The 144,179-nt window shown below is 42.4% G+C and overlaps 6 protein-coding genes and 4 long non-coding RNA genes across 10 annotated transcripts; 5 read left to right on the top strand and 5 right to left on the bottom strand.

Annotated features, from left to right (window-relative positions):
* Nucleotides 1-2,542: 2,542 nt before the first annotated feature.
* LOC106676877 (uncharacterized) lies at nt 2,543-22,251 on the bottom strand. Its single transcript, XR_013096283.1, has 14 exons — nt 21,887-22,251; nt 21,679-21,730; nt 21,502-21,579; nt 21,118-21,283; nt 20,904-21,023; nt 20,781-20,828; nt 20,615-20,698; nt 20,441-20,506; nt 19,328-19,388; nt 3,426-3,471; nt 3,293-3,337; nt 3,144-3,208; nt 2,965-3,067; nt 2,543-2,845 (listed from the first exon to the last, which is right to left on the bottom strand). It is a non-coding gene; the product is annotated as an uncharacterized LOC106676877 (long non-coding RNA).
* LOC143415863 (uncharacterized) lies at nt 3,961-6,622 on the bottom strand. The gene is made up of 4 exons (XM_076881280.1): nt 6,606-6,622; nt 5,538-5,686; nt 4,660-4,824; nt 3,961-4,582 (listed from the first exon to the last, which is right to left on the bottom strand). Exons 2-4 carry the CDS (start codon nt 5,592-5,594, stop codon nt 4,415-4,417), a joined length of 390 nt encoding a protein of 129 aa, XP_076737395.1. The 5' UTR covers nt 5,595-5,686; nt 6,606-6,622; the 3' UTR covers nt 3,961-4,414.
* On the top strand, nt 8,201-12,675 carry LOC143415867 (uncharacterized). Its single transcript, XR_013096287.1, has 4 exons — nt 8,201-8,319; nt 9,340-9,424; nt 12,095-12,209; nt 12,544-12,675. It is a non-coding gene; the product is annotated as an uncharacterized LOC143415867 (long non-coding RNA).
* On the top strand, nt 12,712-16,383 carry LOC112430589 (uncharacterized). Its single transcript, XM_076881279.1, has 6 exons — nt 12,712-12,753; nt 13,650-13,811; nt 13,923-14,132; nt 14,600-14,765; nt 15,733-15,812; nt 15,973-16,383. Exons 2-6 carry the CDS (start codon nt 13,728-13,730, stop codon nt 16,273-16,275), a joined length of 843 nt encoding a protein of 280 aa, XP_076737394.1. The 5' UTR covers nt 12,712-12,753; nt 13,650-13,727; the 3' UTR covers nt 16,276-16,383.
* Nucleotides 22,252-31,760: 9,509 nt separating the features above from the next.
* LOC143415855 (NACHT, LRR and PYD domains-containing protein 12-like) lies at nt 31,761-72,259 on the bottom strand. The gene is made up of 6 exons (XM_076881270.1): nt 71,150-72,259; nt 70,249-70,422; nt 69,809-69,982; nt 44,101-44,274; nt 32,809-32,855; nt 31,761-32,660 (listed from the first exon to the last, which is right to left on the bottom strand). Exons 1-6 carry the CDS (start codon nt 72,238-72,240, stop codon nt 32,128-32,130), a joined length of 2,193 nt encoding a protein of 730 aa, XP_076737385.1. The 5' UTR covers nt 72,241-72,259; the 3' UTR covers nt 31,761-32,127.
* On the bottom strand, nt 72,251-75,709 carry LOC143416107 (NACHT, LRR and PYD domains-containing protein 3-like). The gene is made up of 6 exons (XM_076881488.1): nt 75,529-75,709; nt 74,852-74,981; nt 73,424-73,502; nt 73,076-73,262; nt 72,314-72,947; nt 72,251-72,272 (listed from the first exon to the last, which is right to left on the bottom strand). The coding sequence occupies exons 2-6, from the start codon at nt 74,968-74,970 to the stop codon at nt 72,251-72,253; spliced, it is 1,041 nt and encodes a 346-aa protein (XP_076737603.1). The 5' UTR covers nt 74,971-74,981; nt 75,529-75,709.
* A 4,414-nt stretch (nt 75,710-80,123) lies between these two features.
* Nucleotides 80,124-124,658, bottom strand: LOC143416106 (NACHT, LRR and PYD domains-containing protein 3-like). Its single transcript, XM_076881487.1, has 10 exons — nt 124,634-124,658; nt 122,792-124,592; nt 116,980-117,153; nt 110,462-110,638; nt 108,065-108,241; nt 99,376-99,552; nt 93,221-93,394; nt 87,338-87,511; nt 82,032-82,078; nt 80,124-81,883 (listed from the first exon to the last, which is right to left on the bottom strand). Exons 1-10 carry the CDS (start codon nt 124,656-124,658, stop codon nt 81,348-81,350), a joined length of 3,462 nt encoding a protein of 1,153 aa, XP_076737602.1. The 3' UTR covers nt 80,124-81,347.
* Nucleotides 124,659-130,754: 6,096 nt separating this feature from the next.
* Nucleotides 130,755-133,803, top strand: LOC112429783 (histone-lysine N-methyltransferase set-1-like). Its single transcript, XM_076881486.1, has 5 exons — nt 130,755-130,982; nt 131,676-131,796; nt 131,880-132,042; nt 132,161-132,353; nt 133,675-133,803. Exons 1-5 carry the CDS (start codon nt 130,944-130,946, stop codon nt 133,801-133,803), a joined length of 645 nt encoding a protein of 214 aa, XP_076737601.1. The 5' UTR covers nt 130,755-130,943.
* Nucleotides 133,804-137,412: 3,609 nt separating this feature from the next.
* Nucleotides 137,413-139,494, top strand: LOC143415875 (uncharacterized). Its single transcript, XR_013096299.1, has 3 exons — nt 137,413-137,469; nt 137,679-137,784; nt 139,475-139,494. It is a non-coding gene; the product is annotated as an uncharacterized LOC143415875 (long non-coding RNA).
* A 1,542-nt stretch (nt 139,495-141,036) lies between these two features.
* Nucleotides 141,037-143,178, top strand: LOC143415865 (uncharacterized). The gene is made up of 4 exons (XR_013096285.1): nt 141,037-141,611; nt 141,910-142,068; nt 142,147-142,203; nt 142,633-143,178. It is a non-coding gene; the product is annotated as an uncharacterized LOC143415865 (long non-coding RNA).
* Nucleotides 143,179-144,179: the final 1,001 nt, after the last annotated feature.

The raw sequence follows: 144,179 nt of genomic DNA, 5'->3' as shown, positions 1-144,179 counted from the left end.
AACTTCATCTGTTTGTATGTTGTATACTCATTGTGTTTCAATAAAGTTCGATTTAAAAAAAGGTACGTTCTAAACGAAGCTTCAGACGTCACTGATCACGTGACTCTGGCCAAACGAATCAAGCCTCGACACGCCAAGAGCACCTGGCTGCAGCCACTGTGGAGCTCCACAGTAACCGGATACACGTAACTTCAGTTAAATCGACTTTGACAGCAAAAACTAAATAGCGTTTTTGTTACTATTGATGCTGCTGAGAAATAAAAATGGTTTTAAGTGGGGGGCTTTTAACACTCTGGGTTTGTTCAAAAAAATTCACCATCCCCTAAATTGTTCGTGGCCAAAAGTGTACAGTGGTCCCTCGCTATAACGCGGCGCACCTTCCGCGACACTTGCTGTTTCGCTGATTTTTTTTTTTTTTTTTTACAGTACATCGCGTGCGTTCTGATTGCTGTAGACCATTGTCAATCAATCTAGTCCAGTGTCTCCTGTACAGGAGCGGTCCCTAATAGGCCCACGGACCGGTCCCGGTCCGTGAGTCTTTTGGTACCGTTCCGCGACAGTTGATCCTCCGGTGTGAAATGTATGGTTGTAGTTGTGTGTCTTATTTTGAAAGAACTATTTACGCGTTACCATAGCGACCAGAGAGCATTAAGAAGCAGAGAGGAGGATGTCACTGTCATTGTTGTTGGCGCACAGCTCAAGTCACGTTTATTATTATATTTACAAAATACCACAGTTTCTTTTTTTTATTCTTTTGTTGTATTTATCCGCGACACCTTAAAGGTCGTTCCCTGAAAATATTGTCTGACATTAAAGTGGTCTGTGGTGCAAAAAGGTTCGGGACTCCTGCTGTACAGTACAGAATGCGTTTAGCTTGTCGAATTTACATAGCAGTGTAACTCTGAAGTGCTGTACTGTATGTTTGTAAGTTTTCTCCCAAACAAACACAACAATGCCGACGAAACGTTTTGCACCCTCAAATGCACCTTTAGGTTTCATTCCATAATACTGGACTTATGTTTCTACAAAGGTTTGAACTCTAAGAGTGTTTAAACAAAAGAGAAAAGTGTGAAAATGTTCGTGCCTGTCTGAGAAAAGTGTATAAAGCATGTAGTGAGGGGTTTTACAGTCTTAACATCTATAATAATTGTAAAAAATAAAGTTGGCTACTTCATGGATTTCACCTACCACGGGTTATTTTTAGAACGTAACACCAGCGATAAACGAGGGACTGCTGTATTATTAATAGTAGTGTATGGGACATCTAATTGATTAACATCAACATTGATTATTATGCACTATTATTTTTGTTCAAGGAGAGCAAAAAATATAAAACTCTCTCTCAGCTTGTTTGTTTCCAAAAATGGCCACTTTTTGTGTATGTTCACAAAATGCTATAAAATGTATATTTCTTAAAACATTTATCTACTTTTACCGACGTGACTCTTTAAAATAGCACCAGTCCTTTTCATCAAAATCAAAATTGTATATAAATTTTTTACTCTTTATAGCCAGTTAGGTTATATATTACCATTAACTTTTCAGATAAAACGGTGATAAAGTCCTAATGTTTTCATGAAACTTCCTTTTTTCCCCCATCTGAGCATCGGGGAAAAGGCTGTCTTGCAATTGTTGAGGTCACTAGTGTGTGCCCCATTTCTTCCAGGATCACTCTCTTTATAGGTTTTAGTGGACTCCTAGTACTGCGAAGTGGTTTCATGGTACAAAGGCTTGTATTCCAAGAGCTGGGAGACTGTAGAAATGAGCAGTGATGCCCTTCCTACCATCTTTCCAGAAAAATAAGTGATCTGGAAGCTGTTAGGCTTACTTACAGCAGCAGCACTTTCTGCACCTGCATAAACTCCAGGACACATTTACTAACGGTGTTTGTTGCTGTATGTGCTGCAGCTTTGAATTTTTTAATAATATATATTTTGTTAATATTTTGGCTATGGTGTCTTGTTATGAAATGTACAAGAGTAAAAGTGTTGTTAGCAGGTGCTTCAAAGCTAAGTTTGACTGGGAAACTCAAAGCTCAATAGGCTGTATCAACAGAAATTCACTGCAGCCTATGTAATATTTCATGCGTCATAATTTTTTCTACTCTATCTTGCAAATACATATTTGTGTGGCAATGTTATGCACAACACACACAACTATTAGATCCTTAAGATCAAACCTGTGTCATTCTTTTGATCCACTGCAGTGCAGTAGTCAAAAAAAAGAATAAGTGAAGTGTCCACAGATGGCCAGGATAGAGCCCAGAGTGTTAATGTTTAAAATGTCTAAAAATATTATTGATTACAATTCTTTACTGTTAATATCAACAATAAGCTTTTTATTTTGAAATTACAAGTTTAAAAAAAATGCTGTTACATTTACATTTAATGCTGTTTCACTGTAATCCTTTATTATAAGTATGGACACAGAATCAAGTGAACAACATTTTGAAATTTCATTTCATTTCATTTTAATTTAAAAGTTTAATTGGAATTTTGTACTATGCAAAAACAAAACAAAAAAACAACAACATATTAAACAAACAAACAAACACAGCCAGTGCCTTCATTTGTCCATTACATGTCAGACATAGCACTGACCCTTAGTCCCTTGCTCATCAGCACATGCTTTCAAAAAGAACTCCATGTCCTCTGCAAACTGAAACAAAGAGGAACAAGTCCCTTGCTCCAGTGTCTTCTTCCTCTGACATGTCTCTTAAGACCCTCTGCTGGTCCCCTTGATTTAAGGACAGATATTTGGGCATTGTTACGTGTCCACGGAAAAGTGCCTTATTTTGGACAACCCACTGCACAGCAGGACGCAGATCTTCAACAACTGCTGGCTCCTGTGTCAGGCAAATGGGGATAAAAACATAGTTATTTCTCTGTTGCAGAACAGTTTTTTAACACTTATTCAAATGTCACTAAACATGTAATTACACTGCTGTTTAAAGTGAATACTGACCTGACCGACTTCCTGGAACTTTTTCAGTTTGAAAATGGGCACGTGTTGTCCTGCAAGCACAGCTTTGGCTTCCTCTCTCCAGTGTGCAAATAGCTTGCCAGAGCTTAACAGAAAATGTTGATATTGTTAAGGTGTGTAAACTTTGACACAACATAGAACAGAAGTCAAAATATAAATACCTCCTGGGATCAAAGTTCTCCATCAACAGCAAGCACCACCATTTACGCAAGTAGGGCATGTCTGACTGTAAAATATTAATATGAAACATATTTAACAACTTTCAAAAGATTCAAGACTCCATTGCTGTGAAAGTAAATAGAATACTTACTATAGTATAGTCAAATGAAGCATCCAGTGCCACGTACAGAGCAGACTATTTGGAAGAAAAAATAAAAATGTCATTTTTTTAGAAGCTTAAATTAGCTTCTGTATGAATCTCAAGAAGAGAAGAGAAAAATTACCATCAGCATGAAGATCCCACAGTCCATCGTCTTGGCTTGGAAAACCCTGTATTATATTGAAAATAAAGGCTCGTTAATAAAATCCCTTAAAAGAAGACTAGTGTAATTCATATTATTCACCATACACTTAAACTAGCACATACACTCAGAAAAATAAAGGTGCCAACTGGAACCAAAAGTGGTTCTTTAGACTGATGCCATAGAAGAACCTTTTTTGGTGCCACAAAGAACCTTTCAAACAATGGTTCTTTGAAGAACCATTTCTTTCAGTGGTTCATTGAAGAACCATTAAAGGTGCCCCAAAGAACCATCAAGAAATGGTTCTTTGGGGCACCTTTAATGGTTTTTCAAAGAACCTTTTTAAAAATGGTTCTTTAAAGAACCATTTTTAAAAAGGTCCTTCAAATGGTTCTTTAAAAGAACCATTTTAAAGAACCTTTTTTGAGTGGTTCTTTAAAAAACCATTTTAAATCTTTCAAAATAAAATGCATCATAAATTGAATTTGAGTAGGGTAAAATAAATACGAGCACAGCATAGACATATATTAATGGTTTATTGTCATTTTGTAGTTACCAAAAGACAAAAAGGCATTTTAACCCTCAGCACAACATCACTACTAATACATGTCACATATTAGTGTTTTAAACAGTAATAATTAATAAATATATTGGCTATACTATAAATAAATATATATATAAATACTATATCTACAGATAACACAACAAATAATACATGTATTGTTTAATTAATAAAACATCAGAAAGTGATAAAACACATTAGAAATAGCAATAGCTTCATAACAGACCAATAAATCAACACATTTTCATCAGCAGATATTTGCATGTTCAGTAAAAACATTTCAACAACAAGTTTATGATTAAAATGATCAATGAACTTCAGCCTTACGCTATGTAATGTACTTTTCATGTTGTACTCATGGTCCTTTGTTAGTCCAGTTTAGGACCATGTCTCTGACGTATGTTTCATATCAAATATATGTCATATCAAAACAAGCCCACACCTGCAGTTGTTTCAGTTTTTCACTGGTGTTTCCTGTCAGCTGGTCAACCTCACTCAGGCGGACATCCATATCAGCCAACCAAATGACAAGTTCCTCCCTTTGTGCTTCAAATCCCTCCCACTCTGAGACAAGGAGCTGAAAGAGAGAGAAAAGAGTCAATTATAAAGAAGAGAGAAAAGTGAAACCCTCCTCAGAAGGTCTGACTCGCATACCTGCAGTTGACCTGTGATGGACTCCAGTTTGGCGTTCACGTCATCCCTCGTCGATGCCAACAGCCGAGTCTGCAGGGTGCTCTGGAAGAGCTGAGTTAATGTTCGACTCCTCCTGGTCAGGCTCTCCAGCTGGATGACCCGAGGTCTCCCCTCTCGCCGCTGCCTCTGAACACAGAAACACAAATTGCATCTGAAGCAGGAGGTGCAGATTTTTTTTGCTATTCTTTTCTAAATCCAGGCTAGATCACGTGGAGGTATTTGGAAAATTTTTTTGGCCAGTGGACGACTGTTGTCTTGCAGAAAGTCAAATCAATCAAACAAATGCTATACACAATCAATTCACAAGAACACATTGTAAAAAATAAGTCCAGTTCTTGCCTGATTTCAAGTGAAATCTGCATCAAAACAGGGTAAAATGAGTGTTTGCAGCAAATGTGAGCACAAAGCCTCACTTTGTACAAGCCTGCTATTACAGTTCTCCTCTATGCAGATGACTTTCCTGTTTTCAAGGCACAACTTGGATCTGCTGTATGAATCTTATGGATACACACTAAATGAAACAATAGTGTGCATGACTCCAGATTCTGATCCCTCATCCTAATATGGTCCCAACATAGCAACAGCAATAATGCAAATGTTGAGGCTTCAAAATACAAAGTCCATAAACCAATGGCTGACATGGGTTTTATCATAAGGGTGATAAATATACAGATTTCAGTCTGTCTTAGAGATTTGATGTTCATTTACCTGCAGATGCACTATACGTACCTGCTCCATGGTTTTTCACAACATTTTGCATATCACTATTTAATACAGGAAGTACGTGAACTAAAACATGTCATCGTTCTTTGTGAGAGGACCATATTAATGAAACAAACCTCAATGACATCATAGGGATCCCTAAAGATGCTCCTGCTGCTTCTCTTCCTCCTCATCCAAAGCTTCCTTCTCCTTGTCCTCAACTTCCATCCAATTGTAATTCAATCTAATTGTGTTTCTGCCCCTCCTCTTCCTCATTTTGTTGGAGCTGTGAACACAGTTAATGTGAATCTGGATTAATTTGTGCAAACAAGAAAAATCTACAGCTTTTTGGTCAGAGGTGCTCTTGTGATTTAAGCCGGGTAGAGTAGATTTATGTGTTGATGCTACCTGCTTCAGCTCTGGCTGCTGAGTGATATTTACACCCTGGCTGGATTACAAACTTTAACCATGTGCTGAACTTTGGCCCAGCGTTGATACCTCTTGTTAGTATAACGACCTCTTCTTAGCTTGTATGTATGATGGTGGATAAATGAAATATACAAAAAAATTAACTATATTACAAAAGAACATCTATCTTGGAAACATCAAATGACCGGAGCATAATTTGTCAACTAGTCCGAAACTAAGTTATGCAGGAACAGTCAAAGACACACCTTCTCATGTCACATTTTTATTCATTTCTATATAATTCGATTAGACAATGAAGAGTTATCTAATCTAATTATTCATTCAAAACTCTTATGCATAGCTGTATTTTATACAGCTCATACAGAATTCAAAGTACAGGTTCATGTGAGTATTTAATGTACGGCTCAGATCTACAGAATTTCAGAGTTTCTAGAGCAGACACAGAGCTCACAACAGGCTTCAGGCGCCATTTTAGTGACTTTAACAATATATTAAATTTTAATTTCGGTCTAGCTGACATTAGGTTATGTACGCAGCACGCAATTGAACCACATATTTTAGAAGCCAAAGGTTCAAATTACCTGGGAGCACCTTCACTTAATTATAACAGTGGTTTTGTTAGGAAAACAGTTTCTGTATACCGGATACTAAATTGCGCTGACCTCAACGGCTAACGTATCTAGCTAATCGCTACTGTTAGCACAACATTAACAGCAAGCTACAATGACGAGTAACAAAAACAAAACAGTAATAAGGTTTTAATGGAAATGTTTTACCTTTTCTAACAGTCCCAAAATCCACAGCTTCAAAGTCCAGCAGGTACTGAAGACTGTTATCCGTTTCGCTGTCACCGTCCGTGAGTTTTTTTCCCCGAAAGGTCAAGGCCCGCCGCTCGCACACTCTGTCTGCGCATGCGCATCCCAACGACTGACCCCCTCCGTCCGCTCCCGGGAGGTTATAGTATGACGTGTTCTGACGTCACTCTCTCTCTCCCTGTCATTTATTTGGCTCGAAACACATATTAACAAATTCAAATTCAAATTCAAATTTTATTTGTCACGTACACAGTCATACACAGTACGATATGTAGTGAAATGCTTGGACAACTGCTCGTGACCTAAAGAAAACAAAAAAGGAAAGGCTATGAATAAGATAGGAAATAAATATGAAAAATTAAAAAGGGTCAATTTAACTAGGAAGGAATAAAATATAAATTAAGGTTAAAAATGAAATAACTGTACAACACAAATTAGAATGAAGGGTAAATTTAACTGGGAAGAATAAGATAAAGATAAATATATAAATTAAAGTTGAAAATAAAATAACTGTACAACAAAATACACAATACACAATATAGAACTATATAAGAATGTATGAAGAAATCTAAATATAAATAAATATATACACAATAACAGCAGCTGTACAAGTATTAACCGGAAATGAAGAATATAGTGACCAGTGTTGTGCAAAACCAAAGTCCAGAAAGTCCACACTCAGAAAAATTATGGTTCTTAAATGGTTCTTCAGATGTCTTCATGGTTCTTTAAAGAACCATCATACGTCAAAGAACCTTTTTATTTTGTGGATGGTTCTTCAGCTATTACAAATGGTTCTTTAAAGAACAAAAGGTTCTTCATCCTTAGCTATCTGAGTTTGTTGGTGTAAAATGGCATAAATAATATTCACTTTAATGAGGGTTTAAATTATACTGTGTGTTTTGTTTGTGTGCGGGGGGGCAGATGGTGGGATACTGAATATTCAAATTAAAGTTAGAAACACTTGCTTAAAAATATTCTGATGGCAGGGGTGGGTGCCAAAGCCTGAAGACCCCCAGCACCCACCCTGCAAACCCACTGATCACAAATAATGTGGTAACAGAATATAGAATTTATTATTAAGCCGTTTATGAATATGGTGAATTTATAAATTAACAATCCATTTGGGGGATATTAGACAGATTCAGATACTGATCTATATCAGATCTCTCTCTCTCTCTCTCTCTCTCTCTCTCGCTCTCTCTCTCGCTCTCTCTCTCTCTCTATATATATATATATATATATATATATATATATATATATATATATATATATATATATATATATATATATATATATATATATATATATATATCATAATGATAATACTAGTTACTGTGAACTTTACAAACCACCCAGCAGTATGTAAAGTCAAATTATAAAATAATATAAGTAAATAATAATTGCACATGTGATCTGAGTACTTGTTTATCACTGCGCAATTTATTATTATATGTGTCAAGCCAAATAAATGACAGGGAGAGAGAGAGACGTTAGAACACGTAGTACAACCAAAGGGGGGGGCAACTGTAGGGATGCGCATGCGCACACAGATCGCGCGAGCCTTGAACTTTCTAACGGAAAGAAAACTTTCTCTCGGACGTTGCCAGTGGATAACAGTCTTCAGTACCTGCTGGTCTTTAAAGGATTCTGGATTCCTGGACTGTTGGAAAAGGTAAAACATTTTCATAAAACCTTTTTATTGTTTTGTTTTTGTTACTCGTCATTGTAGCTTGCTGTTAATGTTGTGCTAACAGTAATGGTTAGATACGTTAGCCTTTGACGTTAACGCAGTTTAGTATCTGGTATAAAGAACTGTTTTCCTAACAAAACCACTGTTACAATTAAGTGAAGGTGCTCCCAATTAATTTGGCCTGTAAAATATGTGGCTATATTGCGTGCTGCGTACATAAACTAATGTCAGCTAGACAGATATTAAAATTAATAATATGGTTAAAGTCACCAAAATGGCGCCTGAAGCCTGTTGTGTGAGCTCTGTGTCTGGTCTAGAAACTCAGAAATTCAGTAGCCTGTACTTTGAATTGTGGAGTAGCTGTATAAAATACAGCAATGCATAAGTGTTTTGAATAAACAGAAATGTGACACATGAGAAGTTGTCTTTGACTGTTACTGTATAACTTATTTTCAGAGTAGTTGACAAATTATGCTCCAGTCATTTGATGTTACCAAGATAATGTCCGTTTTTATTATAGTTAAATTTTTTTTATGTACATTTCATTTATCCAACATCATATATTAGGCAAAAAAGAGGTCATTATACTAACAAGACCAGATAATCGAAAGCATAAAATAATCAATATTTATCTGAAGAAGGCTTAAAAGTTAGAATAAACGGTGGTATAGTGGTTAGCGCTGCTGCCTCACAGCTAGAAAGACTCTGTTCAATTCCCGGGGTCAACCGGGTGCCTTTTTGTGTGGAGTTTGCATGTTCTCCCTGTTTCTGTGTGGGTTTCCACCCACAATCCAAACATACATATCTGAATGACAACCCTGCCATGGACTGGCAACCTGTCCAGGGTCTACCCCGCCTAAAAAAAACAGCTGGGATAGGCTCCAGCACCCCTCCGATCCTTATGATGATAAAGCGGCTTGGAAAATGAATGAATAAAAAATAAATAAGTTTTTGATGTCACAGAATAAAACAATGTAATGGCATTTTGTTTTGTTTTAACAGATCATGGCTCAGCAGTGGACTGTTGGAGAAGTATCTCTTTGGCTTGGGGAAAATGAATTGGCAGATTATCAACAGGTCTTTGTAGGTGAGCATTTCTATGGATGTGCCATATCAGTGTCCACAGTGCTCCACAAGAAAACCAACATATAAAAAACTGCTGAAACATCAACAGATATACCATGAAAGTGAATGTGGATTCTTCATTGTCTGCAGACTAGAAGACTGTCCCAGAAAGTTTTTGTCTGTGAAATCTTTGAAAAATCACACAAGGAAGAAACATAAATATCAGAAACAAGGATTAGAGTCTGCCCCAGACTGTGACCCTGTCATCCAGGAAACTGTTGAATTTCCCCAATCATCTGAACGAACTCTGAGTGAACTTGTAGAGAACTTTACAGAGACTGTGAGAAAACAACTGGCATTGTTTTCCTTGAATCTTCAAGAGAAAAGTATTGTAAATAGAAAAGTTCAAACATTTGTTCTTAGTGAAGTAGAGTCACTTTTCAAGTATTTTATTGAAAACTATAGGGAGATATTTTCTAAATGTTTGCAGACTCTTAATTTTGATATATCAAGTTTTCATTATATTGATGACAATAGTTTGGTAGAACATTGCTTCAGTGCAGTCAGCAACACATATCAACTAGACAGATACTGTGTTGAGAAATTAAACCTGATTGAACCTGTTGAATGTATCCTGGGGATAGATCCTTTTACTGGGAAACAGGACACTTTTCAGTATATGTCACTTCTAAAAGTCTTAGAATTAATATGTAATGATCCTAACATTTTAAGACAAATTTTTAGGCCAGAATCCCGTGCTCCTGAAACCTTAACAGATTTTAGTGATGGGAAAATTTACAAAGAAAGTGATTTTTTTAACACAGACAACCCACATTTGAGAATTCAGTTGTACAGTGATGAATTTGAAGTTGCTAATCCATTAGGATCAAAGAAACGTCTACATAAAGTGTCTGCATTTTATTTTACTTTGGGAAATATTCCACCAAAAGACAGATCTGTTTTAAGACATATTCATCTGTTGATACTTGTCAAACATAGATTGGTGAAAACATATGGATTTGAGAAAATATTAGAACCATTAATTTGTGACCTACAGGTTTTGCAAGAACGTGGATTACGATTAAAATTTGAAGACAGACAGTACTGCATCAAAGGTGGTCTGGCCACAATATCTGCAGACAACCTAACCTCTCACACACTTGCAGGTTTTAGCTGCTCATTCAGTAATGGTAGAATATGCAGGTTTTGTATGTGTCATTACAAGGACCTGTCTAGGATCATTAGTGAGGGAGATTGTGTTCTTAGAACAAAGACTGTTCATGCATACCATCTGCAATGTGTTGAAGATGACCCCCACTGTAGGTCAGTGTATGGTGTAACTGGCCCATGTGCCTTCAACAAGCTGTCATATTTTGATACCACAAATGCATTCCCACCTGATGTAATGCATGATTTTCTTGAGGGGGTCATTCCTCTTGTTTTGAAGTCTGTTGTAAAAGCCTTGCACGAGGACAAAACCGTTACTATCCAAGAGGTGAATGACAGCATAAGGACTTTTAGTTTTGGACAGAATGACTGCACCTCCAAACCTGCTCTAATATCTGAGAAGGTAGCACTGGATGGAAATATCTCTGGAACTGCTGTTGAGAAATGGACATTATTTAGGACTCTGCCTTTCGTCATAGGCTCCAGGATTGAAAAGGGTAACAAGTTTTGGCAGCTTTATCTTTTGGTTCGAGAAATAGGAGAGATTATTCTTGCTCCAACCATCAGCACTGACTGGATTAGTAATCTACATGAACTGATCACTTACTTTTTGACAGATTTCATCAATCTGTTTCCTGGTGTGTTTACACCCAAGCTGCATTTTCTGCTACATTATCCTCAGCTCATCCTTGATTATGGGTCACTCCGCTCTCATTGGTGCATGAGGTTTGAAGCCAGACATCAATATTTCAAGACAGTAGCAAGAATCACCAATAACTATATTAATATTTGTCAGACTTTGGCAAAGAGGAATCAGCTTCGTCAATGCTGGGAGTGGCAGCCTGAACGGATCATCAGGAGCGATCATACACAAGCAGCAGTTAATAACTTATCACTTCAAGAACTTCCAGTGAACTTGCAGATTTGTTTGCAAAACTTGGAGACAGCCGTTACTGTGGATGAGAAACTCTGGACAAGTAAATGCATCATTTTAAACTCTGTAAAATATGCAGTTGGAGATTTCTTCATTTTGGAACTTGTGCATGCAGAGCAAATTCCACTGTTTGTGAAAATAGTCCTGATTGTGTATATCAGGGCCAACTGGTTTCTTGTTGGAAGACTTTTCACAACACTGGAGTTTATAAGACACCTTCAATCATACCACATCAGAGAGACTGATGATCTGTTGATATTCAAGCCTGGGGAGGAGGTAGACTTTCATGCTTTGGACGCATACAGATGTGATGGTCAAGACTTCATTACACTGATCCACCGACCTTTTAAGGCAGTCCATACCAAAGTTAGGTAAGATACATCCTAAACCATGACTTTTTAGTTAGGAGTTGTCAACCACTGTTAAAATGATTTTAACCACTTTTTGGCTATTCCACAGGTCTGTCATCATCTATAGTCACTAATGAACTCATAGCTGTTTTTTTAGTAATGTTTTATAATATTTTTATTCTTTATCTTCGACATGCTCATTTCTGTTTTGATCGTGTCTTATTGTTTTTCTGTGCCACAGACAATGAAATCGATGGATCGACACTTCTGCAGATGACTGAAAGAATGAGTGAGCGTCTTTTTCCAAAAGTGAAAGACCAAGTGAAATTTTTGTCTGCTGTAGAGAAGCTGAAAGAGTGAGTCTTAAGTTGACTGGTTGATTCACTGAATTGTACATTCATACAATCCAGTGTTTCCCCTCCCCTAGGTTTATGGTGTTGGAGGGTGGGGGGCAAGGGGTTGACGCAAGCCCTGTTCTGTTTCTCCAGCGTTGATGTGCATCACACACCCATTTACTTTCAAATTGAAATGTCACAGCCACTCTTACTCTCTGTTATGATTCTGTTTCTGTAGTTCAGCAGCTGTTATTGTACGTTTTAAATATGCGGATATTCCTGATGCAGGACACAAGGACACGTATATTCATGTCTTGTAACAAACTCTAAACATACTTCTTACTTCTTCTTGCAGTGGAAGGCAACACAAAGAAAAGCATACTGTGTCAGCACTCCAACCTATGTTTAACTGCAAAGTGCAGTTTCCTCCAGCTGTGCTCACTGCGTTGACCAATAAAGATGCAGCACTAAAGTCACCCACCAAGAACAGACTCAAAAACATGCTTATTCAAGGACTGTCCTTCTGAGTTTTCCTTTTTTGAAGGAGAGTTATGGCTCTGGATATGTAAGTATTCCTGAAAAGCAAACATTGATACAATTGTCCAACAAATTGTCTTTGAATTGCCCAATTATTGGCTAATGAGTGTAACATGCTAACATTTTCATTGCTACATATTCAGAGGTTATCTGTTCCCTTGTGGCCACTACAATACAAGTATTAGTATTGTGATTTTTGAGGCAGATGTCGTGCAGTATGGTCAAACAATAAATAAAATATCAATTGCTCTTTTAAATTAATTGTTTCATTTCTCTGTGAATTCTCAAGTGAATGGTGTGAAATTCAGCATTATATTAGCTCTGTTTGCCTTTGTATCAGGATAGTGTAGTTTTTGTATTTAAAAAATTAAATTTGAAAATAGGGCAGGGATAGCTCAGTAGGTAGTGTGGTTATCCCATGATCGGAAGGTCGGGGGTTTGAATCAACTGAACGGCTACCCTGAGGTACCCTTGAGCAAGGTACCGTCCCTACACACTGCTCCCCAGGCGCCTGATTAGTGGCTGCCCACTGCTTCACTGAGTGAATGGGTTAAATGCAAAGAGAGAAATTTCCCTGTGGGGATCAATAAAGTATACATTATTATTAAAAGGTAGAGGTATTAACATATAGACTGAAAGATCATGACGAGTATGCTTGTAGGACATATTGCCATTAATACTTTGGCTAAATACACTATAAAAGGTAGATAATCTAAAGTGCTCCAAACCTTTATATCATGTGTTCGATCAACTCCTAAGAGTTAAAGAAGAGATCTGTAAATAGGAACTAATTAGGTTATGACATGATTACAGCAAACCTACCAGCTTTATGTCACTCAAAGTTTTCTGGTAAATGTCTTGCATAAAGGGAGGACCTAGTTGCACCTATTTATGAATAATTAGTTACATTTTTATCATTTGTAGGATGCTCTGCATGAGTCTCTCAGGAACAAGTTTAAAAAGGAAAGAAGACCACTAGTAGACGTAGAGGAAATTGAAAAAATGAGACAGAAATACTCAGTTCCAAATTCAGGAAGAAAAAGATCATCAGATATCCAGCCCTGTATCCTTTTGAAAAAAACCAAGGCAAGTTAAATATGCTCAATGTTTGTTTGCCATTTTAAATTGTACATAAAAGTTAAAAGTATTGTTTGTTTGTTTTTTCTCTCAATATTTGCTAAACTTTTTAATAACCAGGATATCAATCCTCTTGACGATGGGGAGGATGAAAGGAGCACCGACCAACATGTATCAGTGATTAAGCAAGAGTGCCAAAAAACTAGGCCAAATGTGGATGTCATTCAAACGCACCTCAGGAAAATACAGAAGTACAGAACACACTACATTCTTCAGCATACTACTGAAGAGGTTCTACGAGAATTCCCATGTCTCACTATCCCTGTTGTGGTGAGTGTTTTATCAAAAACTGCAGCAAAAAACAACAATAACAATAGTGCACAGCAAAAACACGAATATGTACTGATGTGCTGCACATTTATACAGACTTCTAATAATCATGTACCTACAGGACAGGCAAAGTGACTGACTCAGCAGATTTCATGAGTAATAAAAGTACACTAACAGAACACTAACAGAAATTGCCACATTGACTATGTCTTTCTCTTTGGTTTTATTTTCATGCTACAGGATAATTTTGGACTAATCTGATGCCAATGATAGTTTTTTGGGAAGAATAGTCTAAACATCCCTTTTGCACAGCAATGTGTACTTGAGAATTAAAGTAAACAAATGCAAAATTATAATTTCTTCTCTAATGATAATTGATGTGTGAAATAATGATTGTTCTGGTTTGCTATATAATGGTATATATTATGGTACAAAGCTAATATGTATATGTTTATCCTTTATTTTAGCTTCTTGAAGAGGCTTCCATGTTACTTAAAACTGATGTGGACAAAAAAGTAATCCGAGGATTCAGTAAGTTGGCAGCGAAGCTTGTGTCAATAGCCCCAAACAGCAACCTTAAAAGCCTCTGCTTAAAATCTGTTGATGAGAGCCAGACAGACACTGAAAGAAAAGGTGAGGGCACTTGGCAATAATGAGCAAAAACATTTTTAACTCCTATCTCAGATACCACTTTTTAAGGTTTCACATACAGCACATTAGTAAACACAGTGTCCCTTACAACAGCGGTCCCCAACCCCCGGGCCTCGGACTGGTACCGGTCCGTGAGTCGTTTGGTACCGGGCCGCGAGAGTTGAGGCTCAGGTGTGAAATGTATAGTTTTTCAGGGTTTTTATCAGTTTTCAGCGTTATTTTGTTATCGTTTTTATCGTTTACTCGGTTTTCCTGGGTCTTTTCACGTGTGTTATGAATAAATTTTCTTTTTTTCGGTACCGGTACTAGTTTTATTTTGTTGTATTTATCCGCGACACCTTAAAGGCCAGTCCATGAAAATATTGTCAGGCATAAACCGGTCCGTGGCGCAAAAAAGGTTGGGGACCGCTGCTTTACAATATCCACAGACTGACATTTCTCCTGTCTCGTCTCTGCAATGATGTACTTTAAGATTTAACTGATATACCCTCGATGCTATATGTAGCATCGTTACATATGTAGAGTCGTTACTATACAGTTCCACCAGTTCTTTGAAGGAGAGTAGGTGTGGATTTCATCAAAAAAACGATTAATTACACCATTATTCGAATAAGTCAAGGAAATACTCTATGAAGATTTTCAGTCATTCACACAATGTTTATCCCAAAAAATGTTCAGTGGCAGCTAGACTTGCTTTGCAAGTTCTTTAGGACTCAAATTATTTAAAGCTAGCAACTTACAGAACTGAACAACATTCTGGGGGTTTTGTATAAATGCTTAACATTTACACTGAATTACACTGAAAAGTTAATTAGGTATACATTTACTGCACTAATGCTTATGTTCTGCAAGACATTCAACTCCTGATAAAGGCACTCATATGGCCTTTACACCTTTGTATTAACAAAATTGGCCAGAAAATACTTACATATTTCTCTTTATTTTTCAGGTCAGATGGTAAACACAGCTGTTCTTCTCCTGCCATCTATTTTCAAAGAAAATGCCTCTCATCTCTTCGTCATAAATAAGGTAAATTTATATATTTTTTGGTATGGTGAGAGGGGGGGGGGGGGGGGGGTCTTGAACAAATCCAGTATTTTACAGGAGTTTTATACTTTCATTGGGACAGCTGTTGTTTATACTTATTTAAACTATACTCCTCATTTCAAGAATTTAATTTCTGTTTCAGGATCCACACAGCCCGATACCTACAATCGTACTCAGCAGCAGTGACGGCAAGCCCTTGAGTGATTCAACTGAGGTCAATGTCCAGATGGATGGACAAAAAAGGATTCTGGACAGTGGGGAAATGGACATTTCATTGGCGATGGGTATTGTCTTCTCCCTGTACCATGTCTACAATGTTGCCTATCCAAGTGAACTAAAAAAGACATTTTGCTTTTTGGAGGCATTTGTTCTCAACTTGGGAACTCTGACTACACCTGTACCAGTAGCTGTGCAAAGAGTGGCAAATGCATTAAATATCTCATAGATTGCCAGCATAGTGCAGGTGAGAGACTGAAATTATCCCAGTGTGGACTAACAAAGGACCATGAGTCTCACATTAAACTTAACTTACATAACTTAAGGCTGCAGTTCATTGATAATTTAAATAAAAAGATTGTTCTTGAAATAGTTTTACTGAAAATGGAAACATGCTGATGAAAATGTGTTGTTTAATTGTCTGTTATGAAAGTATTGCTATTTCTAATGTAAAAATTGTTGTTTTATCTATAGTATAATATTTATATGTATTTATAGTAAAGATATTTAATTATTACTGTTTAAATGACTTATATGCTATTATTAGTAGTGGTGTTGTGCTTAGCATTAAAATGTCTTTTTCTGTAATACAAAGTGCCAATAAACCATTAATATATGTCTATGTGCTTGTATTTATTTTACCCTACTCAAATTCAATTTATGATACATTTTATTTTGAAAGATTTAAAATGGTTCTTTAAAGAACCACTCAAAAAAGGTTCTTTAAAATGGTTCTTTTAAAGAACCATTTGAAGGATCTTTTTAAAAATGGTTCTTTAAAGAACCATTTCTTTCAGTGGTTCATTGAAGAACCTTTAAAGGTGCCCCAAAGAACCATTTCTTGATGGTTCTTTGGGGCACCTTTGAAGGTTCTTCAATGAACCACTGAAAGAAATGGTTCTTCAAAGAACTTTTGTTTGAAAGGTTCTTTGTGGCACCAAAAAAGGTTCTTCTATGGCATCAGTCTAAAGAACCACTTTTTGTTCCAGTTGGCACCTTTATTTTTCTGAGTGCAGTGTGTGTGTAAGAACCATATGTGTGGGTCAGTACTGTGTGGTGGTGTGATTGAGAGACCGTATCGCCTGCGGGAAGAAGCTCCTCCTCAGTCTCTCTGTGTTGGTCTTCAGGGAGCGGAATCGCTTTCCTGACCTCAACAGAGAGAACAGTCTGTTGTTGGGATGGCTGAGGTCCTTCACGATCTTCCTGGCCTTGGTCCAGCACCGCCTGCTGTAGATTGAGTGCAGGTCAGGGAGCTCGGAGCGGATGGTGCGCTCAGCTGACCGCACAACCCTCTGTAGAGCTCGTCTGTCCTGCATGGTGCTGTTCCCGAACCAGGTTAAGATGTTTCCCGCCAGGATGCTCTCTATGGTGCACAAGTAAAAGTTCCTGAGCACCTTGGAGGGCAGTTGGAAGTCTCTCAAGCGTCTGAGGTGGTAGAGACGCTGTCGGGCCTTTTTCACCACGGTGTTGATGTGACAGGACCATGACAGGTCCTGCGTGATGTGAACTCCGAGGTATTTGAAGCTGTCCACTCTCTCCACTGGGCACTCGTTGATGACGGGGGTCTGGTAGTTCCTCTCCTGCTTAGTGCTGAAGTCCACTATCAGCTCCTTTGTCTTACTGACGTTTAGAAGGAGGTTGTTCCTCTGGCACCAGTTCTCCAGATTCCTAATCTCCTTCAGGTAGGCCGTCTCGTTGTTATCAGAGATCAGGCCCACCACGACGGTGTCGTCAGCAAACTTGATGATGGTGGTGGAGCTGGTAGTGGCCACACAGTCATATGTGTACAAAGAGTACAGCAGGGGGCTCAGAACACACCCCTGGGGGGCTCCAGTGCTGAGAGTGGTGGAGGCTGAGACATGTCCGCCCATCCTTACTGCCTGTGGTCTGCCAGTTAGGAAGTTGGAGATCCACTGACACATAGATGAGCTGAGTCCCAGATGCTCCAGCTTGGTGGTGAGTGTGGAGGGAATTATGGTGTTAAATGCAGAGCTGTAGTCTATGAAGAGCATATTAACAAATTCAGAATCAGAATCAGAATACTTTATTGATCCCTGGGGGAAATTATTTTTTGTTACAGTGCTCCATTTTAAACCAACATTAAGACAAGACAGACAATACACTAACTAAGAATAGTACAATATATACATATATATACATACATACATACATACATACATACATAAGTCACTCATAAATAAATAGTTGGAAAAGAAACATGTGTAGTTGTAGCAGTAACCAGTGTGTTAAGTGGATGCGTTGTACAGGGAGATGGCCACAGGCAGGAATGATTTCCTGTGTCGTTCAGTGGTGCTTTTCGGTAATCTCAGTCTCTCACTGAACGTGCTCCTGTGACTGACCAGCATGTCATGGAGTGGGTGGGAGGTGTTATCCAACATTGTCTTTATCTTGGACAGCATCCGCCTCTCTGACACCACCTTGAGGGAGTCCAGCTCCATCCCCACAACATTGCTGGCCTTACGGATTAGTTTATTAAGTCTGTTGGTTTGCTCAGTGATGAACAACTACTCAGATCATTTACCTAAGCTGTGCTTTGTCAAAACGAAGTGTGTGTTCATTACACTGACATTCTGTTCTGCAATTGTTATTTACTTGTATCTTATAATTTGACTTTACATACTGCTGGGTGGTTTGTAAAGTTTACAATAACTAGTATTATCATTATGCTGTATTTTCAAAAATATATAATAATCTCAAAAGTAATGCCTTGGAGTAGAAAATAGTAATGCTTTATTAAAATTTAAAACTAAAGTACACTTGAATGTGTGTATTGTGTCTACTGTTTGTTAACTCACCATATTCATAATGTGTTTGTGGGGTTAGGGGTGTGTGTGTGTGTGTGTGTGTGGGGGGGGGGGGGGTTGGGGGGGTTAGGGTCTTTAGGCTTTGGCCCCCACCCCTGCCACCAGTATATTTTTAAGCAAATATTTCTAACTTTTATTTGAATATTCAGTTTCCTACCATCTTCTCTTAAAGGGTAATTGCCAGGTAACCCGCCCTCCCCCTTCGCACACACATGCACACAAAGAAAACACACAGTATAATTCACAGCCTCATTATAGTGAATAAATATTTATGCCATTTACACCATCAAACTTAGATTGCTAAGGATGAAGAACCTTTTGTTCTTTAAAGAACCATTTGTAATAGCTGAAGAACCATCCACAAAATAAAAAGGTTCTTTGACGTATGATGGTTCTTTAAAGAACCATGAAGACATCTGAAGAACCATTTAAGAACCATAATTTTTCTGAGTGTACCTTCAAGTCAAAGCTCTTTTTTTTTGACCACTGCCCGGGAATGATCTTCACTGCAAGATTCCTTTTTTTTAAAAAGACAGTTACATTCACAAGTTAACAGATGTCATGATGATGGGTGTGAAATGTTTATTGCTAATAGCACCAACTGTAACTACAGGCCTTAGGAACACGACCTCAACAAAACAGCATAACAAAATGAAAAAGTACAGTCACATGCTCACAGTTGGTCAAAATAAAGCATTTACAGCTTTAAGTTAAGGTTGGCATATTTTATAAACTAATTTTTAATGGTGTTTTATGTTAAACTAGAACATTTGAAGACCCTATTTATGTCTGAAACTCATCTAAAGACAGCATCACTAACTTGATCATAATGTGAAGATGAGAAATAGAATAAAATGTTGAAGCATCATGCTGATATATCCATCCATCCATCCATCCATTCGCTTCCGCTTCTCCTTTTCAGGGTCTATCCCAGCTGTCATAGGGCGACAGACTGGACAGGTCGCCAGTCTGTCGCAGGGCCAACACACAGGGACAGACAGCCATTCACACTCACATTCATTCACACATTCACACCTAGTGGCAATTTGGATTATCCAATTAACCTATCCCCACAAGCTGCATGTCTTTGGACGGTGGGAGGAAGCCGAAGTACCCGGAGGGAACCCATGCAAACACGGGGAGAACATGCAAACTCCACACAGAAACTTGCTGATATAGTTCATAAAAAAAGCATGTGAATGTACTGTATGTGTGAACTCTCAAGATCAGCAGAACATGATCTGGGATGCACTTAACCTGGAACACTGAACAGGTTCCTGAAAACTCCGGAACAAACCAAAAATGCTTATAAAAATGTGACCTCAAAAGTGAAACATATTGTTGGCCACCAAATCCTGCCTTGGTGTATAATGGGTCAAGAAAGAGGATTTCTCTTTTAGGTGGCTTCAGTACCTAAAAGACAGTTAGCCATGACTTCAAACCTGAAAACAATGTCATTGCAAGCGATCACAATCAAAGACTTTTGAAACTGCGTCATAATAGCTTGAATACATCTCAGACACATAGCAAAATTCTAACAGTTTGTACGTGTCAAAAAACAAGACTTACACACAACTGGAAATGACCAGGTGTCCAGAGAGGGAGAACTATGATGTGCATCCTCTGAGCATCAGTCTGAAACAGAATTGTATTTTTAAGTATCCTGTATATGAACTCGCACCAGAGTTATAAAAAAAATCATTTTGATTACTTGCTTGTTTCTTTAAAGGACGGTACACTTACAGGAAAGGAGTGCAATGGATCACAGCCATAGGGTGCAAGCCAAGTCCAGGTGACATACAGATTTTCTGTGTAAATGCTTATCCCCTAGAATGTAAAAAACAACAACATTTAAAACAACAACTCTTTAAATTAAAGCTTGACAATCATCATATACAACATACAGTACCTTTGACTGAACAATTTTAGTGATAAGCTCAAAACAGCCATTTCCAATCTGAAACAGAAAAAACAGAAAAAATCATGAATCATGAATTATTATTTCATATTCGTAGAAAAAAAAAATACTTACAGTCGATTCCATTTGTTTGTTTAAACCCAGTGTCCAAAAATCTGCCCACGTGAGGCATCCAGACGACCTTTCAACCATCAGCTCATCTTTGGGTCTGCTGATGTCCAGAACATAGTTGAGCTAAAAAAAACACATAGGTGTCATAGACTGTGGATGACAAAATCAGATAAGCACTAAAAGTTGCACTTTGCGACATCTGAAAACTTTAACGTACAAGCTGTTGTTGGCCAGGGTGCGGTACAAAACACCATGATGAATGGCTGGCCAAAATGTTCTCAGGCTTTGTCAGAGCTTTGCACGGTCGTCCACACAGGTCAGGAAAAGTTACATCTGTTGAGACCTTCTATTGGCTTTCTTGTTGTCAACTCTTTCCTGAGGTTCTATAGGGATTTTAACAGGTTTCAGACAAAACACTACATAGAATGCATATTAAATGCATACAAATGCAAGAAAAATAAGCACTATTTATAGAAGGAAATTAATTTGAAACAGCATGTAACAAATTTGTTTATGAGCCATCAACTACAACAAGATAACAAATGCAAGATTATTATTTCACCTATATATGACAATCACTATTCAAAATAAGAAATTTTACCAGTGTCACCAGACATTGAAGGTGCTGGGTTCAACACCGTTTCTGTGATTTCTCTGGGTTTATTGCACACCTGTGGGGCTAGGTACACAAAGAAAAGAATATACACACAGAGATAGGAACAAATCTAACATGTAAACAATGGTAGCGTTCTGGTCATGAGACAATGCATGTACTTACCTACGACAGCTTGACCCAGTGCCAACAATGAGATATTGATCTGTGTGTTTCTCTGCCATGGAGCACGATGAAAAAACATTAAAATAAGAAGGAATGTTGTTGTAACGCAAAAAAAAGTGGCAACATGATCATTGTAAGAAAACTAGACGATTCCTAGAATTATGAAATCACTAACGGCAAATTTATTTAAGAAAGACTCTGTCCCAACCTTTGCGATCAACTTGCAAGACTTCCACGGTATCCATGCGTGTTTACGGCTACTGTGGAGGTCACGTGCTTCCGGCTACTGTGGAGGTCACGTGTATCCGGTTACTGTGGAGGTCACGTGTATCCGGTTACTGTGGAGCTCCACGGTGGCTGCAGCCAGACCCTTCTCCTCAGAGGTCTTGTTCTGAGTATTCACAGCAGCTGTAAGCTTCTCCAAGATCTTATCTGTGTTGCACTCAACGAGCCCATTTTGAGAAACTCACGCCTCGTCCCATCATTTCAATCCCAGCAGGCAGCTTTGTGGGGGTTTGGACAGCCGGTTCCACTTCCTTAATTCTTCGATAAGCCAGGGCCAAGCCAGCTCCGATCAGCAAGAACCTGTCATGGTCCGGGTGTGTGCCAGTGTGTCTCCCTCCGAGCCGGCGTCTCCACCCCTGGGAGGGGCCTCAGTGTTTTTGCTGATCGCTGACATCTGTGGGTAATTAGCCGGGGGACTCTTAAGGCCAGCGTTCTCAATCTCTCTTCGCCAGATTCTCTGCTAAACATCAGTCAGTGCAGGCCACCACCATAATTTCCTTACGTGTTTTTTTGTGAATCACCTTTGCTTCACTGTATGTTTGTTTTTTGTGCGCCTCCCTTTTTCAGCTACACCTACTGTTAAACCCCTGGCGAAGAGCTTCTACTTGGATGCTGGACCTTCTGGCAGTCCCTCAGGCTACCACCAAAACTACCTACCTGCCTCTCTGCCTCCACGCCAGGAGTTTTTGGATTTACACACCCGGATTACTCCCCCTCTATGTCATCTCCGACCTCCGTTGGCAAGTACGCAGTACGAAGGAGGATTTTGAGCCAAACAACATATTCATATGCCTCCTTATCTATGTTTGAACATTTGCATTCTGTTACAGTGACCCCGACCTTTTCCTGGACCTTTTGTGACTTGCTTTCCAGTCCAATCCCCGGAATAGCTGTCCTTTCTGACCCGGACCAGATCATTATTTAGTTAACGTCTACGCTCACCTTTTGTTTATGAATATTTCGTGTGCACATTAAAACATTATTCTTAAAATATATTTACGAGCTGTTCGGCGTCTTGCGTTTGAGTCCTGTCACTCGTCTGAAACGGTCCCGGCCGTAACAGTAGAATCTGGCCAGCAGTTATGGACTCAGCAGACGCGGAACGGTCAGCCATTCAGAGGCAGGGGGCGATATTAGGAAGTCATGAACAATCTATTCAGTTCCTGTTAGCCCAGCAGCAGACTCTTAGAGATGGTCAAAGTAAAATACTGGAGACCCTCCAGGCTCTACAAACTGATATTTCTACTGCTGCTGGTTCCGCCTCGGGCCCCGCGGGCCAAGACTCCGGTACACCAGCTCCTCTGCCTCAACCTGTTGCCGTTGCATCTCCACCTACATCAGCTTTCCGTGATGCTACGTCCCCGGAGCCCGAACCATTCTCAGGGGATCCAGGGAGTTGTAGCGGGTTTTTGCTTCAGGTTGACCTTGTTTTCGGTCGTTCTCCGCGCACATTTGTTGCGGATTCTAATAAGATATCTTATTTGGTGGGTAAACTGCGTAATCGTGCACTTAAATGGGCGGAGGCGTATCTATCGAAGAATCCTTTGTTAACCTGTTCTTATGAGGTGTTTTTGGGGGAATTCCAGAAAACGTTTGCGCACCCCATTTCTGAGGGTAGTTCTGCGCAGAGGCTGCTGGATCTTCGCCAGGGCCGTCAGAGGGTTGCTGATTTTTTGATTGATTTTCGTACTGCTGCCGCCGAAACCGGTTGGCCTGACGACGCTCTGCGTGGGGTGTTTTTCCGGGCATTGAACGAGGGTATGAAAGACCAGCTTGCCTCCCGTGATGAGCCAAAATCTTTTGAGGAACTGGCGTCCCTCTCCCTTCGCATTGACAACAGGTTGCATGACAGGGAGAGGGACAGGAACTACAAATCCCAGCGCCGTTTACCGCGCTCGTTTCCGGGTACGTCACCGTCGCCGCCTCCGACTGTGGACTCGCATGAGTTTGTCGCCTCGGCTTACGTCACTGATCCCGAGCCGGAGCCTATGCAGATTGGCCGGTCACGGTTGACACCGGAGGAGAGGGAGCGGCGGCGTCGGGCTCATGCCTGTTTTTACTGTGGCTCGCTGGAACACTTGATTGCTGCATGCCCGAAGGAGGGAAAAGGTGTCGCCCGCCGGTAGAATTGGGGATACGGGTGGGCGGTTCGAATTCTGGTCAGAAACCCCGTTTACAACTCCCTGTCACCTTGGAGATGCTACAGAGTACTCATTCGTGCACAGCCTTATTAGATTCTGGTTCTGAACAGAATTTAATCAGTCTCGATCTCGCTGAACGATTAGGCGTTCCGCTCGTGCGCCTTGAGCCGCCCATTCCAGTTAGAGCGATTAATAACCAGGTTTTCACTAGAATTTCTTTTCGCACTGGTCCAGTGTCACTGTGCACTTCGGGGAATCATAGGGAAAAACTCACCTTTTTTGTCCTCGATTCACCTGATACTCCGCTCACTTTGGGTTATCCCTGGCTGTGCTTACACAATCCGCACTTGGATTGGGAGGGGCAAAGGGTTGTCAGCTGGAGCCCTTTTTGCCACTCCAATTGTCTGACTTCCGCCCGTTTTCCCGGCCCGGGGGAGGCTACGGGGACTGACGAATATGTCCCCGATCTCTCAGGGGTGCTGCCTGAGTATCATGATTTGCGGGAGGTATTCAGTAAGATCAAAGCGCAGTCCCTACCGCCCCATCGCCCTTATGACTGTGCGATTGATTTGCTCCCCGGAGCGTCCCTGCCCAAGAGCCGGTTATATAGTATCTCTAGGCCTGAACGTGCTGCGATGGAGGAGTATATTAGGGATTCACTAGCGGCTGGGTTAATCCGTCCGTCTTCGTCCCCCGTGGCGGCGGGGTTTTTTTTTGTAGACAAGAAGGATGGGTCTCTTCGGCCGTGTATTGATTTCAGGGGCTTGAATGACGTCACTGTTAAAAATAAGTATCCCTTGCCACTCATTAGCTCCGCTGTTGAATCGCTACAGGGTGCCACGGTGTTCACTAAGTTAGATCTTCGCAATGCTTATCATTTGGTGCGAATCCGTCAGGGAGACGAGTGGAAGACCGCGTTTAACACCCCCCTGGGTCATTTCGAGTATCTCGTTATGCCTTTCGGTTTAACGAACGCTCCAGCGGTGTTTCAGGCCCTAATAAATGACATCCTGCGGGATTTCCTCGACCGTTTTGTGTTCGTCTATTTAGATGACATTCTTATTTTTTCTAAGTCTTTGGCTGAGCATCATTCACATGTCCGTGCTGTCCTTCAACGCCTCTTGGAAAACAGACTGTATGCCAAGGCTGAGAAATGTGAGTTTCATTTGACATCGGTCTCTTTCCTGGGATACATCTTGGCAGGGGGGCAGGTGAAGACGGATCCGGCTAAGGTGAAGGCGGTCACTGACTGGCCTGTGCCTTCTACTCGCAAGCAACTCCAGGGGTTTTTGGGATTTGCGAATTTCTATCGTCGGTTTATAAGGAACTACAGTCTAGTGGCGGCTCCGCTTACACGCCTTACCTCTACGAAGCTTCCGTTCGGCTGGTCCGCCGAAGCTGACAGCGCATTCACGGAGCTGAAACATCTGTTTTCAACTGCGCCCATCCTCGCTCAACCCGATCCGTCTAAGGCTTTTATTGTGGAGGTGGATGCTTCTGATGTGGGGGTGGGGGCTGTGCTTTCACAACGTGCCGGCCCCTCCTCTAAGCTGCGGCCGTGCGCCTTTTTCTCTCGGCGGCTTTCACCAGCGGAACGGAACTATGATGTGGGGGACCGGGAGCTGCTTGCCGTTAAGTTGGCGTTGGAGGAGTGGCGTCATCATCTGGAAGGCGCGGCGCTACCGTTCCTGGTGTGGACGGATCATAAGAACTTGACGTACCTGCGCGGTGCGAAGAGGTTGAATGCACGTCAAGCTCGTTGGTCGCTGTTTTTCGCACGTTTTAACTTTTCCATTTCCTATCGCCCGGGTTCCAGAAACACCAAACCGGATGCCCTCTCTCGGCAGTTTGACTCTGACACGGGTCCGGCGGAGTTTTCCACCATTCTTCCGGCCGGCTGTACGGTGGGAGCTATTACCTGGGAGGTGGAGGACGCCATCGACCGGGGCCTCCGGACGGAACCGGATCCGGGCACGGGACCGCCTAACCGGCGTTTTGTTCCCGCGGCTGCTCGCTCCAAGGTACTGGAATGGGTGCACGCTTCGAGGTTTGCGTGTCACCCGGGCAGGGGCAGGACGACTTCTATGGTTAAGAGACATTTTTGGTGGGCCACTCTGGATAAAGATGTTCGGGAGTATGTGGCTGCGTGCCCTGTGTGTGCCAGGTGTAAGTCGCGTACTCACCGTCCTGCTGGGCTGTTGCAGCCGTTGTCTACGCCTCATCGCCCTTGGTCCCACATCGCCCTGGATTTTGTTACGGGACTCCCGGTTTCGGCTGGGAAGACCACTATTCTCTCGGTCGTGGATCGGTTTTCTAAGGCTGCTCATTTCGTCGCTTTGGAGAAGTTGCCCACTGCGGCTGAGACGTCTACGTTGTTGTTGGACCATGTTTTTCGGCTTCATGGCATTCCTGTGGAAATAGTTTCGGACAGGGGTCCGCAGTTCTCGTCCCAGGTTTGGGGTTCTTTTTGCGCTGCTTTGGGGGCCAGGCCTTGTCTGAGCTCTGGTTACCATCCTCAGACGAACGGCCAGACGGAACGTTTAAATCAGGAGCTGGAGGCCGCGCTCCGCTGTGTGACCTGTCATAACCCTGCGACTTGGGCCTCGTATCTGCCGTGGGTGGAATATGCCCACAACTCCTTGGTTTCGTCTGCTACTGGGTTGTCACCGTTTGAGGCCTCTTTGGGTTATCAGCCGCCCCTGTTTCCGGTGGAGGAGGCTGATCTTGCTGTCCCCTCGGTCCAGCATCATCTACAGCGCTGCCGTCGGGTCTGGTCTCGTACGCGGGAGGCGCTGTTGCGAGCTGTGGCTCGCCAACGTAGCTGTGCCGACCGTCGCCGGTCTCCTGCGCCTGTTTACTCACCTGGACAGAAGGTGTGGCTCGCTGCGAATGACATCCCTCTCAGGGCATCCTCCCGCAAGTTGTCTCCTCGTTACATCGGCCCCTATTCTGTGGACAGGGTCCTCAGCCCTTCGGCTGTCAAGCTCCGTTTGCCTGCTGCCTTGAGGGTTCACCCGGTCTTTCACGTTTCTCAGGTGAAGCCGGTGGTGTCTAGTCATCTGTGCCCGCCTCCGGTGCCCCCGCCTCCCGCCCGGCTCATTGACGGGCATCCTGCGTTTTCTGTCCGGCGCATTCTGGATGTGCGGCGGCGGGGTAGGGGGCTGCAGTTTTTGGTGGACTGGGAGGGTTATGGGCCGGAGGAGCGTTCTTGGGTTCCTCGTTCTTTGATGCTTGACTCTGTGATGGTTTCTGATTTTCTTAGGTCACGTCGTGGGGCGGGTGCTGGTCGGCCGCCGGGTGGCGTCCCTTGAGGGGGGGGGTACTGTCATGGTCCGGGTGTGTGCCAGTGTGTCTCCCTCCGAGCCGGCGTCTCCACCCCTGGGAGGGGCCTCAGTGTTTTTGCTGATCGCTGACATCTGTGGGTAATTAGCCGGGGGACTCTTAAGGCCAGCGTTCTCAATCTCTCTTCGCCAGATTCTCTGCTAAACATCAGTCAGTGCAGGCCACCACCATAATTTCCTTACGTGTTTTTTTGTGAATCACCTTTGCTTCACTGTATGTTTGTTTTTTGTGTGCCTCCCTTTTTCAGCTACACCTACTGTTAAACCCCTGGCGAAGAGCTTCTACTTGGATGCTGGACCTTCTGGCAGTCCCTCAGGCTACCACCAAAACTACCTACCTGCCTCTCTGCCTCCACGCCAGGAGTTTTTGGATTTACACACCCGGATTACTCCCCCTCTATGTCATCTCCGACCTCCGTTGGCAAGTACGCAGTACGAAGGAGGATTTTGAGCCAAACAACATATTCATATGCCTCCTTATCTATGTTTGAACATTTGCATTCTGTTACAGTGACCCCGACCTTTTCCTGGACCTTTTGTGACTTGCTTTCCAGTCCAATCCCCGGAATAGCTGTCCTTTCTGACCCGGACCAGATCATTATTTAGTTAACGTCTACGCTCACCTTTTGTTTATGAATATTTCGTGTGCACATTAAAACATTATTCTTAAAATATATTTACGAGCTGTTCGGCGTCTTGCGTTTGAGTCCTGTCACTCGTCTGAAACGGTCCCGGCCGTAACAGAACCCTGTTATCATGGTTTCGAATAGGTAGATATCTTCAGCACTCAGGCTCACCCGAGCCCAGACTTCTCGTTGAGAAAAGGGTGTCAATTGCATTCAGGGACCAGTTGATCAAATCCATAATTCCTCTTTTTGGTTTTAGAGAACAGACTGTGAGAGAGTGTTCCAGGGAAAAGGAATACAACCCCCCCCCCCAAAAAAAAAACCACGAGACTAGACAAGGACATAAGAGGCTAAGCAGGGAAGCTAAGGGAGAGGAGGAGGAGGAAAAAAAGTGCGACCGCCTTCGCCGAGAGCAAGAGAAAAACATGCTCCCACTGGCACAGATTATAAAACAACAAAATAAACTACCACAGCTATGCAGATGACACACAAATATATATCACGATGTCACCAGGAGCCCGAGGCCCTGTACAGGCTCTTGGTAAATGCATTGAGGAAATTAATGACTGGTTGTGCCACAATTTTCTCCAGCTAAACAAAAACAAAACTGAAGTAATAGTCTTTGGTGCCAAAGAAAAACGATTACAGGTCACCAGAGAACTTCAATCTATACATCTAAAAACCACAAACCAGGCGAGAAATGTGGGTGTAGTGATGGATGCAGACCTAAACTTAGAAAAACACATTAAGACAATAACAAAGTCAGCTTACTATCACCTCAAGAATATATCAAGGATAAAAGATCTGATGTCTCAACAGGACCTGGAAAAACTAGTCCATGCATTCATCTTTAGTAGGCTTGATTACTGTAACAGCATCTTTACAGGTCTACCTAAAAAATCAGTCAGACAACTACAGCTCATTCAGAACTCTGCTGCTCGAGTCCTCACTAAGACCAAAAAAGTGGACATCAGTCCAGCTCTGAGGTCTTTACACTGGCTGCCTGTCTGTCAGAGGATAGACTTTAAAGTTCTGATGCTGGTCTATAAAGCACTAAATGGTTTAGGACCAAAATACATCAGTGACCTCCTGACCCAGTATGAACCTTCCAGATCCCTCAGGTCATCTGGATCCGGTCTTTTATCAGTTCCCAGAGTCAGAACCAGACACTGAGAAGCTGCATTCAGCTTTTATGCTCCTTATATCTGGAACAAACTCCCAGAAAGCCTCAGATCAGCTCAAACACTCAGTTTATTTAAATCCAGGTTGAAGACTCACCTGTTCTCAGCTGCATTTGAATAAAGCACCAAATCCACACTTTTAAGCTTAAATTTCAAAACTTACATTTAACTACTGATTTTATCTACTGTTCCTTTTTTTTTTATTTTAAATCATGCCTTTTATTTGTTTTTGGTTTTAATGTCTCTGTAAAGCACTTTGAATCACCTTGCTGTTGAATTGTACTATATAAATAAACTTGTCTTGCCTGAAGTGCCAGAGGCCAATTAAACGATCCATGCATGGCAGAAAAAGTCCATGTGAATGTCTGGTATGAAAGCAGCTCTGATGCAGAATATCAGTTCATTTCAACTATTTTCAACTATTTTGTGACTTATTTAAGGCTAGAGAAGAAAATTTCTATACAGTAATGGCTAAATAAAGAGCTGGGGCTGTTGCCAGTAAACTAGGGGTAATTTCTGTGTTGCGTGCACTTAAGTTTGGCACACAGTGCTTATTAACATCACACTCGAGCATACCCTTGAAAACCGCACACATGCAACACATGTTTACTACGTGTGAAACTACCTGGAGAGGTTGAAATGACTCAGGGGAGCATTTTTTAACAAAAGGGAACCTGCACTTTGTCATGTGGCAGAACTTTGTGCCATCACAAACTCAATTCGAATAAGTTAAATCTGAATTGCTTAATTTGAACAAAAGCTTTTAAAACTGAATTTGAAATTTGCTGTGTAAGACCTTCTTGCCGCACAGCAAGAACGTCCCACCACCAGGCTGGGGTCTTTCTGTGTGGAGTTTGCATGTAAAGTATAACCAAACTTTTGAGCGTTTGAGCCGCTTAGGCGCCGTGTTTCCTGCCAGGTAAATGACGGTCCGCAATGTGGTGACGTCATTCGGGGCAACTGGAATCGATAAGGGAATCGTTTGCAAAAATGGCAAACAATTCCAAGGGATTGAAACAGTGGGAACCTGTTCTCAACAAGAACCGGGTTTTGATACCCATCCCTAATTATAATATGTGCAATACATGTGGGTCAGAATCCCCGTTTCAATACAAGATTTTTCAGTACATTGTTTTCAGTTACAATATTTTTTTCAGTTTCAATATTTTTTTTTGGTTTCATTTAAGGTGGCATCGTTCTGATCCCATAGAATTCCACTTACAAGGTCCTCTCCGTAGCAAGTCCGAGGGAAAGCCTCCAAGTTGCAGGGCCCTCTGCTGTAAAAACAGCCATTGTTGATCAAAAACAAATGCCTATAAACTGTTAAGACATGATGGTCCGGGTTTTGTCCCTTTACTTCGAGCAAGTTGCTCAAAAAATTTATGTTAAGTCTTTATCTTGTCTTAACCGTCAGTCATCACTACTAAATTTCATTTGCTGTAGAGTAAATTTAATCTGTATTGTCCGGTGATGAATGTGTGAACTCTTGCAATTTCTCTTTAAAACTGCGTGACTCAATCACTTTTACGAGCGGCCCCAAGCTAGCCATGTCCGATGTTGCCTCTTTAACCATGTCATACGTTGTCTTTCCATCTTCGTAATGTACTCTCAAACAGGCTGGATACAGAGTTTGGAAACGTATCTTGGTTTCCTTCAGTGCACGCCTGCCTTCTGAATATTCCGCAAGGCTCGGAGTTAGCTCTCTCCTCATCTGCATGTGTGCTGAGACACACACACACACAAGACTGCATGGATTTGAACTGATCACACTGACACAGAACTGAACTGGAAGTGTGATTATTTGGACTGTTAAATGATGATATATGCTGATGATATTTTCTTGTTTTGAGACAAACTGGATTTCTCTATAGGAACTTTGTGTTAAAGGGCCAATGCACCAAACTGGCTTCAAAAACAATTTATTACTTATGCAAGGAAAGACAGAAAGTAGTGGACATATGTTCAATGAACTCGTAGCACTAAGTTGGCTTTATTAGCCCTGCAAGACAGACCGTTCTGAGACCCTCAGACGCTCAGATTGTCTTAAATAAGTTGATTGTGAAACTAAAGGTTTTAGATCAAATCTGATTCCTAGGAATAACCTCGGTGTGTCATTTAAAACAAAGTTGGGTTGAGCTGATTGAATCCTGAAAACGTGTTACTGAGAGAAAGAGACTGTTGGGTCTGTCTAGCACAGGCCCACCGCTGGAACGAGACAATTTAACTACACCGCAAAAGCATTGAACACCAAGTAGGCAAAGTTCGTACTCATGCATGAGGGAGACTGGACCAGAGCCAGATGTCGTTCCGCCCACTTGGCCTCCGTCGGACTCTCATCCGCTCTCCCGTAACACTGCTCTTTTATTGAGGTTACATGAATATACATAGGTTCATTAACATATGACGTCTACACACACACAAAGAGTACCTTGCCTGTGGTTTTGTAAGTATGTGTGTGTGTGTGTGTGTGGGGGGGGGGGGGGGGGGGGGGGGGGTCAGAGCGTGACCCCATAAAGACTTCCCTAAACCAGCAGTTCATCTAAACAAAAAGCACTTAGCCTAAAACAGATATAGATACGTTTATCCTATCATAAAACAATAAAAGATGGTATGACCTCTTACATGCTCCCCGAATGTGGGTGTGAAAGCCAGAGCACTCTGGAATGCACACAATGTGTCTCTGCAGACTACTAAGGATCAAAACTCTATTAATCTACAACTAATTATAAAACTCTAAGCATATATGAGTAGATATTTCTAAGCATAAATGACAATCAACAATACAAAACCTGAAGGAGACAGAAATGTACAGACTGAACTATCTGTTCAACATTCAGAGTGTTTCTCTAACAGGAGGAAACTCTTTACACTCCACTCAGCACAGACACACTGAGGAATCAAACCAGAGTCCAAACCCAGGATAAAGAGTTTGAGTGAATGTGGTGTTGAAGGTGTGGAGGTGGATCAGAGTGTCAGAGGAGACTCTGTAGAAGGACAGAGTGCCAGCAGGACAGTCCACATACACTGCTGCTCTGTTAGAGACAGAGGAGGAGGAGGAGGAGGAGATGGGTGTTTCTCTGTTATTGTGCCAGACAGAACGAGGATGACCACGACTGCACCACAGACTCCAGGACTGATCATTCCATCCAAACACAAGGTCATCACTGCCTCCTTTCCTTCTGTTGCTTCTGTAACTCACTGATATATAAACATCTCCTGTCCATTCAACCTCCCAGTAACAGCGACCACTCAGACCATTTCTACACAGCAGCTGATGTCGAATATCAAATCTGTCTGGATGATCAGGATATGACTGAACCTCCTCCACACGTGTCACCTTCCTGTTGTTGTCAGACAGTTGGAGCTTTGTGTTCACTGTGTTTGTGTCGATTGTGAGTTGACAGGAATCTGATGGAGAGAACAAACACAATCCAGCTGCAGTTATTGATCCATCATCTGTTCATTGATTGACACTTTGATGATGACTCCTGACATGATGAAGATGGTTGAATGTGTGCTGCTTTGTTTTCATGAATCCCATTAAAAACACACTTACACTTCCTCAGACCTGGTCTCAACCATCGGACTCCAGCAGGCTCCACCCTGAAAGGAGGAGGAGGGTCAGACCAGCAATGTCTCTTTCAGCATGCACACATGGATATTTCATGGCTCTCATACCCATACTGTTAGACACTGATAAAGGATCAGCCCAACATTTTCATAAATACACTTCAATCCACCCCTCCGCAAATCGCTACCTTATCGTGGTGGAGGGGTTTCCGTGTCCCAGGGATCCCAGTGGCTATGTGTCTGGAGGCTTTTACCCCCTTGTACGGTCTCCCATGGCAAATTGGTCCTGGGTCAGGGACCAGAAAAAGAGGGGTTCAGAGGACCCTCATGAGAATATCACAGAGGGAACAGTTTACCCTGCCTGGCGTAGGGTTAGTGGGGCCCCACCCTGGAACCAGGCCTGAGGACGAGCGTCTGGTGGCCGTGCATTAGCCCATGGGGTCCAGGCAGGCACAGCCTGAAAAGGGGACATGGGCCTATCCAACTGCTGGCCCACCACTCGAAGGAGGCACCGTAGGGGTCGGGTGAATTGTGTGCCGGGTGGCAGCGGGAGGGGAGGCCCTGGCGGACTGATCTCCGGCTACCAAGACAGGCAATCGGGACATGAAATATCACCACTCTGGTGGGTAAGAAACCCGCGTTTGTGCGTGAAGTTGAGAGGTACCGGCTTGATATAGTTGGGCTCACCTCGATGCATGGCTCGGGCTCTGGAACCAGTCTCCTGGAGAGGGGTTGGAGTCTGTTTCAGTCTGGAGTTGCCTCTGGTGAGAGGCAGCGGGCTGGGGTGGGTATTCTAATATCCCCTCGGCTTGCTGTCTGTACGTTGGGGTTCTTCCTGGTGGATGAGAGGGTTTGTCCCCTGTGCCTTCGGTTCGGGGAATGCGTCCTGACTGTCATCTGTGGTTATACGCTGAGTGGCATTTCATAGTACACAGCCTTTTAGCGTCTCTGAGTGGAGTGCTGGAAGGTGTTCCACCTGGAGACTCTGTCGACCTACTGGGAGACTTCACTGCTCATGTGGGTAATGACAGCAAGACCTGCAGGGGTGTGATTGGGAGGAACGGGCTCCCTGATCTGAACCCGAGCGGTGTTTTTCTATTGGACTTCTCTACAAACCCATAATCATCTCACACGTGTAATATTATCTACAGCTACTTTTAGTCCATCCATCCATCCATCTTCATCCGCTTTATCCGAGGCCGGGTCGCGGGGGCAGCAGCCTAAGCCTACTTTTAGTACCATTGATATTCATTTAGAGTCTTTTTCTCTAATTGATCTTTCTTAGTTAACTTCAATAAATACTTCCTCGAAACCATCAATGGTTTTAGACCCCATTCCTACAAAACTGCTCAAAGAAGTCCTGCCATTAATTAATGCTTCAATCTTAATCTGATCAACCTATCTCTAATAATCGACTATATACCAAGTAAAAACAAGTTAAACCTTTACTTAAAAAGCATCTCTAGACCCAGCAGTCTTAGCTAGTTATAGGCCAATCTCCAACCTTCCTTTCATTTCAAAAATCCTTGAAAAAGTAGTTGTCAAACAGCTAACAGATCATCTGCAGAGGAATGGTTTATTTGAAGAGTTTCAGTCAGGTTTCAGAGCTCATCACAGCACAGAAACAGCTTTAGTGAAGGTTACAAATGATCTTCTTATGGCCTCTGACAGTGGACTCATCTCTGTGCTTGTCCTGCTAGACCTCAGTGCAGCGTTTGATACTGTTGACCATAATATCCTATTAGAGTCATTGGAACATGCTGTAGGTACTACAGGTACTGCACTACAGTCATGAGAGTCCTCTTCATACACTAAGATCAACTACAGTGTTCCACAGGATTCAGTGCTAGGACTAATTCTGTTTAGTATTTAGTATTTTAGTATTTTAGTATTTATTTATTTATTGTCATTGTCAAGAACAATGAAATTGCGTTTGGGGCTTCCATACAACCCAAAAAAAGAAGAAAAGAATAGATACCCCTTAAAACCCAAGTGTACATATTTAACCCAGTGTGACTCCAATGCAATAAGACAATCCTTAGCAATAATGTTCGTAGAAATTCAGACAAAGACCTGAGAAACATGACAAAATACAACAATGCAACCCATTCAATATTATTGTACTGTGAGATATGATATCAGATATGATAGTTATCTATTTAAGAAAGAGGGGGGGGGGGGGCAGGAGGGGGAAGAGAATAAAGATATGATGCACCAATGCAGACCAGTTCATTGCTATTAAGAAGTTGGATATGGTTATTGTCCGTGAGAGGGGGGCAGAGAGTTCAGGAGCCTCACAGCCTGTGGATACAGGCTGTTGGCCAGTCTGGATGTTCTGGCCTGTATAGACCTGTACCTTCTCCCTGAGGGCAGCAGATGGAAAAGGTGGCGCGCAGGGTGATGTTGGTCCCGCAGGATACTGTGCACCCTCCTCAGACAGCGAGTGGGGAAGATATTACTGATCTCTGGCAGACTTGTTCCAATAATTCTGCCAGCTTCTTTCACCACCCGCTGGAGTGCTTGCTGATCGGCCTTGGTGCAGCTGGGGAACCACACTAGAAATCCATACGTCAGAACGCTGCTGATGGCACAGTTGTAGAAGTTCAACATCAGAGATCTGGGAATGTGTGCGCTCCGCAGTCTCCTCAGGTAGTAGAGGCGCTGTTGGGCCTTCCGTACAACTGAGGTGATATGGTTGCCCCAGGACAGGTCCTCGGTCACAGTTACCCCCAAGAATTTAAAACTGCTCACCCTCTCCACCGCCTCACTGCCAATGAAGAGAGGCAGATGGTTGTTATGACCCCTCTTCCGGAAATCTACAATGATCTCCTTGGTCTTTTTGGTGTTTAAGACCAAGTTATTGTCGTGGCACCATGACTCTAGTTGTTGCACCTCTGTCCTATAGTTTGTCTCATCATTGTTGGATATAAGTCCGAGCACTGTAGTGTCATCTGCAAACTTAACAATGAGATTGGACGCGCAGGAGGAAATACAGTCATGGGTGAAGAGAGTGTATAGCAGAGGGCTCAGAACACACCCCTGAGGGGCACCGGTGTTGACCACAAGGGTGGAAGAGGTGTTCTTACCCACTCTGACACTCTGTCTACGGTTAGTGAGGAAGTCCACAATCCAGTTGCACAGAGAGGAGTTAAGTCCCAGTTGGTGGAGTTTGGGACGGAGTTTGTATGGCCGGATGGTATTAAAAGCCGAGCTGTAGTCTACAAAGAGGAGCCGTGCATAGGTATTCCTGTGTTCCAAGTGCTTCAGTAATGTGTGCAGCACTGTGGCGATCGCATCCTCGGTTGACCGGTTCTCCCTGTATGCAAACTGGTGCGAGTCCAGGGATGGTGGAAAAGCAGCTCTGATGTGTTTAATGACCAGTCTCTCCAGGCATTTGGCGGGAATGGGGGTGAGTGCCACAGGTCTGAAATCGTTCAGACATGTGACATTTGACTGTTTTGGGATGGGAACGATGGTTGCTGCTTTGAAACAGGATGGTACCAGTGAACAGGACAACGAGGTGTTATATATAGAGGTGAAGACGTCCGCCAGGTCCGCAGCACAGTCTTTTAGCACCCGGCCCAGCACTCCGTCCGGCCCGGTCGCCTTCCTGGTGTTAATGCTCCGGAACACACGCCTCAGCTCATGAGTGCTCAGGACCGGAGCAGGGTCGGTTGAGGGGAGAGGGGACAGGACAGGGTCGGTGTTCTCCCTGTCAAAACGGGCATAAAAGAGATTTAGATCCTCAGCCAGAGTAGAACTGTCGGCTGAGGGTGATGGTGTTCTTCTTTTGTAGTCCGTGATAGCCCTGATGCCCTCCCAGACCTGCCTTGGGTTTGTGTTGTTCTCAAACCTGGCCTCGATACGCCTCCTGTGCTGCTGCTTGGCAGTCTTGATGCCTCTTCTCAGGTTGGCCCTGGCAGCACTGTATGCCTCCTGGTCCCCGGATTTGAAAGCGTTGTTCCTTGTTCGAATAAGTTGTTGAACTCCGTGTGTCATCCAGGGTGGATTATTAGGGAACACACGGAATCGTTTCCAAGTTGTTACATTGTCCACACAGAAACAGATGTAGTCCAAGACAGTGGAGGTGTAACTGTCCAATGCGACACGATTGTCAGTGTCCTGCACCTTGAATACATCCCAGTCTGTGCAGTGGAAACAGTCCTGAAGCATCGGAATAGCATCCTGCGGCCATGTTCTCACGGTTTTGGTTGTAATCCCAGTGCTCTTGATCTTTTGTGTGTATATTGGGTGTAGCAGAAGGGAGAGATGGTCTGACAGACCCAGGTGGGGATAAGCCTGGGCTCTGTACGCATTCGCCATGTTGGTGTACACCTGGTCCAACGTTCTATCTCCTCTGGTAGCACACTTCACATAACGGTGGAAATTGTGAAGTACAGATTTCAGGTCCGCGTGGTTAAAATCCCCAGCCGCAATAAAGACACTGTCCGGGTGTGCTACCAGGTTGTTATTGATGCTGCTGCTCAATTGTGCTAATGCTAGCTTAGCATTAGCATCTGGTGGAATGTAAACAGCGCAGATGTAAACGGCAGAAAATTCCCGAGGGAGATAGAATGGACGGCACTTTAACACCAACAGTTCTACCTCTGTACTGCACAGTTTTTCCGTTACCGTGACGTTCGTGCACCAAAGGTTGTTAATATAGATGCACAGCCCCCCGCCAGTCTTCTTACCCGAGTCCGCAGACCTGTCGGCTCGATAGGCGGTGCGGCCTGCTAGATCGATAGCCGCATCGGGAATGGCGCTGTCCAGCCAGGTTTCAGTGAAAATCATGCACGAACAGTTATTAAAAGTCCGTCGAGTGGCGATCTCCAGTCGTATTTCATCCAGTTTGTAACGGATTGAACGGGCGTTGGAGAGGAATATGATCGGGAGTGGTGGTTTAAACGGACTAGTCTTTAGCCGTGCCCACAGGCCTCCCCGCTTGCCTCTCTTCTGCCTCCGCTCGCAACGTCTCCTCCTGCGGCTTGCTGTTGCGGGTAGCCCCGGGGGTTGCTTAACGATCTCCGGGGGGATGAGATACTCGGATGTTAGTTGAAGATCTCCACGGCTTAGTTGTAGTAGATCATCTCTGTTGTATTGAAGTAACCCCAGACTGTGTGAAATAATACACAGTACCACCAAAAGTGCAAAAGTGTAGGAGCTCCGGGCCGCTGCGTCTGTGCGCGCCGCCATTACATTATACATGCTTCCCTTAGGCAGTATCATTAGAAGACATAGCATACATTTTCACTGCTATGCAGATGACACCCAGCTCTATCTGTCCATGAAGCCAGATAACACACACCAATGAGTTAAATTGCAGGAATGTCTTAAAGACATAAAGACCTAGATTGCCTCTAACTTTTTGCTTCTTAGTAAAGAATAAAACTAAGGTTATTGTACTTGACCCTGAAAATCTTAGAAGTATGGTATCTAACTAGATTGATACTCTGGATGGCATTACCTTGGCCTCCAGTAACACTGAGGAACCATGGAGTCATTTTGACCAAGACAAGTCCTTCAATGCACATATTATACAAAAATATAGTACTGCTTTCTTCCGTATGCGCAACAATATTCCGTCTCAGAGTGGCATATGGCCAAAACACAGTTTGAACATGAAAACCATGTTCGAACATAAGAGTGTCCATAAGTGCATGTAGCAGCAAGATGCTCTAGGCTGCAGGTCCATCCATCCATCCATTTTCATCCGCTTTATCCGAGGCCGGGTCGCGGGGGCAGCAGCCTAAGCAAAGAGGCCCAGACCTCCCCCTCCCCAGCCACCTCCTCCAGCTTATCCGGGGGAATACCAAGGCGTTCCCAGGCCAGCCGAGAGATATAATCTCTCCAGCGTGTCCTGGGTCTGCCCCGGGGCCTCCTCCCGGTGGGACATGCCTCGAACACCTCACCCAGGAGGCGCCCAGGGGGCATCCTTGTCAGATGCCCGAACCACCTCAGCTGACTCCTTTCGATGTGGAGCAGCAGCGGCTCTACTCTGAGCCCCTCCCGGATGGCCGAACTTCTCACCCTATCTCTAAGGGAGAGGCCAGCCACCCTTCGGAGGAAGCTCATTTCTGCCGCTTGTATCCGCGATCTCGTTCTTTCGGTCACTACCCATAGCTCGTGGCCATAGGTGAGGGTAGGGACGTAGATCGACCGGTAAATTGAGAGCTTTGCTTTTACACTCAGCTCCCTCTTCACCACGACGGACCGGTGCAGCGTCCGCATTACTGCAGCTGCAGCCCCAATCCATCTGTCGATCTCCGGCTCCCTTCTCCCATCACTCGCGAACAAGACCCCGAGATACTTGAACTCCTCCACTTGGGGCAGGAACTCATCCCCGACCCGGAGTGGGCACTCCACCCTTTTCCGGCTGAGAACCATGGCCTCAGATTTGGAGGTGCTGATCCTCATTCCCGCTGCTTCACACTCGGCTGCGAACCGCTCCGGTGCGAGCTGGAGGCCCTCACCCGATGAAGCCAACAGAACCACATCATCCGCAAAAATCAGAGATGAGATTCTGAGGCCACCAAAGCGAAAGCCCTCCGCCACTTGGCTGCGCCTAGAAATCCTGTCCATAAAAATTATGAACAGAACCGGAGACAAAGGGCAGCCCTGGCGGAGCCCATCACCCACCGGGAACGAGTCCGACTTATTGCCGGCAATGCGAACCAAGCTCTTGCAACGGTTGTATAGGGATCGAATGGCCCGTAGCAATGGGCCAGACACCCCATACTCCCGCAGCACCTCCCACAGGACACCCCGAGGGACACAGTCGAATGCCTTCTCCAAGTCCACAAAACACATGTAGACTGGTTGGGCAAACTCCCATGCACCCTCAAGTATCCTCGAGAGGATAAAGAGCTGGTCCAGTGTTCCACGACCAGGACGAAAACCGCATTGTTCCTCCTGTATCCGAGGTTCGACTAGCGGACGAACTCTCCTTTCCAGCACCCTGGCATAGACTTTCCCAGGGAGGCTGAGGAGTGTGATCCCCCTGTAGTTGGAACACACCCTCCGGTCCCCCTTCTTAAAGATGGGGACCACCACCCCGGTCTGCCATTCCACAGGTACTGCCCCTGATCTCCACGCAACATTGCAAAGGCGTGTCAACCAGGACAGCCCTACAACGTCCAGAGCCTTCAGGAACTCGGGGCGGACCTCATCAACACCAGGGGCTCTGCCACCAAGGAGTTGTTTAACTGCCTCAGTGACCTCGCCCCCGGAAATTGGCGGGTCATTCCCCTCATCCCCAGACTCTGCTTCCTCCTCGGAAGACGTGTCAGTGGGATTAAGGAGGTCCTCGAAGTATTCCTTCCACCGCCTGACAATTTTCTCAGTCGACGTCAACAGCGCTCCGCCAGCACTATACACAGTGCAGGTAGAGCACCGCTTTCCCCTCCTGAGACGCCTGACGGTTTGCCAGAATCTCTTCGAGGCAGTCCGAAAGTCTTTTTCCATGGCCTCTCCGAACTCCTCCCACACCCGAGTTTTTTCTTCAGCCACTGCCCGAGCCGCATTCCGCTTGGCCTGTCGATACCTGTTGGCTGCCTCCGGAGTCCCACAGGCTAACCAAGCCTGATAGGACTCCTTCTTCAGCCTGGTGGCTCCCTTCACCTCTGGTGACCACCATTTGGTTCGGGGATTACCACCACGGCAGGCACCAACCACCCTGCGGCCGCAGCTCAATGCAGCAGCTTCGGCAATGGAGACGCTGAACATGGTCCATTCGGACTCGATGTCCCCAGTCTCCCTCGGAATGCTGTCGAAGCTCTGCCGGAGGTGTGCGTTGAAGATCTCGCGGACTGGGGCCTCTGCTAGACGTTCCCAGCACACCCTCACTACGCGTTTAGGTGCACCAGGTCTGTCCAGTGTCCTCCCCCGCCACCTGATCCAACTCACCACCAGGTGGTGATCAGTTGACAGCTCAGCCCCTCTCTTTACCCGAGTGTCCAGAACATATGGTCGCAGGTCTGGTGATACGATTACAAAATCGATCATCGACCTACGGCCTAGAGCATCCTGGTGCCACGTGCACTTATGGACACTCTTGTGTTCGAACAGGGTGTTCGTTATGGCCAAACTGTGATTAGCACAGAAGTCCAATAACAAAGCACCGCTCGGGTTCAGATCAGGGAGGCCGTTCCTCCCAATCACGCCCCTCCAGGTCTCGCTGTCGTTACCCACGTGAGCATTGAAGTCTCCCAGCAGGACAACAGAGTCTCCAGGTGGAGCACCTTCCAGCACCCCCCCCCCAGGGACTCTAAGAAGGCTGGGTACTCTGAACTGCCACTCGGCGCATAAGCACAGATGACAGTCAGGACCCGTTCCCCAACCCTAAGGCGCAGGGAACAAACCCTCTCGTCCACCGGGAAAAACCCCAACGAACCGGCAGCAAGCCGAGGGGATATTAGAATACCCACCCCAGCACGCCGCCTCTCACCAGGGGCAACTCCAGACTGAGACAGAGTCCAGCCCCTCTCCAGGAGACTGGTTCCAGAGCCCAAGCCATGCGTAGAGGTGAGCCCGACTATATCTAGCCGGTACCTCTCAGCCTCACGCACTAACTCAGGCTCCTTCCCCACCAGAGAGGTGACATTCCATGTCCCTATTGCCAGTCTTGGCAGCCGGGGGTCAGTCCGCCAGGGCCTCCGCTCCTGGCCGCCACCCGACACACAATGCACCCGACCCCTATGGCGCCTCCTGCGGGTGGTGGGCCTGCGGGAGGATGGGCCCATGTCTCCTCTTCGGGCTGTGCCCGGCCGGGCCCCATGGACTAAGGCCCGGCCACCAGACGCTCGCCCTCGGGCACCCTCCCCGGGCCTGGCTCCAGGGCGAGGCCCCGGTAACCCTATCCCGGGCAGGGTAAACTGTTCCCTCGATGTCTTTTTCATAGGGTCTTCTGAATCGCTCTTTGTCTGGTCCCTCACCCAGGACCAATTTGCCATGGGAGACCCTACCAGGGGGCAAAAGCCCCCAGACAACATAGCCCCTGGGATCCCTGGGACACACAAACCCCTCCACCATGATAAGGTAGCGATTCAAGGAGGCTGCAGGTCATGCACTTATTACTTCCAGGCTGGACTACTGTAATTAATAATTATCAGGAAGTCCTAAAAACTCCCTGAAAAGCTGTCAATTAATCCAAAATTCTGAAAAATGAGTACTGACAGGGACTAGCTGTTGGCTTCTCTTCATCAGCTCCCTGTTAAATACAGAATTGAATTCAAAATCCTGCTCCTTACATACAAGGTCTTAAATAATCAGGCCCCATCTTATCTTAATGACCTTGTAGTACCCATATCACCCTATTAGAGCACTTCGCTCTCGCTCTGCAGGCCTACTTGTTGTTCCTAGAGTATTTAAAAGTAGAATGGGAGGGAGAGCCTTCAGTTTTCAGGCCCCTCTTCTGTGGAACCAGCTTCCAGTTTGGATTCAGGAGACAGACACTATCTCTACTTTCAAGATTAGGCTTCAAACTTTCCTTTTTGCTAAAGCATATAGTTAGAGCTGGACCAGGTGACCCTGGATCCTCCCTTAGTTATGCTGCAATAGACGTAGGCTGCCGGGGGATTCCCATGATGCATTGAGTTTTTCCTTTCCAGTCACCTTTCTCACTCACTATGTGTTAATAGACCTCTCTGCATTGAATCATATCTGTTATTAACCTCTGTCTCTCTTCCGCAGCATGTCTTTATCCAGTTTTTTCTTGTCTCACTCCAACCGTTCACTGAAGATGGCCGCCCCTCCCTGAGCCTGGTTTTGCCGGAGGTTTCTTCATGTTAAAAGGGAGTTTTTTCTTCCCACTGTCGCCAAAGTGCTTTCTCATATCATTGTTGGGTTTTTCTCTGAATGTATTATTGTAGGATCTACTGTACAATATAAAGCGCCTTGTGGTGACTGTTGTTGTGATTTGGCACTATATAAATTGAATCGATGATCAGATAGAGTGAGTCCACCCTTTTTCCTTCAAGCAAGTCCAAAAGTGCCAGGACTCTCTAATGATTGGCTAGCGGGAGACTCGTGCCAGCCCCTGTGCATGCAGATTGCACTGTGTCAACCCACATAGGCTATTGGCTGCCTTGTGATTGCCCAGTGGCGTGTTGAACACAGCCCTGTCGGTTTTCTGTATAAAGTTTGTAAAAACCCATTTTTTTTAACTGACTCCCCTCAGAGTGGCCTAGTTTGTGTTTGTCTCCTTAGTTGCGGCCTTTGAGCCAGGTCGTAACAACTGGTCTGGATATATTAAGATATTTTAAGATGTAAGTTAAGAGGATGAAAAATGTGCTTTAAAAAGGGATGTAGCGCAGTGAGTGATGTGTGTTTAGTGTGCCATAACTTCTCATTGATGTTGTGTATTTGAACTAGCACACTGCACTGAGCTCACATAGGATGTATCTGTGTCAGAGAGCAAGCTGCGTGAGCTAGTGGTAAATATCTACACCCACAGTAGCCTTAAAAGACTGATTGTTCATTTTCCTGCTAGGGGTGGAGGAGACTGTTTTTTTCTTCCTTTTTTTTCTTCCTGTTGAAGGAGAGGCCGCGCTGTCTTGCCATCTTGCTGGTGTCATTGAGAGACTGGTGGCTGTGACCTATTCTTCCGATCCTTGAGTATTTGGACTGAAGTACTCGCACTCATGTCTACTTTCAGCTCCAGTCACTTTATTTATTTTGCTGGCACTTGTTTTCTCAATTACAAAGATTATACAAAGACATTTTGGTTATTGCAAAATAAACACTCTTTGATTACGGACTGAGGAAGTTGTAGTTTTTAACCTGTGGGCTGAATAAAGACTCATTAAGCAACGTATTCACATATCTCTGAGTTAAGAGAGGTGGGAAATTGATGCAAATATTTTCTTTTCTTTTCCTCTTCTTCCTTTCTTTGTTGAAATTGCATTCCAAGGGAACTGTAAGTTGTTCAGGCTGTAAACATATTCACCAAGAGTTGGTTAAGTTTCCTTTGACGTACCAGTATCAAGCTGATGTGTGAGAGGGTATGTTAGGAAGTCCTGGAGGTGTTAAGGGCGTGTTTGCTCCAGTACATCAATTTTTTAAGGTATTGGACGCTGATGTTAAATTGCCATCAAACCCTAAGTAAATTGTCCTCTGTTGTTATTGATTATGTTTCGATTATTCCTTGATGAGTGGACATATTTGTTACACCTGCATATGCGATTGTTTATGTCTCATCTGCATGAAACAAACAGAAATGGGTGAAGAACACAGGAAATGTTTCTAGCTCTTCCTCCTCTATCAGACATTGTCTCCATACCTCAGAGTGTCCAGTCTCCAGCCTGGATCCTTCAGTCCAGACGACAGCAACTTCATTCCTGAGTCTCCTGGATGATTGTAGCTCAGGTCCAGCTCTCTCAGATGGGAGGGGTTGGAGCTCAGAGCTGAGGCCAGTGAAATACAGCCTTCCTCTGTTATAAGACAGCCTGACAACCTGCAGACACACAAAAGAGCAATCCATTTGTGAACATTTTATGAAGTGGATGCAATATGCAGACGCGGGAAAAAAAAAAAAGTATAAAAAAACACTAGGCATTATTGTTCAATTCAATTCAATCCAATTTTATTTATATAGCTCCAAATCACAACAACAGTCACCTCAAGGCGCTTTATATTGTACAGTAGATCTCACAATAATACATAGAGAGAAAAACAATAACAAAACAAAAGAAATTACTTCATATTGACTTAGTATTTTGAATTTTTCTGTCTTCGAGAAGACAGATGGTTTGAAAGAGGAGTGAAAGAAGCTATCTAGGTTTACTGTGAAGGACCATCTTTGAACAGAGGTGGTGGCTTATGACAATAACATCAGGGTGGGGGTGGGTTCACAATGACTTAACTTGAAACCTTGGCTGATTATGACTCACACCAGTTTTCACACCTTGGCTCATGTGATTAGATAGACATGAACACCACCTCTCTAGGGACATCTTAGGATGGGTATGGAGGGCCATCTCCCCTCACGGCTCTCCCTGCGGGTGACTGCTTGTTGGGGACTGGCGCCTGTGGCTCGGTCGGGCCCTTTCTGGGGGGCGGAGTGCCCTCGGCCTCTAGCCTTTCGGCCTGGGCCTCTCCTCTGCTCTTTTTATATATATATATATATATATCGCAAGTTCGATTCCTGCCTGGGGCGTCTGTATCCAGTAAGGGTCCTAAGGCTAGACCACCTATGCTAAGTAAGCCTACCGCAGACATGAGCGAGACAGATAAATATGAAGGCATGCCGGCTCGGACGTCGCCCGCGTCCGAGCTGGCATGATGGTCTGCGTCAGGTGTTGAGGAACCAGGGCACCCTGACGAGAAGTGGGCTACTGGAACAAGAAGGCATCGGTGGGCAAGAGACGAAAACAGGGCGTTGTTGGAATGCTACTACGCAAGTAACCCCAGCGGAAGGGGCTACATGAATAGGATGACGGACCTATGGATTCTTCGATACCCAACATCCACAATGACGGTGAAACAACTAGTAGCTCAGTGTTCCAACATTCGAAAAAAGGGACTGCTCTCACAGCTAGAGATTGACGAGGTAGAACACAAATGCTACGGCAAGGAGGAGTCAGGACGCCAGGTCAGGGGGGAGATATCATCACCCCCACCCGAGATTGGGTACATAGCCCCAAGTGCGATAGGAGAAGGATCGTTGAGTGCGAGAGGAACTGACCTGAAAAATAGGATCATGGCCAAGCTTGAAACCTGGATCCCCCGTAGCCGGTTACCAAGATTACGTGAAGTACCCTCAGAAGGTCTGCTAGATGATGTTAATGCAGCACTACGGACAATACCTACAACCACGATTACCGACACTAACAAGCTGATCTACAATACGGCAGCAGTGATCAGTGAGATGCTTGGCTACAAGTTGAACAGCCACAAGGGGCAGTACCCTCCATGGAGAAGGAGGCTAGAGGGCAAGATCAAAGTAGCACGGAGGGAGGTTAGCCAACTAACGGAGTTGCAGAAAGGTGCGACAAAGAAGGTGCATAAGAAATACAGCAAGCTGTCCATACCTGAGGCCTTGGAAACTGCCAAGCAAAGACTCACAGCCTTGGCCAGTCGCTTGAGGAGGTACACCAGAGAGATAGAAGGCAGGATAATAAACCAGCTGTTCTCCACAGAACCAGCAAAGGTGCACTCTCAGTGGCAAGGGAACAATAATAATAAGAGAACAGCACCACCAAGGCTGGAGACGGAGCAATACTGGAAGAGCATATGGGAGAAGGACGCAACCCATAACAGCAATGCTCAGTGGCTAGTGGATCTGAGGGCAGACCACAGCGACCTCCCTGAACAGGGTCCAGTAACCATCACAGTGGCAGATGTCGAAGAAAGGGTCTCCAGTATGAAGAGTTGGACAGCACCAGGGCCCGACATGGTTCACGCCTACTGGCTAAAGAAGCTGACTGCACTCCACGAGCGTCTGGCAGCACAAATGAACCAGCTGCTAGTTAACGAGAGACACCCGGAATGGCTAACCGAAGGTCGGACGGTCCTGATCCCCAAGGAGGGATCAAGAAGGGACCGGTCCCCTCCAACTACCGACCAATAACCTGCCTCAGAGTACTACATGGAAGCTCCTGTCAGGCATCATATCTGCTAAGATGAACAGGCACATGGGTCAATACATGAGCGGGACACAGAAAGGAATTGGCAAAAATACCAGAGGCGCAAAACACCAGCTACTGGTAGACAGAACAGTCAGCCGAGACTGCAAGACCAGACTGACCTCCACTGCCTGGATTGATTACAAGAAGGCCTATGACTCAAAGCCTTCATCAGGAACTCAATGGGGATGTGGCGTACAACACTAGAGGCCAACTCCAAGCCCATAGCACAAGTCACCATCAAGTGCGGGATCTACCAAGGAGATGCTCTGTCCCCACTGCTGTTCTGCATAGGCCTGAACCCCCTCAGTGAGATCATTAACAAGACTGGCTACGGATACCGACTACGGAACGGAGCAGTTGTCAGCCACCTCCTGTACATGGATGACATCAAGCTGTATGCCAAGAGTGAACGAGACATCGATTCACTGATCCACACTACCAGGCTATACAGCAATGACATTGGAATGTCGTTCGGACTGGAGAAGTGTAGTCGGATGGTAACAAAGAGAGGGAAGGTAGTCAGAACTGAGGGGATTGAACTACCAGAAGGCAACATTGCAGACATAGAGGACAGTTACAAGTACCTGGGGATCCCGCAGGCAAATGGGAACCATGAAGAGGCCGCTAGAAAGGCTGCAACCACCAAGTACCTGCAGAGGGTCAGGCAAGTCCTGAGGAGTCAGCTGAATGGTAAGAACAAGATCCGGGCCATCAACACGTACGCCCTGCCCGTGATCAGGTACCCTGCTGGGGTAATAGGCTGGCCAAAGGAGGAGATAGAAGCCACTGACATAAAGACAAGAAAGCTCCTTACCATGCATGGAGGGTTTCACCCCAAGTCCAGCACCCTGAGGCTGTACGCTAAGCGGAAGGAAGGGGGCCGGGGACTGGTGAGTGTCAGCACCACAGTCCAGGATGAGACAACAAACATCCAAGAATACATTGGGAAGATGGCCCCAACTGACCGAGTGCTCAGTGAATACCTCAGGCAGCAGAAACCCAAGAAAGAGGAGGGAGATGAGGAACCATCATGAAAGGACAGGCCCCTGCACGGTATGTACCACTGGCAGATAGAGGAGGTGGCTGATATCCAGAAATCCTACCAGTGGCTGGACAAAGCTGGACTGAAAGACAGCACAGAGGCACTAATCATGGCAGCACAAGAACAAGCTCTGAGTACAAGATCCATAGAGGCTGGGGTCTATCACACCAGGCAAGACCCCAGGTGCAGGCTGTGTAAAGATGCCCCAGAGACAATCCAGCACATAACAGCAGAGTGCAAGATGCTAGCAGGCAGGGCATACATGGAACGCCATAACCAGGTGGCCTGCATAGTGTACAGGAACATCTGTGCCGAGTATAACCTGGAAGAATGACCGAGCTAAGATCCTGTGGGACTTCCAGATACAGACGGACAAAATGGTGGTGGCTAACCAACCCGACATAGTGGTGGTAGACAAACAGAAGAAGACGGCCGTAGTGATCGATGTAGCGGTTCCGAATGACAGCAATATCAGGAAGAAGGAACACGAGAAGCTGGAGAAATACCAAGGGCTCAGAGAAGAGCTCGAGAGGATGTGGAGGGTGAAGGTAACGGTGGTCCCCGTGGTAATCGGAGCACTAGGTGCGGTGACTCCTAAGCTAGGCGAGTGGCTCCAGCAGATCCCGTGAATAACATCGGAGATCTCTGTCCAGAAGAGCGCAGTCCTGGGAACAGCTAAGATACTGCGCAGGACCCTCAAGCTCCCAGGCCTCTGGTAGAGGACCCGAGCTTGAAGGATAAACCGCCCGCAGGGGCGTGCTAGGTGTGTTATATATATATATATATATATATATTTTTTTTTTTGTGATAAAATGTGAAGAAAAAAAACACAAGCCCAAAGAATTAACCAAAAGGTGCATAAACGGTAACTTAAGAATTATAAAATAAAACTAGAAAAATTTGCATTTCCTGCGAAAATGCAGTGTGGATGCTTAAAGCTGAAGCTGTATGCAAAAAGTAGCTGAAAAAGCTGAAAAGTTGCAGAAATTGTAAAAACTTTGCAGAAGCAAAAGAAGTTTGCTAAAATGGAATAACTTAGCAGAACTGCAATATCTTAGAAGAAACATAATACTTGGCAGAAATACAATAGCATAGCAGAATTTAGCAGAAATATTGTAACTTACCAGAAACATGATAACTTCTCAAAAATACAAGAATTTAGGAGAAATAGTATAAGATAACAGAAAGAATATATTTAGCCAAAAATACTTAAACATTACAGAAACACTATGATTTAGAAAAATAGTACAACAGAGCAGAAATATTGTGATTTACCAGAGACACTGTGATGAACTATGAATATTGTAATTTTAAATTAAGACTATGTTTTAGCACAAATATTATAATTTGGCAGAAATACTATAATTTAGCACAAATACTATAAAAAGCAGAAATACTATAATTTAGCAGAAATACTATATTAAGCACAAACCCTATAAAAAGCAGAAATACTGTACTATGATTTGGTAGAAAAAACTATAATTAATCAGAAATACTATATTTGGCAGAAATACGGTATTTGGCACAAATCTTATAAAATAGCAGAAATAGTATGATTTAGCACAATAGTAATAACTTAAACAGAAAAATTGGAAAAGCAAAAATGGACAGCTGAAAAAATGATGAACACGCTGAAGGTCCCTCAACTATACTTGTTAAATGACAAAAATCAGCAAAAAAATCTATAACAGCCACACAATCACAAATATGTACACATAAGAAAACACACATGAACAGAGAGACACACACACAAGATCCAATTCAGTCAACCAGTCTAAATATATTGAATTTGAATCTTAGAATGAGATCATCCCATTAAAAGCCTTTCTCTCTCTCTCTCTCTCTCTCTCTGTCACACACACACACACACACACACACACACACACACACACACACACACACACACACACACACACACACAGGGAGAGAAAAGTGAGTTTCTAGGTCAGCCTGGGAGCTGCTGAATTTGAATCCACCAATCAGAGAGCCTGTGCACTCTTTCCCTCCAAAACAGGTGCATCCTTTTTACACACGCAGCACAGAGAGACACAGGATCATTGCAGTCTATTTCTCATAATGACGACTCCCCTCAAACAAATGACCATAATTTCCTAACCGTAGGAGCTAGAACGGTCATTCTTACACCGTTTTGTTCAGAAGAGATGGGGGAATCTTCAAGTGTTGACAATTTATCATTAAAATATGAATTTTTAGAGATATATGACACGGATGACTTGTTGACTTAGAAGCCACGAATTCCCCAATATGCAAATTTGAATACCTGGAGCCCACATACATGATTGGCTGGCTGGGAAGCTGTGCAGGCCCTGATTTGTGGATTTGAATTCCTCAGCCCTCAGATATGATTGGCTGGCTTAGAAGCCATGAAGTCCCCAATATGCAAATTTGAATGCCTCAGGACACATATATGATTGGCTGGGAAGCCGTGCAGGACCTGATTTGAAAATTTGAATGTCTAAGTCCTAACAGAGGATTGGCTGCCTGGGGACCAGGCAGAAATATATAGAAATACTATGATTAAGCATAAATACTACATTTAGTAGAAATACTATGTTTTAGCACAAATCCTATAAAAAGCAGAAATACTATAATTTAGCAGAAATACCATATTAAGCACAAATTCTATAAAAAGCAGAAATACTATATTAAGCACAAATCCTATTAAAAGCAGAAATACTATATTAAGCACAAATCTTATGAAATAGCAGAAATAGGATGATTAAGCATAAACACTACATTTAGTAGAAATACTATGTTTGAGCAAAAATCCTATAAAAAGCAGAAATACTATATTAGGCACAAATCCCATAAAAAGCAGAACTAGTATGATTAAGCATAAATACTACATTTAGTAGAAATACTATGTTTTAGCACAAATAGTATAAAAAGCAGAAATACTGTAATTTAGCAGAAATACTATATTAGGCACAAATCTTATAAAATAGCAGAAATAGTATGATTTAGCACAATAGTAATAAGTTAAACAGAAAAATTGGAAAAGCAAAATAGACAGCTGAAAAAATGCTGCACATGCTGAGGGTCCCTCAAATATACTTGTTAAATGAAAAAAATCAGCAAAAAAATGCACAGGGAGAGAGAAGTAAGTTTCTAGGTCAGCCTGGGAGCTGCTGAATTTGAATCCACCAATCAGAGAGCCTGTGTACTTTTTCCCGCCAAAACATGTGCCTCTTTTTACACACGCAGCACAGAGAGGCACAGGATTATTGCAGCCTATTTCTCATAGTGAGGACTCCCCTCAAACAAATGACCATAATTTCCAAACCGTAGGGGCTAGAGCGGTCATTCTTACACCGTTTTGTTCAGAAGAGATGGGGGAATCTTCCAGTGTTCACAATTTATCATTAAAATATGAATTATTAAAGATATTTGACTTCTAATGCACCATAACTGAGTAGAGCAAAGCAAAAACTGCCTTGACTTGCCCTCAAACAACGCTTTGTAACTCGAAATCTATTTGGAGTATCGATATCATTCTTTCACCGTAAGAGACAGCAGGCTTTGGTGAACAGTCATGGAAATTTTCAGGTCTCTGTGGAAATCCAACAAAAAGTTATGACGAGAGAAAAAAGTGGTTCATTTCCACAGTTTGAAATCTGAAGAAATCTGAGCGAAGGACAAATTTCCTACCCTCAAACAAGTCCAACTCATTTCAGAACGGTAATAGGTGAGAAAGAAATTCTTGAATTGTGAGCGTCAGGAGTGTCTGAAGATATTCGGGGACAAGCCTCATGTCTTAAAGTCGCTTCGTTAAGGAGATATGACGATTCGAATATGCCTCTCATTACAGAAATGCAGCGGTGATTTTGAACAAACTCTCCATTGACTTTATATGGAGAGTTTTCTGACCTTGTGTTAGTCTGAGGAGATTTGCCAAAATTCTATAAATCCCACAACAATGATGGTGACATTTTCTGAAAGCCAGCAAAAATACCTACGTTTTGATGTATAATTTGTGGAAGTTGAGTGAAAATTGAGCAAGTAGCAAGAAGTTGTTCGGACATGAAGTGAAAATTGCAAAACCTTCAGTGGCACACTGGAAGCCAAGAGCATAGCAACCATAACAACACATGTATTTTGTGAAAAATCACAATTTTGCAACTCAAAACTTTAAGAGGCATAAAAGTAAAACGGTAAAAGATTTGAAAAAGCTGAATCATACATGAATAGCCCAATAATTTGTGAACATTTTAAAGTTTGAATGGTTGTTCTAGGTGAAAGTATGAGCAAGTAGTTAAGTTTCAAAAACAAGCAAAATTTAGCAGAATTTTGGAAGTTTCCCATTCATTTCAATGGGACAAATTAAAGGAAAAAAGTGGAATATTTTAAAAAGTATAATAGTGAAAAATAGCAAAAATCGTAGCGTAAATTAGCAGAAATAGCAGAATAGTTTAAAATTTGAACGGTGAAAATCGGCTGAAAATTGTGGAAGTAGTTAAGTGCCAAAAAGTGTACGGAAGCAACTAGAATAATAATAATAACTAGAAAAATTTGCATTTCCTGCGAAAATGCAGTGTGGATGCTTAAAGCTGAAGCTGTATGCAAAAACTAGCTGAAAAAGCTGAAAAGTTGCAGAAATTGTAAAAACTTTGCAGAAGCAAAAGAAGTTTGCTAAAATGGAATAACTTAGCAGAACTGCAATATCTTAGAGGAAACATAATACTTGGCAGAAATAGCATAGCAGAATTTAGCAGAAATATTGTAACTTACCAGAAACATGATAACTTCTCAAAAATACAAGAATTTAGGAGAAATAGTATAAGATAACAGAAAGAATATATTTAGCCAAAAATACTTAAACATTACAGAAACACTATGATTTAGAAAAATAGTACAACAGAGCAGAAATATTGTGATTTACCAGAGACACTGTGATGAACTATGAATATTGTAATTTTAAATTAAGACTATGTTTTAGCACAAATATTATAATTTGGCAGAAATACTATAATTTAGCACAAATACTATAAAAAGCAGAAATACTATAATTTAGCAGAAATACTATATTAAGCACAAACCCTATGAAAAGCAGAAATACTGTACTATGATTTGGTAGAAAAAACTATAATTAATCAGAAATACTATATTTGGCAAAAATACGGTATTTGGCACAAATCTTATAAAATAGCAGAAATAGTATGATTTAGCACAATAGTAATAACTTAAACAGAAAAATTGGAAAAGCAAAAATGGACAGCTGAAAAAATGATGAACATGCTGAAGGTCCCTCAACTATACTTGTTAAATGAAAAAAATCAGCAAAAAAATCTATAACAGCCACACAATCACAAATATGTACACATAAGAAAACACACATGCACAGAGAGACACACACACAAGATCCAATTCAGTCAACCAGTCTAAATATATTGAATTTGAATCTTAGAATGAGATCATCCCATTAAAAGCCTTTCTCTCTCTCTCTCTCTCTCTCTGTCACACACACACACACACACACACACACACACACACACACACACACACACACACACACACACACACACACACACAGGGAGAGAAAAGTGAGTTTCTAGGTCAGCCTGGGAGCTGCTGAATTTGAATCCACCAATCAGAGAGCCTGTGCACTCTTTCCCTCCAAAACAGGTGCATCCTTTTTACACACGCAGCACAGAGAGACACAGGATCATTGCAGTCTATTTCTCATAATGACGACTCCCCTCAAACAAATGACCATAATTTCCTAACCGTAGGAGCTAGAACGGTCATTCTTACACCGTTTTGTTCAGAAGAGATGGGGGAATCTTCAAGTGTTGACAATTTATCATTAAAATATGAATTTTTAGAGATATATGACACGGATGACTTGTTGACTTAGAAGCCACGAATTCCCCAATATGCAAATTTGAATACCTGGAGCCCACATACATGATTGGCTGGCTGGGAAGCTGTGCAGGCCCTGATTTGTGGATTTGAATTCCTCAGCCCTCAGATATGATTGGCTGGCTTAGAAGCCATGAAGTCCCCAATATGCAAATTTGAATGCCTCAGGACACATATATGATTGGCTGGGAAACCGTGCAGGACCTGATTTGAAAATTTGAATGTCTAAGTCCTCACAGAGGATTGGCTGCCTGGGGACCAGGCAGAAATATATAGAAATACTATGATTAAGCATAAATACTACATTTAGTAGAAATACTATGTTTTAGCACAAATCCTATAAAAAGCAGAAATACTATAATTTAGCAGAAATACCATATTAAGCACAAATCATATAAAAAGCAGAAATACTATATTAAGCACAAATTCTATAAAAAGCAGAAATACTATATTAAGCACAAATCCTATTAAAAGCAGAAATACTATATTAAGCACAAATCTTATGAAATAGCAGAAACAGTATGATTTAGCACAATAGTAATAAGTTAAACAGAAAAATTGGAAAAGCAAAATGGACAGCTGAAAAAATGCTGAACATGCTGAGGGTCCCTCAAATATACTTGTTAAATGAAAAAATCAGCATAAAAATGCACAGGGAGAGAGAAGTAAGTTTCTAGGTCAGCCTGGGAGCTGCTGAATTTGAATCCACCAATCAGAGAGCCTGTGTACTTTTTCCCGCCAAAACAGGTGCATCTTTTTACACACGCAGCACAGAGAGGCACAGGATTATTGCAGCCTATTTCTCATAGTGAGGACTCCCCTCAAACAAATGACCATAATTTCCAAACCGTAGGGGCTAGAGCGGTCATTCTTACACCGTTTTGTTCAGAAGAGATGGGGGAATCTTCCAGTGTTTACAATTTATCATTAAAATATGAATTATTAAAGATATTTGACTTCTAATGCACCATAACTGAGTAGAGCGAAGCAAAAACTGCCTTGACTTGCCCTCAAACAACGCTTTGTAACTCGAAATCTATTTGGAGTATCGATATCATTCTTTCACCGTAAGAGACAGCAGGCTTTGGTGAACAGTCATGGAAATTTTCAGGTCTCTGTGGAAATCCAAAAAAAAGTTATGACGAGAGAAAAAAGTGGTTCATTTCCACAGTTTGAAATCTGAAGAAATCTGAGCGAAGGACAAATTTCCTACCCTCAAACAAGTCCAACTCATTTCAGAACGGTAATAGGTGAGAAAGAAATTCTTGAATTGTGAGCGTCAGGGGTGTCTGAAGATATTCGGGGACAAGCCTCATGTCTTAAAGTCGCTTCGTTAAGGAGATATGACGATTCGAATATGCCTCTCATTACAGAAGTCCAGCGATGATTTTGAACAAGCTCTCCATTGACTTTATATGGAGAGTTTTGAGACCTTGTGTTGGTCTGAGGAGATTTGCAAAAATTCTATAAATCCCACAACAATGATAGTGACATTTTCTGAAAGCCAGCAAAAATACCTACGTTTTGATGTATAATTTGTGGAAGTTGAGTGAAAATTGAGCAAGTAGCAAACAGTTGTTCGGACATGAAGAGAAGACTGCAAAACCTTCAGTGACACACTGGAAGCCAAGAGCATAGCAACCATAACAACGCATGTATTTTGTGAAAAATCACAATTTTGCAACTCAAAACTTTAAGAGGCATAAAAGTAAAACAGTAGAAGATTTGAAAAAGCTGAATCATACCTGAATAGCCCAATAATTTGTGAACATTTTAAAATTTGAATGGTTGTTCTAGGTGAAAATATGAGGAAGTAGTTAAGTTTCAAAAACAAGCAAATTTTAGCAGAATTGCAGAAGTTTCCCATTCATTTCAATGGGACAAATTAAAGGAAAAAAGCTTAATATTTTAAAAAGTATAATAGTTAAAAATACCAAAAGTCATAGCGCACATTAGCAGAAGAAGCAGAATAGTTTAAAATTTGAACGGTGAAAATCGGCTGAAAATTGTGGAAGTAGTTAAGTGCCAAAAAGTGTACGGAAGCAACTAGAATAATAACTAGAAAAATTTGCATTTCCTGCGAAAATGCAGTGTGGATGCTTAAAGCTGAAGCTGTGTGCAAAAAGTAGCTGAAAAAGCTGAAAAGTTGCAGAAATTGTAAAAACTTTGCAGAAGCAAAAGAAGTTTGCTAAAATGGAATAACTTAGCAGAACTGCAATATCTTAGAGGAAACATAATACTTGGCAGAAATACAATAGCATAGCAGAATTTAGCAGAAATATTGTAACTTACCAGAAACATGATAACTTCTCAAAAATACAAGAATTTAGGAGAAATAGTATAAGACAACAGAAAGAATATATTTAGCCAAAAATACTTAAACATTACAGAAACACTATGATTTAGAAAAATAGTACAACAGAGCAGAAATATTGTGATTTACCAGAGACACTGTGATGAACTATGAATATTGTAATTTTAAATTGAGACTATGTTTTAGCACAAATATTATAATTTGGCAGAAATACTATAATTTAGCAGAAATACTATATTAAGCACCAATCCTATAAAAAGCAGAAATGGTATGATTAAGCACAAATACTACATTTAGTAGAAATACTTTGTTTTAGCACAAATCCCATAAAAAGCAGAAATACTGTACTATGATTTAGTAGAAAAACTATAATTAATCAGAAATACTAAATTTAGCAGAAATACTATATTAAGCACAAATACTATGAAAAGCAGAAATAGTATGATTAAGCATAAATACTACATTTAGCAGAAATACTATATTAAGCACAAATCCTATAAAAGCAGAAATAGTATATTAAGCACAAATCTTATAAAATAGCAGAAATAGTATGATTTAGCACAATAGTAATAAGTTAAACAGAAAAATTGGAAAAGCAAAATGGACAGCTGAAAAAATGCTGAACATGCTGAGGGTCCCTCAAATATACTTGTTAAATGACAAAAATCTGCAAAAAAATTTATTACAACCACACAATCACAAATATGTACACATGAGGAAACACACATGCACAGAGAGTCCCACACACAAGATCCAATTCAGTCAACCAGTCTAAATATATTGAATTTAAATCTTAGAATGAGATCATCCCATTAAAAGGCTTTCTCTCTCTCTCTCTCTCTCTCTCTCTCTCTCTCTCTGTCACACACACACACACACACACACACACACACACACACACACACACACACACACAGGGAGAGAGAAGTAAGTTTCTAGGTCAGCCTGGGAGCTGGTGAATTTGAATCCACCAATCAGAGAGGCTGTGCACTTTTCCCCACCAAAACAGGTGCATCTGTTTACACACGCAGCAGCACAGAGAGACACAGGATTTTTGCAGTCTATTTCTCATAGTGACGACTCCCCTCAAACAAATGACCGTAATTTCCTAACCGTAGGGGCTAGAACGGTCATTCTTACACCGTTTTGTTCAGAAGAGATGGGGGAATCTTCAAGTGTTGACAATTTATCATTAAAATATGAATTTTTAGAGATATATGACATGGATGACTTGTTGACTTAGAAGCCACGAATTCCCCAATATGCAAATTTGAATACCTGGAGCCCACATACATGATTGGCTGGCTGGGAAGCTGTGCAGGCCCTGATTTGTGGATTTGAATTCCTCAGCCCTCAGATATGATTGGCTGGCTTAGAAGCCATGAAGGCCCCAATATGCAAATTTGAATGCCTCAGGACACATATATGATTGGCTGGGAAACCGTGCAGGCCCTGATTTGAAAATTTGAATGTCTAAGTCCTCACAGAGGATTGGCTGCCTGGGGACCTGGCAGAAATATATAGAAATACTATGATTAAGCATAAATACTACATTTAGTAGAAATACTATGTTTTAGCACAAATACTATAAAAAGCAGAAATACTATAATTTAGCAGAAATACTATATTAAGCACAAATCCTATAAAAAGCAGAAATACTATATTAGGTACAAATCCTATAAAAAGCAGAAATACTATATTAGGCACAAATCCCATAAAAAGCAGAAATAGTATGATTAAGCATAAATACTACATTTAGTAGAAATACTATGTTTTAGCACAAATAGTATAAAAAGCAGAAATACTGTAATTTAGCAGAAATACTATATTAGGCACAAATCTTATAAAATAGCAGAAATAGTATGATTTAGCACAATAGTAATCAGTTAAACAGAAAAATTGGAAAAGCAAAATGGACAGCTGAAAAAATGCTGAACATGCTGAGGGTCCCTCAAATATACTTGTTAAATGAAAAAATCAGCAAAAAAATGCACAGGGAGAGAGAAGTAAGTTTCTAGGTCAGCCTGGGAGCTGCTGAATTTGAATCCACCAATCAGAGAGCCTGTGTACTTTTTCCCGCCAAAACATGTGCCTCTTTTTACACACGCAGCACAGAGAGGCACAGGATTATTGCAGCCTATTTCTCATAGTGAGGACTCCCCTCAAACAAATGACCATAATTTCCAAACCGTAGGGGCTAGAGCGGTCATTCTTACACCGTTTTGTTCAGAAGAGATGGAGGAATCTTCCAGTGTTTACAATTTATCATTAAAATATGAATTATTAAAGATATTTGACTTCTAATGCACCATAACTGAGTAGAGCGAAGCAAAAACTGCCTTGACTTGCCCTCAAACAACGCTTTGTAACTCGAAATCTATTTGGAGTATCGATATCATTCTTTCACCGTAAGAGACAGCAGGCTTTGGTGAACAGTCATGGAAATTTTCAGGTCTCTGTGGAAATCCAAAAAAAAGTTATGACGAGAGAAAAAAGTGGTTCATTTCCAGAGTTTTAAATCTGAAGAAATCTGAGCGAAGGACGAATTTCCTACCCTCAAACAAGTCCAACTCATTTCAGAACGGTAATAGGTGAGAAAGAAATTCTTGAATTGTGAGCGTCAGGGGTGTCTGAAGATATTCGGGGACAAGCCTCATGTCTTAAAGTCGCTTCGTTAAGGAGATATGACGATTCGAATATGCCTCTCATTACAGAAATCCAGCGATGATTTTGAACAAGCTCTCCATTGACTTTATATGGAGAGTTTTGAGACCTTGTGTTGGTCTGAGGAGATTTGCAAAAATTCTATAAATCCCACAACAATGATAGTGACATTTTCTGAAAGCCAGCAAAAATACCTACGTTTTGATGTATAATTTGTGGAAGTTGAGTGAAAATTGAGCAAGTAGCAAGAAGTTGTTCGGACATGAAGTGAAAATTGCAAAACCTTCAGTGACACACTGGAAGCCAAGAGCATAGCAACCATAACAACGCATGTATTTTGTGAAAAATCACAATTTTGCAACTCAAAACTTTAAGAGGCATAAAAGTAAAACAGTAGAAGATTTCAAAAAGCTGAATCATACCTGAATAGCCCAATAATTTATGAACATTTTAAAGTTTGAATGGTTGTTCTAGGTGAAAATATGAGGAAGTAGTTAAGTTTCAAAAACAAGCAAATTTTAGCAGAATTGCAGAAGTTTCCCATTCATTTCAATGGGACAAATTAAAGGAAAAAAGTGGAATATTTTAAAAAGTATAATAGTTAAAAATAGCAAAAATCATAGCAAGAAAGAGCAAAAATAGCAGAATAGTTTAAAATTTGAACGGTGAAAATCGGCTGAAAATTGTGGAAGTAGTTAAGTGCCAAAAAGTGTACGGAAGCAACTGGAATAATAATAATAAAGTATAAAGAATAAAGAGAAACAGGAACTCAATAGTGTGGATGCTTAAAGCATCCACACAACTAGAAAAATTTGCATTTCCTGCGAAAATGCAGTGTGGATGCTTAAAGCTGAAGCTGTATGCAAAAAGTAGCTGAAAAAGCTGAAAAGTTACAGAAATTGTAAAAACTTTGCAGAAGCAAAAGAAGTTTGCTAAAATGGAATAACTTAGCAGAACTGCAATATCTTAGAGGAAACATAATACTTGGCAGAAATACAATAGCATAGCAGAATTTAGCAGAAATATTGTAACTTACCAGAAACATGATAACTTCTCAAACATACAAGAATTTAGGAGAAATAGTATAAGATAACAGAAAGAATATATTTAGCCAAAAATACTTAAACATTACAGAAACACTATGATTTAGAAAAATAGTACAACAGAGCAGAAATATTGTGATTTACCAGAGACACTGTGATGAACTATGAATATTGTAATTTTAAATTAAGACTATGTTTTAGCACAAATATTATAATTTGGCAAAAATACTATAATTTAGCAGAAATACTATATTAAGCACAAATCCTATAAAAAGCAGAAATGGTATGATTAAGCATAAATACTACATTTAGTAGAAATACTTTGTTTTAGCACAAATCCCATAAAAAGCAGAAATACTGTACTATGATTTAGTAGAAAGACTATAATTAATCAGAAATACTAAATTTAGCAGAAATACTATATTAAGCACAAATCCTATGAAAAGCAGAAATAGTATGATTAAGCATAAATACTACATTTAGCAGAAATACTATATTAAGCACAAATCTTATAAAAAGCAGAAATACTATATTAAGCACAAATCCTATAAAAGCAGAAATAGTATATTAAGCACAAATCTTATAAAATAGCAGAAATAGTATGATTTAGCACAATAGTAATAAGTTAAACAGAAAAATTGGAAAAGCAAAATGGACAGCTGAAAAAATGCTGAACATGCTGAGGTTCCCTCAAATATACTAGTTATATGACAAAAATCTGCAAAAAAAATTTATGACAGCCACACAATTACAAATATGCACACATGAGGAAACACACATGCACAGAGAGACACACACACAAGATCCAATTCAGTCAACCAGTCTAAATATATTGAATTTGAATCTTACAATGAGATCATCCCATTAAAAGGCTTTCTCTCTCTCTCTCTCTCTCTCTCTCTCTCTCTCTCTCTCTGTCACACACACACACACACACACACACACACACACACACACACACACACACACACAGAGGGAGAGAGCTGCTGAATTTGAATCCACCAATCAGAGAGCCTGTGTACTTTTTCCCGCCAAAACATGTGCATCTTTTTACACACGCAGCACAGAGAGGCACAGGATTATTGCAGCCTATTTCTCATAGTGAGGACTCCCCTCAAACAAATGACCATAATTTCCAAACTGTAGGGGCTAGAGCGGTCATTCTTACACCGTTTTGTTCAGAAGAGATGGGGGAATCTTCAAGTGTTGACAATTTAATATTAAAATATGAATTTTTAGAGATATATGACATGGATGACTTGTTGACTTAGAAGCCACGAATTCCCCAATATGCAAATTTGAATGCCTGAGACCACATATGTGATTGGCTGGCTGGGAAGCCGTGCAGGCCCTGATTTGTGGATTTGAATTCCTCAGCCCTCAGATATGATTGGCTGGCTTAGAAGCCACGAAGGCCCCAATATGCAAATTTGAATGCCTCAGGACACTTATTTGATTGGCTGGGAAACTGTGCAGGCCCTGATTTGAAAATTTGAATGTCTCAGTCCTCACAGAGGATTGGCTGCCTGGGGACCTGGCAGAAATATATAGAAATACTATTATTAAGCATAAATACTACATTTAGTAGAAATACTATGTTTTAGCACAAATACTATAAAAAGAAGAAAAACTAATTTAGCAGAAATACTATATTAAGCACAAATCCTATAAAAAGCAGAAATACTATAATTTAGAACAAATAGTATAAAAAGCAGAAATACTATAATTTAGCAGAAATACTATGTTAGGCACAAATCCTATAAAAAGCAGAAATACTATAATTTAGCAGAAATACTATGTTAGGCACAAATCCTATAAAAAGCAGAAATACTATAATTTAGCAGAAATACTATATTAGGCATAAATCCTTTGAAAAGCAGAAATAGTATGATTTAGCAGAAATACTGTATTTAGCACAAGTACCGAAAAGTACCAGAAATACTATGATTTAGCAGAATAGTAATAACTTATTGAAACACAAATGCACAGAGGGACACACAAACACAGGCTCTAATCCAGTCAACCAGTCTAACTATGTTCAATTTAAATCCTACAATGACATGCTGCCAAATAAGGGCAGGGTCCTCTCTCTCCCACTAAACACACACACACACACACACACACACACACACACACACACACACACACACACACAGGGAGAGAGGACTAAGTTTCTAGGTCACCCTGGGAGCTGCTGAATTTGAATCCACCAATCAGAGAGGCTGTTTACATTTTCCCGCCAAAACAGGTGCATCTTTTTACACACGCAGCACAGAGACATAGACCTGCTTCTTTCAGTTTATTTCACATAGTGAGGATTCCCCTCAAACAAATGACCATAATTTCCTAACTATAGGGGCTAGAGCGGTCATTCTTACACCGTTTTGTTCAGAAGAGATGGGGGAATCTTCAAGTGTTGACAATTTATCATTAAAATATGAATTTTTAGAGATATATGACATGGATGACTTGTTGACTTAGAAGCCACGAATTCCCCAATATGCAAATTTGAATGTCTGAGACCACATATGTGATTGGCTGGTTGGGAAGCTGTGCAGGCCCTGATTTGTGGATTTGAATTCCTCAGCCCTCAGATATGATTGGCTGGCTTAGAAGCCACGAAGGCCCCAATATGCAAATTTGAATGCCTCAGGACACTTATTTGATTGGCTGGGAAACTGTGCAGGCCCTGATTTGAAAATTTGAATGTCTCAGTCCTCACAGAGGATTGGCTGCCTGGGGACCTGGCAGAAATATATAGAAATACTATTATTAAGCATAAATACTACATTTAGTAGAAATACTATGTTTTAGCAAAAATACTATAAAAAGAAGAAAAACTATAATTTAGCAGAAATACTATATTAAGCACAAATCCTATAAAAAGCAGAAATACTATAATTTAGAACAAATAGTATAAAAAGCAGAAATACTATAATTTAGCAGAAATACTATGTTAGGAACAAATCCTATAAAAAGCAGAAATACTATAATTTAGCAGAAATACTATGTTAGGCACAAATCCTATAAAAAGCAGAAATACTATAATTTAGCAGAAATACTATATTAGGTACAAATCCTATAAAAAGCAGAAATACTATATTAGGCACAAATCCTATAAAAAGCAGAAATACTATATTAGGCACAAATAGTATAAAAAGCAGAAATACTATAATTTAGCAGAAATACTATGTTTGGCACAAATCCTATAAAAATAATAAATACTATAATTTAGCAGAAATACTATATTAGGCACAAATCTTATGAAAAGCAGAAATACTATGATTTAGCAGAATAGTAATAACTTACAAAATTACAAATATGGAGGCATATTGGAACACAAATGCACAGAGGGACACACAAACACAGGCTCTAATCCAGTCAACCAGTCTAACTATATTCAATTTAAATCCTACAATGACATGCTGCCAAATAAGGGCAGGGTTCTCTCTCTCCCACTAAACACACACACACACACACACACACACACACACACACACACACACACACACACACACACACACACACAGAGGGAGAGAGCTGCCGAATTTAAATCCACCAATCAGAGTGGCTGTTTACGTTTTCCCGCCAAAACAGGTGCATCTTTTTACACACGCAGGACAGAGAGGCACAGGATTATTGCAGCCTATTTCTCATAGTGAGGACTCCCCTCAAACAAATGACCATAATTTCCTAACCGTAGGGGCTAGAGCGGTCGTTCTTACACCGTTTTGTTCAGAAGAGATGGGGGAATCTTCCAGTGTTAACAATTTATCATTAAAATATGAATTATTAAAGATATTCGACTTCTAATGCACCATAACTGAGCAGAGCGAAGCAAAAACTGCCTTGACTTGCCCTCAAACAACGCTTTGTAACTCTAAATCTATTTGGAGTATCGATATCATTCTTTCACCGTAAGAGACAGCAGGCGTTGGTGAACAGTCATGGAAATTTTCAGGTCTCTGTGGAAATCCAACAAAAAGTTATGACGAGAGAAAAAAGTGGTTCATTTCCACAGTTTGAAATCTGAAGAAATCTGAGCGAAGGACGAATTTCCTACCCTCAAACAAGTCCAACTCATTTCAGAACGGTAATAGGTGAGAAAGAAATTCTTGAATTGTGAGCGTCAGGAGTGTCTGAAGATATACCGGGACAAGCCTCATGTCTTAAAGTCGCTTCGTTAAGGAGATATGACGATTCGAATATGCCTCTCATTACAGAAATGCAGCGGTGATTTTGAACAAGCTCTCCATTGACTTTATATGGAGAGTTTTGAGACCTTGTGTTGGTCTGAGGAGATTTGCCAAAATTCTATAAATCCCACAACAATGATAGTGACATGTTCTGAAAGCCAGCAAAAATACCTACGTTTTGATGTATAATTTGTGGAAGTTGAGTGAAAAATGAGCAAGTAGCAAGAAGTTGTTCGGACATGAAGAGAAGACTGCAAAAGCTTCAGTGTCACACTGGAAGCCAAGAGCATAGCAACCATAACAACGCATGTATTTTGTGAAAAATCACAATTTTGCAACTGAAAACTTTAAGAGGCATAAAAGTAAAACGGTAAAAGATTTGAAAAAGCTGAATCATACATGAATAGCCCAATAATTTGTGAACATTTTAAAGTTTGAATGGTTTTTCTAGGTGAAAGTATGAGGAAGTAGTTAAGTTTCAAAAACAAGCAAAATTTAGCAGAATTGCAGAAGTTTGCAGAAGTTTCCCATTCATTTCAATGGGACAAATTAAAGGAAAAAAGCTTAATATTTTAAAAAGTATAATAGCAGAAAATACCAAAAGTCATAGCACACATTAGCAGAAATAGCAGAATAGTTTAAAATTTGAACGGTGAAAATAGCACAAAAATTGTGGAAGTAGTTAGCGGACGAAAAACGAGCAACTTGAAGAATAATAATAAAGAATAAAGAGAAACAGGAACTCAATAGTGTGGATGCTTAAAGCATCCACACAATAATAAAGAATAAAGAGAAACAGGAACTCAATAGTGTGGATGCTTAAAGCATCCACACAACTAGAAAAATTTGCATTTCCTGCGAAAATGCAGTGTGGATGCTTAAAGCTGAAGCTGTATGCAAAAAGTAGCTGAAAAAGCTGAAAAGTTACAGAAATTGTAAAAACTTTGCAGAAGCAAAAGAAGTTTGCTAAAATGGAATAACTTAGCAGAACTGCAATATCTTAGAGGAAACATAATACTTGGCAGAAATACAATAGCATAGCAGAATTTAGCAGAAATATTGTAACTTACCAGAAACATGATAACTTCTCAAACATACAAGAATTTAGGAGAAATAGTATAAGATAACAGAAAGAATATATTTAGCCAAAAATACTTAAACATTACAGAAACACTATGATTTAGAAAAATAGTACAACAGAGCAGAAATATTGTGATTTACCAGAGACACTGTGATGAACTATGAATATTGTAATTTTAAATTAAGACTATGTTTTAGCACAAATATTATAATTTGGCAAAAATACTATAATTTAGCAGAAATACTATATTAAGCACAAATCCTATAAAAAGCAGAAATGGTATGATTAAGCATAAATACTACATTTAGTAGAAATACTTTGTTTTAGCACAAATCCCATAAAAAGCAGAAATACTGTACTATGATTTAGTAGAAAGACTATAATTAATCAGAAATACTAAATTTAGCAGAAATACTATATTAAGCACAAATCCTATGAAAAGCAGAAATAGTATGATTAAGCATAAATACTACATTTAGCAGAAATACTATATTAAGCACAAATCTTATAAAAAGCAGAAATACTATATTAAGCACAAATCCTATAAAAGCAGAAATAGTATATTAAGCACAAATCTTATAAAATAGCAGAAATAGTATGATTTAGCACAATAGTAATAAGTTAAACAGAAAAATTGGAAAAGCAAAATGGACAGCTGAAAAAATGCTGAACATGCTGAGGTTCCCTCAAATATACTAGTTATATGACAAAAATCTGCAAAAAAAATTTATGACAGCCACACAATTACAAATATGCACACATGAGGAAACACACATGCACAGAGAGACACACACACAAGATCCAATTCAGTCAACCAGTCTAAATATATTGAATTTGAATCTTACAATGAGATCATCCCATTAAAAGGCTTTCTCTCTCTCTCTCTCTCTCTCTCTCTCTCTCTCTCTCTCTGTCACACACACACACACACACACACACACACACACACACACAGAGGGAGAGAGCTGCTGAATTTGAATCCACCAATCAGAGAGCCTGTGTACTTTTTCCCGCCAAAACATGTGCATCTTTTTACACACGCAGCACAGAGAGGCACAGGATTATTGCAGCCTATTTCTCATAGTGAGGACTCCCCTCAAACAAATGACCATAATTTCCAAACTGTAGGGGCTAGAGCGGTCATTCTTACACCGTTTTGTTCAGAAGAGATGGGGGAATCTTCAAGTGTTGACAATTTAATATTAAAATATGAATTTTTAGAGATATATGACATGGATGACTTGTTGACTTAGAAGCCACGAATTCCCCAATATGCAAATTTGAATGCCTGAGACCACATATGTGATTGGCTGGCTGGGAAGCCGTGCAGGCCCTGATTTGTGGATTTGAATTCCTCAGCCCTCAGATATGATTGGCTGGCTTAGAAGCCACGAAGGCCCCAATATGCAAATTTGAATGCCTCAGGACACTTATTTGATTGGCTGGGAAACTGTGCAGGCCCTGATTTGAAAATTTGAATGTCTCAGTCCTCACAGAGGATTGGCTGCCTGGGGACCTGGCAGAAATATATAGAAATACTATTATTAAGCATAAATACTACATTTAGTAGAAATACTATGTTTTAGCACAAATACTATAAAAAGAAGAAAAACTAATTTAGCAGAAATACTATATTAAGCACAAATCCTATAAAAAGCAGAAATACTATAATTTAGAACAAATAGTATAAAAAGCAGAAATACTATAATTTAGCAGAAATACTATGTTAGGCACAAATCCTATAAAAAGCAGAAATACTATAATTTAGCAGAAATACTATGTTAGGCACAAATCCTATAAAAAGCAGAAATACTATAATTTAGCAGAAATACTATATTAGGCATAAATCCTTTGAAAAGCAGAAATAGTATGATTTAGCAGAAATACTGTATTTAGCACAAGTACCGAAAAGTACCAGAAATACTATGATTTAGCAGAATAGTAATAACTTATTGAAACACAAATGCACAGAGGGACACACAAACACAGGCTCTAATCCAGTCAACCAGTCTAACTATGTTCAATTTAAATCCTACAATGACATGCTGCCAAATAAGGGCAGGGTCCTCTCTCTCCCACTAAACACACACACACACACACACACACACACACACACACACACACACACACACACACACACACACACACACACAGGGAGAGAGGACTAAGTTTCTAGGTCACCCTGGGAGCTGCTGAATTTGAATCCACCAATCAGAGAGGCTGTTTACATTTTCCCGCCAAAACAGGTGCATCTTTTTACACACGCAGCACAGAGACATAGACCTGCTTCTTTCAGTTTATTTCACATAGTGAGGATTCCCCTCAAACAAATGACCATAATTTCCTAACTATAGGGGCTAGAGCGGTCATTCTTACACCGTTTTGTTCAGAAGAGATGGGGGAATCTTCAAGTGTTGACAATTTATCATTAAAATATGAATTTTTAGAGATATATGACATGGATGACTTGTTGACTTAGAAGCCACGAATTCCCCAATATGCAAATTTGAATGTCTGAGACCACATATGTGATTGGCTGGTTGGGAAGCTGTGCAGGCCCTGATTTGTGGATTTGAATTCCTCAGCCCTCAGATATGATTGGCTGGCTTAGAAGCCACGAAGGCCCCAATATGCAAATTTGAATGCCTCAGGACACTTATTTGATTGGCTGGGAAACTGTGCAGGCCCTGATTTGAAAATTTGAATGTCTCAGTCCTCACAGAGGATTGGCTGCCTGGGGACCTGGCAGAAATATATAGAAATACTATTATTAAGCATAAATACTACATTTAGTAGAAATACTATGTTTTAGCAAAAATACTATAAAAAGAAGAAAAACTATAATTTAGCAGAAATACTATATTAAGCACAAATCCTATAAAAAGCAGAAATACTATAATTTAGAACAAATAGTATAAAAAGCAGAAATACTATAATTTAGCAGAAATACTATGTTAGGAACAAATCCTATAAAAAGCAGAAATACTATAATTTAGCAGAAATACTATGTTAGGCACAAATCCTATAAAAAGCAGAAATACTATAATTTAGCAGAAATACTATATTAGGTACAAATCCTATAAAAAGCAGAAATACTATATTAGGCACAAATCCTATAAAAAGCAGAAATACTATATTAGGCACAAATAGTATAAAAAGCAGAAATACTATAATTTAGCAGAAATACTATGTTTGGCACAAATCCTATAAAAATAATAAATACTATAATTTAGCAGAAATACTATATTAGGCACAAATCTTATGAAAAGCAGAAATACTATGATTTAGCAGAATAGTAATAACTTACAAAATTACAAATATGGAGGCATATTGGAACACAAATGCACAGAGGGACACACAAACACAGGCTCTAATCCAGTCAACCAGTCTAACTATATTCAATTTAAATCCTACAATGACATGCTGCCAAATAAGGGCAGGGTTCTCTCTCTCCCACTAAACACACACACACACACACACACACACACACACACACACACACACACACACACACACACACACACACACACACACACAGAGGGAGAGAGCTGCCGAATTTAAATCCACCAATCAGAGTGGCTGTTTACGTTTTCCCGCCAAAACAGGTGCATCTTTTTACACACGCAGGACAGAGAGGCACAGGATTATTGCAGCCTATTTCTCATAGTGAGGACTCCCCTCAAACAAATGACCATAATTTCCTAACCGTAGGGGCTAGAGCGGTCGTTCTTACACCGTTTTGTTCAGAAGAGATGGGGGAATCTTCCAGTGTTAACAATTTATCATTAAAATATGAATTATTAAAGATATTCGACTTCTAATGCACCATAACTGAGCAGAGCGAAGCAAAAACTGCCTTGACTTGCCCTCAAACAACGCTTTGTAACTCTAAATCTATTTGGAGTATCGATATCATTCTTTCACCGTAAGAGACAGCAGGCGTTGGTGAACAGTCATGGAAATTTTCAGGTCTCTGTGGAAATCCAACAAAAAGTTATGACGAGAGAAAAAAGTGGTTCATTTCCACAGTTTGAAATCTGAAGAAATCTGAGCGAAGGACGAATTTCCTACCCTCAAACAAGTCCAACTCATTTCAGAACGGTAATAGGTGAGAAAGAAATTCTTGAATTGTGAGCGTCAGGAGTGTCTGAAGATATACCGGGACAAGCCTCATGTCTTAAAGTCGCTTCGTTAAGGAGATATGACGATTCGAATATGCCTCTCATTACAGAAATGCAGCGGTGATTTTGAACAAGCTCTCCATTGACTTTATATGGAGAGTTTTGAGACCTTGTGTTGGTCTGAGGAGATTTGCCAAAATTCTATAAATCCCACAACAATGATAGTGACATGTTCTGAAAGCCAGCAAAAATACCTACGTTTTGATGTATAATTTGTGGAAGTTGAGTGAAAAATGAGCAAGTAGCAAGAAGTTGTTCGGACATGAAGAGAAGACTGCAAAAGCTTCAGTGTCACACTGGAAGCCAAGAGCATAGCAACCATAACAACGCATGTATTTTGTGAAAAATCACAATTTTGCAACTGAAAACTTTAAGAGGCATAAAAGTAAAACGGTAAAAGATTTGAAAAAGCTGAATCATACATGAATAGCCCAATAATTTGTGAACATTTTAAAGTTTGAATGGTTTTTCTAGGTGAAAGTATGAGGAAGTAGTTAAGTTTCAAAAACAAGCAAAATTTAGCAGAATTGCAGAAGTTTGCAGAAGTTTCCCATTCATTTCAATGGGACAAATTAAAGGAAAAAAGCTTAATATTTTAAAAAGTATAATAGCAGAAAATACCAAAAGTCATAGCACACATTAGCAGAAATAGCAGAATAGTTTAAAATTTGAACGGTGAAAATAGCACAAAAATTGTGGAAGTAGTTAGCGGACGAAAAACGAGCAACTTGAAGAATAATAATAAAGAATAAAGAGAAACAGGAACTCAATAGTGTGGATGCTTAAAGCATCCACACAATAATAAAGAATAAAGAGAAACAGGAACTCAATAGTGTGGATGCTTAAAGCATCCACACAATAATAAAGAATAAAGAGAAACAGGAACTCTATAGTGTGGATGCTTAAGCATCCACACAATAATATAAAGATGACCATCAATTAAAAGGTCTATACTCGGACCTGAGAGCTTCCAGTTTACAGTGTGGTCTCTTTACTCCGAGAGACAGAAGTTTCACTCCTGAATCCTGCAGATCAGAATTATTCAGGTCCAACTCTCTCAGAATAGAGGACTGGGAGCTGAGGATTGAGGCCAGAGCTTCATAGCTTCTCTCTGTTAGGTTACAGAGACTAAGTCTAAAAAAGAAAACATTAACAACAGTATTTGTTTCACTGTTCAAGTGTAATCGGAGTGTATTGAGGCTCTACTACATGAAGCAATAATTCTGTTTTTAAGGAATTATTTTCTGATGTTACAAGGTTAGAAATGTTGGTCTTTACTTAAACTCCATGTTTATGGCAAATACTAAGATAATACAACAAACAATTTCATTTTTATTACGCAATATATTTAATTGCTTCATTTTATCAATTAATGAAAACAGTGTATCACTAAATCTGACCTAAATGTTTCCAATGCACAGTGTGGACTCTCCAGTCCTGTAGACAGAAGCTTTACTCCTGAATCTTGCAGGCTGATTATACTCAGGTCCAGCTCTCGCAGACTAGACGACCAGGAACAGAAAACTGCCGACAGAGCTTCACAACCTCCTTCTGATAGGTTAGGGGCACTCAGTCTGAGGAGAAGAATAAAATAAATTTAAATTTATTTATTTTTTGTTCTAGGTTCAACATTTATACAAACAATTTAAACTGTAAGTGTGGAAGAAATATAACACACATCTGCTCAGTAAAAACACAATAATACAGCTAGAACTTACTGAACTGCAAACTAGTGAATACCTCATAGATTTAGTGTTAGAAGTTCAGTACATGTTGTCACAGGTACACAGTACTGTTAGTCACTTTCATAATTTTAAGAACTTTGAGCTAAATCTAGCAGGAAGAATCAAACTTTTCCTTATTGATCAAAGGGACATCACAGGACATGGTGCAGAGCATCAGTTCATATTACATCTGAGAAAAGCAGTTTCAGATGTTTCCCTGTAAGTCCACCCTCCCTAAATTTGGTCTCTTTTGATAAGATAAGATAAGATAAGATAAGATAAGATAAAACTTTATTAATCCCTCGGGTGGATTCCTCTGGGGAATTAGTTTCAGTCATTATGCAAATGTACTGTTTGTAAGATTGGAGAAACCTGCAGTCAGCTGAGACTGAAGAAGTCACTGGAATGAGTGATGAAACATTTCTCCTACTGAAAATGCTATGTCCAGATGAAAATAATCAACCTTTTGGGAATTTCTAGGCATTGTTAATTTTACGATTAATACAATTTCTAGGCATGTAAATGTAATGTAAAATCAGCATTTTACAGATAAAGAGATGAGAATATTTTTATTCACAAAGCTTTGTTGGAGGCTTTGACCACTGGCAGCAGCCTCAGAAGAGCCTCCTCTGAAGCAGAGTATTTCTTCAGGTCAAACACATCCAGATCTTTCTCTGATGACAGTAAGATGAAGACCAGAGCTGACCACTGAGCAGGAGACAGTTTATCTGTGGAGAGACTTCCTGATCTCAGGGACTGTTGGATCTCCTCCACTAGAGAACGATCATTCAGTTCATTCAGACAGTGAAACAGATTGATGCTTTTCTCTGCAGACAGATTCTCACTGAGCGTCTCCTTGATGTAGTGGACTGTTTTCTTATTGGTCTGTGAGCTACTTCCTGTCTGTGTCAGCAGACCTCGTAAGAGAGTCTGATTAGTCTGCAGGGAAAGACCCAGGAGGAAGCGGAGAAACAAGTCCAGGTGTCCATTTGGACTCTGTAGGGCCTTGTCCACAGCACTCCGGTAGAAGTGTTTCTTTGCAGAATCTCCTGTTTCAGACTTCTGGGAGGTTGTTTGTTGTTGTTCCAGCAGATTGAGTCCAGAGTTGATGAAGGTCAGATGGACATGAAGAGCAGCCAGAAACTCCTGAACACTCAGATGGATGAAGCAGAACACCTTGTCCTGGTACAGTCCTCTCTCCTCTTTAAAGATCTGTGTGAACACTCCTGAGTACACTGCGGCTGCTCTGATATCGATGCCACACTCTGTCAGGTCTGATTCATAGAAGATCAGGTTTCCTTTCTGCAGCTGATCAAAAGCCAGTTTTCCCAGTGACTCCATCATCTTCCTGCTCTCTGGACTCCAGTGTGGATCTGTCTCAGCTCCTCCATCATACTTGACCTTCTTCACTTTGGCCTGAACCACCAGGAAGTGGATGTACATCTCAGTCAGGGTCTTGGGCAGCTGTCCTCCCTCTCTGGTTTCCAGCACATCCTCCAGAACTGTAGCAGTGATCCAGCAGAAGACTGGGATGTGACACATGATGTGGAGGCTTCGTGATGTCTTGATGTGGGAGATGATCCTGCTGGCCTGCTCCTCATCTCTGAATCTCTTCCTGAAATACTCCTCCTTCTGTGGGTCAGTGAACCCCCTGACCTCTGTCACCATGCCAACACAGTCAGGAGGGATCTGATTGGCTGCTACAGGTCGTGTTGTTATCCAGAGACGAGCAGAGGGAAGCAGTTTCCCCCTGATGAGGTTTATCAGCAGCACATCCACTGTGGTGGACTTTCTAGGGTCAGTTAGGATTGTAGTTTTGTGGAAGTCCAGAGGAAGTCGACACTCATCCAGACCATCAAAGATGAACACAACCTGGAAGTCTTCAAAGCTGCAGATTCCTGCTTCTTTGGTTTCAGTAAAGAAGCGATGAACAAGTCCCACCAAGCTGAACTTTTCCTCTTTCAGCACATTCAGCTCTCTGAAAGTGAATGGAAATATGAACTGGATGTCCTGGTTGGCTTTGTCTTCAGCCCAGTCCAGGCTGTATTTCTGTGTTAGGACTGTTTTCCCAATGCCAGCCACTCCCTTTGTCAGCACTGTTCTGATTGGTTCATCTCTTCCAGGTGAGGCTTTAAAGATGTCTTCTTGTCTAATTGTTGTTTCTGGTCTGTCTGGTTTCCTGGATGCTGTTTCAATCTGTCTGACCTCATGTTCATCATTGACCTCTGCAGTCCCTCCCTCTGTGATGTAGAGCTCTGTGTAGATCTGATTCAGGAGGGTTGGGTTTCCTGCTTTAGCGATGCCCTCAAACACACACTGGAACTTCTTCTTCAGAGCAGATTTAAGGTTACGATGACAAACTGCAGCTTGAAGTTCTGAATGAGAAGAAAAATAAACACTCAATTCCAAAAAGAACTAATCTTTAAAACATGTTGCTCCATCTTCCATCTCTGGAAAATGTTCATTTATCCAGCAGCTTAAATCTTTAGATAAATCCTCTTACTGCTCTGCAGACGGTCAGCCAGCTCCTCCTGCTTCATTCTCCTCAGGAAGTCCACTGTGATCTTCACAAATGCCTCTCTGCTGCTGCTCCTCTGACTCTCTAAGCATTCTGGGTAATCTGGACTCAGAACCTTCTGGATCTTCTTCAGCTCGTTCTTCACAAAAGTGATGATGTTGTCCTCCAGCAGCTGGAACAGAATATTTATGAATGAGCCAATCAGACTGAAATCATGGAGCCAAACATCAGATCCATGTTGGACACACAGACAATCCACTGGTCTACAAAGAGCAGCATGGAGATGACTGTGAACAGAACAGATGTAACAGTAGTTGTTGTACATGTACAGACCATAAATATGGAGTCCAGCTGTGTTTGATGCTGCTGGGCAGACTGACCACTGGGAACCTCTGAGCTCTGCTGGTCCACTCTGTGGAGGAACCATGAAGGATTAGATCAACACAGGATAAAGATCCAGGAGTTTCTGCTCAAATAACTTCATCTGAATCAAGTCTGTCAAGCTTTAAACTCTCAGATTGTGAACATATCATTAATTTTCAGTCTGTTTTCATGGACGTCCTTTCAGTGGTGATGTCAGGGATGATTTTGAAGAAGCTCATCAAACTGAACCATCAGCAGATCACTGCTCCAAAACCAGAACATGATCCGAGTCTCCCTCCACCACCAGAACACCAGCTTTACTAACGTGGTAGATCAGTGTAGTACAGATCAATAACTGATGAGTCATTTGATCAAAATCACTGAGTGCTTCACGTCTGACGCTCTGATGCTTCTGTAGACATTTTGCATATTTAATGAATGTCTGACAGTTTTACATTCATTCTATGAACACAGTGGAAATGTTGTGTTATAGTCTCCATGTTGTTTCCAGCATCATAAATTCTCAAGTTCAGAAAATTAGATTCTTTCTTCACAGCTGAAAAACAACAACATTTATTCTCTATTGAAATCTGCATCGTCCACTCCAAAGGTCACAATCTGAAGGTAACATCTGGTTTTGTTCCCTGTGGTTAACTCTGAGCATCAGTATGGTGGGATTTATCCACTACATCCACACCACTGTGGTTCAGTGTTGTCCTGATGGAGTAACAGCAGCCAGTATGATCCAGGCTTTAGCTGCTGGGTCTCTGTGTGACCTCTCAGACTGTTTAACAGATCAGACACAAAGAGAATCAGAGCAGCTCTGTTCTTTAAAGACAAACATGAACCCACTCAGGTCACACTTTCCCCACAGATATGAGCATCACTGTCCTCAAACAGCAAATGACCAAGTCGAACATTTGGATCTTTTCTCTTTCATTGTTTTCTTTTTAATGAATCTTTGTAACAATCTGAGGATGTTTCAGGTCATATTTATCCAGGAAACACAAACATGTAAAGGAGTCATCACAGCTCTCTGACCTCGTTGCTCCAGGTTCACCACTGAAGTCTGGATTTCGACGTTTGGACCGGTCGCTCCTCACAGACGGACAGCTGGACCCTGCAGACTGTGACCTCTGACCTCTGCAGACACAAACATGATTGAAGCAGCTGTGATCACACAGACTGCAGATAATGCAGCTGTTTCCTGTCAGTAACATCCTCTTAGATTAGAGTTCAGCTTTTTACAGGAAAACTGGACAAAACTGATTTTTGTTACAAACTCATTTTCATTTCCTCTCAGCTCACAAACACAGTCAGACAATCAACCAGAGTCAACACTGATTATAATGTCAGTGCAGAATTATTTCTGTTACTCAGTGAGTTCAGCTCTCTGACCTCGTTGCTCCAGGTTCACCACTGAAGTTTGGATTTTGACCTTTGGACCGGTCACTCCTCACAGACGGACAGCTGGACCCTGCAGACTCTGCTCTGTCCTCCTCTTCCTCCATCATCATCTTCAGTCAGTCTGAGAGGTAAACCACAAACACTCAGTGAGTTCACATTAACAGGAGGAACTGAGTTACAGTCGCTGACTTAACTAGCCTAGCGTTAGCTTGGTGTTAGATTAGCGTTAGCTTAGCGTTAGCGTGCTGTGTGCTAGCTTAGCGTCAGAGCTCTGCAGGTGTCTCGTGTGTAAATATTAATCACAGTGACAGTAAAGGAGGTAAAGGGCTGTGACGTCATCACGTACGCTGCGTCCTCTGTGGGCTCTGAGTGAACTCAAAGTACAAACTACAAGTACACAAACACGAACGTAGCTCAGAGTGGCGGACACACTCGGCCTCGTTGGTCCAGCTGTGAGTCCGTTACCGTGAACTATGGAGCGGCAGATTTGTGCTGAACTAAGCTGCACACAGCTGATGTTAGCCAGGAAACATTACACACTGACTTTAATGGAGAGACCGGAAATACAAACACACACAGTTTGTTGTGTGAAGAAATCAAACACGAGCTGAACAAACAGTAAAGTTCCTAAAGACAAACTGTTAAAGGAGGAAACAAAGCAAACTTACAGTTTCTTCACACACCAACAACAAGCTCCACTCCACACCTGGACACTAAACACGGACACACAGGTGAGCTGCTTCCTGGAAGGAGGCGGGACTCCACCTGAAACTCAGCACAGGTGGGAGGGGCTCAGCTCTGTGTGTGCTGATGTGTTAACTTTAAAAATATGCCGTCTGACTGCTCAGACTGAGTCAGAGTAAAGTTCACATGCTGACGTGTGGAGACATGAAACCTTGTTGTAGCTGCAGGTGTGAACACACTGATCCCAGATCAGCTCTGCTGTATTTGTAACATGAACATTTCTGCTGCAAAGCTTCAGATGTTCAGCATGTTTCTCTGTTTCCAGTCTATAGATCCAGTCACACTTTCTACCTTCACCTGTGCAGTAAAGACTGAGAGCAGAGCTGAGACCAAGCGTCCAATCAGTGAGCAGCATCAACACCTGAGCTTCATTCAGACTCTGTTATTGAAGATGTTGTTGGTACAAAGTTCATCTGCTGCTCACATGAATCCATGAAAGATTTATTTCACTGAATGTTTCTTCAAAGCTCATTTCAACCTGTTGAAGTCATGAATGAAAGTGCAGACTGAGAGTGGATCACATGATGTTTGAGGTGTGTCATGTGACATGTTCAGTATTGTCACACATGTCTAGATTGTCCCTGATATCATAACTGCTCAAACACTGATGATTATATTTGAAGAATTATTCCTGATGGCAGCAAAGTTTGAATGGAGCTCTCTGTCTGTGCTGATTTGTCGCCCTCTGGAGGTCAAAGCACAAACTGCATGATGTCACTGTAACCACCACAGAGACAGGAAGTGTTTTTATGACTGAAACACTGAAATGATGCTAACGGCTGTCGTTAGGCTCACTGACAGCAGTGCTGATGTGTTCATGTCAAACACTGGCTCAGGTCAGACTCCTTCATCCTTCTCCAGCGTGACTGTATCCTTCTGCAGGCATTTGCGCTCCATAGCAGTAGTGCTGCCGTACCATGCAGTGATGCAGCTGTCAGGCTGCTCTCCACAGTGCAGCTGTAGAACCTGCTGAGGATCTTGGCCAACATACCAAATTTCCTCAGCCTCCTCAGGAAATACAGCAGCTGCTGAGCCTTCTTGACCAGCTGTGTGGTGTTCAGTGTCCAGGTGAGGTCCTCACTGATGTGGACGCCCAGGTACTGCTGCTCACCCTTTCCACTTCACGCTCCCGGGTAAACAGCGGCTGGTGAGGCCTCTTCTTCTTCCTCGTGTCCACTATCATCTCCTTTGTCTTATCAGTGTTGAGGGTGAGGTTGTTGTCCTCACACCGTGACACCAGACCAGCCTCCTCTCTCCTCTGAGCCACATCGTCCTCTCCAGTGATGCGACCGATCACTGCAGTGTCATCTGTGAACTTCAAAATGATGTTGTCTTTGTTGGAGGCGACACAGTCATGGGTGACCAGGGTGTAGAGGATGGGGCTGAGGACACAACCCTGTGGGACGCCAGTGTTTGTCTGCCAGTCAAAAAGCCCTGTAGCCAGTCACAGAGGGTGGAGGGTGCAGGCCGAGTGTAGCCAGTCACAGAGGGTGGAGGGTGCAGGCCGAGTGTTGCCAGTCACAGAGGGTGGAGGGTGCAGGCCGAGTGTAGCCAATCACAGAGGGTGGAGGGCGCAGGCCGAGTGTCGCCAGTCACAGAGGGTGGAGGGTGCAGGCCGAGTGTTGCCAGTCACAGAGGGTGGAGGGTGCAGGCCGAGTGTAGCCAATCACAGAGGGTGGAGGGCGCAGGCCGAGTGTCGCCAGTCACAGAGGGTGGAGGGCGCAGGCCGAGTGTCGCCAGTCACAGAGGGTGGAGGGTGAAGGCCGAGTGTAGCCAGTCACAGAGGGTGGAGGGCGCAGGCCGAGTGTAGCCAGTCACAGAGGGTGGAGGGTGCAGGCCGAGTGTAGCCAGTGTTGACATGTATCTGTAGCAACAACATCATTGAATCTAGAACAACTGGAGCCAAACCAGTGGCTCTGCTGGGATCACTGGTGAGCCAACACTTCCTTGTTGATGCAGATTTCAGGGCTTCCTTTTGCTCCTCCGTTATAACTGTTCTCTCTTCTCAACACATGATGACACAAAGGAATCAGCAGTGACAAAGATGATGCTGAAGAGAAGCACACACTTCACACATATAACAGAGCAGTGCAGTTACACACACCTCTGCTCGACATCAGGCCTCAAACAAAGACACAAAACACTAACTTGACTCTAAACAGAAGAAACCAGCAGCTGTTTCTGTTCTGTGCTTATTTATATTTGACACACATGCTTCTCTTTGTGCAAACACACATCGCACTATAAGGGTAACCTCGCACACAATGATTGGACAGCACAGTGATGATGCTGGGAGATCCTATACGCAGCAACACAGAAACACTGAGAACTTTAAACAATGATGGAAAGTGTTATAAATGACTTGTTGGCCTCTGATCTGTCACAAACAGCTGAAACGTGTCTCTCATGAGTCACATGAAGGTTTTTGACAGAAAGGACAAAAAGTAGCTGCAGTCAGTTTGTGTCATTTTTATATTTATTCATCTGGGAGAAAAATCTGAGGGACATTAAAATGTGTTTTCAACAGAGACAAGAACATGAATATAACAGAACAGGTAAATGAACATGTTTCAAGTAAACAGCTGGACTGATCAGGTCCAAACACAGAGTGATAAACTTGTCAAACAGCTGTCATATCTTTATATAGAAGCTCTTTATAAATGCTGCTCACTGCAGTCTGTTTACTAATAATGTCAAAGTGTTAGAAACACAGAAACATCAGAATGGTCTTTGTTCACAGAAACCTGTCTGGGATCCTTTGTTGTTCTTTTGATGCAGAGTTACATTATAAATATAAAGAGTTATTTCAGAGTCTCATCAGTTTTCCTGCATGTCTTTATTTAACACATCAGCAGGGCTGAAGCTCTCATGTTAAACACACACTGATCTATGGACACGTTCATGTGTTTCTAACAGAACCAGGCTGTTATCAGCCTGCACTAACATTATGTCACACACACTGAATGTAACAGTGACAGTTTACATCATCACACAATCAGCTGTGATTGTTTCACTGTCATCAAACGAGTCAACAGGAAGTAGAATCAATAGAAACCAATCATTTACTGACAGCATGTCTGATGGAAATAAGTGCAGATTATGTATGAAGTCTAACTGCACACAGTAACTGTGTTACAATAAGGACTTAACAGCGCCCTCTGCTGGAGTGTTTCAGTACTGCGTTAACTAGAATACACCACCTCCTCCTCACACCACCTGCTACAGCTCTACTCTTCTATGACTACAGTCATCCACAGCACTGATGTGAGGTCACATGGTTCATATGTAAGGAGCACAGCTGACCTCAGGTCAGTTTAATGACTGTGAGCAGCAGCTGTGTTATTGTCACTGTGACAGGGAGACACTCTCAGACACAGCGCTCATGTCAGCTTGTTCTCATGCAGGAGGATCAGGAGCTCCATGTTTGTCTTTCTGTTTGAATCATGATGTGTTTGTGCCATCAGAGTCTGTCATGAGTACTCAGGGTTTCACAGCAGCTCTTCTGGATGCTGACGAGGACTCCAACCTCATGTTTCACCTCTCTGAGCTTCTGATGTCTGTGAACACTCGTGTTTCTTCTCTGGGCTCATCTGGACAAAAACACCTTTCTGTGTTTGGCTGCAGCCTCATTCTGACTGACAGGAAGTGTGTTATCCATGAGCTGCACTTCTGTCAGGAAGTTTCCTGCTGTGTTTCCTGTCTGTGGACAAACACGAGTGTTCCAGCTGAGGACTTGGTTCCTTCCACCTGTCCATACAGGACATCACGCTGTCTGCAGCTCTGTAAATGCAGCTCCAGGTCCTTCCACGTGCTGCTCTGTATTTGTGCAGTTTGTAGTGTGTCCTGGGAAACGTAGCACACATGGTGTTCTTCTGCTGTTTCCTCCTTTCACTGAGTGTGAAACACTGACGCTGTGCTGTTGTTCACAGAGGGGAGCTGATTCTAGCTGCAGCTGGACTCTGTCATCTAACTGAATGTGTTGGTGCTGATCACGGGGCTCTGAGGGGGGAGCAGCAGGAGGACTCTGGATGCTGACGTCAGTGTATCTGTGGAAGCTCCCACAGCGTGTCTGTCATTCAATATTGTGCTGTATATTGTATCTATGCAAAGATGAACAGACTGTGTGTTCACTGGTCTCTGTGCTGCAGCTCTGATGTCATCATCACTCCCTCCTCCACCCTCAGCAGTCCCAGCATGCTGCTGTGGTGCACCCCACCCTCACTCTACACCTGAGCCACAGACCACACCCTCCACCTCAATATACACCACAGTTTTCTCTTATGTGGAAATGAGATCAGGAGGAAATCATCATTATTATTATTTAATAAACACTCACATTAATGTGGGCTTATTTGTTTCATATTAGAAACATTAGTTGAGTGTTTTTAGTATAAAATGGTCAAAGTCCCTCTTTTTGCTCCTCCCCTCACCTGTGGATGGACGCTGCTGTTACCGTGGTGACAGCTTGGATGCGTTTCAGTCCTGCCTGGTTATCACTGCAGGAATCTTTCACATTTATTACAGGTAATAACTCTGATTTTTCTGTGTATTATGAACCAAATGTATCCTGATACACACAGAGATGGATGAGCAGAGGTTTTTTTTGCAGTTTATGTAGTTACTATGGACTTAATGCATACATATTATTAAAATTAGGGCTATAACAGTTGTATTGATGTATAGCAACTTGAAATGCTCCCACAAATGGCTCCACAGCATGTAAAAATATAACAAAAGCTCTGGCGGACTTGGTTCTGTGGTCAGTCTTAAAGGGTGAAGTTAAACTCTGTAATCTTCACTGTGTCACAGAGTTCAGTGAGTCCCGTTATTCACAGTATCAATCAGATCATCAGAGAACAGCTGATCAGCAATCAGTGGTGCCAACAGCGCCTCCTGTGGTGAGAGGATGCAATAATGCAATGTAGCATTTTTCCACTCAACACTTGCAGTCATGGAAACTGTCTGTTGGATCTGTGTGACGTTGCTTTCTTGGTTAGAGTTCCTCACAAATGTCCAGATGATTCTTCTAATGAGGCGTCGAGCATGTTTGCAGCTCTTTGGAAGAAAACGTCGCCCTTTGCCATCCTTACTTTTCTTTGACTTCTTCAAATGCAGCTGAACTCCAGCTGGTATTTTCTTGGACTTTGCAGCTGTTTCTGGTCATCAGTTCATTCCTGCAAACCTCTGAAGCTGAACAACAATGATGCTGCATTGCTGGCTGATCCCAAAAGGTTGATTCTGTTCATCTGGACGTTTTCAGAAACGTTTGCTCACTGATCAGGTGACTTCTTCAGTCTCAGCTGACTGCAGCTTTACAAGCTTACAAACAGCACATTTGCACAATGACTGAAAGCAGCAGCACCTGATATATATGATACTAATATAATACATATACATATATAATCCATACTAATGATGAAGGAACTGAGCTCACAGTCCATTGTTCATTCAGTGAACTACTCAGTTTATTTTGGGCCTCAGAAATGCTCACTCTGTTTGTACATCACTGTCAGCAATAGACTCATTCTGCTGTGTGGACAGGAACACATGTGACATCACTTCCTGTTTGTTTGTGACTGAAGAAGTTTACAAGGAATCATTTAGAAGAGTTTCAAACATCAACTGATTGAATCCATGAATCTGAAAACGTGTTTGTGAGTGAAAGAGACAGACATGTACAGACTGAACTATCTGTTCAACAGTCAGAGTGTTTCTGTAACAGGAGACACTCTTTACACTCCACTCAGCACAGGGACACTGAGGAACCAGGAGACAAGAACCAAAACCCAGGATAAAGAGTTTGAGTGAATGTGGTGTTGAAGGTGTGGAGGTGGATCAGAGTGTCAGAGGAGACTCTGTAGAAGGACAGAGTGCCAGCAGGACAGTCCACATACACTGCTGCTCTGTTAGAGACAGAGGAGGAGGAGGAGGAGGAGGAGATGGATGTGTCTCTGTAATTGTGCCAGACAGAACGAGGACCATCATCAGAGCAGAACAGACTCCAGGACTGATCATTGTGTCCAAACAAACAGTCACTGCGTCCTTTCCTTCTGATGCTTCTGTAACTCACTGATATATCAACGCCTCCTCTCCACTCGACCTCCCAGTAACAGCGACCAGTCAGACCATTTCTACACAGCAGCTGAGGACGAACATCAAATCTGTCTGGATGATCAGGATATGACTGAACCTCCTCCACACGTGTCACCTTCCTGTTGTTGTCAGACAGTTGGAGCTCTGTGTTCACTGTGTTTGTGTCGATTGTGAGTTGACAGGAATCTGATGGAGAGAACAAACACAATCCAGCTGCAGTTATTGATCCATCATCTGTTCATTGATTGACACTTTGATGATGACTCCTGACATGATGAAGATGGTTGAATGTGTGCTGCTTTGTTTTCATGAATCCCATTAAAAACACACTTACACTTCCTCAGACCTGGTCTCAACCATCGGACTCCAGCAGGCTCCACCCTGAAAGGAGGAGGGGGGTCAGAGCAGCACAGTCAGCATGCACACATGGACATTACATGGCTCTCACACACACACTGTTACACACTGAGCTCAAAGCTCGGCTCCACTGTTTTATTCAAAGAAATCTACATTTATTTATCAGCACATTTAAAAACAGCTTGAGCCAAAGTGCTGCACAGAGTAGAGAGAAAATAGGAAACATACACAGTAATGACTATAAAGACTGGTCAGGATTGAAAGCTACAGAGTACAAATGTGTTTCCAACCGGCTTTTAAAAATGTCCAGTGTTGGTGACGACCTGATGTGAAGGGCGACTGTTCCAGAGTTTGGCTGCAGCCATCGATAAAGCTCACCTCTGTTTTTACGTCTAGTTCTGGTCAGAAGCTGCTTATCTGCAGACCTGAGGGCTCCACTTGGATTCTTTTGTTAAAGAGAGATAAGATGGAGCCAATCCATTCACAGATTTAAAGACAACCAGATCTGGAAGTGGATTCTACCACGTACTGGTAACCAGTGGAAAAAGCTGGTGATGGGTCGTCTAGCACAGACCCACCGCTGGAACCAGACAATTGATGAGGGAGAGAACTGTGACAGCGCCGTTCCTTCACTTGACCTCAGTCGCTCTCGTCTGCTCCCTCGTAACACTGCTCTTTATTGAGCTTACATGAATATGCACAAGTTCATTATGACGTCTTACACAGGTATGAACAAAGAGTACCAGTCTGTGCATAGTGTGTGTGTGTGTGTGTGTGTCTGTGTGTGTCTGTGTGTCTGTGTGTCTGTGCGTGTGTGTGTCTGTGTGTGTGTGTGTGTGTGTGTGTGTCTGTGTGTGTGTGTGTGTGTCTGTGTCTGTGTGTGTCTGTGTGTGTGTCTGTGTGCGTGTGTGTCTGTGTCTGTGTCTGTCTGTGTCTGTGTCTGTCTGTGTCTGTGTGTGTCTGTGTGTGTGCGTGTGTGCGTGTGTGTGCGTGTGTGTGTCTGTGTGTGTGTGTGTCTGTGTGCGTGTGTCTGTGTGTGTGTCTGTGTCTGTGTGTGTCTGTGTCTGTGTGTGTGTGTGTGTTCCAGATGTGACCCTGTGACCCCAAAGCTGGTGCTAAGAGTCCAGCGGTCCCCCTAACAAAGGGCTCTTATACTTAACCAGACACAGAGTAGGTGTCCTCCTACACCAGGGGTCTCAAACTCGTGGCCCGCGGGCCAATTGCGGCCCGCAGGACGATAGTTTTTGGCCCCACCTTAATATGAAAATGTAATGTTAGTTTGATAATGTATGACACTTTACAGTGTTGTGGGCGGAGCTGAATTAACCCACCAATCAGGGTGGGATATGGATCTCAGGGGACACCAGCCGGGCTTGATGCAAGCAGGGAAACATTTCTCAATGAGTCAAAGTTCCAGCAGCGTTGCCCTGGAGTGTTTCTTTCTTTCCTGTGCCTGGCTGGCTTCCTCCTTTCTATTGGGCAAACGCCGACATTCGCCCCAGCGCGCTGCGTTCACAACACTTCAAAAAAAGTTGTTTTTTTAAGTTGCTGCCCAGCGGGACATTATACGTATATAGATTTATACACACGTCAGTGGGATTTAAAGTTATTTTTCCACAGAGAGAGATCTCATATTAACTCTCACAGTGATGCGTAGGCGGCGGGATAAAAGAAAAGTCATGAACTCAATGCAGCCCAATTTAGTCTGCAGTCACATAGCGACACCTGTTCATCGGCAACAACAGTCCCCGGTAACCCGGACTAATTATAGGGTCGCACCGTAATTTGTGGCTACATGTTTTTATTTGCATCACTGCGTTTGCATTGCAGCAAACATGAACATTACATATATTTCAATATAATGTAAAAGCAGTCAAAACAACTAACATCAGAAACAGCTGATGTTATTTGTTATATGTCACGGTGTCATTTCCGCTTCTTTCTCCTGTAACAACAGCCCGGCGCCGTGAGCAGTCGCCTTTTTTGCGCTCGCTATCCCTGCACTTTCTACCATCTGCAAACGCCACGGTGTTCGTGTCGTCATGAAAGACATGAACATCGAGCGTAAAAACAAAGGAGACTGCTACCGGCTTTTTATCTGCCGATCGCCGTGCTACGGTTGCAAGAAAAAGAAGCAGAAATGACGTTCTCTACGCGTTGAGACGTTCCCCGTCCGTCGGCTAAACGCTTGATTGAAACTTCAATGCGACAGTGACACCAAGTAGAATTATAAATGTCACATAGCCCCAAACATGTCTTTTTCAAAGCCTGCGGTGAAGAGAAAGGTTGGTGATGAGCACCGACAATTTCAGGAAAAGTGGGAAATGCAATATTTCTTTGTTGAGCACAGGGGCACCCCGACCTGTCTTATTTGCACAGAGAAAGTTGCGCTGCACAAGGAATACAATTTGAAACGTCATTACACAACTAGACATGCTGAGCTGGATGCAAAATACCAGGGAGACGAGAGAGCGAACCGGGTTGCCAGTCTTAAAACAGATCTACTGAGGCAGCAAGATTTCTCCAAGAAAGCAACCAAAGAGAATAATGCAGCAGTCGGAGCCACGTGGTTAGTGAGATGATTGCTAAAGCAGGGAAGCCATTCACAGAAGGTGCATTTGTCTAAAAGTGCATATTGCAGGCTGCAAATATAGTCTGTCCGGGAAAGAAAGGTCAGTTTAGCAACATCAGCCTTTCTGCCAACACCGCAGCAGATCGCATTTCTGACCTGTCAAGTGACATTTATGACCAACTGTGTGAGAAAGCCAAATGTTTCAGTGTATACTCAGTCACTCTTGATGAGACCACAGACATCACCGACACTGCCCAGCTCCCAATGTATGTCCGTGGTGTTGATGACAGTTTTGAAGTGATGGAGGAGCTGCTCACAGTAATTCCAATGCATGGCCAGACCACCGCTCAGCAGATATTTACAAGCTGTGTGATGCCATTGAGAATGTTGGTTTGCCATGGAAGAGGTTTGTTGGAATAACAACAGATGGAGCGCCATCAATGACAGGGAGGAAACATGGACTGGTGGCACAAAACAAACTGGAAGAGGAAGGCGTGGAGGAGGCCATTGCTCTGCACTGCATCATCCATCAGCAGGTCCTTTGCAGCAAATGCCTGAAGTTTGACAATGTGATGTCTATTGTTGTGAAATGCATCAACCAAATCAGATCCAGGGGCTTAAAGCACCGAAGGTTCTGTGCTTTTTTAGAGGAAATGGAGTCAGAATATGGGGATGTGCTCGACTTCACTGAGGTACGTTGGCTCAGCAGGGGAAATGTATTAAAGAGACTTTTTGAGTTGAGAGCAGAAGTGAAGCCTTCATGGAGAAGGATGGAGTTAGTGTTCCTGTGCTAACTGATCCCAAATGGCTCATGGACTCAGCTTTTCTTGTTGATATGACACATGAGCTTAATGTACTGAACAAGACGTTACAAGGCCAGGGGCAACTTGTCAGTGCTGCCTATGACAACGTGAGAGCATTCTCCACAAAACTGGCGCTCTGGAAAGCTCAGCTCTCTCAGACAAACCTTTGCCATTTCCCAGCATGCAAGGCACTCGTGGATGCAGGCACACCATTCAGTGCTGACGAGTATGTTGATGTCATTTTGAGGCTACAGGAGGAATTTGATCACAGATTTGCTGACTTCAAGACACACAGAGCCACCTTTCACATTTTTGCGGACCCCTTCTCCTTTGATGTGCAAGATGCCCCTTCTGTGCTTCAAATGGAGCTCATTGAGCTGCAGTGCAACTCTGAACTCAAAGCAAAGTTCAGGGAGGTGAGTGGAAAAGCAGACAAGCTTGGACAATTTTTGAGAGAATTGAGCCCTAGTTTCCCTCGGCTTTCCCGAATGTTCAAGCGGACCATGTGCCTTTTTGGTAGCACATACTTGTGCCAAAAGCTCTTCTCCACTTTGAACTTCAATAAGTCCAAGTACAGGTCCAGACTTACGGATGATCATCTTCAAGACATACTGAGGGTCGCAACTGCTTCCTCCCTCAGGCCAAATCTGGCTCGGCTATGCGAGAGGAAACGCTGCCAGGTCTCTAGCAGCAAGGAGTAGGCAAGAGAAGCCATGTTCAGAAGAACAGTTCATTTTCTACAGTGTTCCATTCATGTTCAGAAGAAGGTTATAGAACTGTTAATACAGACATTTCAATCTAAATACAGCAGATATAGAAGACTGAAAAAAACACACAAGTTCACTGACTAAAAACATCTTATTATTATTTTATTTATGTATTACAGATTGATTTATTTTCTTATTAATTCTTAATTTGTTTATTTATTTTTCATATTTTGTGTTAAAAAATAAAAATAAAGAGATTTGAGAAGATTGGAATTTTTTAACCATGTCTTTCTTGTGGAAAACCTAATGCGGCCCAGCCTCACCCAGACTCTGCCTGCAGCGGCCCCCAGCTAAATTGAGTTTGAGACCCCTGTCCTACACCATAAATCAGTAAGAGAGGGTACGACCTCTCTCATGGCCCCAAGTGCTGTGTGCATGCTAGAGCACTCTGGAAGGCACACAAAGTCTTTACAGACTACTAAGGATCAAACCTCTATCATTATGCAATCGATTATACAACTCTAAGCATATATGAGTAAATATTTCTAAGCATAAATGACAATCAACAATATAAACCTTACAGCTGGTTTTAATAACAGAATTTATTTGTTTCTCAAATGAGAAAGAGCTATCGAGAAACACTCGACGTGAATTAGCATTATGTGCTAATGCTAATACTGTTTTCCCTTTCTTTATACAACTTGAGCAGCTATTGCTAAGTAGGCCACTTTTCTCTGCTAAGGATTTGTGTGACCATGATAGAAACTCTGATAAGCTAATGCTGCTAAGCTAATGCTGTTTATGGGCCCTGTTAGAATCAATATTTCAATCTCATTCTGTTGTTTGAGAACAATAACAGAAAAATGTGCACTTGAGAACAAATTTATTGTGACTTCAGCTGTGAATGTACAGTTTGTCATTATTTAAGCTTCCATTTCCAAATGTTAGCTGACACTTTATTAGGTACACTGGTATCTATATCAGGTACACCTGTGACCTAAATGTTCCTGCAAACAGACTCCTTGGAGACCCCTACATAAATATCCATGAACTATCCAGCTAGACTAGTGTGTCTGTCCCTGAAAATATTCCTGCATGTGTGATTGTTCATGTCTCATCTGCAGGAAACAAACAGGAAGTGAGTGAAAGACACGGGAAATGTTTCCAGCTCTTCCTCCTCTATCAGATTTTCTCTCCATACCTGAGAGTGTCCAGTCTCCAGCCTGGATCCTTCAGTCCAGCCGACAGCAGCTTCATTCCTGAGGGACCTGGATGATTGTAGCTCAGGTCCAGCTCTCTCAGATGGGAGGGGTTGGAGCTCAGAGCGGAGGCCAGAGAAGTACAGCCTTCCTCTGTGATCAGACATCCTGACAGACTGCAAACACACAAAACAACAATCTATCTGTCAACAGTTGTTTTCTCTTTGTCACAATAACATCTATCCATCCATTGTAACTTTATTTATAAGTGACAATACCCAACAGACAACAACAGTCATCTGAAGTTGTTTAACAGTGTAAGGTAACCGCCTCCACTGTGAGCAGCACTTGGTGATGGTGGGAAGAAGAACTCCCTTTGACACAAAGATCCTCCCAGTGAAAACAGGCTCCAGGAGGAGCATCTACCATGACTGGTTGCAGGGTGAGGGGAAAGAGAAGAGATGAGCTCAGAGAGACAAGAACAAAACACAAACTAAGGAGAGAGAAGACAAAAGTTAAGGACATGCAGTAGTGACATATAAAAGCATCAGGAGTGAAAAGAGGGGAGAAGAAAGCAGAGCATCATGGGAAGTCCACCAACAGCCTGAGCCTATAGCAGCATAACTAAGGGATGGTTCAGGGTCACCTGATCCAGCTCGAACTATAAGCTTTATCAAAAAGGAAAGTTTGAAGCTGATCTTCAAAGTAGAGAGGCTGTCTGTCTCCTGAACTCAAACTGGGAGCTGCTGCCACACCCAGTCCAACATAGCCAGGCTTTCTTTGCTGCTCTGTTCTAGGATGCCCTCTGGACCCAGTGGAGGTGGTGAGTGACAGGAGAATGGCGGCTAAGCTGTCATCCCTGTTGGACAACGTCTCCCACCCCATGCAGCAGACTGTGACAGCACTGAGCAGCTCCTTCAGTGGGAGACTGCGGCACCCACGGTGTGGGACGGAGAGATTTCGCAGGTCTTTCCTCCCCACTGCTGTCAGACTCCATAATAAAGACTTTAACTGAACAAACACACACATCCACACATGTGCAATAACACTAAGTGCAATAATCTTTTCTGGCATCGTTGTATTTTTACTCAGTTGTATATAGCATTCGTATTCTATTTTTATCTTATTGTATATTTTTATTCTATTTTATTCTACTGTATATAGTATATTATTTTATTCTATTCTGTACAGCTGTGTACTGTATTTATTCTTATTGTATTCTAATTTTTGCGTCATAACTTTTGCACTGTCCACTTCCTGCTGTGACAAAACAAATTTCCCACGTGTGGGACTAATAAAGGTTATCTTATCTTATCTTATCTTTGACAAAACCTCAAATCCCAGTCAGAGATGATGAGCATCATCACAGTGATGATCATTTCTCTGTTAACCCAGGCTTTCTGCTTCAGGATCTGTGTACGCTCACAGAACAAGGAGACCTTTAAACATCATTTCACTAACTGGATGGACTGAGCTCAGCCTACAGATGAACTGGTGCCAGAGATCATAAAGAACATCAAACAGTCAAATTCAACACTTTTAATGGAAATATGAGATTAATGCTGCAGACAATCATGAAGCTGCTGAATTCATGAACATCAAGAATGCAGCGAGTGGTAAAATAAAGATTTGACCTCAGTGTGCTCAGTGTTCCTGTCTATTCCTAACATATTCCTAACATGATAGCTGCACTTTAGAGCTCTAAAACTGGAACTGACACATGTTTAAACTCTACATGTTACTCAGTACATTCAGCTCTGACACTCGCCCACAGTCCAACAAAGGAAACATGGAGATCACATCAGTTTGTCACCAAAGTCTAATTATTAGGGCAACTTAACCTGTTATTATCTCGTTAACTCATTAACTGATTAACGTCAGCAATTATTTTAATCACAGTTTTTAAAATCATGATTATTGTGAAAGTGCTCACTGGCTCTGAATATAAAAGCCATGGGTCACAGGAGGGATGTTGATCAGTGCTGGCTTGAAATGGGCGTCATTATGCGTCTCAGCCAATGGGAGCATTGAGGGTGGGCCTAATACTACTGCAGCGCTCACATGACCCAGGACAGAAAGAAAGGGGCGGGGACAGAAACATGGAGACAGGTACAGATCTTTGACATGTTCATTTTAAACTGTTCCAGGAGGCAGTGTTGATACAACTAAAGTTATCTGTTGTTGAAGAAGTCGGTCTGAGGAACGTTCTTAGGATCAACAAATGACGGCATGTATGAGCCTCAAGACACAGCATCACAAGAAGAACACATGAGCTGTAGAAAAAGGAGAGACTACGAAAGCCACGGCGTTACAACATGAACATGCTTGATCAGAGTGTGATTGTGAACAGGAGGAAGACTCAGCTGAGAACAGTGTGGTGGATACAGAGCAGAGCCCACCATCAGTACAGAGGCCTGTCCATTAGAGTGCTGCTCCAACATGCAGCACATGTACTTGGCCACAGCTGCAACATCTGTACCTGTGAAAGCTTCTTCTCTGTTGCTGCTCATATTGTGCAGAAGAAGAGAGTTTCTTTATCATCAGAAAATGTCAATGAGCTTGTGAGTCTTAGCAGCTGGCTCGGTGCAGAGGAGGAAGAACATGTCAGTCAGAGGAAGATAAATGCAGTTCATGTTGTCAACTCAACCTGGACTGTTGAAAGAGTTTTTCTTTGTCTGGTTTCTGACTGAGATTCTCCAAAGGAAATCCAGCACAAACACACACTTCACACACTCAAAGTCCTGCACAGTAAATGAGCTGATGAGCGTTTGTGCTGCTGCCTGATAACAGAACAATAGTTCTGCTGCTTCCTGTTCTGGAAACACACATTTATAAATGTTCACTTGCTGTTGATCAAAGGTATGTTGGTGGCTCTGGACGCTGAGGGAACTTTGTAAAAAACTAGATCAAATGTTAACGTCCTGGCAGAGGCAAAGAACTTTGATTTGATATTTGATTAGATTCATGTTTCAGCTCAGACTGACAGAAATATTTGAACTGCTGCTGTGTTAAAGGGAACACTGCTGTTAGAAAGCACCTGATCTGTTTCTGCACACTGAATGTTGCACTTCTCATACTGCAGTACTATTAAAATAAGTACACAATGCACTACTTTTGAACTCATGATTGAATGTTGCTGTAACAAAGCCATTAATGTGATTCAAAGTGTTCATGGTTTCCCAGCACAACAAATGATTGCACAAGTGTGACTGATCCACTTTCTAATGTGTGTGTAGCCCACACTGTGTGTCACTGTGTCACAGGTGAGTCTGTGTGTCCAGGTTCTATGAGGACAACAGGATATAGTGACTGAGTCCAGCAGCTTAAAGTCTGACTCCATCCTCCATTTAAATAACTCACAGCAACAACTGAATAGCTTTGCCTTTGTGTAGCTGACACTTCATTTTAATGTCCTTCTATTCTGGTTCATCTGGTCTCAGTTTCTATAAGCACACAGGTTTCATCAGGACTCTATGACCTCAGTGATCTTTGCTGGGCCTTAATGCTCTGAACAAAGCTGCACAGCACAAGACTAAATAGAAATGAATCAGTCTTTCATTCTCACTGCTGTTTGACTTCAGCTCTCAATGTCCCACCATAACCCATGGAAAGAATTACTGTCCATCCAGGCTGCTGAACATGAAGCTGAAGAAGGTGGAGTATTGTGAGGGCTGATGGAGATGATGATGATGAATCCAGGAGTAGTGGGTGGATGGCAGCATCAGCATGAAGGATCAGTGTGAGAACACATCATCATCCACAAAGGAAACCAGTCTGAGTGTCTGACGCTCTTGTTAGAAAGACGCAGTCCCAGCAGTTAGCTTGTCTGCTAGTTAGCTGAGAGCTAACTCACTTGTACATTGAATACCAAACTGTGTAAACCAGGGGAGTCAAACATATGGCCCGTGGGCCAAATCCAGCCCTTGACATAATTTCATATGTCAAATATTGATGAATTTTCAGGCTTGCTGATAATCAATGTGAGCACGGCTGAGATGTTATTCTGATGAGCAAACCATGTGGCCAAACACTTTAAGAGACAGACTGGGATCATACCATTATGTGAAAGAAGACATGTCCCATAGACAGCAAAGGTAGTGGTAGAGACCAGTACACAGAGAAATGGGAGCTGTACTGAAATGCAAGCGTGTCAGGAAAGAGTGAAAAGGCAAAATGAGCAGCATCTGGCTGCATTTCAGTGATATTGGAGACCACAAAGCTGAGTGCAACATTTATACAGGAGATATACAGGAGACGCTGAGAGTAGAACTGATAAAATTAGGAGCTGGCTAAAGTGAGACCCATTTTTATTTCCACCCATTTTCCACTGTGGAGGACAAAAGGTTTCAAACTGGTCCAGGTCTTAAACCTCACGTGTTCTTCCTAATAGCAGTAAATGGATAAAAATAAGGCTTTTATGAAAACACTGAATAAAACTTGCTGCCTTTAAAAAGACTAAATGTACAGTTCAGTATTGAATACTACATAAAATAAACTATATATAAAGTGTGTCTGAATGGCAGAGATGCAGAACTATGTGCATGTAGCACAGAGCCACGGCTCAGTGTCTGAATGAGTCTCACAGACCTGAATGTGCTGTTGAAGCCATTTATAATTATAACGTAATTCTTTACTCGTTTGATCTGCTCCTTACCACAAGCCACCAGACGTAGAAGGTTTTGGACTTTTAACTATATTTTCTGAAGTTTTACAACTTTTCTTACTGTTAAAAACCTCGTTATGGCCATTCATGCTGTACAAAGTAATTAGACATGTGTGGTATCTACAGAAACGTCAGAATCTCAGCTAAAAGTTCACAAAACCATCTCAACAACCACCAAACAGCTGAAACAGCAGGTGAACAGATCACACAAAAAAGATGTAAACACAAATCCCCCTGATCATCTGTTTTTTAAACATGAAGCGTCGTTTTGGACGTTCATTTACTGCTGGTTCAGTGAATTTTGGTTGGACAGTGATGAAACCTGCAGCCTCAGAATCTGTGAGAAGTCTGCTTTCAGCACGCAACAGCATTGTTGTGTTGTGTGCTGTGGATCCACCTCTGCAAACTCATCACTGTTTCACCATCATGTTTCTACACTGAACAAAAATATAAACGCAACACCTTTGTTACTGCACCCATTCCCCATGGGATGGACGTAGAGACCTAAAATTCATTCCAGATACACAATATAACCATCCCTCCCAAACAGTGGTCACAAATCAGTCCAAATGTGTGGTAGTGGGCACATCTGCTATATTGAGATAATCCATCCCACCTCACAGGTGTGCCACATCAGGATGCTGATCTGACATCATGAGTAGTGCACAGGTGTACCTCAGACTGCCCACAACAAAAGGCCACCCTGGAATGTGCAGTTTTTTGCGTTATTGGGGGTCTGGGGACCCAGAACCGGTCAGTATCTTGTGTGACCACCATTTGCCTCATGCAGTGCAACACATCGTCGCATGGAGTCTATCAGATTGTCAATTGTGGCCTGTGGAATGTTGGTCCACTCCACTTCAATGGCTGTGCGAGGTTGTTGGATATTCGTGGGAACTGGTACACGCTGTCGTATACGCCGGTCAAGCACATCCCGAACATGCTCAATGGGTGACATGTCCGGTGAGTATGCTCTCAATTTTAGGTCTCTACGTCCATCCCATGGGGAATGGGAGCAGTAACAAAGGTGTTGCATTTATATTTTTGTTGAGTGTACTTAGACAATAACAAAGGAAGCAGTTCCCAGGAACTACTTCCTGTCTTGTTAACATAAGAGTATGTTGCCCTTCAAAACACCTCCACTTCTCCTCTTATTAGAGGACTGCCTTATTATTAATCTGCTAATTCTGTCAGTTGATGAAAGAAAAATGCTTGATCTCACCTGAGAGTTTCCAGTGTACAGCGTGGACTCTTCAGTCCTTCAGACAGAAGCTTCACGCCTGAATCCTTCAGGTTAATGTTACTCAGGTCCAGCTGTCTCAGATTAGAGGTCTGAGAGCTGAGACCTGAGGCCAGAGCTTCACAGCTTCTCTCTGACAGGTCACAGTGACTCAGTCTGAAAAATAACAGATAAACAATTACAAAAATAAAACACTTATGTTGAAGTGTAATGAGATACTATTATATTTAGCAATATTTCATCTTGTTTTTGTCAGGAAACTGAGCACTGATGCAGAGCAACACGTGGAGAGAATCAGAGGAGAAGAAGTGAAGAGACAACAGCAGTAAAACAACACTGAATTGTTCAGTGTGCTTTTGATATCAACAGAATGTGTCAAATTTCTTTATTTTGTATTTGTTTTAGTAGAATTGATGATTATCACTTAGATAACAACCACAGGCCAGGTCTAAATTGCACTTTGGTGACAGTTACACCCAGAAATATTTCAGAAACGTGGACAATTTGTGCTCCATTGTATTCAGTATTGAACAAACTGAGTACCGATGACCACTTAATATTTTTGATAGTTTATTTGAGTTGTTCCACCTGATCTGTGTTAACTAGAATAAACATTTAAAAGCTAAAGCTATGATCACATATGTACTCACAGAGCTTTGTTGGAGGCTTTGACCACTGGCAGCAGCCTCAGTAGAGCCTTTTTAAAGGCTCGTGTTCACACTTAGATCATCGATTTCTACTTACATTTCTTTCTGGGAAAAATGGAGATTACTTTGAAAACAGGAACTATTTTCCCCAAAAATCAGCCCTTGATTAGTAAATCACTCCAACATGTTCTCAGTCAGAAGAAGCTGTCTTGTTATGAGGGAGAGAAGAAAAAGATCGAGGCACAGAAACTTGTTGAAAGAGAGATAAAGCAGCTAAAATCAGGTGTAAAAGTAAAACAGAGGATGAGCTGAATAAAGGACACTCAAGGCTGGCTTGGAAAGGAATGAAGTCCATGGTGGGGATGCAGAACAAGGACCAAAGATGAATGTGATGCTGAATCAGCAGAAGACTTGGACTCATATAATTCCAGCTTTGATATCATTGATTTCAATGAAGATCTTTGTGATTGTAGCAAAGGGCCGGTAGCTCTGAGAGTCCCACTGATGAGGTTTCTGTGAAGGTTCGCAGTTATCTAAAGAGCTTAGAAAAAAAGGCATCTGGACTTCTTAAAGTTTCTTGAAGACGTTTCACCTTTCACCTCTCATCCAAGAAGCTTCTTTATTTCAAGGGTCAAATGGTGGAGAGTCCCAGATTAGCCTGTGTACAAACAGACTTCAGCCATATAAGAGTGTGTGTGAGTGAATGAGAGCACACACAGGACACTCTGATCTCTGAATGTGTGTGACGCAGTGAAAAAGAGGATTGTACTGGATATACTGTGACTGACAAACAGAGTTTAAAGAGAAAGGTGTTTGGATTAAAATGGATTATGCTAAAGTGAACGTGCTAATGAAATCTGAACTGACTGAAATGTGAAGTGAAGATTATTCAGATGTAAAAGAGAGAGAAACTGATAATAAGGTGGGGCTGAAGATCAGTGAAGGGGATGTAAACACCTGATTGGTTGAGTAGATATCAGATCGACAGTTTAACAGTTTTCCCTGTGGATTATAACTTTAAGAAGATGTGACATTCATCAAGGAATCCTGCTCTCCGGATTATTTCCACGAACACTGAGCTGGAACACATCTACAGTGCTGGAAGTGCCCGTCTCACCACCAACCTCTCTGTGCACATTCACTTTTTAACCCTTTGTGAGACACTAAACGTGTAAATCTGAGTATTTATCTACAGTGGGGCAAAAAAGTATTTAGTCAGCCACCGATTGTGCAAGTTCCCCCACTTAAAATGATGACAGAGGTCAGTAATTTGCACCAGAGGTACACTTCAACTGTGAGAGACAGAATGTGAAAAAAAAATCCATGAATTCACATGGTAGGATTTGTAAAGAATTTATTCGTAAATCAGGGTGGAAAATAAGTATTTGGTCACCTCAAACAAGGAAAATCTCTGGCTCTCACAGACCTGTAACGTCTTCTCTAAGAAGCTTTTCTGTCCCCCACTCGTTACCTGTATGAATGGCACCTGTTTGAACTCATCATCTGTATAAAAGACACCTGTCCACAGCCTCAAACAGTCAGACTCCAAACTCCGCCATGGCCAAGACCAAAGAGCTTTCGAAGGACACCAGGAAAAGTATTGTAGACCTGCACCAGACTGGGAAGAGTGAATCTACAATAGGCAAGCAGCTTGGTGTGAAAAAATCAACTGTGGGAGCAATCATCAGAAAATGGAAGACATACACGACCACTGATAATCTCCCTCGATCTGGGGCTCCACGCAAGATCTCATCCCGTGGGGTCAAAATGATCATGAGAACGGTGAGCAAAGATCCCAGAACCACACGGGGGGACCTGGTGAATGACCTGCAGAGAGCTGGGACCAAAGTAACAAAGGTCACCATCAGTAACACACTACAACGGCAGGGAATCAAATCCCGCAGTGCCAGACGTGTTCCGCTGCTGAAGCCAGTGCATGTCCAGGCCCGTCTGAAGTTTGCCAGAGAGCACATGGATGATACAGCAGAGGATTGGGAGAATGTCATGTGGTCAGATGAAACCAAAGTAGAACTTTTTGGTATAAACTCAACTCGTGGTGTTTGGAGGAAGAAGAATACTGAGTTGCATCCCAAGAACACCATACCTACTGTGAAGCATGGGGGTGGAAACATCATGCTATGGGGCTATTTTTCTGCCAAGGGGACAGGACAACTGATCCGTGTTAAGGACAGAATGAATGGGGCCATGTATCGTGAGATTTTGAGCCAAAACCTCCTTCCATCAGTGAGAACTTTGAAGATGAAACGAGGCTGGGTCTTCCAACATGACAATCAATCAATCAATCAATCAATCTTTATTTATAAAGCACTTTTCATACAGAGAAAATGTAGCACAAAGTGCTTTACATAGTTAAAAGCAGCCCACCCCACCCTCCAACTCACTCCCCACACTCTCAATACACATATATCCCCCCACCCACACACACATACACACACGCGCACACTTAAAGAGTAAAAATTGGGCTGGGCTCGCATGAGCCAAGTGAGGAAACACTATAACAGGGAGCCGTCTGCACCGGGAGCCGGTCACAGACCGCAGCCTCCAGGCTGGGCACACAGCAGGAGGGAGGCAAAGGAGCCCCCCAGCCAGGCTGAGAGGACCCCAGAGACCCAGCAGCCACGGTCAATAACAGCCCCGGTGCAGAGAGCGCCCTCCGAGGAAACACTGGAGATATGACGCAATACAATATATATAGGGTAAAATGATAAAATAAATAAGAACAGGATACAATATAAATAGAAATAGAATAAGAAGATTAAAAAATGAATAAGAATAAAATCAAACAAATATTAGGTAAATCCTAAATTAATAATAGAATAACAGGATAGAATAAATAAGCATAAAATAAATAAACGCTAAGTAAAAGCTAAATTAAAAAGGTGGGTCTTGAGCCTGTTCTTGAAAACATGTACGTTCTCTGCGGCCCTGAGCTCCTCCGGCAGGCTGTTCCACAGACGAGGACCATACCACTGAAACGCTGCCTCTCCGTGAGTATGTGTCCTGACTTTAGGGACAATCAAAAGGCCAGTACCAGAGGACCTCAGGGTCCGCGAGGGTTCGTATGGTAAAAGCAGATCTGAGAGATAGGAAGGCCCAAGACCATTAAGACATTTAAAAACCAATAAAAGAACTTTAAAATCGATCCTGAAACACACGGGGAGCCAGTGCAGCGATTCTAAAACCGGTGTAATGTGGGCCCGCCCTCTGGTCTTCGTCAGCACACGAGCTGCCGAGTTTTGCAAGAGTTGTAAAGTTGAAATATTCTTCTTAGGAAGACCAGAGAGCAGGGCATTACAGTAATCAATGCGACTGGTAATAAAAGCATGCATCAGCATCTCCGTGTTGGCCCGAGAGAGAATAGGGCGGACTCTGGCTATATTTTTTAGATGATAAAATCCAATTTTAGTTACATGTTTAATATGTGGGATAAAACCAAGCTCAGAGTCAAAAATAACACCCAGGTTTTTCACTTGTAGCGAAGGACATAGTGAAAATGCCTCTAATTTAGACAAGAGTTTCTCTCTCTGAGCCTCAGGACCGACAATTAAAACTTCAGTTTTGTCCTGGTTAAGTTGTAAAAAGTTTTCTGCCATCCAAGATCTTATATCCAAGATACAGTTAAAGAGGGCATCCATTTGTCTGGTGTCATCAGGAGACACGGAGATGTACAGCTGCGTGTCATCAGCGTAACTGTGGAAGTTCACTCCATGCCTCCTGATGACACCGCCGAGAGGGAGCATATACAAATTAAAAAGTACAGGGCCTAGAACCGACCCTTGAGGCACACCACATGTCATTTTATGGATCTTAGAGGAGCATGTATCCATACTCACCATAAAAGTTCTGTCAGAGAGATAGGAAGTGAACCAGTTGTGTACAGCACCAGAGAGGCCCACCATGTGTTTCAGTCTGTTTAAAAGAATAGCATGGTCTACTGTATCAAAGGCTGCGCTTAGATCCAGTAGCACCAGGACTGAGAGCTTTTGGGAGTCCCAGTTACATCTAAGATCATTTAAAACCTTTAGGAGAGCCGTCTCTGTCCTGTGGTTCACCCTAAATCCAGACTGGAATATCTCCAGGATCTGTCTATCATTGAGAAAATCAGTAATCTGAGTAAAAACAAGTTTTTCTAAGACTTTACTTAAAAATGGTAAGTTGGATACAGGTCTGTAGTTATTAAAATCATTACAATCCAAATTGCTCTTCTTCAGAAGGGGCCTCACCACCGCCGTTTTAAAGGCAGCAGGGAAGACACCCAACTGAAGAGAGCAATTCATCATGCATAAAAGCTCAGCCTCAAAAAATCCATAAAGTGTTTTAAAGAGTGAAGAAGGAATTGGATCTAAAAGACATGTGGTGGGTCTCACTGTGGAGAAAACCTTCTGAAAGTTCTCAGCATTAACCAGGACAAAGCTGTCCAGTGTCTCCTCAGGTACAATCGAGCCCTCAGATGTATTTAAAATCATATCACGATTAGATAAAATATCAGATCTGATGGCGCTGATCTTTCCCCTGAAGTGGTCTGCAAACTGCTCACAGAGCAAGTCTGTGATCCAAAACACACCGCCCGGGCAACAAAGGAGTGGCTCCGTAAGAAGCATTTGAAAGCCCTGAAGTGGCCTAGCCAGTCTCCAGACCTCAACCCCATAGAAAATCTGTGGCGGGAGTTGAAAGTCCGTGTTGCTCGGCGACAGCCCCAAAACATCACTGCTCTCGAGAAGATCTGCATGGAGGAATGGGCCAAAATACCAGCTACTGTGTGTGCAAACCTGGTAAAGACCTATAGTAAACATTTGACCTCTGTTATTGCCAACAAAGGTTATGTTACAAAGTATTGAGTTGTATTTTTGTTATTGACCAAATACTTATTTTCCACCCTGATTTACGAATAAATTCTTTACAAATCCTACCATGTGGATTCATGGATTTTTTTTTTCACATTCTGTCTCTCACAGTTGAAGTGTACCTCTGGTGCAAATTACTGACCTCTGTCATCATTTTAAGTGGGGGAACTTGCACAATCGGTGGCTGACTAAATACTTTTTTGCCCCACTGTATGTTAGTGCAAACACCTCTAATAGGTTGGTTTAGTCTTTCCAAGTCATATCTTCCCTTGGAGTCTGCGGTCCAGGCTTCTAAAATCATCCTAGTTTAACAAGCAGTACAATCTAGAGTAGAGCTGCACTAACAGGTGTGACTGATGAGATCTGATACTCATGTTTATTTGTATCAGGACAAGCAGGGAAGACCTGGACATCAACTCTGTCAGGCTGCCTGAGTCCTCTCACCCACATCAGCTCAGAACTCTGCATTATCTACTGAGTCAGACTCAGAGGATCAGGGATCAGAAGTTCTACAAAGAGTAGAACCAGACTTCCTGTATAGAGGTGTGTGGGCCTACTGATCCACAGTGTCAGCACAACTTTCACATCATATTCATCTCAGCACAACTAAAACATGCTGACTGACCCCAGAGTTTCAAGTCCACATCCTGGACTCTCCAGGAAACCACACAGATGCTTCACTCCTGGATCCTGCAGGTTGTTATTGTTACTCAGGTCCAGCTCTCTCAGATGGGAGGGGTTGGACTTCAGTGCTGCTGCCAGATAATCACAGCTGATCTCTGACAAACCACAGTCCTTCAATCTGAATAAAAAATGAAAGATGTAAGTTTATTAGACAAAGTGCTTGAAATCATTCAGTGTTTCATCATCTGTTCAGAGCTGAAGAAGGTTCAGAATGTAGAAGTTTAGAAAATGGAAACTCCAAACAGCTGAAGCCAACAGGAAGCAGCTTCAAACAAACAAGAGAAAAAAATGAATTTTTCACATTGAAGTTGACAACTTTATGATAAATGTACAAGTTTTGCCGTGTGAAAGAGAAAAAACTGAACAGGAATCCTCAGAGTTGAACCCTCTGCACAGAGGTTCAGGTTCCTGTTCAGGTCCCAAAGTGCAGAACAACAAGGTTTCAAACAGCTTCGTTCCAGCAGCATCAGCCACAGAAATGCAGAGATAATTCTTTGGATCTCTTGGTTGTGTTGTATGATGCTGTGTTTGCATATCTGGTGTCTGTGTTGCTTTGTGAGGATGGATCATTTACTGCAGCTCCAGATAAACAGAGCTGGACCTGAACCTGGTAACTTCACTTAGAAGACACTTGTGACGGGAACGTGTGAGAAGTTTTGAGCAGACAAGTGTTGATTTTGAGTCTGGGACGAGGTCTCCACAGTCTTTGTGGAGATCCACATTCTGCGTACTGCCTGTGAGAAGCTGCAGACATTTCTCCTCCAAATCCACTGAGCAGCTGCTCGTGGTTGTTACGCCCCAGTCTAGGGGTACAGGAACGCAACACAAGTTTGAAAGAATTGCCCCGCCCTGGTCCCCAAAACCATACACAAAGGGAAACCAATTTCTTAGTGAATCGTGATTTATTTTTCTGCACTGCAAAAATGAAGCTCCGGGGTGAACAAAGGCCAAAATAACAAACAAAACAAGCTAAGTCAGGAGGAGGTGTTATCTACAACCCTATGTGAAATCAAACCTCAAACAAAAGACAAGCGCTACACCTAACTCCCTAACTGAAATAAACAGGAGAAAACAGTGCAAGGAAAAACAATACGGCAGCTCACCCCTTCTGTTGCAGTGCTATTTACAATGTGCTATGTACAATGAAAGCTAATATACACACTATATACAAAACTCAGAGAAGCCGCACAAATCACAAGCACAAAAGTCTCAAGTTTTGGAGGCCAGGATCAGGTCTGCTGCTGCTGTCAGTGGCTGCCCCGGGACAACTGCTGGTGAGGGATTTGAATGAAGATCACATGGCCAGGGGACCAATCAGCAGCCGTCAGCTCATCCACTCCGGGACCTGCAAAGACTTAAAGGCACAGACAACAACAGCCACCAAAACAGATTATGGACAGGGCCATAACACCCCCCTTCCCAAGACCAAACATCTCCCCTAAAGATGTTTGGCGCTTAGGGGTTCCGAAAACCACGTGACAGCGCATCTGCCAGTACATTCTCTGTCCCTTTTTTGTGATGGATCTCCAGATTGAAATCTTGTACTAAGAGGGACCATCTCATGAGCCTTTGGTTAGAATTTTGCATTCGGGTCAAAAACACGAGGGGGTTGTGGTCTGTGTAAACAATGACAGGTGCTGAACTGGAACCGACATAGACCTCGAAATGCTGTAGAGCAAGCAATAGAGAGAGGGCTTCTTTTTCAATGGTGCTGTATTTCTGTTGGTGGGAGTTGAATTTTTTCGAAAAGTAACCAATTGGGTGATCAACACCCTGCCTATCCTCCTGCAACAGTACCGCACCTGCACCGTTGGCGCTGGCATCCACCTCAAGTTTAAACGGATGTGTGAAAACAGGAGCGGCAAGTACTGGTGTGCTGCAGAGGAGAGCTTTGGCAGACTCAAAAGCATTCTGGCATGTGGGGGACCATACAAATGGTTTTGACACACTTGTGAGACTGGTGAGAGGTGCAACTACATCTGCAAAATTCTTACAGAAGCCACGATAATAGCCGGCCATACCAAGGAACCGGCGAAGCTCACGTCTAGTGCGAGGCACAGGGAGATCTAGGATAGCCTGGATTTTAGCCAGCAGGGGGCGCACCTGTCCCTGACCCACCTGCTTCCCTAGATAAGTCACAGTGGCCTTACCAAAGTCACATTTGGCAAGATTTAGGGTAAGGGATGCCTCTTGTAATCTTTCAAAAATCTCCGTGGGTGTTCCAAGGTGATCTGACCAAGTCTCTGAATAGGCTACAATGTCGTCTAAGTACACTTCACAGTTTGTGACACCACCTAAGACAATGTGCATAAGGCGTTGGAATGTGGCAGGGGCATTTCGAAGGCCAAAAGGCATGACGGTGTATTGGAGGAAGTGGTCAGGAGTGACAAAAGCAGAAATTTCAGATGCACGCGGAGTGAGGGGAACTTGCCAATAACCCTTTAATAAGTCCAGTTTGGTGACAAACTTTGCGGAGCCAACCCTGTCAACACAATCTTCCATGCGGGGAAGAGGGTAGGAGTCGGGTTTGGTCACACTGTTCACTTTTCGAAAATCACTACAAAAACGTGGAGTTTTGTCTTCCTTCGGCACAAGAAGGCATGGGGAACTCCAGGCACTCGAACTAGGGACAGCAAGACCATTTTCCAGCAAGTAGGAAACTTCTTGCTGAAAAAGTGCACGTTTGGTAGGGTTCACACGATAAGCGTGTTGTTTGATCGGAGGGTGGTCACCTACATCTATGTCATGTTCGAGGACAGTAGTGCGAGACGGAGTGTCAGCGAACAGAGATGGGCAATTATTGATCAGAGAACACACATCGGTCTGGGCAGCCTCATCTAAATGTCTTAGGTGAGATTTCAAATTATCCAATATTTCAGAGTTTCTGAGTCGGGAGCAACCCTCAGCACAAACGAAAGCTAAGCCATCACTTTCTGGGCTATACTGAGACGGAGATGCTGGCACAACTACCGACACGGCAGACAGCGCAGCGGGGGATGAGGAGGAGTTTACACCTGCATCACGAACAAAATAAGGCTTCATCAGATTAACATGACACACACGACGCTTTCTCCTACGGTCTGGGGTACCTATAACATAATCTGTGTCACTCAGTTTCTCTTGGACAGTATAGGGCCCACAGAACTTTGCCTGGAGAGAGGATCCAGGAACGGGTAGGAGAGTCAACACTTTGTCACCCACTTCAAATTTTCTCTGCACGGACTTTTTGTCGAATTTCCTTTTCATTTTTTCCTGAGACGCGGAAAGAGCCTCGCGTGCAATTTCGCATGCTTTATGCAGACGCTCCCTAAAACAACTTACGTAATCTAATACGTTCTGCTCGGGGGTAGCTGTGTCGGACAGATATCTCTCTTTAAGCAGCCGCAGGGGACCACGCACTGTGTGTCCAAACACCAGCTCTGCGGGACTGAAACCCGTGGACTCCTGCACACTCTCCCTCACCGCTAGAAGGAGAAGTGGCAGACCTTCGTCCCACTCTCTTCCTGACTCGAGGCAGAACTTCCTCATCATGGCTTTTAAAGTCTGGTGGAAACGCTCAAGCGCACCCTGTGATTCGGGGTGATATGCACTGGATTTTTGATGCTTGATGGATAGCGATTTTAAGACCTGAGCGAATATCTTGGACATGAAGTTAGACCCTTGGTCTGTTTGAACTGATTTGGGCAAACCGAAAAGGGAGAAAAAGTTTACTAATGCTCTGACAATGGCTTTGACTTTGATAGTGCGTAACGGAATAGCCTCGGGGAAGCGTGTGGCGGCGCACATTAAAGTCAAGAGGTACTGATGTCCTGACTTGGTTTTTGGAAGCGGACCTACACAATCGATGATTATGTGCTCAAATGGTTCGCCTAAGGCTGGGATTGGGTGCAATGGAGCAGGAGGAATAACCTGGTTGGGTTTTCCGCTGACCTGGCAAACGTGGCAAGAGCGGCAATATTTGGTCACATCAGTCTTCAAACCTGGCCAGAAAAAGTGACGCAGAATACGAAGGTAGGTCTTCCTAATTCCTAAATGTCCAGAGAAACTGTCATGTGCTAGGCTGAGTACTTGGTGTCGGAAATTTTGCGGTACAACTGCTTGTTGAAATACGTTCCAGCCAAGATCACTAGAGGAGGGAGGATGCCATTTGCGCATTAACACATCATTTTCAATGCTGTAGACACGGGGATTCTGATCGCTTGAATTTGCGGCAAGTAAACACTTGGCCAAAGTCGGGTCATTCTGTTGCGCATGAATAAAATCTGTTTTGTTTACCTCAAAAGACAGGTCAGGTGTAGCGGGTAGCAGTTTATCAGACACACATTTTTCAGCTTTTTCCACAGGCAGTTCAGCTTTCTCAGGAACAGCTTCAGAACATAGAAAAGAGTCAGACAAGTCAACATCACCATATTTACGCTTGTGGGCGCGTGTGACAACACAGGCAGGAAAAACAGAGGGCAGACTGTCAGCAGCAGGCTCGGAAACAAAATCAAAATCATCGACGGGGTTTTCAATTACTTCAGGGATCGGGAAAACTTTCCCATTGGCTAGATCATTCCCCAGAATCATAGTAACCCCCTGCACGGGCAAGCGAGCGCGCACCCCAACTGTTACCGGGCCCGAAATGAGAGGCGACTGTAGGAAGACTCTGTGCAGCGGAGCTCGTAACACACTCATTTTCACTCCCCACACGAGAGCATCAGCACCACAAAACGAGTTACTTGAGAAAGGCAACGCGCTTTCCAAAATGAGAGACTGGGCAGCCCCAGTGTCGCGCAAAATTACAATCGGCACGCGATCCTCCTCTATTCCAGTCAGTGAGGCGAACCCTTGTGAAATGAATGGTCGGTAACTGCTGTCAAGACTGTCATTTCCTGGTTCATCACTGACGGGATTAGGAGTAGCAACCGATTGAACAAAACCAATGCTTTTTGGCTTTTTCCATGTGTGAGTTTGCTCTTTGCGACGGAGCGACGGACAACTGGCAATGAGATGGCCAGTATCATGGCAATAAAAGCATTCTCGGACAGTCATGGGGACCTGATCAGGGTGCGTTTGACGCTTAGGAGAAACCCTCAAACTCCTCGCAGGTTTCGACAACGGGGCACATTCACGGCGCACAGCTGAAAACGCAACGCGATGGGTCAACACAAACTCATCTGCGAGAACAGCAGCTTTAGACAACGAATCCACCTTTTGCTCATTGATATATACAACAACATTCTCTGGAAGACACGTTTTGAATTCCTCCAGCAGGACCAATTCTCTTAGCTGAGCAAAGTCCTTCACTTTACTTGCAGCTAACCACTTATCAAACAAGAGAGTCTTCTCCCTGGCAAACTCTACATGTGTTTGGTTGGCAGATTTTTCACACGACCGAAACCTCTGGCGATATGCCTCTGGAACTAGCTCGTAAGCCCTTAAAATAGTGGATTTCACAATTTCATAATCCAGGCTGTCATCAATAGACAAGCTCGCACACACTTCCTGTGCTTTCCCCACCAATTTACACTGCAGCAACAAACTCCACACATCCTTTGGCCATTTCAAAGTGGTTGCGATGCGTTCAAAGGCATTAAAGTAAGAGTCAACCTCACTTTCTCTGAAAGGTGGCACTAAAGCAATTTGCCTGCTTGCATCAAATTGGTCAGAGGAGAGTGAATCAGAAGATTTATTCACAATTTTACTCACTGGGGTAGAGGTAACATTGCGCTGTCGGGAAGGATCCAGCTCCATAGCCCTTATGCGGAGATGCATAAGCTCAACTTCTTTGGACTTAGTCGCAAGCTCCACCTCTTTCAGGCGAAGGGCGAGCCCAAGATCCTCCGTAACCAATCCTGTTGATTGTCCGGCTGGGCTAACGTTTGGGATCTGAATGGCAGCAGGAGCCTCCGCCCCTGGCGACACCAGTCCACTGGCAGCTTGTGGGATGGTTGCAGCAGCTTCTGCTCCCGCATCCACCACCAAACCTCCAGCCGCCTCAACCGGCCGAGGTTTCGACTTCGCAAATACCCCCTTATCCACCAGCTGAGCTGTCAGGCACTGCTTAATTTCTGCCTTTTTAGCATGTAAAGGCACACTAACATTAAACAAATCTGCCACCAACAACAAATCCGCCTTTGTGCATCGATCCAACTTATCCACGGTGGGTTGTAGTGCAAAATCATCCACATCAAAAGTCATTGTGACTAGATCACCCCCAACACTACAAGAAAACTGCCAACCAAAAACTGCAGACAACCCACAAAATACAATGAGCAAAAAGAATGGCAAAAGAAAAAAAAAAGGACGAGCCCCCACTTTATGTTACGCCCCAGTCTAGGGGTACAGGAACGCAACACAAGTTTGAAAGAATTGCCCCGCCCTGGTCCCCAAAACCATACACAAAGGGAAACCAATTTCTTAGTGAATCGTGATTTATTTTTCTGCACTGCAAAAATGAAGCTCCGGGGTGAACAAAGGCCAAAATAACAAACAAAACAAGCTAAGTCAGGAGGAGGTGTTATCTACAACCCTATGTGAAATCAAACCTCAAACAAAAGACAAGCGCTACACCTAACTCCCTAACTGAAATAAACAGGAGAAAACAGTGCAAGGAAAAACAATACGGCAGCTCACCCCTTCTGTTGCAGTGCTATTTACAATGTGCTATGTACAATGAAAGCTAATATACACACTATATACAAAACTCAGAGAAGCCGCACAAATCACAAGCACAAAAGTCTCAAGTTTTGGAGGCCAGGGTCAGGTCTGCTGCTGCTGTCAGTGGCTGCCCCGGGACAACTGCTGGTGAGGGATTTGAATGAAGATCACATGGCCAGGGGACCAATCAGCAGCCGTCAGCTCATCCACTCCGGGACCTGCAAAGACTTAAAGGCACAGACAACAACAGCCACCAAAACAGATTATGGACAGGGCCATAACAGTGGTGGTATTAGCTTCATGTGTGCATGTTAGCATTAAGCCGCGGTGACACTCTGCTGTGGACACGGTCACAGCTGGACGCATGATGGATGAGTCGTCCTTCCTGTTAAACTTCTTTGAGGTGAGCTTGAAGCTGCTGCTTGGGGCGCATGCACAGCTGGTTATTGTACTGGAAATGTTCTGCAGACGAGTCCACGTGCTCACAACAAAGCTCAGTGTGGACGACGCTGTGCATGCTCCAATGCTGATTAGTATGAGTGCGCACTTGGTCTGAAAACTGGAAAGCTTTATTGAGTATCCCTGCTCTCTTCCCTCTTCCAGAACCGGGAAGAGAGCAGGAGCAGCGTTCAGCACAAACATGGAGGATCAAAGAAGAAGAACATGACAAGCTCAGATGGAGGTTGCAGTGGACACTTTTCATTGTTTTAACATTCGCTTTCACTTCAGCTTCACCAACAACAGCACAAGCAGAGCAGCCCACTGACTGCGTGGCCGTGACGGCGCCCCCTGGTGACTGTAAACCACTACAACATGTAGACGGCCGTCTGCTGCTCATTTCTTTACCACCATCACAGGAGCTCTTTATCCTGTTCTTCACTCTCATTGGGTCTTTGTGTGCTTGTTTTTACAACAGTAGTCATTCTGATTGGTCAAAGAGGACCGTCAGCTGTGACTAAATGCAGCTCCTACAGCAGTGATTGGAATAACTACTGAAGCTAATCCAGTATCAAAGCTCAGGAATCAGCAGCTCCCACCTCGTTTTCTTTGAACAACTATTTTTAGCTGCTGTGTTTTTGTGTTTCTGCGGACCTCAGACATCCTGCTGCTCTGGAGAACTGAAGCTCTAAAGGCTTCAGCCTTTATCTCCAAGAAACAAAGCTGATCATGGAGACCCAGCAGGTCAGCTGATCTGTGGACAGCACCAGCATCTTTAAATAAGTCTGAGAGGTGAGCAGTCTTTGGAAGCCTTTACTGTCTGATAGTCTCAGAGCAGGATTTGGATCATTATTTGGCTTTTCTTCTATTATTATGTTTAGTTTCTGCTTCACAGATATTCTCTGAGATGTTCTCTGAAATGTTTCCCACTGTTGGACAAACTTTCACAGTTTCTTCATAAAGGAGATCTCCTGTGCAGTCCATCTGTGATAATATGTTAAACACTGAATTATGATTCATATCTGAATGTACTGACTGTTAATTACTGATGAGAACATAATCAGTAAATATAAATATGTTTGAGTTTGGCTTTGATGAATCAGAATAAAAGTAATAAAATAATGATTTTAGAGACAGGCCTAACTCAGGCAGGCTGACAGCCTGTGTACAAACAGACTTCAACCATATGAGAGTGAGTGTGAGTGAATGAGAGCACACACAGGACACTGATCTCTGAATGTGTGTGACGCAGTGAAAAAGAGGATTGTACTGGATATACTGTGACTGACAAACAGAGTTTAAAGAGAAAGGTGTTTGGATTAAAATGGATTATGCTAAAGTGAACGTGCTAATGAAATCTGAACTGACTGAAATGTGAAGTGAAGATTATTCATTATTTACTGAGTCAGACTCAGAGGATCAGGGATCAGAAGTTCTACAAAGAGTAGAACCAGACTTCCTGTATAGAGGTTTGTGGGCCTACTGATCCACAGTGTCAGCACAACTTTTACATCATATTCATCTCAGCACAACTAGAACATGTGACTGACCTCAGAGTTTCAAGTCCACATCCTGGACTCTCCAGGAAACCACACAGATGCTTCACTCCTGAATCCTGCAGGGTTTTGTTGTGACCCAGGTCCAGCTCGCTCAGATGGGAGGGGTTGGACTTCAGTGCTGCTGCCAGATAATTACAGCTGATCTCTGACAAACCACAGCCAAACAATCTGTATAAAAAATGAAAGATGTAAGTTTACTAGACAAAGTGTGAGCTTGAAATCATTCAGTGTTTCATCATCTGTTCAGAGCTGAAGAAGGTTCAGAATGTAGAAGTTTAGAAAATGGAAACTCCAAACAGCTGAAGCCAACAGGAAGCAGCTTCAAGCTTTTTGCTCACGGTGCACCATGTAAAACCAGTTAAAAACAATAAATAAATGTTTAAAAGAAAAAGGAAGCAGCTTCAAACAAACACAACAAGAGAAAAAACTGAATGTTTCACATTAAAGTCGTACATTTCTCATAAAAACAGGAAAAAGACTTGAAAAAGTCGTGTTTTTCCTTCCAGGAACAACAAGGTTTCACTTTTAAAGGTGAAGTGTGAAAGAAATGGACATATTTGAAGTCCAACACCTTTTTCCAGTCACATTATTAAAGCAGACAAACTACAAGCTCATTTTCATTCCAACAAGTCATCTTATGACCTGGACTAACAACACTGGTCTCTATGTGCAGCTGGCTGTGAGACCAGTGCTCAGGGAGCGTCTACAAAGTGCAACACTGAAAGAACATCACACACTCTTTTGCTTCCAGCACTTTCACACAAACATCTACTGTCATTATTGTCACCAAACTCTGTGGATCCTTTATTGCAAATTCAAATGGGATCAAATGGTCAGACAAAAGAGGGTTATGAGGAAATATGATGAAATGTTGTGTATTAGCAGCAAGTTATTGAATCATTTTCCTCAGAAACCAAACAAAATGATTGACAAACATGTTTTTACAAACTCAGTGTTGGACTTGGATCAGCAGGATAAGCTGATGTTTAAAGGCATTTGAGTCTCGCTGTATGAGAGTCCAGTTATTACTCAATATTTATGGATGATGTTCTTTCAGTGTTGCACTTTGTAGACGCTCCCTGAGCCTCACAGCCAGCTGCACATGGACCAGCTGACATTACCCAGCATTAGAGGTGGCTGTAAAAAAATGGATTTTCCTATTTAAATGGTTTTAATTTGAATAAAACGATGTTGATTCATTCAATCCTGAATCGATTTTTAATATAAATGTATTTTGCCAGAATCTCAGGTTAAAGCTCCCAAAAGTATTTTAACAAGCAGCAAACAGATAAAACAGTAAATGAGAGCAGCTAAACACACAAAGATGGAAACACAGAGCGCGGATCGTTCACTCGACGGCACGTACACGGACACGCCGTCGGGGCTGAAAGTGGACAGCTCACAGATCCTGAAACTGCAGGTTTCATCTGTCTCCAACCAAAACTGACTGAACCAGCAGCAAAAGAAGATCCAAACTCTGCTTTACGTTTGATGAACATCGTCATGAATTCTCTCTGACTTTGACGTTTACTTCCTGCACAGCTCTCTCTCTCTCAGTGTACTTCAAGAACAGTTTACCTTCAAAAATCTGTTTCCTGCATTATTCACTGCTTATTACGCACCAGTCTGCTGTTGTGTTCACTGCTGTCGGCCTCCGAAAACAAAGCCTCATTTCTGCTGTTCAATACTGAAGAAATTTAAACCTTTTAAAATGATGACAGATTACAAACTCTCAGCTGTGTCTGTAATCAAACCTCTGTAACTTTGCTTCACTTCAGCAGCATCAGGTCATGTTCACATGTTGATTCATGGTTTGCTTCAGTTTTTGATCGACTGCAGAATATTTTGAAGGTTATCTGCTATAAATAGCCAGAAGAGGAAAATCTGCTTCATGTGTTTCTGTTTGATCCTCAGTGACTTTGACACAAAGGCCTCTGCTGTGATGATCACACCTCTGATCAAGTCTCACAGTGTCAGCTTTGTTTTTATACATATGGATATGTGCTGATAAATGATCAGAATTATAATATTTCCCACTGTCTGCTGTGTGCCGTGACCCTTGACCTGCTAAAGACAGTCAGCTGTGGATTATTCATTGTTGTGTCTGATACTTAGGACTGTGAGGAAGAAGCTACACAGTTAATCAGGGTCCCCTCTCTCTGAATCAGGAAAGGTGTGGGCCGCGGGCCATATGTTGAGTATCACTGTTTGAAATGCAAACATTGTTCTGCTGCAGTCAATGGACTAAACCAGAGAAGAAGAAAACAGACTTTACCATGAAGATCCTCAGTGTGGATCAGTATAATATCAGCCTGATGTCTGCAGTTTAGTGTCAGCACAACTTTCACATCATATTCATCTCAGCACAACTAAAACATGCTGACTGACCTCAGAGTTTCAAGTCCACATCCTGGACTCTCCAGGAAACCACACAGATGCTTCACTCCTGGATCCTGCAGGTTGTTATTGTTACTCAGGTCCAGCTCTCTCAGATGGGAGGGGTTGGACTTCAGTGCTGCTGCCAGATTATTACAGCTGATCTCTGACAAACCACAGCCCCACAATCTGTATAAAGAATGAAAGATGTAAGTTTATTAGACAAAGTGCTTGAAATCATTCAGTGTTTCATCATCTGTTCAGAGCTGAAGAAGATTCAGAATGTAGAAGTTTAGAAAATGGAAACTCCAAACAGCTGAAGCCAACAGGAAGCAGCTTCAAACAAACACAACAAGAGAAAAAACTCTGATGTTTCACATTAAAGTCGTACATTTCTGCTTCCGGGTGTCATGGCGGATTGAGTGGACGCGTTTGGTGGTAGCTCCCTATCAGGAATTTAAAACACCGAAAACTCGTCAACAGACAATTCAATTGAGCAAAACGAATATAATTGGTGAGGAATAAGGCAAAAGGAGGCCAAAATGCCAAGGGGACATGATAAAGCCGCAAAAATAAATACCAATAACGCAACAGGACAAGACTGCACGAGCCCCGATGGCATAATTAGAGATTCGGCTGGCGAATTACTAAAAGCCATCGAATCATTGAAATCAGAAATGAAACAAGATAATGAAAGGCTGAGAGAAGGCATTAACACGCTACAGCGGGAATTGGGCGGTAAGCTCGACAAGATAAAGGAGGACATAAAAACTCTGTCGAAGAGAGTGGGGGAAGCCGAGGATCGAGTGGGAAATATAGAAGATGTGACAATGGAGTTAATTGAAGCGCTCCTCCAAAGCTTGAAAACACAGAAATTTATTCAGAACAAGTTGGTGGACCTGGAGTCAAGATCCCGCAGAAATAATATACGCCTGGTTGGAGTGGAGGAAGGCTCCGAGGGGAGATCTGTCCAAGACTTTGTCTCGGAGCTGCTACAGCACGAGATACCTATACCGGCCGGGCTAGAACTTAAGATCCAGCGGGCCCATCGTATCTCTGTACAGAAACCGCGCCCTGGAGAATTCCCACGTCCGATTCTTATTAATTTCCAGGAATTCACAACGAAAGAACTCATACTTCGAGAAGTTTGGAAAAAGAAGCAAATCCAGGTGAATGGCAAGACGATCTACTTTGATCATGACTATGCATCAGATATTGTTCAAAAGCGCAAACAATACAGAGAAGTTAAGCGGATACTAAAGGAAGCGGGAGTGCGCTTCCAAACTCCCTACACGAGCATTCGGATCCACTGGCAGGACGGAGTCAGAAACTACGGTAACGTACGAGAGGCGGCTATGGAGATGCAGAGGAGGGGATACGATGTCCAGATCCCGGCGGCATCTGAGGAGGACGATGCGCTAAGCAGAAGGTGTCGAGAGTGGAAACGGGCCTCAATCTCCCATCGAGAGCAAATTTCTTCCCCGAGGCAGAGAGTTAAAAAAAAATTGGAGGAATTTCAGAGAAATGCTGATTAGTTCGGGGGATATCTTCCCCCTGTTACTGATCAGAAAATTATAGGCCTCTCAAATTCAAAGTTCTGGAGGAGCAACACCGGATGGAGGTAAATACGTTGGACTATAATTTGGGAACTACTTCTTCAGTTCTCAAATATTTCATAGGGCCCTCCTTTACGGAGGTTTTTTTTACCCTAGATCTACCAACGGGGTCATGGTGGGAGACAGTTTCTTCCTACTAATTGGGAGTCGCAAGTTTGTGTTTAATTTTTGTTTAATGTCTAGTAATATTGTTTTATTTTATTTTCTTAAACTAGAGGGGATGATCATTGCACACTGTACGAATTATGAGTGGTGTAGGTAAAATAAAAATTATTTCAATCAATATCAATGGTCTGGGGAATCCAGTTAAAAGGAGTAGATTGCTATCTAAATTGAAACGACACAAGGCACAGATTATATTCATTCAAGAAACTCATATGTCAAAAGAAGAACATGAAAAATTTAAAAAGCTTGGCTATGTAAATTCTTTTTATAGCTCATGTAAGAATAGCAGACGAAGAGGAGTTATAATTTTATTAGCTAACACGGTAAATTTCGAAAAGTTAGAGGAAATCTGTGACAAGGAGGGTAGATATGTTGCTGTCAAAGGGAGGATTAATAATGAAGTGGTGTCCCTGATAAATGTGTATGCCCCTCCAGAGGACAATTCAAAATTCTATCAAAAACTATCTGAAAAAATTATAAGCTTTAGTGAAGGGACCTTGATATGTGGGGGCGACTGGAACTGTATATTAAATCATACTAAAGATACTACAAGCAAAAAAAGACGCAAAGATAATAAATCTAAATCTCTTAACTCATTAATAAAGGAAGCGGATCTCTGTGATGTATGGAGAGAATTACACCCTCTGGAGAAGGATTATACCCATTTTTCAGCAGCCCATAAGGTTCACTCTAGGATAGATTTTTTTTTGATAAATAGAAGTGATAAACATAGAGTCACAGAATGCAATATCGGTATAGCCGACTTGTCGGATCACAACGCCATTCATTTGACCATTCACCTACATAATCAGAATAAGAAATTATTATGGAAATTGAACATTGGTATTCTCAATAATGAATCCGAGGTAAAAGAGATCAAAAAAGAAATACAAACCTGTATTGCCCACAATAAGGATGATCAGATAGACCCAACAATAATTTGGGATACTGTGAAAGTAGTAACTCGGGGGTATTTGATATCAAGGACCAGCTACCTCAAAAAAATGAAGAAGCTTACACAGTCCAAATTAGAACAACAATTAAGGGATATGGAAAAAAAAAAGCATACAGATTTGAGTCCTGATTTGGCCGAAAAAATCAAAAACGTAAAAAAACAACTAAGTGATTTGACTATGGAGGAAATAGAAAAGAAACTGAGATTCACAAAACAAACATTCTATGAGTCTGGCTCCAAAGCAACTAAAGTATTGGCTAAACGGTTAAAATTAATGCAAATAACTAATGCAGTCAACAAGATTAGAGATCCAAATACCAAGGAACTACTATATGAACCAACACAGATAAAAAACACCTTTCAAGAATATTATAAAACATTGTATAGTCAACCGGATCAGAAAAATGGACCAGAAATTGTAGAGTTTTTGGATCAGTTAGACCTCCCTTCAATAGGGACAACTCAAAATGAACTATTAACCAAACCAATTACAAAGGAAGAACTGGATAAGGCAATAAGGAGATTGAAGACGAATAAAAGTCCAGGGAGTGATGGGTACCCCAATGAGTGGTATAAGACTTTCAAAGAGGTTTTGGCCCCTATTTTGATAGATTCTTTTAATTGGACAATAAAACACGCTAAAATTCCACCTTCCTGGAAAGAGGCCATCATCTCAGTCTTACCGAAAGAAGGTAAAAACAAGGAAAACTGTGATTCTTATCGCCCAATCTCCATCTTAAATGTTGATTATAAACTATTTACATCTATAATCACAAGACGCCTAGAGCTGTTCCTTCCTGACCTGGTGGATGAAGACCAGACAGGGTTCATTAAGGGGCGACAGACACAAGACAATATACGACGCACATTGCATATAATTAATGAAGTTAATAGAGAAAAAATCCCAACAGCCTTAGTGAGTTTAGATGCTGAAAAGGCTTTTGACAGAGTCTCTTGGATATTTCTTTTTGCTGTTTTGAAGAGAATGGGCTTTGACAGTATCTTCATCAAGTGTATACAATCTCTGTATCATAGGCCAATGGCTAGAGTTAAAATAAATGGGGACTTGACAGACAGCTTTGAGCTCTTTAGAGGAACTAGGCAAGGTTGCTGCTTGAGTCCAGCTCTTTTTGCTTTGTATATTGAGCCTTTGGCTCAGTATATACGGCAAAGTACAGACTTAAAAGGGGTTTTTGTTTCCAAACTTGAACAACGAATAGGTCTTTTTGCAGATGATATAATTATATATCTACAGGATCCTGATACGACCTTTCCTTGGCTGTTTAAAGCATTAAAATATTTTGGTAAAAACGCAGGATATAAACTAAACATCGTAAAGACTCAAGTACTCTGTCTGAATTATTTCCCCAAAGAATTATTACAAAATGAACTTAAACTAAAATGGGATTCAAATAAGATCAAATACTTAGGTGTCTATTTAACTAGTGATACAAGTACTTTATACGAGGCAAACTATGTGAAGTTTAGTAACACAATCCAAAAAGATCTGATTAAATGGGCTCCGCTTGTCAAGGACCTTAGCTCAAGAATAGAGGTAATAAAAATGAATGTGCTTCCCCGGTTATTGTACCTATTCACCTCATTACCAGTCCAAATAACAGATGCACAGTTTGGTAAATGGGATAAATTAGTTAGTAGATTTATTTGGAAAGGGACAAAGCCAAGAATAAGATTTAAAATACTCCAATCAGGAAAAGAAAAAGGAGGACTTGCCCTCCCGAATTTCAAGGAATATTTCTATGCAGCCCAGCTGAGATATACTGTTTACTGGTGTTCATCAGAATATACTTCAAAATGGAAGCATATAGAGTTAAATTATTGCCTATCATGTCATCCACAAGCAAGATTGGGAGAAGAAACTACCCAGCCCACGAACAAAAATCTCATCACTGAATTTACTATTAAACTCTGGTGGACAATAATGAAGAAATATAGAATTACAGAAGATTGTAAATTGCTGATTTGGCCTGCATACTCTCGAAAATTCCAAAGTAGACAATGGGATAGCACATTTTTAAGATGGGTCAATAAAGGAATTACAGCAATGTGTACATTAATAGATGGGACAACATTTAAATCTTTTGAGAATCTACAGAAACAATTCGGATTGGATAAATCAGATTTATTTAGGTACTTTCAATTAAGACACTTTTACAATACAGAAATTAGAAAGAAGCTCTCGAGAGAAAGAAATCGTATAATAGGAACAATAACAGGTGCATATAAAAATCTTCCATCAGGAATTCTGTCGAAATTATATGTTGGCCTACAAAATTCGAATAGGAATGAAACATTATATATTAAACAAAAGTGGGAATCGGAACTACAAATTGAGTTGTCAGAGGATGATTGGCGATCCTTATGTCTCACACAGCATAACTCCACTAGCTCTAGACGATGGAGAGAATATGGCTGGAAAAATGTGATTAGGTTTTTTATTACTCCGTATATCAAAAGCAAGCAGTTGAAAACACCCCAACAATGCTGGAGATTATGTGGAGACTGGAACGCCAATCACTCACATGTGTTTTGGAAGTGTAAATATATTAAATCATATTGGGAAAGAATCGCGGCAACAATGACGAAGGTGCTGGGGTATGAAGTACTGTGTGAGGCACGAGTAATGTATTTTGGAATATGGGAAAATGTAAAAAAGGAGGACTGGTATTTGTTTAAGATTATGTTGTTGTCAAGCAAAAAGGTGATAACAAAGAATTGGCTGAAAAGCGATCCTTTAAAACTGGAAGACTGGATGGACGTAATCGAGGACATATATACAATGGAAAAAATGACTTACACTCTGAGACTGAAATCTGACAAACACCGAAAACAGTGGACAAAATGGATAACTTATAAGTCTCAGTCAGCCTTATAGGGCGGGACCTCTCGTGGGTTTTTTTTTTTTTTTTTTTTTTTTTTTTTTTTTTTTGTGTGTTTGTTGTTGTGTTATTATTATTATTGTCTTGTCCGTATGTAATACAAAGGAAAAAGTACAAAATAAAGAGTTAAAAAAAAAAAAAAAAGTCGTACATTTCTCATAAAAACAGCACAAAGACTTGAAAAAGTCGTGTTTTTCCTTCCAGGAACAACAAGGCTTCACTTTTAAAGGTGAAGTGTGACAGAAACGGACATATTTGAAGTCCAACACCTTTTTCCAGTCACATTATTAAAGCAGACAAACTACAAGCTCATTTTCATTCCAACAAGTCATCTTCTGACCCTTTATTATTATTGTTATTATTCAATATTTATGGAGGATGTTTTTAAATTGGGCTCAAATATGTGACAGACATTTCATCCCATGTCAGTTTGGCCTCATCCTGGGACGGATTATCCAGCACACACTCTGACCACAGGCCCAGGGGCCACGCAAAGCTGGGCTCCATCCAAGAGACAGGAAACAAACCAACACAATAATAAAAAGCACCATGTGATCTTCTTACATCTTCAAGACAAACATAGTAAAAACATGAGCATATTTGTTTCCTGATAAAATGATGTGACAGGTAGAACAGAGTAAAGTGGTGGTGTTACAGCCTTTCTCCCCTCTGCTGCCGAGGCTGTTAGTCTCTCCCAAACTCAGCTACAGGACTTCCAAATGAATGAAAGCAGCAGAAGTGGCTTTACAAATGAAACCACAGTGACAGACAGTAATTAAGAATCTCCTAAGCAATCCAAAGATAAGAAAAGTTCACCTGCCAATTCTATAAAGCTTGGTTGTTCATACAATAATATCATTTAATGATCAGCAGTGGGGATGTTTGGATCCTGACCTGAGAGTTTCCAGTGTACAATGTGGACTCTGCAGTGCAGCAGACAGAAGCTTCACTCCTGAATCCCGCAGGTCATTGTTACTCAGGTCCAGCTCTTTCAAACTAGAGGATTGGGAGTTGAGAACTGAGGACAGAGCATCACAGCTTCTCTCTGAGAGGTTACAGCCACTCAGTCTGGAAGAAAACAAACAAACAAATTAATTAAATCAGTCAAATGAAATATTTTTTTAACGCCAGCATGCAATACAATTATTGGTTAACTAAATAGCTTCATTAAAACACAACTCTTCTTCTATAGCAGCACTTACTCCTTGTAAGCTCCACCTGCTCCACCTTCTGAGTCAGTTGTTCACACCAAAGAAAACGACCATCATTTCATGCGGCTAACATACCGGCGCCAGCTGTGGTCTCAAGGCTGGAGCTGAACATAACAAATTTCACCCTGCTAACAGATGGTGTTTTGACTGTTCCTTCCCATCCTGAACCAAGAACCAAGATGGCGCCGCGTATGGATGCCCTGGTGCTTCAGTGCGTTACTTTTGTTTTGTTTTTGTGCATTTCTTCTGTGTCTGGGCACTCCTCTGGATACTCTTACACCAGAGAAGAGCTCCTTAACTACAGGACTACAACGCCTGTGGATTTATTTCCAATATTTGTCGCATCTGCGGCAGATTTACTGCAGACTCTGACCAGGAAAGCGAGACGCCGAAAGAGAGGAAAGCGAGCCGGCGCACTCGTGCGGTTGAGGAGACGCGGACTGAGAACTGCTCTTCCCGGGATCTTCCTTTCTAATGTACGCTCACTCGGGAATAAGATTGACGAACTGGCCCTGATGAGAAGCATGAACAGAGACTTTGCCTCCTCCTGTGTCTTATGTTTTACGGAGTCGTGGCTCAGTGAGAACATCCCAGACTGCGCGCTCAAGCTGGAGGGCTTCCATCTGCTGCGCGCGGACCGGCAGGCCTCTCTCTCTGGTAAGACCAAAGGTGGAGGTGTCTGCTTCTACATTAATAGAGGCTGGTGCACAGATGTAACAGTGATTGCCCAGCACTGCTCTCCCTCTCTGGAATATCTTTTTATTCACTGCAAACCATTTTATTCTCCGCGGGAGTTTGCTTCATTCATCCTGGCCGCTGTTTACATCCCGCCAGACGCGGATGCGCAAGCAGCTCAGTGCGCTCTCGCGGAGCAGATTCTCCACATGGAGCGGACATACCCGGACTCTCTCATCATTGCTCTTGGGGACTTTAACAAAGCCAATCTGAGCCATGAGCTTCCGAAATATAAGCAGTATATTAAATGCCCGACCAGAGAGGAGAGGACATTAGACCACTGCTACAGCACGATCAGCGGGGCCTATCGCGCGGTGCCTATCGCGCTTCACTCGGACTTTTTGACCACATCATTATCCACCTAATCCCCGCGTACAGACAGAGGCTGAAGCTCTCCAAACCTGTCGTGAGGACTAAAAAACTGTGGAGCGACGAGGCTGTGGAGGAGCTCCGCACGTGTTTGGAGACCACAGACTGGGACACAATGAAGGCTGCTTCTAACAGCTTGGACGAGTTTACGGACACTGTCACCTCCTATATCCACTTCTGTGAGGACAGCATTGTGCCATCACGCACCAGGGTGAGTTATAACAATGACAAACCCTGGTTTACTCCTAAACTCAAAAAGCTGTGGCTGGAAAAGAGAAAGGCGTTCAGAAGCGGAGACAGGGACTGCTACAGAGAGGCCAAGTACAGGTTCACTAAAGAAGTGGACATTGCTAAACATCAGCACTCTGAGAAGATGCAGCAGCAGATCTCAGAGAATGACTCGGCCTCTGTGTGGAAAGGTTTTAGGAATATCACCAACTACAAGCCTAAAACCCTCCACTCCACTGATGACTTGCTCTTAGCCAACACCCTTAACGACTTCTACTGCCGTTTTGACGAGCCATCAAGCAGCCTTCACACCTCCAACGGCCCCAACAATAGAGACACTTTGGACACTCATTCCCCCACCTCTCCCCCCTCCATAGAGCCATCACCACCTTCAAACTGTTCACCTACAACACCCCCCTCCTCACCCCACACAAAAGAGGATTTCACACCACCTCCTCCCACCACAACTCTTCATATTCATGAAGCAGATGTGAGGAAGCAGTTTAAGAATCTGAATGCTCGGAAAGCTCCCGACCCAGACGGCGTGTCTCCTGCCACCCTCAGACACTGTGCAAACGAGCTGGCCCCAGTGTTTTCTGGCATTTTCAACTCCTCACTGCAGGCATGTCATGTGCCTGCCTGCTTCAAGTCCTCTACCATAATCCCTGTCCCCAAGAAACCTAGGATCACTGGACTAAATGACTACAGACCCGTGGCTCTGACATCTGTGGTCATGAAGTCATTTGAGCACCTAGTTCTCTCCCATCTCAAGACCCTCACGGCCCCCCTCCTGGATCCCCTGCAGTTTGCATATAGAGCCAACAGGTCTGTAGACGACGCCATCAACATGGCCCTACACTTCATCCTGCAGCATCTGGACTCCCCAGGAACCTACGCCAGGATCCTGTTTGTGGACTTCAGCTCTGCCTTCAACACCATCCTTCCAGACCATCTCCGAGGCAAGCTTTCCCAGATGAATGTGCCTGATCCCATCTGCCGGTGGATCACTGACTTCCTGATGGACAGGAAGCAGCATGTGAGGCTGGGAAAGAATGTCTCGGACACCCGGACTATCAGCACCGGCTCCCCTCAGGGCTGTGTTCTTTCTCCTCTGCTCTTCTCCCTGTACACCAACTGCTGCACCTCCACCCACCAGTCTGTCAAGCTAATCAAGTTTGCAGATGACACCACCGTTATTGGGCTCATCTCGGACGGGGATGAGTCTGCCTACAGGAGGGAGGTTGAACGTCTGGTGTCCTGGTGCAGCCACAACAACCTGGTGCTGAATGCCCAGAAGACAGTGGAGATTATTGTGGACTTCAGGAAGCACACAGCCCCACTCCCCCCCATCATCCTGACTGACACCCCCATCACCTCTGTGGACTCATTCCGCTTCCTGGGTACCACCATCACCCATGACCTGAAGTGGGAGCCCACCATCACCTCCGTCATCAAGAAAGCCCAGCAGAGGATGTACTTCCTGAGGCAGCTGAAGAAATTCAACCTGCCAACACGGACGATGATGCAGTTCTACACTGCAATCATCGAGTCCATCCTCACCTCCTCCATCACCGTGTGGTACGCTGGAGCCACTGTCAGGGACAAACAGAGACTGCAGCGTGTTGTGCGCTCTGCTGAGAAGGTGACTGGCTGCAGACTCCCATCTCTGCAGGACCTGTACACCTCCAGGACATTGCGGCGTGCAGCTCGGATCTCAGCTGACCCTTCTCACCCTGGACACAGTCTGTTTGACCTGCTCCCCTCAGGCAGGAGGCTCCGGTCCATTCGCACCAGAACCTCTCGCCATAAGAACAGTTTCTTCCCCTCTGCTGTTGGACACATGAACAATAACCATATGACTGTCCCCGCCACTAACACATGACCCTACGCTGTGTCACTGCATCATTCCATGTTTGGCACTGATCACCACCTGCACTCATGTATATATCTTTCTACGCAGCACTTTTAATTCTTATTCTCATGTATATATCTCATGTATATCTCATGCACATATCTTTCTACGTAGCACTTTTAATTCTTATTCCTACTTTTATTTTTTCATGTCTATTTGAGTGCTATTTATGACACTATGTTTGCACTGAAGCACCGCAGCAATTTCCTAATGTTGTAAACCTGCTCAACATTTGGCAATAAACCCCTTTCTGATTCTGATTCTGATTCCTAAGCATGCTTATCCCCTCCCGGTGCAGACGGTGGGTCAAGGGGACCAGCGCAAATGCTGCAGGCCCGGATGCGCTGTCTACACCGGCTGTCTCTCACCTTTTACCCATCCCTGTTGCTTGTCATGTGTTTCTATGGCGCATTAAGAGTTTTCATGTGCTCTGCACTAAGGTCATTTTTTTTGTCTGTTCTCAAACTGATCTCCCTGTTGAAGCTCAGTCTGGGAGGAGTTCTTTTTTCTCCTCATCTTTCCTGATGTTGTGCATTTTCCGCTGTTCGGTTCCGGGTCGCTGCTCTAGCGGCTGACCGGCCAGCTACCTAGCCTGACCCGTCTCCCCAATGTGATGTTTGTGTATTGTATGTACGGTTGGAAAGCTCAGTATCCTAATTGCCCCTTGAAAATAAATACAGTGTTCTGAATCTGAATCTGAAAAGATTACAGACGACGACTCTGTTCAGTAAATATTACGCTCATGCTGTCAAGAAATACCAAAGGTAGGTAAAACTCTGGTTGTTGCAGCCATCCAGTATGACATGCTTTGTACTGTTCTGCTGCAGTTTGTGACACCTGGTTGATGAGTTGTGAAGGATGATGAAAAGATTCTCTACTCAGAGAATACTGGAGATTTTAGATGAGAGAGATGTAAGATGATGAAGGGGAAGAGTTTTCAGAACTCGAGGCCTTTTGTCTTCACTGTACAGGACAAAGAAGACAGGGAGGGAGGGAGAAGTGAGGAGAATAACACACAGGAAATGGTCTTGGGCAGACTCAAACCAGGCCCTGGAGTCACAACTCTAACCTTCAGTACATGGGTGACCTGCTCAGCCAGGTAAGCTACAGCAGTCAGCAGTGTGTGAGTTAATTTGAAGACAATGATGACTATAAGTCAGGTAAAAAAAAAAAATACTATCATCAACCAACAAGGGGAAAACAGTGAGCTTGAATGACCAAGCTCTGACCAAGGGTGGCTCACTCCTCGGTCTTCTTGCCCAAGGAGTGAACCACCCTGCATGGCCATCAATGTGGTGCAACCAAGGCCATCATACAGTACAGGCCATCCAAGCTGATTTTAACTTTTTGTCCCAGACACCTTAGAAATCATCTAGATTAGGATATGTTGGCTGTTCTAGATCCAATCACAACAAACAGAGAGCTGCTGTGTGTCCAAGGTGAACAGGAAGAATATATACATGCATAAAGTCAATAAAGTCAGAAGGTTTGCTTTAGACTGTGCTGCAGTTTATCATCAAAGACAAACAGGCACCATGCTGCCAACAAATGGCATCAAGTCTGACTTGAAGTTTTTTGTTCTTTTTTTTTAAATCAAGATTAAATTTTATAGCAACCACAGCAGAGATGACCAGGGAAGGTGTGCTTGAGGGGATATAGCTACAACAGCTGGTTTCAGACTGAAGATGAACTGAGGTGCTGCACCCAAGTCTGCAGGTTCAAGGATGGACAAACATCTGCTGCAACCAGATTGGAGTGAGAGGAGAGAGCAGGCCAACAACAACAAAGAAACAACAAACACACTGTGGAAGACCGAAGCAGAGTTTAGTTTAAAGTGGAACTAAGGATGTTTCTCTGGCTGCCAGGATTCACTGAGTAATTCAAATGCTTTCTTTAATGCAGGACCCACCATGCATGTAAAAGCAAGTGTTTCACCAACATTTGTGACTAAAATAGACCTGCAGTAGAAATGTATCTAGGAGCATGCATGTGAATATAAAGTATCACAACATCAGGCACATGCAGCCTAAGTGTTTAAACAAAGACTGATAACATAACAGCAGCAGTGATGATCAGAGTTTATGGTGAATCCAGCGTCTCGAGTTCTGGAGGCATCAAAGAGGTCACAGTTGTATTGGAGAAATCCCAAAACTTTAGGATACAAATTCATACAAAGACAGAAAGCCTGGTGAAATAAATTACTGACACAGTTGGATGTTAAAAGTAAAGACATGAGTACAAATGTACTCACAGAGCTTTGTTGGAGGCTTTGACCACTGGCAGCAGCCTCAGAAGAGCCTCCTCTGAAGCAGAGTATTTCTTCAGGTCAAACACATCCAGATCTTCTTCTGATGACAGTAAGATGAAGACCAGAGCTGACCACTGAGCAGGAGACAGTTTATCTGTGGAGAGACTTCCTGATCTCAGGGACTGTTGGATCTCCTCCACTAGAGAACGATCATTCAGTTCATTCAGACAGTGGAACAGATTGATGCTTTTCTCTGCAGACAGATTCTTACTGAGCTTCTTCTTGATGTACTGGACTGTTTTCTTAGTGTACTGTGAGCTACTTCCTGTCTGTGTCAGCAGACCTCGTAGGAGAGTCTGATTGGTCTGCAGTGAAAGACCCAGGAGGAAGCGGAGGAACAAGTCCAGGTGTCCATTTGGACTCTCTAAGGCCTTGTTCACAGCACTCTGGTGGAGAGATTGAAGTTTTAGTTTGTTAAATAGTTTAGACCATGTAGAGGTTGTTTGTTGTTCTTCCAGCAGATTGAGTCCAGAGTTGATGAAGGTCAGATGGACATGAAGAGCAGCCAGAAACTCCTGAACACTCAGATGGATGAAGCAGAACACCTTGTCCTGGTACAGTCCTCTCTCCTCTTTAAAGATCTGTGTGAACACTCCTGAGTACACTGAGGCTGCTCTGATATCGATGCCACACTCTGTCAGGTCTGATTCATAGAAGATCAGGTTTCCTTTCTGCAGCTGATCAAAAGCCAGTTTCCCCAGAGACTCCATCATCTTCCTGCTCTCTGGACTCCAGTGTGGATCTGTCTCAGCTCCTCCATCATACTTGACCTTCTTCACTTTGGCCTGAACCACCAGGAAGTGGATGTACATCTCAGTCAGGGTCTTGGGCAGCTGTCCTCCCTCTCTGGTTTCCAGCACATCCTCCAGAACTGTAGCAGTGATCCAGCAGAAGACTGGGATGTGGCACATGATGTGGAGGCTTCGTGATGTCTTGATGTGGGAGATGATGCTGCTGGCCTGCTCTTCATCTCTGAATCTCTTCCTGAAGTACTCCTCCTTCTGTGGGTCAGTGAACCCTCTGACCTCTGTCACCATGCCAACACAGTCAGGAGGGATCTGATTGGCTGCTGCAGGTCGTGTGGTTATCCAGAGGCGAGCAGAGGGAAGCAGTTTCCCCCTGATGAGGTTTATCAGCAGCACATCCACTGAGGTGGACTTTCTAGGGTCAGTTAGGATTGTAGTTTTGTGGAAGTCCAGAGGAAGTCGACACTCATCCAGACCATCAAAGATGAACACAACCTGGAAGTCTTCAAAGCTGCAGATTCCTGCTTCTTTGGTTTCAGTAAAGAAGCGATGAACAAGTCCCACCAAGCTGAACTTTTCCTCTTTCAGCACATTCAGCTCTCTGAAAGTGAATGGAAATATGAACTGGATGTCCTGGTTGGCTTTGTCTTCAGCCCAGTCCAGGCTGTATTTCTGTGTTAAGACTGTTTTCCCAATGCCAGCCACTCCCTTTGTCAGCACTGTTCTGATTGGTTCATCTCTTCCAGGTGAGGCTTTAAAGATGTCTTCTTGTCTGATGGTTGTTTCAGGTCTGTCTGGTTTCCTGGATGCTGTTTCAATCTGTCTGACCTCATGTTCATCATTGACCTCTGCAGTCCCTCCCTCTGTGATGTAGAGCTCTGTGTAGATCTGATTCAGGAGGGTTGGGTTTCCTGCTTTAGCGATGCCCTCAAACACACACTGGAACTTCTTCTTCAGGGTGGATTTAAGGTTACGATGACAAACTGCAGCTTGAAGCTCTGAATGAGAAGAAAAATAAACACTCAATTCCAAAAAGAACTAATCTTTAAAACATGTTGCTCCATCTTCCATCTCTGGAAAATGTTCATTTATCCAGCAGCTTAAATCTTTAGATAAATCCTCTTACTGCTCTGCAGACGGTCAGCCAGCTCCTCCTGCTTCATTCTCCTCAGGAAGTCCACTGTGATCTTCACAAACGCCTCTCTGCTGCTGCTCCTCTGACTCTCTAAGCATTCTGGGTAATCTGGACTCAGAACCTTCTGGATCTTCTTCAGCTCGTTCTTCACAAAAGTGATGATGTTGTCCTCCAGCAGCTGGAACAGAATATTTATGAATGAGCCAATCAGACTGAAATCATGGAGCCAAACATCAGATCCATGTTGGACACACTGACGATCCACTGGTCTACAAAGAGCAGCATGGAGATGACTGTGAACAGGACAGATGTAACAGTAGTTGTTGTACATGTACAGACCATAAATATGGAGTCCAGCTGTGTTTGATGCTGCTGGGCAGACTGACCACTGGGAACCTCTGAGCTCTGCTGCTCCACTCTGTGGAGGAACCATGAAGGATTAGATCAACACAGGATAAAGATCCAGGAGTTTCTGCTCAAATAACTTCATCTGAATCAAGTCTGTCAAGTTTTAAACTCTCAGATTGTGAACATATCAGTAATTTTCAGTCTGTTTTCATGGACGTCCTTTCAGTGGTGATGTCAGGGATGATTTTGAAGAAGCTCATTAAACTGAACCATCAGCAGATCACTGCTCCAAAACCAGAACATGATCCGAGGTCTCCCTCCACCACCAGAACACCAGCTTTACTAACGTGGTAGATCAGTGTAGTACAGATCAATAACTGATGAGTCATTTGATCAAAATCACTGAGTGCTTCACGTCTGACCCTCTGATGCTTCTGTAGACATTTTGCATATTTAATGAATGTCTGACAGTTTTACATTCATTCTATGAACACAGTGGAAATGTTGTGTTATAGTCTCCATGTTGTTTCCAGCATCATAAATTCTTAAGTTCAGAAAATTAGATTCTTTCTTCACAGCTGAAAAACAACAACATTTATTCTCTATTGAAATCTGCATCGTCCACTCCAAAGGTCACAATCTGAAGGTAACATCTGGTTTTGTTCCCTGTGGTTAACTCTGAGCATCAGTATGGTGGGATTTATCCACTACATCCACACCACTGTGGTTCAGTGTTGTCCTGATGGAGTAACAGCAGCCAGTATGATCCAGGCTTTAGCTGCTGGGTCTCTGTGTGACCTCTCAGACTGTTTAACAGATCAGACACAAAGAGAATCAGAGCAGCTCTGTTCTTTAAAGACAAACATGAACCCACTCAGGTCACACTTTCCCCACAGATATGAGCATCACTGTCCTCAAACAGCAAATGACCAAGTCGAACATTTGGATCTTTTCTCTTTCATTGTTTTCTTTTTAATGAATCTTTGTAACAATCTGAGGATGTTTCAGGTCATATTTATCCAGGAAACACAAACATGTAAAGGAGTCATCACAGCTCTCTGACCTCGTTGCTCCAGGTTCACCACTGAAGTGTGGATTTAGAGGTTTGGACCGGTCACTCCTCACAGACGGACAGCTGGACCCTGCAGACTGTGACCTCTGACCTCTGCAGACACAAACATGATTGAAGCAGCTGTGATCACACAGACTGCAGATAATGCAGCTGTTTCCTGTCAGTAACATCCTCTTAGATTAGAGTTCAGCTTTTTACAGGAAAACTGGACAAAACTGATTTTTGTTACAAACTCATTTTCATTTCCTCTCAGCTCACAAACACAGTCAGACAATCAACCAGAGTCAACACTGATTATAATGTCAGTGCAGAATTATTTCTGTTACTCAGTGAGTTCAGCTCTCTGACCTCGTTGCTCCAGGTTCAGCACTGAAGTCTGGATTGTTTCCTTTGGACCGGTCACTCCTCACAGACGGACAGCTGGACCCTGCAGACTCTGCTCTGTCCTCCTCTTCCTCCATCATCGTCTTCAGTCAGTCTGAGAGGTAAACCACAAACACTCAGTGAGTTCACATTAACAGGAGGAACTGAGTTACAGTCGCTGACCTCTGACCTGTCATGTGACCATGAAACCAGGTCAATATGTCTGTAGGTTCAGTCATCCAGGTCATGTGATCTAAGGAGCTTGGAGAGAAAAGAGACGTCTTTAAGTTTCTGGAAGACGTTTCATCAGAGAAGCTTCTTCAGCTCTAAAACCAAACGGTGGAGAGTCCCAGATATTTAAACCTGAGAGGGAAAGAAAGCATGTCGCTGACCCACCACTGATGTTATTTCAAGGAGGAAACTGAGAGCCTTTGCACCAGGAGCACAAACATCAGCTCCAGCAATGATCCACTGATGTGTTTTTATTCCATGTATGAATGTTGTTATTGACAGAGATGACGTTTGTGTGTCAGTGATGCAGTGACTGTTGTTGTTACCTGTACAGGCTGGTTAGACTCTATGAAACAGATCATACAGATCTCTGCATGTTAGAAGAGACTATTAAAGGTCATGAATGAGACAAAGGCAGGGAGGCGTCCTTTACAGCTAAACAGCAGAGTGAGAGAACAGCCAGCACCTCTACATTTATCACATTATACAGCACATGTATGATACTGACAGGGATGAGAAGAATTTAGTGATTCTGATCCCATCATTGATATTACTTATTGATTCTCAGTAGCTCTGCTCTGACAGTCACCACCATCACTGAGCAGCATATCAAAGACATTTGTGCACATTAACTGCATGTTGTGGCTCAAATGTTTGTGCATGTTGGAGGCATTTCCTCTTTGTTGTGATCAGTGTTGGTCATTACTCAAAACAGTCATTATTACACATATTACACAGAACACTTTGATTAAAAGTAATGGAGTACGTTACTTCATTACTCCTCATAACATTACTTTGATGTTAAAATGAACAAATGAGCATGTAACAACATGAAGCTGAGGTACAGCCCCACACACCAACACAGATCCTGATGAGGTCACGTGATGTTTCTCTGAGTGTTTATGAACACAAATCAAAGATGAAACAGCACAAAGACACTTCAAAGTGATTCTACTGTAGAAACATGAACAGGTAGAAACCTGCAGCCTGACTGCTCATCACTTTGTTACCTGTTCAAGTTCAGCAGCAGCAGCTCACTTTATCACGGTGCTGGTCTGGGGTCAGTGTTTACTCAGCTTTAACTAGTGATGTGACGTTCTGTATCGAGGCTTCGAAGCGTGTGTCGAGTAATGGAGGGGGCGTTTCCGCGAAGCGCGTATCCAGGCTTGCTTCATTTATGGGAGGAGCTGAAAATGATGACGTCCGAAGCCTCGCTGCCCGGCTGTACCACGTGACTGGTTCAGGAAGCGGTTCGAACTTTGCCGCGAGCTATGACAGCGATATAAACCCCTCAGACAAAATGTGGGCGTTTGATGGAGAGTTGCGGTTAGTGAGAGTTAGAGACAGTTTAGAAAAAAAAAATCGCCTACGACCTGCCACAGTGGAGAAACTGTTTCTTTTTAATAAAAACCAATGATGTGTCCCCTAAACACTAATCACTGTCCTTGCCTCAATGTTACAAAAGCACAACCACTGTCCACACCTCACCTCACAGTATATGATCATTTCCATTTTAGGCATTTCCAAATAATCATGTTCCATACTGCCAGTATAAATATACACAGTACACTGCATCACTACAATATACATGTTTTACACACTCCTTTTGTTGTTGACATTTACAGGCTGTGTGCAAAAAGGCCACACTCTTCAAATTCATGCCAACTAATATTTTTACGTCCAGTAGGTGTCCTACTAGAGCAAATGAAGCTTCAAGAAGCTTCGCGTTGGGGTGAACCAATTGGATGAAAAGCTTCAGTGCTTCATGAGGCTTCATCTGCCCATCACTAGCTTTAACCTCACTCTGGGTTCTTGGCTAGCTTAGCGTTAGCTTAGTGTTAGCTTAGCTTACTGTTAGCATGCTGTGTGCTAGCTTAGCGTCAGAGCTCTGCAGGTGTCTCGTGTGTAAATATTAATCACAGTGACAGTAAAGGAGGTAAAGGGCTGTGACGTCATCACGTACGCTGCGTCCTCTGTGGGCTCTGAGTGAACTCAAAGTACAAACTACAAGTACACAAACACGAACGTAGCTCAGAGTGGCGGACACACTCGGCCTCGTTGGTCCAGCTGTGAGTCCGTTACCGTGAACTATGGAGCAGCAGATTTGTGCTGAACTAAGCTGCACACAGCTGATGTTAGCCAGGAAACATTACACACTGACTTTAATGGAGAGACCGGAAATACAAACACACACAGTTTGTTGTGTGAAGAAATCAAACACGAGCTGAACAAACAGTAAAGTTCCTAAAGACAAACTGTTAAAGGAGGAAACAAAGCAAACTTACAGTTTCTTCACACACCAACAACAAGCTCCACTCCACACCTGGACACTAAACACGGACACACAGGTGAGCTGCTTCCTGGAAGGAGGCGGGGCTCCACCTGAAACTCAGCACAGGTGGGAGGGGCTCAGCTCTGTGTGTGCTGATGTGTTAACTTTAAAAATATGCCGTCTGACTGCTCAGACTGAGTCAGAGTAAAGTTCACATGCTGACGTGTGGAGACATGAAACCTTGTTGTAGCTGCAGGTGTGAACACACTGATCCCAGATCAGCTCTGCTGTATTTGTAACATGAACATTTCTGCTGCAAAGCTTCAAATGTTCAGCATGTTTCTCTGTTTCCAGTCTATAGATCCAGTCACACTTTCTACCTTCACCTGTGCAGTAAAGACTGAGAGCAGAGCTGAAACCAAGCGTCCAATCAGTGAGCAGCATCAACACCTGAGCTTCATTCAGACTCTGTTATTGAAGATGTTGTTGGTACAAAGTTCATCTGCTGCTCACATGAATCCATGAAAGATTTATTTCACTGAATGTTTCTTCAAAGCTCATTTCAACCTGTTGAAGTCATGAATGAAAGTGCAGACTGAGAGTGGATCACATGATGTTTGAGGTGTGTCATGTGACATGTTCAGTATTGTCACACATGTCTAGATTGTCCCTGATATCATAACTGCTCAAACACTGATGATTATATTTGAAGAATTATTCCTGATGGCAGCAAAGTTTGAATGGAGCTCTCTGTCTGTGCTGATTTGTCGCCCTCTGGAGGTCAAAGCACAAACTGCATGATGTCACTGTAACCACCACAGAGACAGGAAGTGTTTTTATGACTGAAACACTGAAATGATGCTAACGGCTGTCGTTAGGCTCACTGACAGCAGTGCTGATGTGTTCATGTCCAACACTGGCTCAGGTCAGACTCCTTCATCCTTCTCCAGCGTGAGGCCGCCCTCAGACCCACAGGAGCTCTGACCTTTGACCTCCTGACCCTAACCATTTTAGTCTTGTTGCATCTTTAAATGCAAATCCATCCAAACTGTAGCCGAGCAAAAGAAGCTGGAAGTTGTTCTATGAATGATGTTGTTGAAGGAGCTTGGAAAGAAAAGCGTCTGGACTTCTTTAAGTTGTTTGAAGAGGGACATGGACGTCTTAACGCCCACTCACATCCTGGGACATTTGATCACAGGAAATCACATGATAGCGTGGGGCTAGATCTCACAATGGGTTCACCCAAGACACGAGTAGTTCTTTCTGTTTCTCGTGCACGGGAGAGAACTGGACCAATGCCGTTCCTTCGCTTGACCACAGTCGCTCTCGTCCGTTCCCTCGTAACACTGTTCTTTTATTGAGGTTACATGAACATATATAGGTTCATTAACATACACGTGAACAAAGGTACCAGTCTGTATGTTATGTAGGTGTGTGTGTGTGTGTGTGTGTGTGTGTGTGTGTGTGTGTGTGTGTGTGAGTGCGTCTATGTGGTATGGATTGACATTTGACCTGCGCTGTACCTGGGCTCCGGGGACATTTCGACTTTTTGCTGTGTATTCATGTGTCCCCCTAAAACATGACTTGTAAATGCATTTTTAAGTGTCTAAATAATAATTTTTTCTACTTCTTATGAGGTCATTATTTATCTTTTGACCTGTATTTGCTTAAACTGTAGTGTAAATTCATTTATTAAACTATAATTAAAAGATTTTCTGATTTTCTTAAAAGTCCACCTGATTTTTGTGTATTCCAGTGTATTGCACAGCGACGTTTCGAGTTAGAGTGGATGTGTGTAGGTACTGCAATTTAATACACATTTTCAATACACACGGCCGGAAGTCATTGTGATTGGTAGGCTATATATATAGGCGGTACCTACAGGAAACGGCGCCACAACTTTCGCGCGCGTGCCCTTTAACAAGTGTATGTCGACGGCAATACGAAGACGGATTAAAAACACAAAGGTAAGCCTTTTTTAATGTAAAATGCACCATGACTTTAATACTATATGAAATTATAGGTGCACAGGCCTATATTAAACTGGTTTAATTTATGCTTTATGGACTGTTAGTGAGTCTTTGAAGAAGTAAAACGGCCCCAGCGTTTGTCATTGAGTAAATAAAATAGGGCTGACGACTAACCGCGTCAACGCGATAAAGCGGGCTAACCCGTGTTAGGATTTACTCGGTGTTAAAGCATTATTGTGGCTTAAACGTGTTAATGCCGACATCGCGACTAACGCGATTAACAATTAAACCAGCGCAGTCTGAGTCAAAATCCCTGATGTCGCTGTTAGCTAATTTCGGGCAGTTTGTCCAATGTCTGTCATTCTGCTGACAGCCCTAAAATAAAAGCAAGGGTATAAGTGTATTTAGTCGTGTATTTATTTATATGCCTGAAGAAAAAACTTCTTACAGTTTTGATGCCTAAGCTTTCTCAGTACTTGTATCACTCTCTGCAGTCGCCATTACAGAAATGTCACATGTCGCCATTTTGAGTACTAGGCCTTTAACATTTTAAAAGAAGGCATAAATTAGCACTATGAATAAGTCAGCTGTGTTTATGCTGTAAACTACACTACTGCTAGTTCTGCTACTACTGATGATGATGACAATGATGACGATAATCGTAATACTTTATATGCTTTGGTAATACAGCCAATCGTACAGGAGAACATGCGAAGGAGACGCATTCCTCCACGGGAGGATGCAGTCTGTCATGTTTCTGCTGGAAGGGACAAACTGGGACTTGATATCCACTACATAAATGCCTTCAAAGGTAAGTTGGTCTTTAGTTTGGATTAGATTTGGAGTTTGTCACTTTGTCTTTTGTCACTCACTTGGTATGCCTCTGCAATTCAGGTCGGGGCATTTTCACGACTGTTCCATTCCAAAAAGGAGACTTTCTTTTGGAATACAGAGGTAAACTCATAACAAAAGAAGAATGTGAGCGGAGACACAGAGTTTATCATGACAGCCTGAAGGTGTTCATGTTTGAATTCAAGTTTGATGGAAAACTCTGGTGGTGCGTATTATATCAGTGTAGTTTGATTAAGATTAAATGACACATTGCTTTTGATTTATGAAAAAAAAAGCTTCCTAACTAACTAGTTAAGCTAATACTTTTTTGCCTAACCCCACAGTGTGGATGCATCTCAAGAAGATGGGTCATTAGGCAGACTTGTCAACGACAACCACATCAGTCCAAGTGCTAAGATGAAAATATTAAATATCAATGGAAAGCCCCATCTATGCTTATTTGCAAGCAGAGACATAAGTCCAGGCGAAGAAATAGACTATAATTATGGTGACTCGGATTGGCTCTGGAGATGCAAGGTATTTCTACAATTGTACTTTTTGGAACTGATAAATTGCATACCCTAAGCCATTTTTACATTTGTACCTACTCAAATTGGCTTAACGTGACTTAGGGCATCTAGTTTTTCACTGAAATTGAGTATCACCTACTGTGCCTGGGGTAACTATAGCAATGCAGCCGAGCATCCAGTGATATAAATGCCACAGCAAGCATGGACGTCAAGGTGACAAAATGCCTGCTGCTCAGTCTATACTTTAGTGTTCAATTCAGGGATCACGCTGTTAATTTTGGTCGCTATTTCAAACATTTCAGAGTTTCAAAAATGATGGCTTGGATTTTCACGAAGGAGGCGCACTCATAACTTATCGAGTGACACCATTGACCAGCCACCTGGTGGCATTCAGTCTATGTCAAATTTTCTGATCACTTTGGATCACTTGGAACCTTGGTGCAGTAGTTACTGAAAAACTACATGGTACTATAACCTACTGGAAAAACAGGGGTAGGTACTAATGGAAAACAGGCAATTGTGATGGCTGCCACATCAAAGCCCTCTAAAAGCACTAAAAAAATATCAGCAGGTATGCAGAAATAAAAAATGGCTTTCGGTTTCTAAATTTTAACAGTGATTGATGTTTAATGTGATTCTACACAGCAAAATCTCCAGTGTTAAATTAACACTGGAGAGTGTCTATAAGGGTCCACACCTCTGAGTGTTAAATACAACACTGTTGAGTGTTAAATTAACACTTTTGACAGTGTTATATGTTTAAAAGTAACCTAGTCAGTTTTGAAGATTAACAATGGCTAACACTGAGCAGTGCTGATTTTCTAACACTGGAAAATAACTCAAAATGTTAGAAATATTCCAGTGTTAGAAAATCAGCACTGCTCAGTGTTAGTCTTTGTTAATCTTCAAAACTGACTAGGTTACTTTTAAACATATAACACTGTCAAAAGTGTTAATTCAACACTCAACAGTGTTGTGTGGACCCATATAGACACTCTCTAGTGTTAATTTAACACTGGAGATTTTGCTGTGTAGCCTCTTTAGTTAGATTCATTTTAAATTTTGTCCCTTGAAGATAAATGGGCCCTAGTGACAGTTCGTTGCTGCTACAGGTGATTGTTTTACTCCTTTAGCAATGGCTTAAAAAATAAAGAAATCACACTGACTATTTGTCTCTTAATCATAGGGCCTTAAATTCTCTATACATGACAGTGAATATTTTAAAGACAATAGCTTGAAACTTATCTTTCTCATACAGTTTATTTAATGTTTCAAAAGCCTCTTCAAAAATGCACTGTATATTCATTCTCTATCTGTTACACACGAAGACTGAGACCAGCCAGATTCAGAAGACTGTGAGCTGCCTAAAGCCGCAACCAAACAGCTTTCCAAACAATGATCTGGACCTGAAACATCCAGAGCCTGAAAGGGTAAATATAATCCAGTGTACCACTTAATGAACTAATAATTTAATCTATCATCATTCTTTATGGATGCTGTGTGTGTGTGTGTTTGGCAGTCACCTGGGTGTGATGTGATTTACATGGACCGTGGCTTGTAGGTCCTTTTCATTGTTTCAAAGTGCAAGTCTGGATAACATCTGAGTGTGTGTGTGTGTGTGTGTGTTAACCACCCAAATGTGACTTAGGAGGACCACACTGTTATTGGGGGACTCCGTCAAAGTTTGCTTCATGGTGACATCACTCTGGTTTTAGGAGGGGTCTTCTCGTATGTCTTGACAGTTTGACCTACAGCATGCAGAGCTGACTGCATGTGCTTTGTTTCTATGTTGAAATTTTTTGAAACTCAGGCTTGAACATTAAGATAGATAGTACTATACAACTTCTTAACTTGTTTTAGGCACTTTTTACTGCTGTAATGCATGGGCTCTCTCTGGCTGTGTACTCTGGCTTCTTCCCACAGTCCAAAGATGTAGCTTATGGGGTTAGGTTAACTGGTGATTCAAAACTGCCCTTTGGTGTGAATGCAAATGCTTGTCCTTCCATGTTAGACTGGCGATCTGTCCAGGTTGTACTGCCCTATGGTAGCTGGTATAGGCCCCAAAACTGCTACCCCACAATCCTGATAAGGATAAGTGGAAGAGGATGGATGATTGCAAAGGAATCAGTTGTTAATTATTGTAGCCAGTATTTTTTTCAGAAGAAAACATTTCTTGAGTGGAAAGCCCCCCCCCCCCCCCCCCCCCCACACACACACACACACACACATGCAAATTAAAGACAGAAGCACAGGACTGCCCAGTACAGTTGCAAGAAGAGCACTTGGTCTAATCTTTGTGCCATCTTTTCTTTGTTGCAGGATCTTGATGAAGAAATGCCTCAGCAAGGCTCAGAAGCCATGCATTCTTCTTCAGTGCAAGATTTTGAAGAGGTAACATTGACCTAGGACAGATTTTAATGAATGTTTCTCATGCACGATGTGTACCTTACGCTATTTGCCGATAGTGAAATGGTCTATTCATCCTCTTGAGTGATGCATTTTTAGTAACTGTCAGATTACTGTTCTTTTGTCTTCATTCTCTATCTGTTACACACGAAGACTGAGACCAGCCAGATTCAGAAGACTGTGAGCTGCCTAAAGCCACAACCAAACAGCTTTCCAAACAATGATCTGGACCTGAAACATCCAGAGCCTGAAAGGGTAAATATAATCCAGTGTACCACTTAATGAACTAATAATTTAATCTATCATCATTCTTTATGGATGCTGTGTGTGTGTGTGTTTGGCAGTCACCTGGGTGTGATGTGATTTACATGGACCGTGGCTTGTAGGTCCTTTTCATTGTTTCAAAGTGCAAGTCTGGATAACATCTGAGTGTGTGTGTGTGTGTGTGTGTGTTAACCACCCAAATGTGACTTAGGAGGACCACACTGTTATTGGGGGACTCCGTCAAAGTTTGCTTCATGGTGACATCACTCTGGTTTTAGGAGGGGTCTTCTCGTATGTCTTGACAGTTTGACCTACAGCATGCAGAGCTGACTGCATGTGCTTTGTTTCTATGTTGAAATTTTTTGAAACTCAGGCTTGAACATTAAGATAGATAGTACTATACAACTTCTTAACTTGTTTTAGGCACTTTTTACTGCTGTAATGCATGGGCTCTCTCTGGCTGTGTACTCTGGCTTCTTCCCACAGTCCAAAGATGTAGCTTATGGGGTTAGGTTAACTGGTGATTCAAAACTGCCCTTTGGTGTGAATGCAAATGCTTGTCCTTCCATGTTAGACTGGCGATCTGTCCAGGTTGTACTGCCCTATGGTAGCTGGTATAGGCCCCAAAACTGCTACCCCACAATCCTGATAAGGATAAGTGGAAGAGGATGGATGATTGCAAAGGAATCAGTTGTTAATTATTGTAGCCAGTATTTTTTTCAGAAGAAAACATTTCTTGAGTGGAAAGCCCCCCCCCCCCCCCCCCCCCCCCCCACACACACACACACACACACACACACATGCAAATTAAAGACAGAAGCACAGGACTGCCCAGTACAGTTGCAAGAAGAGCACTTGGTCTAATCTTTGTGCCATCTTTTCTTTGTTGCAGGATCTTGATGAAGAAATGCCTCAGCAAGGCTCAGAAGCCATGCATTCTTCTTCAGTGCAAGATTTTGAAGAGGTAACATTGACCTAGGACAGATTTTAATGAATGTTTCTCATGCACGATGTGTACCTTACGCTATTTGCCGATAGTGAAATGGTCTATTCATCCTCTTGAGTGATGCATTTTTAGTAACTGTCAGATTATTGTTCTTTTGTCTTCATTCTCTATCTGTTACACACGAAGACTGAGACCAGCCAGATTCAGAAGACTGTGAGCTGCCTAAAGCCGCAACCAAACAGCTTTCCAAACAATGATCTGGACCTGAAACATCCAGAGCCTGAAAGGGTAAATATAATCCAGTGTACCACTTAATGAACTAATAATTTAATCTATCATCATTCTTTATGGATGCTGTGTGTGTGTTTGTGTTTGGCAGTCACCTGGGTGTGATGTGATTTACATGGACTGTGGCTTGTAGGTCCTTTTCATTGTTTCAAAGTGCAAGTCTGGATAACATCTGAGTGTGTGTGTGTGTGTGTGTGTGTGTGTTAACCACCCAAATGTGACTTAGGAGGACCACACTGTTATTGGGAGACTCTGTCAAAGTTTGCTTCATGGTGACATCACTCTGGTTTTAGGAGGGGTCTTCTCGTATTTCTTGACAGTTTGACCTACAGCATGCAGAACTGACTACATGTGCTTTGTTTCTATGTGGTTTGAAACTCAGGCTTGAACATTAAGATAGATAGTACTATACAACTTAACTTGTTTTAGGCACTTTTTACTGCTGGTAGTGCATGGGCTCTCTCGCTGTGTACTCTGGCTTCTTCCCACAGTCCAAAGATGTAGCTTATGGGGTTAGGTTAACTGGTGATTCAAAACTGCCCTTTGGTGTGAATGCAAATGCTTGTCCTTCCATGTTAGACTGGTGATCTGTCCAGGTTGTACTGCCCTATGGTAGCTGGTATAGGCCCCAAAACTGCTACCCCACAATCCTGATAAGGATAAGTGGAAGAGGATGGATGATTGCAAAGGAATCAGTTGTTAACTATTGTAGCCAGTATTTTTTTCAGAAGAAAACATTTCTTGAGTGGAAAGCCCCCCCCCCCCCCCCACACACACACACACACATGCAAATTAAAGACAGAAGCACAGGACTGCCCAGTACAGTTGCAAGAAGAGCACTTGGTCTAATCTTTGTGCCATCTTTTCTTTGTTGCAGGATCTTGATGAAGAAATGCCTCAGCAAGGCTCAGAAGCCATGCATTCTTCTTCAGTGCAAGATTTTGAAGAGGTAACATTGACCTAGGACAGATTTTAATGAATGTTTCTCATGCACGATGTGTACCTTACGCTATTTGCCAATAGTGAAATGGTCTATTCATCCTCTTGAGTGATGCATTTTTAGTAACTGTCAGATTACTGTTCTTTTGTCTTCATTCTCTATCTGTTACACACGAAGACTGAGACCAGCCAGATTCAGAAGACTGTGAGCTGCCTAAAGCAACAACCAAACAGCTTTCCAAACAATGATCTGGACCTGAAACATCCAGAGCCTGAAAGGGTAAATATAATCCAGTGTACCACTTAATGAACTAATAATTTAATCTATCATCATTCTTTATGGATGCTGTGTGTGTGTGTGTTTGGCAGTCACCTGGGTGTGATGTGATTTACATGGACGAAGTTTATTAGTTGATATCTGCAACTGAATTGAAAACACACCTTTCCAACTGTCCAAAACAAATAAATGTTGCAATATTTTGCTAACAGTGTCACAATCATCGTCTGGTGTGCACAACAATATCATCTTTGGACAAGTGCATTCAGTGTGTGGGACCGGTTTCCTCCCTCAAGTGGCTTGGCTTTAAGTGCAAAGGTGAGACATTTAGTGAATAGGTACAGTGTATAGTAAAAAGCATTAATAGAGTTCAACAAGTTAAGACGTGCTGAAATGAACACTGCTCCCTTTTTAATTAATGGGTGGTCACGTCTAATTAAAGAAATGCAGTATTACCTCATTGGTGCAGGACCTTGTAAAAATGGTATACTTGGGATTGTCCTCAATTCCCCATTCCATAACATAAACTGCTCAAAATAATAAAGGGAACACTTAAACAATGCGATGTTACTCCAAGTCAGTCACACTTCTGTGAAATCAAACTGTTCACTTAGGAAGTAACACTGACAACCAGTTTCACATGCTGTTTTGCAAATAGAGTAGACAACAAGTGGAAATTATAGTCAATTCACCATAATAAAGGACTGGTTCTGCAGGTGGTGACCACAGACCACTTCTCAGCACCTATGCTTTCTGGCTGATGTTATGGTCACTTTTGAATGCTGGCGGTGATTTCATTTTAGTGGTAGCATGAGACAGTCTACAACCCACACAAGGGGCTCAGGTAGTGCAGCTCATCTAGCGTAGCACATCAATGTGAGCTGTGGCAAGAAGGTTTGCTGTGTCTGTTAGTGTAGTGTCCAGAGCATGGAGGTGCTACCTGGATGTGGAGTAGGCCATAGGAGGGCAACAACCCAGCAGCAGGACCGCTACCTCCACCTTTGTGCAAGGAGGAACAAGAGGAGCCCTGCAAAATGACCTCAAACAGGCCACAAATGTGCATCTGTCTGCTCAAATGGTCAGAAACTGACTTCATGAGGGTGACTTGAGGGTCCAGCATCCACAGGTGGGGATTGAGCTTGCAGTCCAACACCATGCAGGATGTTTGGCATTTGCCAGAAAACACAAAGTTTGGCAACTTCAGCACGGGCACCCTATGCTCCTCACAGCTGAAAGGAGGTTCAAACTGAGCACGTGACAGTCTGGAGATGCCGTGGGGAATGTTCTGCTGCCTGCAACATCCTCCAGCATGATCATATTGGCAGTGGGTCAGTAATGGTGAGGGGTGGCATTTCTGTGCCTGCCAGAGAGCCTGACTGTCATTGGGTAACAAGATGAGGTCCTCGGACCCTTTGTGAGACCACATGCTGGTGCATTTGGCCCTGGGGTCCACCTAATGCGAGACGACACTGGGCCTCATGTGGCTGGAGTATGTCAGCAGTTCCTCCATGACAAAGGCATTGATGCTATGGACTGGCCCGCCTGTTCCCCAGACCTGAATCCAATTGAGCACATCTGGGACATCATGTCTCACTCCATCCACCACAAACTGTCCAGGGGTTGGCAGATGCTTTAGTCCAGGTCTTGGAGGAGATCCTTCAGGAGACCATCCGCCACCTCATCCCGAGCATGCCCAGGCATTGTAGGGAAGTCGTACAGGCATCTGGAGGCCACACACATTCAACTACACACTTTCATGCCACTCAACTACCTAAAGAACAAAGTATTTAATAAGAATAATTCCTTCATTCACATCTGGGATGTCCTTTTTTGGGGGGGGGGAGGGGGATTAGCAGTGTATGTGTAGTCATTAAAATATCCTTAATGTGAACAGTTTTGTTTTTTTTTGTTTTTTCAGCATTTGACATTACTGCAATGCTTTGACAAAAAACTACTTCACTTAAATAGAACTGCAAAGCTAAATTAAGTCTATCAAAATGTGTTTCAGTTTGTTTAGGGGTCTGGCACAAATCCTGCCTTGCAAAATTGGCAAATCAGAATTGCCACCAGTCAACACAGGTGTGTATCCCATTCATATTTGGCTTGACTTTTTTTCAGTTTATTTTTTACCTGTCTAAAGTATTGATCAATTAAAAAAACTTTTGTTCTTACATTCCAGAAAGAAGAAATTTCTGAATATTCAGGGGAGGATGGATTGCCACATTCAGTTCTGGATCAAATATCAAGCGATGATGATGGCAACCACAGCATATCAGAAGAAGAATATGTGCCAGATTCAGAGTCATATGATGAAGATTCAGATGAAGACATCTCATTATTGCCAAGCACATCAAAAGGTCTGCTATGCCAAGATGACATCTCCAAAGCGCATGAACAATCAGATTCAACGAATTTAATCCACAACTTGACAAAGGACAAGCCACAAGATAAAAGTGAGCTTTGCGAAACTGAATCAGAAAAAATGACTTTAAGTAAAAGAAATTACTGCTATTTTTGTGGCAAACCACAAGCTAAAATTTCCCGCCACCTGAAAACGCACAAAACGGCTCCTGATGTTGTGCATGCATTTTCCCTGCCTAGAGACTCAAACGAGCGTAAAAGTCTGTTAGAGAAATTGAGAAATAAGGGAAATTTTAAGCATAATGCTGCAGTTTTGCATGGTGGAGTGGGACCACTGAAAGTGAAGAGAAGACCCAAGATTAAAGCAGTAGAGGGAAAGTTTGCTCATTGCTTTTATTGTCAAGGGATGTATGTTCGCAAGGATCTTTGGAGACATGTCCGCAGATGTCCTAACAAACCAAAAGATGACACGGATAAAGAACCTGGAAGAACCAAAGTACTCGGCCTGGCTTTAACTCTGGAGTCTCAGTGTTATCCGCAGGTGTCAAGTGGAGTCTGGAAGGTTCTTGCTGTTATGAAACAAGATGAGATTGCCTCAGCTGTGCGAAATGACTTTACTGTTATTCAGTTTGCCCAGTCCCTCTACAATAAACATGGACAAGACCCTACAAAGTATGATTATATACGACAGAAGCTTCGTGAAGCGGGACGTTTGTTGTTGTGTCTGCGCACAGAATTCTCAGTGCATAACATGGAAGAAGCTATTAAGCCTGCTAATTTCCAGAGAGTTGTGCAAGCAGTAAAGAAAGTTTCAGGTTTTGATGAAGAGACACTGTCATACAAAACTCCAAGCCTTGCGCTGAAACTGGGACATACACTGCATAAAATGTCTGACATTATCCATTGTCGTGCCCTCATGACAGAGGATGAAGCCCTAATCAAGTCCACTGATGCGTTCAAGAAGTTGTATGTCTCCAAATGGTCTGAGATGGTGTCTCACCGTGCCTTGAACACATTGAGTGAGGCAAAGTTTAACAAGCCATCAACATTGCCCTTTACAGAAGATGTTCGGATTCTCCATCACTACCTTCAAAAATCTGCAGAAAGTGCCTTTTGCAGCTTGGAGAACGAAGCCACAGCTCAGAATTATGCCCAACTTGCACAAGTTACACTCTCACAAATCATTGTGTTCAACTGAAGACGTTCTGGAGAGGTTTCAAAGATGCGCCTCAAAAGTTTTCTTGAAAGAGACAAAACAGCACTCCACACAGATGTTGCCATGGGGCTCTCAGAAATGGAACAGAGACTCTGTAACTATTTCTGTAGAATAGAAATAATGGGAAAAAGGGACAGAAATGTTCCAGTTCTGCTAACACCAAGCATGCTGGATGCTCTGTCACTACTGGTTAGTAGGAGGCCTGACTGTGGTATTTGTGCCACTAATATCTACCTCTTTGCAAGACCCCGATCAATGAGTCATTACAGAGGAATGGACTCCTTGCGTGTTCATGCACACCAGTGTGGAGCAAAGCAGCCTGAGTATCTAAGATCGACACAGCTCAGAAAACATGTTGCCACACTCTCACAAGTCCTTAATTTGAAAAACAACGAACTTGATCAGGTTGCAGATTTCCTGGGTCATGATATCCGTGTTCACCGCGAATTCTACAGATTACCAGTTCCCACAACACAGCTGGCCAAGATTTCCAAACTGCTTTTAACACTGGAAAAAGGACAACTTTCCCAGATCCAGGGGAAATCACTGGATGAGATCAAAATAGAAGGTTTGTATTGAAAGGAGCAAATATTAGGGCAGTAGTTGAATATTATGCTTTATCAACAGAATTAAAACCTAAAAGCACAGACCATTCTGTTAAATGTCCATGATTTAAGGTTCTTGAAGTCTATTGTTTCATCACTTTGCAACATTTGGCAAACTGCAGAGTGGTGGCCTTAAATAGTAAAACTATGTACTATAATTTCCAGTATTTGTTCTGTATTTTGTCATATCTCGTTGTTAATGTGAGGTTTTTGGGGGGTTTGTGTTTGGTTTTTTGGGGGGTTTTTCCCACAATTTCTCAGATGAAATTGCATTAAGTGATGCTGAAACAAAGGACAGTGAGAGTGAATCAGATGATGATGACACAGCACTCACAATGTTGGCGTGTGGCACCAGTGAGCCTGTACATGCAGTAGCTGATTCCACAAACACAGCGCAGCTCCAAGACACTGTAGATTGTGGTAAGTTACCACTAGCTTGGTTTCTGTGGATAAAATGTTTGTTACAAATATTAAAACTTAATCAAATTGTGTAATCAGCAGATGAAGGACCACTCACAATGCCTGCAGCAAGTGAGACTGCTGCTCCCTCTGAAGGTTAGGGGTGCAGTTGGTTCTCTAAGCTTATTATTGTTTCATCACTTTGCAACATATGGCAAACTGCAGAGTGGTGGCAAAAAGTCACTTGGATGAGTGACAAAATGTTTCTCCCACTGAAAACGCTACGTCCAGATTAACAGAATCAACGTTTTGGGATTTACTTACCTGGATGATTGAGCATGCATCAAGAGACTTTTATTCAACTTTTTATTCAGTCTTTTATTCACAGCGGAACACTAAATGTCTCATTTTAGAAATTTGATAGATTTTCAAAGAGAATTTTAGCTCGTTTTGATATTGATGGTAGCAACACATTTCAGAAGTTAGTACAGGGTAGCATCCATTCTTTTAACCACCAAATGTTTTTTGTTTTTTTTGTTTGGTTTTTTGTTTGTTTTAACTACTACTACTTTATATATCTTCCAGAGAAAAATGCTGCTCAATCCCACAATTCCCGAAGAGCTCCCAAAAACATGTGGTCCAAGGCTGAGGTTGCTGCAGTGATGAGGCATTTTAAAGACCACATAAACGAAGGGAAACTAGCCACCAAAAATGAATGCAGTCATTGCAAATTGGTAGAAGATCCGGTGTTGGCAGGAAGAACAGTTCAAAACATAAGAGATTTTGTAAGAAACAGAGGATTAACTGCAAAAAGGCAGAAAAAAATGAACTAAAATAACTGTTTAGAGAGCTGTGGTTTTACATCTTGGTCAGATTGCCAATTGTTGTTAACACTGATGTTCTGTTTAAAGAAAAAAAAGTTCTTGTTAAATACAGAAGTAGTTTGTATTTCATAATTTTTACATTTAATTTATTTAGGGTTTTTTTTGACGGGTTATATTTAAAATAAAAAATTATAAATGCATATTTTCTCCCCTTAATATTTACCTTTAAACTATTAAAATTCATTTTAAATGTTTTTAATTTTTCTGTTTTCTATATTTTTATATTTCTGTGGGAAGCGTGGGCATTTTTGTCCATAGATTTCTTTTTTTATTTATGGTTAATTTTAATGTTCAGATCCAAGAACACTAATAAAATGATGTTCCAGTAATCCTGTGTCCTGTCAGATGTGTATTCATGGTAATGATGAGCTATTTACATATTACATCATTGTCCCTTTAAAGACCCAATATTGTTTTTTTTGGACCTCATAAAACACATTGTTGTCAAGTGGACAATGTCTCCAGAAAACACAATAGAGTCTGGTTGGTGTGTATCAGTGTATCTAGACTTCTATAGGGAGTGTATGAGGTCTGAAGTGACCCAAATTTTTTTCAGATTTTTTCGAACACTTTAACCTCGCTCCCTTGGCTCTAAGTCCTTTCAAAAGGGTAGTCCACTTAAACCACCACCGGGCGGATTGACGTAGTATAGTCCCGCCATACCACATAGACCCGTATGTGTGTGTGTGTGTGTGTGTGTGTGTGTGTGGAGTCAGAGTGTGACCCATAAACGACTTCCCTAAACCTGCTGGTCTGGAAGTCCAGCAGTTCATCTAAACAAAAGGCACTTAGACTAAAACAGACATCCTACCACAGAACAATAAGAAGGTAGCACCTCTCCCATGATCCCAGGACGTGGGTGTGAATGCCAGAGCACTCTGGAGTCACACAAAGTCTTTAAAGACTACTATCATTACACAATTGGTTCTACACCTCTAAGCATATATGGTTAGATATTCCCCAATAACAATGACAATGATAAAATATAAATCCAACAATGGTTTTCAGGGTTTTTATCGTTAACTTCGTTTCCCTGGGTCTTTTCCCGTGTTGTAGTCGTGTGTCTTATTTTGAAAGAAATGTTTACGCGTTACCATAGCGACCAGAGAGCATTAAGGGTGCAGACAGGTGCATCCAACCAACATTTTATTTTCCCTTATTTGATTTATGGACCTAACTGTATGAACTGGACTTTGGCTTTAATGCTGCTCCTCTTCATCATTGCTGTGTTGCATTTCCATCATTCTG

This window comes from Maylandia zebra, unplaced genomic scaffold (assembly GCF_041146795.1).
Source record: "Maylandia zebra isolate NMK-2024a unplaced genomic scaffold, Mzebra_GT3a scaffold11, whole genome shotgun sequence".
Taxonomy (NCBI): domain Eukaryota; kingdom Metazoa; phylum Chordata; class Actinopteri; order Cichliformes; family Cichlidae; genus Maylandia; species Maylandia zebra.
Note: the sequence above shows the minus strand (reverse complement) of the source record. Positions and strands in the feature narration are given on the sequence as shown.

What these genes read in the sequence shown, in the direction of transcription:
- LOC143415863 (XM_076881280.1), bottom strand. Translation starts at nt 5,594, where the DNA reads ATGAGGAGGAAGAGAAGCAGCAGGAGCATCTTTAGGGATCCCTATGAT. An exon ending in ATCCCTATGATGTCATTGAG is followed by an intron (nt 4,825 to 5,537) that starts GTTTGTTTCATT and finishes TTCTGTGTTCAG; the next exon opens with AGGCAGCGGCGAGAGGGGAG. An exon ending in CCATCACAGGTCAACTGCAG is followed by an intron (nt 4,583 to 4,659) that starts GTATGCGAGTCA and finishes TCTCTCTTTCAG; the next exon opens with CTCCTTGTCTCAGAGTGGGA.
- LOC143416106 (XM_076881487.1), bottom strand. Translation starts at nt 124,658, where the DNA reads ATGGAGCAACATGTTTTAAAGATTA. An exon ending in TGTGGACTTGAAACTCTGAG is followed by an intron (nt 108,242 to 110,461) that starts GTCAGTCAGCAT and finishes TTTTTTATACAG; the next exon opens with ATTGTTTGGCTGTGGTTTGT. An exon ending in TGTACACTGGAAACTCTCAG is followed by an intron (nt 87,512 to 93,220) that starts GTGAGATCAAGC and finishes GTGTGTTTGCAG; the next exon opens with TCTGTCAGGATGTCTGATCA.
- LOC143416107 (XM_076881488.1), bottom strand. Translation starts at nt 74,970, where the DNA reads ATGATGATGGAGGAAGAGGAGGACAGAGCAGAGTCTGCAGGGTCCAGC. An exon ending in GGCTGACCGTCTGCAGAGCA is followed by an intron (nt 72,948 to 73,075) that starts GTAAGAGGATTT and finishes CTTCTCATTCAG; the next exon opens with AACTTCAAGCTGCAGTTTGT. An exon ending in AACCTCATCAGGGGGAAACT is followed by an intron (nt 72,273 to 72,313) that starts GCTTCCCTCTGC and finishes CACGACCTGTAG; the next exon opens with CAGCCAATCAGATCCCTCCT.
- LOC112430589 (XM_076881279.1), top strand. Translation starts at nt 13,728, where the DNA reads ATGAGACAGAAATACTCAGTTCCAAATTCAGGAAGAAAAAGATCATCA. An exon ending in TCCTTTTGAAAAAAACCAAG is followed by an intron (nt 13,812 to 13,922) that starts GCAAGTTAAATA and finishes TTTAATAACCAG; the next exon opens with GATATCAATCCTCTTGACGA. An exon ending in GACAGACACTGAAAGAAAAG is followed by an intron (nt 14,766 to 15,732) that starts GTGAGGGCACTT and finishes TTTATTTTTCAG; the next exon opens with GTCAGATGGTAAACACAGCT.
- LOC112429783 (XM_076881486.1), top strand. Translation starts at nt 130,944, where the DNA reads ATGTCGACGGCAATACGAAGACGGATTAAAAACACAAAG. An exon ending in CTACATAAATGCCTTCAAAG is followed by an intron (nt 131,797 to 131,879) that starts GTAAGTTGGTCT and finishes TCTGCAATTCAG; the next exon opens with GTCGGGGCATTTTCACGACT. An exon ending in ATTGGCTCTGGAGATGCAAG is followed by an intron (nt 132,354 to 133,674) that starts GTATTTCTACAA and finishes TTACACACGAAG; the next exon opens with ACTGAGACCAGCCAGATTCA.
- LOC143415855 (XM_076881270.1), bottom strand. Translation starts at nt 72,240, where the DNA reads ATGGTGACAGAGGTCAGGGGGTTCACTGACCCACAGAAGGAGGAGTAT. An exon ending in TGTGCATTGGAAACATTTAG is followed by an intron (nt 69,983 to 70,248) that starts GTCAGATTTAGT and finishes TTTCTTTTTTAG; the next exon opens with ACTTAGTCTCTGTAACCTAA. An exon ending in TGTAAACTGGAAGCTCTCAG is followed by an intron (nt 44,275 to 69,808) that starts GTCCGAGTATAG and finishes GTGTGTCTGCAG; the next exon opens with GTTGTCAGGCTGTCTTATAA.